General features: G+C 42.3%; 1 protein-coding gene across 4 annotated transcripts; it reads left to right on the top strand.

The window, feature by feature from the left end:
• The first annotated feature begins 1,945 nt into the window (after positions 1–1,945).
• On the top strand, positions 1,946–93,242 carry acsl4a (acyl-CoA synthetase long chain family member 4a). Of its 4 annotated transcripts, none has more exons than XM_072270890.1 (16): positions 1,946–2,028; positions 50,236–50,302; positions 51,583–52,158; positions 55,402–55,579; positions 58,912–59,021; positions 63,632–63,770; positions 68,625–68,775; positions 70,244–70,367; positions 70,824–70,895; positions 71,257–71,396; positions 73,694–73,866; positions 75,029–75,103; positions 78,229–78,417; positions 83,838–83,952; positions 87,596–87,753; positions 89,045–93,242. In XM_072270890.1, the coding sequence occupies exons 3-16, from the start codon at positions 51,808–51,810 to the stop codon at positions 89,200–89,202; spliced, it is 2,133 nt and encodes a 710-aa protein (XP_072126991.1). In that variant the 5' UTR covers positions 1,946–2,028; positions 50,236–50,302; positions 51,583–51,807; the 3' UTR covers positions 89,203–93,242. The 4 variants fall into 4 exon arrangements, with proteins under 4 accessions (XP_072126991.1, XP_072126993.1, XP_072126990.1 ...); XM_072270892.1 differs by having other exon boundaries at positions 51,919–52,158; XM_072270889.1 differs by lacking the exon at positions 1,946–2,028 and adding an exon at positions 38,411–38,515.
• The last annotated feature ends 28,518 nt before the right edge of the window (positions 93,243–121,760 follow it).

Genomic DNA, 121,760 nt, shown 5'->3' on the forward strand with positions numbered 1-121,760 from the left:
GTATTAACATATCAAATGCCCTGTTCTGGCCCCAACGCATAGATACAACTGTAGGGAACAGTGTGCCAACATCTTTACTTTCTTAAGAGATTAAGGAGGTTTGGCTCGTCACCAAGCACTCTAACAAACTTCTATAAGTGTACTGTTGGAAGTTTCCTGACTGGTTGCATCATGTTCTGGTATGGCAATTTGAATGCACAGGAACATAACGCCAAGAATAATGGACTCTGCCCAATAGCTCATGGGCACATCCCTCCCCACGATCAGCAGTATCTACAGGAGAGGAGAAATGTACCCATGAGTTATTGCCTCAAGGAGGCAACGTCTGTTATCAAAGATCCCCGCCGTCTGGGCCATGCCATCTTTTGCAGTTACCATCAAGCGAAAAGTACAGAAACCTGAAGTCCCACACCACCACATTCAAGACCAGCTACTTCCTTTCAACCACTTGGTTCTTAAACCAACCGGCAAAAACCTGATCGCAATTTTGATCACTTTGCACCAAAGCAGACTTTGCTTTGCTTTTGTTCTGTATTCTTTCTCATAAATATTGTTAATAATTTATGTTTTTGATTTGTATTTTACTTGTGAATGTGGCATTTCTGATAATATATGCCCATGATACTGCTGCATCTAGATTTTTCATTGCACCTGTGCACATAAGTATTTGTGCAAGTGACAATAAAGTTAACAGTCATTCCTGCCTGTGGTCATCAAACTTTACAACTCCTCCCTTGGAGGGTCAGACACCCTGAGCCAATAGGCTGGTCCTGGACTTATTTCCTGGCATAATTTACATATTACTATTTAACTATTTATGGTTTTATTACTATTTATTATTTATGGTGCAACTGTAACGAAAACCAATTTCCCCCCGGGATCAATAAAGTATGACTATGACTATGAACTGACTTTATAAGATACAGGAGAATAGTTGACTAATAAAATACCTTTTAAATGACAGATGAGGTAAGAAAGCAATTAGTTTCTACGTACCCAATTGCAGATAAGAAATTAGCTCTAGTCCTTTCAGCAATAAAATGTAACAGTATAGAGAGGGTTGACCAACCTATGTAAAATTAATGGCTACATGTCCAATATATTACATTCTCGATCTTTGTTACAATCTCGGAGTTTTGTAAAGCTACAAGGGTTACGGAGGCATGCAGGTGAGCCCACCGAGTGCTTGAAAAGCAATGAGAATTTTTCATTACGGTACTAGGATCCAATGTAGGTCAACGAACAAGTGACAATGTACAAATGACATGTGCGAAGACGCATTGAACAGATGTTTGGGCGAGCTCAACGTTATGGAGAGTGACAGATGGGACATTGGGGAGGTGAGCATTGTAATCGTTTGCGAGGGTTTAAAATGGGGCGGATGGAAGTTTCCGCAGCTAAAAGCTGAGGCCGCTTTTGAAGTGGCTAATGTTACGAACGTGGACGACGGCATTTTGATTTTTAGAACAGCCCCTTTTCTCCTTTAACGTCAGACAGTTGGCAGGAAGTCAGTAGCTGATGAACAGAGTGTATTGTCCTCTCGAACACCTTCCCAAAGCTGAATGTGCAAATCTATTTAAATATTTACTTAGCTCTAAATTGAGAGATGCAACCAATGAAAAGAACAGGTGTTTGAAATGTAGGAAGCACACACCTGGAAAACTCGAATTGGAGATGCCAGATCACAAAACCCATTGAAATACTGTACATGGCCTGTGCTTAATTCTGAAGAACGGTCATACAAATTACTTCTGCAAAATTAGCATGAGCAGTTCGGGTATCGCTCACACAATCTGCATCGCTGACAGAAGCCGGGACTGCGGTTCCGGAGAGGGACGGGTCGGGGGAAAGGAGTGGGCGGGGTTAAATGCCACGGCGCTCCCATTGGCCACCGAGAATCGAATCAGATGACGTGGCCCCGTGTTTCCGGGCTTCCCCCCTTTAGAGGTTGGGGGTTACTAGCGGGCATTGACACTTCGTGGCTGGTCGTTGCAGTCTCGGACTCGGTGGCGTGTGCAGTGAAGAGAGGCAAGTTAAGGGGGCCTGGTGTGGGTGCACGGACTTTGGCTGTCTCCCTATTGCAAGTAATGTAAATATATATTCATCTTAATAGCGTGGTGCAAGTTGAGAGGAGATATCAGGTGGAAGGAGCTGCTTCGGTGCGTTTAGAGCAACGTACGCACGAACGCCCCATGTGAGGTGTCTGTTGATGTTCACAGTGATGGAAAGCCGGTCAAGTTTAAGGAGAAATCTGATACACATTTGGCAAATCTGCTTTATTTGAGCTTGATCTGGGTGGACATGCTCACTCCGGCTCTGGAAGCCGCTTTCACTAATCTGTGGCTGCAGATACTCACATCGTGAACGGCGGTGGAGTGAGCTAATCCGAGCCACGTTCTAAAGCAGAACCACTGTTACACTGCCCCCAAGTAACATAATCTCAGCAATGTCCTAAAGTGGAAGAGCCAGTCACCGGCTCCCCTACTGTGCAAGTGGTGATTAGAAGTAAGCAATGCAACCTTTTTTTTTGGGAATAGGCAGTTAAAACTTGAAATCTAGCTCTTAAAAAGTCTATCTTTAGCCTTTTCAAGACGCTGCTTTACCACTGAGTCAGGGGCTGATGAGCTCATTTGATATTTTGAGAACTGGTCATCGTTTCCCGTGTCTTGCAGATTTCGCGGTTAAAGGCTTCTAAAAGTAACTTTTGACTCAAAAAGGCTTAGTGATTGTGGTTTTTCCCAGTCAATCGGTCAAAATACGTTTAAAATTTTCCTTAATGTTTTTGTTGGGATTATGATCTGTGTATGATTGTTGTTTCTAATTGTGTATAAAGCTGTTTTAAAAGGCAAATTCTTTTTTTCACTTAGTAAAAGTGATGGCTGTGTCAAAATTTAACAAAATGAACATTATCCATTAGAATCAGAGAATCTTGTCGCAGAGGAGACTATTCTGCTTTGTTTTACCCATTGTAGGGATGGTATCTTTCCAGAATAGTTGCCCCAGTTTAATCCTGCCCAAATTTTTCCCGCCAAAATTTGCAATTTAGAGCCTAGAAAATGACGAGATTATCGGGGAGTACGTTTATGTAGGTCACACTATGATGTCGTGCTGACCTATATAAACCTACTCCACGATCAATCTCACCCTTTCCTCCCAAATAGCCCACAACCCTCTATCCTTTTCTTGCATCCTCTTGTGGTATCAGCCTCTACCATTATCCTGAAGAATGCAATCCAGGCATTGACTACGTATTGTGATTTTTCTTAAAAAAAGCATGTCTACCTCTGGACATCTCCCCTAAACTTTACTCCACTTGCCTGAAACAGATGTCCTCTGGTTTTGGCCATTGCTGCCCGATGAAATGGGTACCGGCTGTCTACTCTTTACATTTTGCAACATGCATGGTATTCTTTTTGAGGGATTTGTGGAGTTGGACCTCAATTTGTATGGTATTTTAGAGGGATTTATGGAGTTGGACCTCAAGATCTCACCGTTCCTTCACCCTGCTGAGAATCTGCTATTTAACCTTGTATACCAACAGGTTCAAGTGTGATCTTCCAAAGTGTGTTTCTTTCTTATCCAAGTTAGTTCACGATCCAAATTACTTATTGAATTATGAAGCATTTGGACTGAATGATATTCAAACAAGGACTCGTACTTCTCATTTTACTCTGTGGTTTGGTATAGATTTTTGACCATTATTGATAATGAAATACATACGTTTTGCCTTCTGACTATTCTTTCTGACATGCAGTCAAGAAAGAAGTGTTAGGATTAAAATATTTGGCCCTTTTGAACTGCTGTGCCATTCATGAAAACTGTAGCTGATGTTCAACCTCAATGCTATTTTCCTGCACTAGCCATATGTCCCTTGATTGCCTGAATCTCCAAAATGCTCAGCTTGTTTTTACATCAACCCCATGACTGCATCCTTCTGAAGTACAGAATTCCAAAGAACTGCCATTCTCCATGTGATAAAATTTATCCACCTCACAGTCCCTAAATTTCCTATGTCTTAATCTCAGAATGAGAATCAGAGTAACACACACAAAGTGCTGGAGGAACTCAGCAGGCCAGGCAGTATCTATGGAAAAGGGTACAATTGACGTTTCTGGCCGAGGCTGGTCATCAGGATTTCGAGTAACTGCAGACTTTCTTTTGTTCATGAGAATCAAAATCACTTTATTGCCAATATGTGAAACAAACCAGAATTGATTGTGTTTCGGTGCCAAGCATACCATAACAGACAACACAACGAGCAACCATCTACTTACAAGGCAATAATGCAAACAGCCATGAGCAGTCAACAATTAGCAGAATGGTCACATTCACAAATGTCAATAATCAAACTTAAAATAAATGTGAACAGAACAAGGAGAAGAGGAATGGCCATTTAGTGGATGTTGTGCAGGGACATTTAGGGTGTTGGGAGTGTGTTTGTTGAGAAGTTGGATAGCTACAAGGAAGAAGCTTCAGGGATGATGTGTAATTCTGGTGGTGATAGACTTCTAGCGCCTCCCTGATGGCAGTTTGGTGAATAGGTGATTGCTAGGGTGGATGGAGTCAGCAGTAATTTCTTAGCTCTTCATTCTGGTGATGAACAGGTCTTTTTAACGTCAGTAGCTGATAGCCAGTCATCTTTGCTAAGTGGACCACTTACTGAACCTGGGCTTGGATAGGCAGAAGTGGCGGGAAACCAAACGGTGATAAAGGAGGTCACAACACTGTCACAATAACGGCTGAGTAAGAATGCACCAGGATACACCCTGAGATATTAAGTTTCCTAAGCTGGTGTAGGAAGAACAATTTCTGCTGGGCTTTCCTAGTGATGAGCATAACGTGCTGTCCCACTTCAATACATAGGTAATGGTAGTCACCAGGAATTTGAGACTCTTCAGAGTTTAACTTATTGCCTACTATGAAGAAAATGTTGGAAACTTGTGAAATGAAAGCAGTATGGAAAATTCTGAAAGCCCTGATGTGAGTTGTTAGCTTGGTTCCAGAAATGGTGGGATGGGTAGAACATGGGGCTACAGATGAAAGATTAAATCTAAGCTTTAGCACAGAAGGCAATAGACTCATCATTGCCTAGATTTTTCGCAGTTCAAAATAAACTTACTATCAAAGTACGTGTATGTTACCTTGAGATTCATCTTTTTGCTGGCATTCACAGTAGAACAAAGAAATAAAATAGAATCAATGAAAAACTAAACACCACGGACTAACAAGCAGCTAAGGTGCAAACAAAGACAATCCGTGCAAATATAGTAATGATAATAATTAAATAATACTGAGAACATAAGCTGCAGAGACCTTGTAAGTGAGTCCATAGATTGTGGAATCAGTTCAGTGTTGAATGATGTTATCCATGCCGGTTCAAGAGCCTGCTGGTTGAATAGTAGCAACTGTTCCTGAACCTGATGGTGTGGGACCAAAGACTTCTATACCTCATTCCCTATGGCAGCAGTGAGAAAGGGCACGGCCTGGATGCTGAGGGGTCCTTGATGATGGATGCTGCTTTCCTGTGGCAGAGCTCCTTGTGGATGTGCTCAGTGATGGTGAGGGCTTTTCCTGTGAAGGACAGTGCTATATCCGCTACTTTTTTTTTTGTAGGCTTTTCCATTCTTGGACCTTGTTGTTTCCAGTTTGGATACTCTCCAGTGCATCTGTAGAGGTTTGTCAAATCTGCGCAGACTTCTAAGAAAGTCGAGGCACTGTTGTGACTTTTTTTTTGTAATGGCATTGATGTGCTGGTTCTAGGACTCCCTTCAAGTTCCCTGGTTAAGATGTAAGCTGCCAACATTCATGACTGGGACTAAAGAATAAAAGGATGGAGAAAGACAGCTGATTCTCTTCACCATTGATAAGTTAGAAGGATTCTAAAGAATACTTAATAAAACTTGTTCTAAAACTACATGCTACACTTGTCACAGAATTTTGTCAGTGTCCAATTCAATTGCTTCATATTGCCAGTATTTCCTATGCCATCTTTGGGTTTCCTGCAATATACTCTTGTAGCGCAAATTACTTTAAAGTAATATTTATAGTAAAAGGTGTGGTTGTAATTGTAATTTGTTGGCAACTGTAATTACCACAGCAACCAATGTAATTATAAATGCATGATTCACAGAACTTGAGGAAATTTTGACGGTCTTGACTTCAGATTCAACAGTTGCTGACTGATTGGAATAATCTGTTTCTAAGCATCTAATATCCGTAAGTCATATAGTATGATAGAAAATGCATCTTCTAGCACTTGCCTTTTGGCCATTTAGTCTTTTAATTTGTGGACTTTTTGTTTTTCTGACCATTTTGATATACCTGAGACAGGAATTTTAGCCATTTGTCTTGGTTTTTCTAGCCTAACTCAATTCTTTTTGAACAGCTTGAACTTTGCCTCAGTTGGCAAAGACACCAGTATTTTCATAGGAACCCAGTTCAACGATCTGACTTGAGGTGACTCATTTATGATGACTGATGATTGGGCAAGTGCATGCCTTTTAATTTAATGAAACTGGCATATTGACTTTGTAAACAACTTGTGTACTTTAATATTGCGAAGCTTCACGAGGTGCAGCATGTATTTGTTTATGTGTGATTCAAGTGTTGGCCTGTCAAAATTTTCCTCTTCCCTTGCATGCCATCCACCCATTTATACTACTACTAGATGACTAGCTCTGTTACTCTTAGCAATCTTTTCTGGAAAGCAGCTTGTACTTTCTTGCTGTCTTCCCCTTCTTCCTTCTTCTGACTTGCATAGTTGTGACTTCTTAAGCAGGACTTGGCTGACAGATGTGCTGTCTTTAAGGAAGGTTTGCGTTTCCTACTAACACTTGACAATTCCTGCAAAGTGAGCAGAGATCGGAGCTCATGAAATTACCATTCAATGTTACCTGGTTTCATGTCATCACAAGCATGCCAGACCAGTGCATGATAGTGTAACAGTTGGTTCAATTGCTTTACAGTGCCAGCGATCACCGATCTGGTTTCGATTCCCACCACTGTCTGTCAGTGTTCCTTCTGACCTGGTTTCCTTCCACGTCCCAAAGAATGTAGTGAGTTGTGGGCATCCTGTGTTGGCACTGGAAGCGTGGCAGCACTTGCAGGCTGCCCCCTAGCTCAATCCTCAGACTGTGTTGGTTATTGCCACAAGAAAAGATACATTCTGCTATAGGCTTCTATGTGCACCTGACAAATAAAGCTAATCTTAATATAATCCGGCCATTAACTAGCTTGACGAGTCAAGAGTGGCTCTGTAGCAAATTGCGTTTTGAGAGCAGCTCTTAAATTTAAATGTTAAAGTAAAATTTTGGCATTCACAATATAATCCAAATGTAAGCCAATAGATTTACAATGCGACATGTTCTTGAGTTGTTGCTTGCCAAAGTTATAGTATCAAGGACAGCTGATACTGAATCTCGAGTTGGGTTGTTCAAGGCTGGTAGAAGCTGGTTAGTTGGTCTCTCACTACGGATGAAAGGTTTTCCATTCAAGCCAAAATGTACCTTTTAAATGTATGCCTGAACTACAGAGTTTAAGGTGTAGTTACTGCAATGGTCTGAGTTAAGTAGAGTCTTCTGTATGTCTGCTTTTGGAGCTTTATAGGAAATGTATTGGGTTATATCTGGTGAAAATGTAGGTGCGGCAATCACTTGCATGTTTTTGCCAAATACTATTGTCTTTTGAGTGAATTCTACTCTGCTCAGCAATGTTAATGGTATAAGGGTCAAAGTCAAGTTTATTGTTGTATTCACAAATAAATGTATGCACGAGTGCAATGAAAACTAAACTAACTTGCCGCAGCATTACTGTGCTCAGGTGAACTCGGTACAGTTTCTGAGCCAGAATAAGAGAAAGTGCCTCAAAGCAGAGACCAACTAAAAGCAGAACACCTCTATAAAAAGAAACAAAGACGAGGATCTGGGAGCCAGAGCTCCGTTAGTTCCTTGGCACAGCAGGACTTGGGAGCAGATTGTTTGCAACCCTTTTCCTGGAACATATCTAAAAAAAAATTGGCTGGAGCTACCCTGAAAACATTGAGTTAGTTTTAGCATAAACTACTTTAATCAGTTTTTAAATTGTAGCACGGAGCTAATTGGCTACGTCCATGTGCCACACTGCTGATTATGGCATTTATTGTGAATCCAGTAAACCAACATATCTTTGTTTCAGCTCTTTCCTATCTTCTTTAAAATAAATAAATAAAAACCCACTTCTCCTGAGAAATGGTGATTGTCAATATCAAGTAGTTATCATAAAACATAAATAACAAAATGGTAGTTCCAGTCAATAGGGTTCACTTAAGGTTTGCAGATGAAATGGCCCTATTCATGAATAGTTAAATCTGGGGAGAACTTGAAGTGATTTCCTTGTGTGTAACCTAGTAAGTTGTCTGTCTCTCAAGATTTTCCAACTTAGAAAATCTTCAAGAGGTGTTTCCTCAAGGAGGTGACATTTATCATCAAAGACCCTTGCCACCTGGGACTTGCCATCTTTACATTACTGCATTGAGGAAGGAGGTACAGTACAGGAACCTGAAGACCCACACTGAATATTTTGGGAACAGCTTCTTTCCCTCTGCCATCTAAACAGTTCACGAAGCTACTTTTCATAAATTAATCTTTTGTGTTGTTTATTTTTGTAACTTGCAGTAATTTTTATTTTGCGTAGTAATGCTGCCACAAAATGACAAATTTCATGATGTTTGTTAGTATTCTGATATTGACCAAACCTGCCATTTAGTTAAAAACATGGCTAATCTTATACCTTCTCTATTCTTCCATTGTATTCTTTGATTTCATTGGGTATCCAAAACTCGAACAATCTGGGCATTGAATGTAGTAATGACTAGGCATCTTCAGCCTCCTGAATAAAGAAATGTCTATATTACAATCCCCACATTTTAATCTCAGAATGTATTTCTCACATTTCTTCATGACATGAAAGGAAATCTTTCAGCCCATTGAATCTGTGCTGGCTTGAGAGCAGGGGTTCCTAACCTTTTCATGCCGTGGACCAATACATTAAGCAGGGGATCTGTGGACCCCAGGTTTGGAACCCCAGGTCTAGAGCATTCTCACAAATTTCGCTATAACCCATTTTTCTCACATGTGCCCAAAACATCCCTCTAATTCTGCCACCATCTAGTCTAGAGATAATTTGGAGACCAATTAATTTACTGACCCTCGGCTGTCTTTGGGACGGTGGGGGGGCGGTGGAGAACGAGAGTACCCTGGAGAACCCATGTGCTCACGTGAAAAGTATGCAAGCTCCACACACAGCACCAGAGGATGGAATTGAACTTGGGTTGTTGGAACTGTGAGGTGGCTGCGTTGCCTGCACCACTGCTGAATCAATGAGCCTTTAACTGGCAGTACAAATCCAAATTCTGGAATCTCTAGGTAGTAGGGGAAAACTCCACTGAGCATGTCAGTATTTAAAATTATAACTACTTGTTCAATGGGTCAGGCAGCATTTGTGGTAAGTATCCGTGCTGAATTTTATAATACATTGGTCAGACCACATATGGAGTATTGTGTGCAGTTTTGGGTCCCATATCTAAGAAAGGATGTGCTGGCATTGGAGAGGGTCCAGAGAAATTTTTACAAGAATTATCCTGGAAATGTAAGTATTAACATGTGAAAAACATTTGAAGGCTCTGGGCCCTGTACTCACTGGAGTATGGAAGAATGAGGGGGGATGATCTCATTTAAAACCTATGAAACATTGAGAGGCCTAGATAGAGTGGGTGTGGACAGGATGTTTCCCATAGTGGGCCATTCTAGAACGAGAAGGCACAAACTCAGAACAGAAGTACGTCCCTTTAGAACAGAAAAGAGGATGATGTTTTTTAGCCAGAGAGTGGTGAATCTGTGGAATCCATTGCTATAGATGGCTGGTGAGGCCAAGTCATTGGGTATATTTAAAGCAGAGTTTAATAGGTACTTGATTGTCAAATGTTGGAGAGAAGGCAGGAGAATGGGATTAAGACTTAATGGGCTGAATGGACTAATCCTGCTCCCATGTCTTCTGGCCTTAAGTGGAGTTAATGTGTCCAGGTGATGACCCGGTAACAGAACTGATTTATCATAAATATCTTCTCACCAGGTGATTAGCTGCAGACTTCACTATTTGTCAGGATTGATGGACTTGTTTTCGCATACCAGCTCCATACCTGAAACCCTGCCTTTGTTTTCCATCATCCCCGTGGCAGCAAATAGCAATGCAGGGCGTGTGGCCCTACCCAGACCTTGACGGATTGCTGTTACTTCTAGGCAGCTTTCTTCCCACAGACATCTTGTGTCTGCTCACTGAAAGAGCAGCTCGAGCATCGTATTGCAGCCACTTGAGATCGCGGCATGTTTCTTAATTGTAGTAGATTGCATTCAGCCATTCTGAGCTGAACAATCACATTTTGAGGAAAATGCTGTGCAGTGTGACAATGTGAGTACAGCATTGATTTTTTTTTTGACCACTCTTCTACTTGTCTGCTGTCAGCATTTTGCCAGCTCATTGTTGGTGACTATTGATCTTTAATTACTTATTGAGATGGAGCACCCTTTGGAATAGGCCCTTCCAGCCCTTCGAGCCACGCCGCCCAGCAATCCCTCAATCTAATTCTAGCCTAATCACAGGACAATTTCCAATGACCAATTAACCAACAGACTGGTATGTCTTTGAACTGTGGGAGGAAACCCATGAGGTCACGGGGAGAATGTACAAACTCCTTACAGGCAGCTGCGGGAATTGAACCCGGGTCCCCGGTACTGTAAAGCGTTGTGCTAGCCGCTACGCTACCGTGCCGCCCACCCTGTTGATCGCCTTGTTTTACTTAGTGAATATAAATGAACTTGTCTTTTTTCTTTTAAATTCAGGGCTTTTTGTGGCCTCCTTCATAGCGCCTCAAAGTGCTTTACCGTGTTTCTGAAGTGAGATTGTTGAAACGGAAGTCTGGTTGTGCACAGCAAGATCCCCTGGGCAGGAGAGGACATTTTGTTTTGCTGGTGCTGCAGAGGAACTCGAGGCCGCCCTTGCATTGAACAATGTGGAATCAGTCACCCAAGGGAGTAGCGCCCGCCAATTCTCAAGTCTGAGCTGCTGGATTAGCAACGGTGCTGATAAGTGTCCCATTTGGATATTTTGGACAAGTTCCTTTTTAATGATCTCCACTGCCCTCCATGATGCTGCCTGGGTTGGAGAACTTGTCTTCTGAGGATGGCTTGAGTGAGCTAGGGTTTTCCCCTTTTGGAGAGAAGGATGAGAGGTGAATTTTTAGATGGGGAGATGATGATAAAAGGCATAGATCAAGTGGATAGCCAGAGATGCCTTTTCCAGGATGAGAAGGCATAATTTTAACTTGCTTGGAGGGCAGTGCAGGGGCAATGCCAGAGGTGTGTTTTTTTTTAAAACTCAGAATGGTGAGTTTGTGGGAACACACTGCCAGGGGTGATGGTAGAGGCAGATACATTAGGGGCATTTAATAGACTCTTGGATAGGGACATGGATGAAAGAAAAATGGAATGCTGTTATGGGAGAGGAATATTAGATCTTGGAGTTGGTTAAAGGGTTGGCACAGCATTGTGGGCCGAAGGGCCTGTACTGTGTGTATTCATTTTGTCTCTGGCTCTTTCCTAATCCCGTTTGACCTAATGAGTATCTCCAGCGTTTTCTGCTTTTGTGGCTATCTCGTTGTGCTGCTTGTGAAGCAGGCTGATAGCAAATATTTTGCGCAGGGTTTTTGCTGGGTTTATAACAGCTGATGGATGGGTTCAAAGCAGTGCGATCTAGTTCAAACCACGTCTCTGGGGCTGGACTGACCCAATTAATTCCTGAAAAAATGTCTTTCATGGAGATTTGATTTTGACAATGGTAAAAAAGACTTGGAGGGTGGTGTCAAAGAGATTTCAATGGAGAGTGTTTTAGATGCTACTGTTTCTATGACTGCAGGGTAATCCAACCCAACCATAGCATTTAATATGGCTCTTTACATTGCCTTGTCCATTCCTTGGTCTCTAGACACTGTACAACATCTCTACAAAAGTGTTATTTTCAGATATGTTGTGTGTCTGTTCCCTTGAGAAATTGTCCTGCAAAGATGGCATTAGTTCCCAATAAGCCCTGGTGAGTGGTCTGCCTGCTGAAAGTCCCACAGAATTAGGATCACACAGTGCCCTGAACCAGGTTTACTTTTCCCCTGGCACATCTGGTTGCTTAATTTGTGCTAGTTGTTGTAATTCTGCACTTGGGTTCTTGATTGTTTTTGCTTAATTCAGTAATCTTATTTACTCCTAGATATCAAATTCCATTACCTTTTTGTGTGATGATTTTATGCAAAGCAAGCACTTTGTGGTAGTGTGGGTGAATTAGTGAAAGGCAGGTCTCCAAATATCCGGACCTGCCTCTCGGTTTTTTGCACTACCTTACTTTCCCCCTTTTCTATTTTCTATTTATGATTTATAATTTAAATTTTTACTATTTACCATCGATTTGTACTCCAGGGAGTGAGAAGTGCAGAATCAAATATCGCTGTGATGATTGTACCCTCTAGTATCAATTGTTTGGTGACAATAAAGTAAACCCTTTGCCTACTTTGAGTTTGGTCAGTCGTGAAGGAGCTGCTGTTGGACTAGATTGGGGGAAGGAGGGAGAAAGTCTGTTTTCAACCTTAGAGCAGGTAAGGACATGAAAATGTGTGATGTTCCCCATATTTGAATAGATGAGTCAAGAACTGTGTCTGTCTGTTTCAAGAGATTAATTATCTGGTGTGGCTCCTGAAAGTTACCACTTGTGACAGGAGGAAGAAAAGAAGTGAATAAAGTTACTGGTCTGATCAGGCATATTAAAATTGCTCAAGTTGAAACTGTTTTCTACATATCACAGTTTAATATTTCCATGTTACACCTGTGTTTCATCTGCTCACATTTCATATTTGGAAAAGCTTTGTTCAATCTTGTTCCTTTTGTGCTTTATCTCACTTTCATGAAGATATTAACCATTTTTTTTATGCCAAGAATAGTGCTTTGTTTTAAAAAGTAGCTTGCTTCTCATTAATGAAGTATTACCGCCTCTATACACTTCTCACATTACACTCTGTTGCTAATCTTCTTTTTAAAGCTGTTAATGTATAAATTATAAGGCGATGAACAGCACACAAGGATTGCTTGTACTTCTGCAGTTGGTTTGCAATTGGCTGCTATCTTAAACAAGCTGTTAAACCATTTGATAGTCTCCTCCTTTTAAAGGCGCACTGAAACATATTCTTTGTTGCCTGCACAATGCCATTAATCCAGACCTTTGCACTACGTGGGGATCATGAATAAAGTGTGTGTGTGTGTGTGTGTGTGTGTGTATATATAAAAGCAAGCATCGACTTGACATCTTTGCAGCCAGCCTCTCTAGAGACTGGGGTTATTAGTGGTCATTGGTTGCGTGTCAGTCAGCGATGACAGCAGCCAGTTTTTGTTTTGAGATACAGATCGCAGATTGTGCAGCAACTTATGAATGGTATTTCACATTTTTCACTAGTGTGAAAATGAAGTGGAATGTGATGTGGTAGAGCAACTTATAGAGCACCTCAGTTAAAATTGGATGAATTTGTTGCTATTACATTTGGTTTGGAGATGGTGATCTTGAGGGGCAAGGTGTCCAACAAGACTTGCAATTATTATGCTTTTAAAGTGTTTATTTTTAAATGTTAGTGAGAAAGCAATTTAGACCCACAGGTTTTCAGATTATGTAATGCACAAATGGAATATTCACACAGTGGTTAATTTTTAGATATTTGGTAATAAGTTTTAAAATTATAGTGCCCTTTTGTCTTCTGCGTGCCATTTGTAAAGTGATATAATCTAGAATGATAGCTTTATATAAAAGCCCAAGAGCACAAACTAACACATTTGGACAGTCACTATCCCTCTGGAATGGACCTCTCAAATGGCAAAAGACAAACTCTCCATCTCCCAGTCCACCTTGTGTGTCTGCCTGTAACTGCAGCACCATTCTGCATTCTGTTTTCTTTCTCCTTCCTCAGTGTAATTATGTACGGCACGATGTGTCTGGATGGGATGCTCAACAATTATTTTTTACTGTATCTCCGCAATGCCCGACGCCGGCCCCCTAGGCCTGAGTCGATGTAGCAGTAGTTATCTCCACGCAAGTGACAGTAGTAAACCAATACAAATTGTACCGTTTGCATATTTCGTTTTGTAATGTGGCTTGCAGATATTGTGAAAGATGATGCAAATGCACTAATGCAAATGCAAGCAGTTGGAATAATTTGATTTGAGACGGTGCGCATCAATAAAGATGCTATGATGTATTGAAGCAGCTGGAAAAGTCATTTTGTGTTATTCATCCTAAAAGTATGCATTGTCCATCACTGTTCACAAATATTCTCATTCTCTCAAGATTGTGGCTGTGGTCAGAGAAATGCTGACACTGATAGATAGATAGATTTTGGTTGTCTGCTTAGATATTGCTGCTGCAATATTTCATGACATTAAAATAATTCCAGTTATTTCGTGAGAGCAGATTTATAGGAGTAAGGTTCTTGGGTTTGCATATCTTTAATTTTCCCTCATGGATTTTGAAAGACTATTTTCAATGTGTTCTGAGATCTGCAAGTTATCTATCACTTCAAATTGGCTTTCAAAAGCAGTTCTACGTAGCCACCAATTCACGGGAAAGGATGTGCTGTAAGGTGAAACTCAAAAGCATACGTGATTACCCAGCACCACCTCCAAGCCACATGGATGCTTTCTTGAAGTATTAATCCTGCAAGGATTGCTTTTCTACTACATCAAAAGGGAGACTGACATTTGTATTTCAAGGATTTAATATTGAAACAAGATTGGTTTGTATGATCCCTCAAGACAGTTTGATTATGGTATGGCTGATCCTCTGCCTCATGATCATCTGCCATCCTATCCAATATCCTTTTATTCCAATAGCATCCAGAAACCGGAGTAAAGAAATTTTTCCTCCCAATCCTGAATGTCCACATCTTCATTTTGAGCAGCTGTCCAAGATGGCGAGAAATGAAAAATGACTTGCAAACCAAATCATCTGTTTTATTTTAATCTGCACTGCTGTTGAAAGTGTGATTCATCTCAAATGGCTTTCCATGTGCCTCAAGACAAGCTTCTGGCAGTGTCCAGATTTCCCATGGTGCTTGGGCAGTTGGGAAGTTAGTCTACGTGTCTACAATTTGGACGTAATATTTTCTTTCTCCAGCTTTGTATATTATTATCGTCTGGTATTTTTGAATCATTTTCAAGTGTTCCAACCATAAAATGATTTTTGATTTGAAATTGAAAATCAAAAAATTGAGGATGTTGGGCAAAGTGTACTGAGCTGAATGCTAACACTTTTTCTCTTCCCGCAGATGCTGCCTGAGTGTTTCCAGAACTTTCTGGCCTTGACTAGAAATGTATCAATCAATTAGCTTAATTTGTGATGCGTAGACCTGCAAACAAGTTAGAAGAGAAATTTCACCTTTGCCATTTTTTTTATACCATTGTCCATATTGTACTTCAATTTTTTAAAAAGTACAGAAAAGCACTTTCAGTGAAAGCTTGGGTGGGAATGAAGAGAAATGAACAACAATTGCCCAAGGTAAACTCTGGTGGGGGAAAAGCCAAAGCTGGAAATGTTTGGATAAAAGAAGCCCAAAATGCTATGAGTTTTGGGAGAGGGGGAACATGGAAATATTCTAGATTTTTTTTCCTGTTAATGGACATGTTAATCACCACAGTGAATGCTACTGAAGTTGATAACCAAAGGTGGGGTGGGAAGAGGGTGGAGGGCGTGGTGACTTGCTTTTTGCTTTTTTCCATTTCAGCTGTTTACATATAAAACATAATCTGTATTTACAATGAGTCCTGGCATTTAAAAATCATTGGGAATCTCTGGTTTACAACACGACATGAAATATTACTCGTTTATAGCATGATGACATGAACATCAATTTATTTTTTTAACCACCTTCTGGTAATCTTCCTCTTTCTCTACTCTGCATTCTGGTTATTCCACCCTCCCCCCCCCCCCCACCCCCATCACCTCCCTCTGGTTCCCCTCCTCCTTCCCTTTCTTCCAAGGTCCACTTGTCCTTCACAATTGATTCCTTTATCAGCCTTTAACCTATTCCACCTATCTCCTACAAGAAAATCTGGAAATCCAAGCAGCTTAATCTGATGGTTGTTCCCTGATGTATTCTTGAAATTGGGGGGAAGCACAGAGAAACTTTCAGGATTCAAGGACCTCAGTTAATGAGGCTGAGCAGGTTGGGACTTTATTCCTTGGAGTGTGGGAGATTGTGGGGTGACCTTGTAGAGGTGTATAAAACCATGAGGGGCGTGCATGGGGTGGATGCACACAACCTTTTTACCAGGGACGCGGAAATGAAAAGTAGAGGGCATAGGTTTAAAGTCCAGAGTAAATTTTATTATCAAAGTACATGTATATCACCATATACAACCCAGAGTTTCATTTTCTTGTGGGTGTACTTAATAAATCTCTAGAATAATAGCAATTACAGAATCAATGGAGAAGTGAAAGGTTTAATGGTGACCTGAGGAATAGCAGCTTCACATGGAGAGCGGTGCATTTACGGAATGATTTGCAAAGAGTGAGGCAGGTACAAGAGCCACATTCAAAAGTCCTTTGAATGGAGTATAGGAGGGCCAATGCAGGTAAATAGGACGAAGCTTAATGGGCAAGGCTTAATGGTGTGGACAAGGGCTTTTCCTATGCTGCCTTCCTCTCAGTCTACGTAGGGGAAATGTTGATGCTCTGGCTTGATCAGAGATTCTAGTTAACCTGTTCTTCAAATCTTCACCTCTTACATTGTCTCCAGCCAGTTTTTGATATTTATTTTCAGCCTGGTTGGTTTTTATTGAATGATCTTAAAATAGCCAAGTGTTCCTTATCTCCCTGATGGTAACTACATTTTTCAAACTTGTCAAGGAACATGAGAGTATTTTCTATCTTAGCCTCTCATAACTAAGTATGTTGTATTTCCCACATGGGGCTATGAGGTTCTATATTTGTGCTTGTATGTCTCCTAGTTCTTTTAACAAACCAGGCAATGAAGACAGCTAATTTGCATTTGTATCTAGCCCTTTCAGCATCATGATTCTTTTAAGCTCAGAGAGTCAGCGATATTCTTGACACAGGAGGAGTCTATTTGGCCCACTATTTCCTTACTTGGCAAAATCAGATCTGTGAGTTAGGTAAATCCTGCTCCCTACCCAGCTCTTGCTGCACAACCCTGAAGCCTTTTCACGTGCCCTTTAAAGCCCTTCTGCCTCCACCCCCACCCTTTCCAACTTCAGATCCCCAATTTTTACCTCTCCTTCCCTCCAGCCCCACCATCAGCCCAGCCCGAGCACTGGCTTTTCCACCCATTTGATACTGACCACCAGCAAATGCCCAGTCTGGCTCTCTTACGTGCTACAAACCTCGGTCATTCTCCTCTGCAGCCTCCCTTGTCCTTCATACGATGCAGTGACTAGAACTGTACCCGTACACCAAATGTCCCACCGTGCTTCAGTGTGATCTCCTGGGCCTCGGCCAATATAAGGCAAGTACCCTGTATACCTTCCCACACATCTTACTTGCCCTGCAACCTTCATCAATCTTTGGGCATGTTTCCACGATCCCATTACTCTTTCACACAATCCATTGCCTACCTCCTAGCCTTGCTTGACTGCTTCCCACCTCCAGATGCATCACATTGTGGCCCTCTGGACCGAGCTCTCTGTCACATACTGCCCCTAACCAACTTACCAACATCTGCCTGCAGCACAAGAACCCCTTGTGTTCCCACCCTACACCACAGTGCTAATCCCAGCATGTTTATCACCCGGTATTTATCCAGTTCTCCACACTGTAAAAAGCAAGGAGCCTAGCACCCTATGCCCAGTACCCAAAATTTCCCTTGACCATACTCTTGGCTTTCTGCAAAACTGTGATCTGAATTGCACCATTCCTTGGAATCCACTGCTCCTGATCAAGCTGTTGCACGGTGTGCTGTCAAAAGCCTTGCCAAAATGCAAATAAGCTTTCTAAAATGTTTCGCCCTCCTTGTTGCCAACTGCACAGAAACTCATTGAAGGTTTGTCCTTCCTCCACAAGTCTGCACTGACCTTCTTCAGCTTATCTGTGGCTCTCCAAGGGGCAATGCCCACCTTTGATACTGGTGCCTGGTACAGTTCATGCCCATGAGATTTGTACTGATAAACTCAATCCCTGAAAGGGTTGCTATAATGTGCAGAAGTAGTGTGGTTTTTCATTTTTTTAAAAAAAATACTTCTGCTTTTCCCTTGCTGTCAAATTGAATAGCTTCCCCTATTTCCCCAGTTTTCTCCATTTGCCACCGTGCCCATTTCATTAACAGAAGCTTGTTTTTCCAGTCAATAATCACCAGACCACTTCCTGCTTTGATCTTTGCAAATAATTAACTAATTTTATTGAGAAGCAGCACAGAATAGGCCCTTCCGGCCCTCAAACCACACTGTCTAGCAAGCTACCAACTTAATCCTAGACTAATAATAGGACAATTTGCAATGACAAATAACCTACCAACTGGTACATCTTTGGACAGGCGCATCTGGATGAAACCCACGCGGTCACAAGCTCCTTGCAGGCAGTGGCGGGAATTGAACCCGGGTCTCCTGTAATGTAAAGTGTTGTGCTAACCACTACACTACCATGTCACCCCATGGCATAGAATAATGTAATGGTCTATATTATTATAGATTGTGAATGGGAGGAGGCAATATCTTCTGGCACTGCATTTAGTTGAGGCGGTCATACTAAAAGTGTGTTTATTCCTAGCACAAGAAGGAACTCAGCAGGTCTAGCAGCATCTGTGGAGGCAAAGGAATGGTCGATGTTTTGTGTCCAAACCCTACGTCAGGGCTTGCTGCGGATTCCAGCATCTACGGCCTCTTGTGTCCCTGGTTTATTCCCACTATTTTCCTTCCTTTTTTTTTTAAAAAAAATAAGTTCTCTCTTAACCTGGTGCAACATTTTGTGCAACAGAAATGGTTTTTTTTTGCTGAGGAGGACAGTCTGAACAATTTGTGACAAAAGATAGTTCACAGAGAATGAATATTGAAAAGCTCTGGACCTGTGGTCACTGAAGTTGAGAAGAATGAAAGGGGATTTGTTTGAAATCTACTGAATACTGGAAGGCTTAGATAGTGGATGTGGAGAGGATATTTCCAATAGTGGCAGAGCTTAGGACCAGAGGGCTCAGCCTCAGGCCGGGAGGATGTCCCTGTAGAACAGAGATGAGGAGGAATTTCTTTGGCCAGAGGGTGGTGAATCTTTGGAATTCATTGCTATGGATAGCTGTGGAGACCAAGTTATTCACTATATTTAAAGTGGAGGTTGATAGAAAAAGGATCTAGTGCTTTCCTGGCATATATGATAAATAAGCTCATCTTGGGCTTCCAGCTGGGAACAGGTATTGATTATAAGTGGCATTTTGATGACAAACTCTGCCATCTTCATCAGGGTCGATGCTTGGGCATGTCTGGTATGGTGGTATTTGTATTCCCGGAAGCTGAAGGTTTTTTATTACAAAGGGTATCAAAATTGAGGGGAGAAGGCAGGAGAGGGGGTGACAGGAAAAATAAATCTGCCATGATCAAATGATCCTATGTCTTATGGATACAGGAATCGGGGACAAAGTGTTTTTTAAAAAAAAGATGCCGCTAAATCACTTAACAGAGCTTGTCTCATCAATAAAAATATTGAAGGAGGCTGGAAATGCTCACTGCAACTATTGTGCATTGAATTTGTTGGAGGCTTGATATTATTAGCAAGTGGAAAGAGTGCACCTGCTGGCACTGGCTGCCTTGGGGATGGTGAGAGTCGTTTGGTGTGGGGTGAGCGGTGAGCTGCCTGTGCATTGGCTGCCCAGGCAAGGGGAGGGAGCAGCCTTAACCTAAAGCAGGGAAGTGAAATACTGAGCCGGAGCCTGGCAACCAGGAGCCAGCTGTCGACCAGAATTAGGCAGATTAGTGATGAAAAATACAGCTCCGTTCACTGTCGTCAGCTGAGCCATGAATGGCCCTGGTTTCAGGCCCCTATCTTAATAACTGATCCAAGGTGTCCTGCAGCAATAACTTATAATTACCGGTGAGGAGAGAAACTCAGTGCATCTTTCTTTGTCCAGAAACGTTTTTGCATCCTTCTTTTACCCCCACCCCTCCCTGTCAAAGTATATATATACACCCTGTACTGTGTTTTTATTTTATGTATATACAATATATTATTGGCAGCAGAGGTGTCACCTCCTGTCTCATTATAAAGGGAAGGTGATGCAGTCCTTCAGAAGCAGGTTTAACGTCACTGACATGTGAAATTTGTTGTTGTGCGGCAGCAGTACAGAGCAATGCACAGAAACATAGAAAACCTACAGCACAATACAGGCCCTTTGGCCCACAAAGCTGTGTCGAACATGTCCTTACCTTAGAAATTACCTAGGGTTACCCATATCCCTTTCTTTTTCTGAGCTCCATGTACCTGTCCAGGAGTCTCTTAAAAGACCCTATCGTATCCGCCTCCACCACTGCCGCCGGCAGCCCATTCCACTCACTCACCACTCTCTGCGTTTTTTTTTAAAAAAAAAACAACTCTGTATCTACTTCCAAGCACTTTAGAACTGTGCCTTCTCATGCTAGCCATTTCAGCCCTGGAGGAAAAAGCCTTTGACTATCCACACGATCAATGCCTCTCATCTTATACACCTCTATCAGGTCACCTCTCATCCTCCGTCTCTCCAAGGTAAAAAGGCCGAGATCACTCAACCTATTCTCATAAGGCATGCTCTCCAATCCAGGCAACATCCTTGTAAATCTCCTCTGCACCCTTTCTGTGGTTTCCATGTCCTTCCTATAGTGAGGCGATCAAAACTGAGCACAGTACTCCAAGTGGGGTCTGACCAGGGTCCTATATAGCTGCAACATTATCTCTCGGCTCCTAAACTCAATCCCGTGATTGATGAAGGCCAATGCACTGTATTCTTTCTTAACCACAGAGTCAATCTGTGCAGCAGCTTTAAGTGTTGTTTGGACTTGGACCCCAAGATCCCTCTGATCCTCCACACTGCCAAGAGTCTTACCATTAATACTATATTCTGCCATCATACTTGACCTTCCAAAATGAACCACCTCACACTTGGATTTCAACTCAGATCACAGCCCAGTTTTGCATCCTATCAAAGTCCTGTTGTAAACTCTTGACAGCCCTCCACACTACCCACAACACCCCCAACCGTTGTGTCATCAGCAAATTTACTAACCCATCCCTCCACTTCATCTAGGTCATTTATAAAATAAAAAATAGACAAATTAGAATACAATATTCAATAAGTAGTGCAAACTACTACTATGTCGACTCAGGCCTGGGGGCTGGCGTTGGGCAAAAATCATGAGGTAATGTTGATAGGTTGGTTCATTATTCCTTCAGAAATCTAACAGTGGAGGAGAAGAGGCCGTTCCTAAAGCATTGAGTGTGTGTTCTCAGGCTCCTGTACCACCTCCCTAATGGTAACACTGAGAAGAGGGCATGTACTAGATGTTGGAGGTGCTTAATGATGGATGCCACCTTTTCGAGGCCACTTCAAAAGATGTCCTTGATGCCAGGGGTTGGGTGGGGAAGGCTGAGTTTGCAATTTCCTGCAGCTTTTTTTTTTAATCCTGTGCAGTGCCCCCCACCTTCCATACCAGAATGGTGAGGTAACCAGTCAGAATGCTCTCCACAGTACACCTTTAGGAATTCGCCAAAGTCTTTGGTGATATATCAAATGTATCGCAGTATAAATGTGGTAAACCATATATATGTTGTACCTGGGTTGACTGGACGCACCCCTCTGCTGACTGCCCCTGTGGCTCCTCCCACAGAATCCTGTATAAAGGTGTTTCGTCTTGCCCCTCCCCCTCAGTCCGGGGGCAGACACTCACCATGGAGGCTGTATTGTGCAGCGAATAAAAACCTTTCAGTATTTTACCCAACCTCAGTCTTTTGGAGTTATTGAAGGTGCTTCAATTTTATTCGCTGTACAATACGACCTCCATGGTGAGTGTCTGCCCCCGGACTGAGAGGGAGGGGCAAGGCCACAGGGGCAGTCAGCAGAGGGGCGTGTCCAGGCAGTCAACCCAGTTACTATATATATATATATATTTACCACAATATTTAATATCTCAAATTAAATAATAGAATGCAGACCTTGCCAGCTGGGTAATCTGTCAGGTGTGGCTGATTGTAACAAACCTTTGAATTGTCACCTTTAGAATCCGGTATGTGTCCTGAAATTTATTAACTTGGCGGCAGCAGCAGCAGTTCAATGCAATACATGATAATATAGAAAGAAAAAATAAGTAAATCAATTACAGTATGTGTGTATATAATAAAAATAGTGCAAAAAAATAATATATATAAAAAAAGTGAGGTAGTGTTCATGGGTTCAATGTCCATTTAGGAATTAGATGGCAGAGGGGAAGAAGCTGTTTCTGAATCGCTGGGTAGTTTCTGTACCTCCTTCCTGATGGTAACAATGAGAAGAGAGCATGTCCCGGGTGATGGGGGTTGGGGGGGACGGGGGTCTTAACAATGGACGCTGCCTTTCTGAGGCACCGCTCTTTGAATTTGTCTTGGATACCATGGAGGCTAGTACCCAAGGTGAAGCTGTCTAATTTTACTACTCTCTGTAGCTTCTTTTGGTCCAGTGCAGTAGCCCCTCCCACCCCCCGCTCCCCATACCAGACAGTGATGCAGCCTGTCAACATGCCTGCATGCTCTCCAAGGTGGCTGATAACCTCCAAGTTTAATTCTTATTCCTGCTTTGAATTTACTCTTTTAGTTCCACATCTTGCACTGCAGCAAGATCATATTACATGCCACGTGTCCTTTGTCAAACTCTGCCAGCCGCTTTCTCTGTGACGTCATACTTTCAGGAGAAGTGTTGAATGATTTGGCCATCTTTTGTCCTCCTATCTTTGCTATTTTTCACTCCAGCATTAATCAGTTGCATGTGTACTTAATCAACGGATCGTACTGCATGAAGCTGTGGGCTATTTTTCATCTTATATAATTACGTGAAGAATGATTTTGAATCGTGATTTTTAGATCTGAATTTTCTCCACTTTCTATTTTCTCTTCCCCCACACCAACCAAAGATTGTATTGTGGTTTTCTTTTCATATTCACTCTGCCATAGAGGAAAAATTTCTAAGTTTAAAATGTGACTGCATCATGCATCATTACTGCAGGATAGTATCCACTGCGTAGCAGACATCTGTGCATTCTAAGTCAGAATACTGTAACTTTTATGGTCTTCAACTAGTGAGTGGGGTTTAACCATGCAAAAGTCCAAAATTAGCTTGGTCCTGGGAAAGGAAAATGATGGAAACGGTCATTTAATGTTATGAAATGTTATTTCTGTTTTTGGTTCTGAAACCATGAGGGATATATTTGTGAGAGATTTTTTTTTCCCTACATCTGGTTTGAAGTCTTTCATCGAAGGATATCTGCTCTCCTTGCCATGTCTGCCATATATGTGACTCCTCACCCACCAGTGGACTTAACTCTTAATTGCCTGCAAAAAGAGTTTTAAAATAAAAATAATTCTAAATGATTAGGTCTTAAAGACTTTGAAAGACCTTGTTGCTCTGTTTTATAATGCAGCAGCTAATGCAAGTGTGTCTCCAAAAATTTCGGATGATCTTTTCCCGGTGATATGTTGAGCAGTAAAAACGTGGTGTTCAGGCTGCAGTGTGCATCTAGTGCTTTCCCATGCCCGGGACTCCGTGACACTGCTGTAGACTTGCTGCTAGTTTACAAAGTTTTTGAAATCTCTATAATCAGGCAGGAAGGCCCGAAACACTAATCAAAATCAACTCTAATTGTTGTCAGATGTACGTTGCGTTAAGCAGCATTGATCTGGGGCTTAAACACTTGGTAAGGCCGATTTCAAACTATTTAACTCTTGAAGATTACTAGCAGGGTCACTGACTAGGTTAACAAAAGAAAGCAAGCACATCAGATGCACAAATTGGGCACGTGGCCAATATGATGTTAGCAATAGAAGTGAGCCCTAACCTATTCTCTCGCATTGCCTTACATGAAGTCTAAACTTTGGAATAAGATATTTTGTTTATTATATCCTATTTTATCAAATGTACTCAAAATTTCATCTCCCGTAATGTGGTTGTACCAATGTAAACATCTTAGTGTACTTTTTCGGTATCTTTAATGAAAGGACTGGGAATAAGTGTTCCATAATTTAAAAATCCAGTACTGTGCTCACTGGGGAATTAGAGACTATTGTAATGCACTGTGCTTCCTTGGTACTAGAGGTAAAAATGGTGGAATTGAGACCATGGAGAGTAATTTGATTTAACATCTAGCAAGAATAGTAACTTTTTTGCATGTTTTGGGGTAAAAATGGATGGAAAGCAGAAGACTGGATCAGCTGGATATCTGAAATCAAAACTGGATACTGGTAATGCTTAGCAGGTGAGGCTACATCTATTATGAGAGAAACAATTCATGTTTCTAGTTAATGACATTTCTTCAGAAGTAAAATTAAAGCATGGTCATTGACTATACTACGTGGCCAGCAACTATTTAGAGAATAGGTAACACACGCAAAATGCTGAAGGAACTTAGCAGGCCAGGAAAAGAGTACAATTGGCGTTTCAGGCCAAGGCCCTTCAGCAGGACTGGAGAAAAAATGATGAGTAGATTTAAAAGGCCCTTCACCATTCCCCATCTCCTTTCCCCCCCCCCTTGCCTACCCATCGCTTCTCTCTAGTGCTCCTCCCCCCCCCCCATCTTTCTTCCATGGCCTTCTGTCCTCTCCTATCAGACTAACCCCTTCTCCAGCCCTTCCTAGCTCTTTACTTCATCCATCCCCTTCCCAGTTTCACCTATCATCTTGTGTTTCTCCCTCCCATCCCCCTACCTTTTCAGTCTACTCATCTTTTTTTTTCCAGTCCTGCTGAAGAGTCTCGGCCCAAAACGTCAACTGTACTCTTTTCCATAGATGCTGCCTGGCCTACTGAGTCCCTCCAGCATTTTGTGTGTAGCTTGGATTTCCAGTATCTGCAGATTTTTCTCTTGATTATGTTTAGAGAATAGGAGCTAGTAGGGAGAGGGATTGAGGGAAGAGGGTTGCTATCCTGTTGAGGCCCCCAAATCCTAAGAACTTTCTACAGGGACACAATGAGAGCATCCTGACAGGCTGCATCACTGCCTGGTATGGGAACTGTACCTCACTTAATCGCAGGACTCTGCAGAGAGTGGTGCGGACAGCCCAGCGCATCTGTAGTTGTGAACTTCCCACTATTCAGGACAGTTACAAAGACAGGTGTGTAAAAAGGGCCCGAAGGATCATTGGGGACCTAAGGCTCCCCAACCACAAACTGTTCCAGCTGCTACCATCCAGGAAAAGGTACTGCAGCATAAAAGCCAGGAGTAACAGGCTCTGGGACAGCTTCTTCCACTAGGCTAACGGACTGATTAATTCATGCTGACACAACTGTATTTCTATGTTGTATACTATTTATTATAAATTACTATAAATTGCATATTTAGATGAAGACGTAACAAAGATTTTACTCATGGATATGAAGGATGAAAGTAATAAAGTAAATTCATTTCAATACCTTTCATAATTCAGGATGGTGTTGTGGAGAACTGGTCTTCCTTTCCCATTAGTACTTGTTGAAGTAAGTTTTTATCAGGTGGTGGAACTGTTGACTCTGAGTTTGCTCTGCCACTGAATCCAGCTATTTAACTATTAAATGGAAGAGTTTGGATATCTGGTAATAAACAGCATCATCATATAGATAGATAGATATACTTTATTAATCCTGAGGGAAATTTGGTTTCGTTACAGCCGCACCAACCAAGAAGAGCGTAAATATAGCAATACAAAAAACCCCAACAATCAAACACCAAAATACAAACTATGCCAGATGGAAAATAAGTCCAGGACCAGTCTATTGGCTCAGGGTGTCTGACCCTCCACGGGAGGAGCTGCATGTTTGATGGCCACAGGCAGGAACAACCTCCCGTGCCGCCAAGTGTTGTATCACGGTGGAATGTGGCCAAAGTCCAACAGTGAAAAGTTCAATATCCAGTCTGCAAACATGTTCCTCGATCGTAATATACCCCGGGTTGCACCATCCGTTGTTAGCTAGAACAGTAAGACCCAACTCCTTTACGCTTACCGCTCTCAGTGCACTTCTGGTCAGCTGGAACGGTATTACCCACCAAACTCCTGTTCTCCAAAAATCTCTGTTGTCTTGACCCAGTCCTCTTTCCTCGGCTTTGTGATCCCCCTCTGTGTGTTTTCCTCCGGATTTCAGCAGGGGTGTCCACCGCTCTGTTCGCTAAGCCGGCCGGTATTTGCTGGTCCCTGGAATACACAATGCGACCTTGCTTCTGTCCCGCCTGTCGGGATGTAACCATTTCCAGCGCTAAAGGAAACCCAAATAAAACTTTCTCTACCAGCATGTTAGAGAGGGTGCAGCTTCGACGTGTTACCGTGAGGAAAAAAAATACAAAAAATAACAAGAAGAAAGTAAGAATAGATCGGAACGGCTGTACCAGGCTGCACGCACGACCGGCGCATGTGCTGTGTCATATGACATGGGCAATCATGGTCTTCCATCTGTCTTTAATCTGAAAAGTTCTAATAAACTCTTTAAACAGCTTCTTCTCCTCGGTGATCTGATTCCTGAATGGACTTTGAAGCTTTGGACACCACCTCACTTTTTCTAATATACAGTATTTCTGTTTTTGCACATTTTTTAATAATTATTCAATATATGTAATTGATTTACTTTATTTATTATGTTTTTTTCTCTCTGCTAGATTATGTATTGCATTGAACTGCAGCTGCTAAGTTAACAAATTTTACGGCACATGCTGGTGATAATAAACCTGATTCTGACTTTAGCCTGTCCATCCCTTGACATAACTCATGAAAACCATGCACTGTCAACCGTGATTTTTTTTCTTCCTTCAGTTTTTTTCTCATGTTTGAGCTTCTTTCCTCAGTACATATCCCAGAAATTTTCCTGATTGATGATATCAGCTCTCTTCTTATTCCAGTTTTTGCAACACTTCATTGTTACTCTGTCCACCCTTGATATTTTTCGTCATTCTTCTCAGAAGCCACATTTCCGCTGCCTCGAGTCTTCCCTCATTTTAGTTTGATATTGTCCAACATTTGCTTCCATTTGTTGGTGTGGAATGAAGGTACCACCTCAACACTTGAGTTTCGTACCCATAGAATTCTTTACTATCTTGCTTAAACACTGGAGTATGAATTTAGCAATTGCAATCTTTCTAAATTCCACATCTGTTCAACCATCAGATGTTATCATGCTCCCATGTTTGTTTGTGTTGTTGCTCACTTTCAGTTCACGTTTCTGAATTTCTTTCTCCTCTGTGACAACCATGCATTCAGTCGTCTTGCAGTTGATGGCCAAACCCCTATTTGCCCTTTATTTGATTTTATTTTATTTCTTGGAGCTTTTCTTTAGAAAACAACATTCTTGCTAAAATGGTGAACATTGTGCTTTTCATCACTCAAAAGTTGATATGCTGGTGAGGCAAGCAATTGAGAAGATCAAAATGATGTTGGCCTTCATTGCTAGTGAATTTGAATGCAACGATAGAAATATCCTGCTGCATTACCTGTGGGTTTGCCAAAGGAAAGATACACTTAACTGGAGAGAATGCAGCCAGAAGTTGACCAAATTGATTGCTGGGATGGTGGGTTAACCGTATGTGGAGAAATTGGGTAGTCTGTGTCTGTGTTTATCTACAATTAGCGATTTCATTTAAATACGCAAAATTCTTTCAGAGCTGGTACGTTAGATGTGGAGTTTATGTTTTGTCTGGCCGTGTGACTAGAATTGGGTTTCTTTAAGAGGATAAGAAAGCAACCATTTAGGATAGAAAGGAGAAGAAATTTCTTCACCACAAGCATAGTGGTGCTTTGGAATCTTTTACCTTCTAGGCCTGTGGAGGTTTAGTCGAAGTATTGTGTAAAATAGTTTCACAATAGTACTCGGTCTATATGTAAAATAGTTTCACAATAGTACTCGGTCTATCAAAGTTTAATCCAAAACAGATTCTTAAGGCACAGCTACGCTCTTGACATTTTTTTTAAATAAAAGGAAAAGCTTAAATCAATAAAGTGTATCCTAGTGCACATTTTGCTACTTTGATGTGGAAAACAGGAAAATATTTTTTAAAATTATTCTTTTCGTGATGGTAATTGGCATTTACTGTCTATCCCTAAATGTCCTTTGAACTTAGTAGCTCACTGGGTTGTTTCAGAATCACCCACATGGCTGTAGGCTGGAGTCACCTGAATGCTACTCTTGTTAAGGTTGGTAGATTTCCTTAAAGGACTTAACTATAAGTCCTTTATAGTTAAGGACTTGTGGTTAAAACAAAGTTTTAAAAACTTAACTATGAGTTTTCATAGCAGTCTGCTGGTTCTATGTTCAGTTGCTACAAAATATTCAGGATTATGTTTAATTATTTCAACAAAAGTGACTGGCACCCCTAGCAGAATTCAAACTCAAGTCTCCAGGAAAATAATCCAGACCTCTGCGGTTGCAAACTTAACCATGATGCTCTGCGCCCATTGGGAATGTCAGGGTCCTGGGAATAATGGCTGAGTAAGTATTTTAATCAGGTGAGGGACAAATATGCAGCACTCTTGGGGGAAAAGTGCTAGAATATCTCTTGTTGTGATTTAGAGCACAAAGTCCCACGTTTAAAATTTTATCTGTGAGGCTGCATCGCTGATAACTCAATAACCAAACAAGGCTCAACTCTTTGAAGAGGGTTTGAAATGAGCATTTCCATCTGAAACACAGCTAACACTAACCAAGCTGTTGTCTTTCTACTTTATTAATGCTACATTGGTGGATTGGTGCTCTTCCCCCCCCCCCCCCAGCTGTTTCTCTATGAAGCAGATTGTGGCATTTTCCTGCATTTTACAATTTCTAACTAACAAATTCAAAAGTGGTACTGACTGAGTTTTCTTTTAATTTATTGCAGCTTGTGAAGGATCTATCTGTTATTTAAAGATACAGTGCAAAACAGGCCCTTCTGCCCAGTGAGTGGTGTCGCCCTGCAACCCACCTATATTTAACCCTACAATGACCAATATGTCTTTTGGACTGTGGCAGGAAACCAGAGCACCCAGGTGAAACCTACGCAGTCACACTCAAACTCCTCATAGACAACATCGCAATTGAACTGTGATGCCCCAGCTGTAATAGTGTCGAGCTAACTGCTATGCTTTGAACTACATAATCTATTTCCTTTTTTTTTCACCCCCTCCTATTTCTAAACTTGGCCACAAGTTACAATATTTAATGATAAATGTTCCAACAAATTCAAGAAGTTATTGCGGAGTGGCAAGTTCCTGCTTTTATTTTAATTCATTCTCAAGTCAGGTTTACAGCCAAGGCTTGTATTAGAATTGATAAATAAAGTGTGATGTTGCCCAAATTAAAAATACATGTTCACAAATTCCTCAGTTGTCTTATGTTCTTAAATGCTACTTTTCCAAATGTTTTTCTGTGATTCTACCCAATTTTACACCTACTTCTATTTATTATATCTGCTGTATATCTCTTGGAAACTTCATGTATTGGTCACGAGCTTCGAGTCCAAGCTTGAAGTCTGCCCCATTTTTATGGCTGTGGTTTGACTATGAGAAAAAATTCCTGGTAAACTCTACTGGCTCCCAATGAATTCTTGTCACCATTATTTGTTCTAGATCTGCCTGGCATCAATGATGTGAGAATTGAAGTTAGTTTGAGAAGTTAATGGATAAATGATTTTATTTTCTTTGGTTACAGAATTGAATATGCAGGTGTCAATATTCACTCATAACTGGTCCATTATTATCACATGTAGTGAGATACAGTGAGAAGCTTCTGTTTGCATGACATTCAGATGAAGCATTCCATACATGTATGCATTGAGGTAGTACAGAAGACAGCCAATAACAAAATGCAAAATGTGGTTACATAGAGAGCAATGCAGATAGTCAACTAAGATGCAAGGACTATGATGAGGTCAACTGGGAGATCAAGAGATAACCTTGCTGTTACAAGAGGGCTGTTCAAGACTCTTAAACAGTGGGATTGATGCTGTCCCTGAGCCAGATAATACCTCTTCTCAAGCTTTTGTATCTTTTGCACAATGGGGAGGGGAATGGAGAAGAAGAGAAGATGACCAGAGTGGGAGGGGGCCTTGATTAATCTGGCTGCTTTTTTTTTTGAGGCAGCAAAGAATGTAGACAGTCAATGGAAAGGAAGCTGGTTTGTGTGATGGGTTGGGCTGCATTCGCGACTCTTCAACTTCTTGTGTTCGGGGGTACAGGAGTTGGTGAGGGTCAATGGGGACATTATACTTCCTTAAGCTTCGAAAGAAATAAAGGTGCCGGTGTGCTTTCTTGACTGTGTATGGGATTGGGCAAGGGCAAGTTATTGGTAATGTTCACACTGATAAACGATGTGCGTTCACCTCACCACCATTGATAAACACGTGGGTATATATTCTGTCCCACTTCTTGAAATCAACAATCAGCTCTTCTGTTTTGCTGACATCGAGGGAAAGATTGTTATTTTGACACAATGCCACAAGGCTTTATGTCTTGTCTTGTCGATTTATTGAAATCCAGTCCACTACCGTGGTGCCATCTGCGGACTCTGTAGATGAGTTAAAGCAGAATCCGGCTACACAGTCGTGAGTGTGGAGAGGGTAAAGCAATGGGATTAGGATAGTTTCGGTGTCAAGGATAATGGTGGCAGAGGTGTGGCTGTCTGTCCTTGCTGATGCAGTCTGTTAATGAGGGAAGTCTAGGATCCAGTTGTAGAGTGGATGCAGAATCTGATGTCCTGGATTTGGACAGAGTTTGTTCTTGTACTGAGGAAAAGGTTAAGGAATCAAGCACCTGAAAGTAGAAACATTGTAAAAGCTAAAGTATTAATGTAGAATTAGTGTAAACAGGTGGCTGTTGGTCCATGTAGACTTGGTGGGCCAGAGACTTTGTCCATGCTGTGTCTCTTGGTTGGGAGGTGGAGAGGCTAGTGTCACATCTTGTAGAGAAAATGATAATGAACCCTTATTATCAGCAAAACAGTGCCACCTCAGGCTAAGTTATTTTAGCTCGAGACTGCAATCTTCTCCGGTATTTTGCCGGAGATCCGTTTTCCCCATTTCAGCATAGTGTACTGGGACATGTCTGTTTAAAGTTTAAACAGAATCTCTCCAGGTTTCAGCTGAATCTTGCTGACGGCAGTGCAGAGTCCATTCCCTGCACTAGGAAAGGAGACAACCCAATCCTCTGTATTGGTGACTGTTTACATGATTACTTCGTGTTCTGGGAATCAACATAGTTGCGAGTTTAGTATGACTGTAAGCCCAGAGCAAGGTTAACAAGGCCCATACCCAAAAGGGAGCTGGCTGCAAGTAAATTTTGTATTGGCAATATGTTTTGTAATGGCAATGCATTTATTAATCCCATATTATATTCCTTTACAATGCTTGAGGATTGTAAAGTAAGTACTTATAATTTGAAGAAGAATGGTTGCTAGCTTGTCTTTAAACTGAACAGATTTACCAATAGGAATGAGGGTTCTTGGGTGTACATTTGCATCAAAACAAAGTGCAGGGCTTCCTATGCAACTCTGAAAGGAAAAGTTTCTTTGAGCTGAAGGTAATCAGTAAACAATCAGTCCTTATTGATCAGGTAAACAGTCATCCCTTTCTCCAAAATTCCTGCCTTTGCCTTCAGCTGCTGAGATGGATACTCTAACAATTAATGAATTGCTTTTAAACTGTGTCCACGATCCTAGAAATAAGATGCATGGCTTATTGAGTTTTGCTGTTGAGGGGAGAGATGTGGTCAGAATTCCAACTTGCCTTTTGAGTTTTGGGGCATGAAATTTATTTTGGAATGGGTAGTGAAGTAAAGTAAATGTGTCTGATTCACCTGATAATTAACAAAGATTTCTGGGAAGTGTGCATTGCCAGCAAAGCCAGTGTTCATTGCCATTTCTGACTTGCCCTTGAGAAAGGTGGTGGTGAGCTGCCCTTTTCAACCACAAAACTTCTGGAGAAGATGCTCCCACAGTGCTGTTGGACAGTGATCTCCCAGTAAAAATACAGGACTGGTGAAATAATTCTAGGTGTGCAACTTCAAGGTGGCCCTGGTGTTCCCCCCCCCCCTTCCCTTGCCTTCTTCATCCTTGGTAGTAGAGGTGGTGCTTGAGTGTGTAATTGTTGTGTATTTTGCCAAAGGTACTCAATTTTCAGGTTTCGGGGAATACACATCTCAGAAGACCTTACATGGTCCACTAACACCACAATAGTTAAGAAAGCACAGCAACGCTTGTTTTTCCTCAGGACGCTGAAAAAAGCTGGTCTACCTGAACAGGTGCTGGTGACCATTTACCGCTGCACCATAGAGAGCATCTTAACATGCTGCATCTCTGTGTGGTATCTCAGCTGTACAGCAGCTGATAGGAAAGCACTTCAGTGGGTCGTCTCTAGCGCACAGAAGATCATTGGGACACAGCACCCAGTGCTGGAGGACACCTACAGCTCTCGCTGCCTAAAGAAAGCTACAAACATCTGTAAGGACAGTACACACCCATGCAATCATCTGTTTGAACTTCTTCCATCTGGCAAATGTTATAAGATTGTCTAAGCCCACACTTCTAGACTGAAAAATAGCTTTTTCCCCAGAGCTATAATTGCTCTGAACCAATCGATCAAGCATCATCCATAAATTTGTTATATTGCTACTTTAATACTAGTTTTATGGCTATCATGCATCTGAGTTGTGCTTTTGTACCGCTGGATATTGCTGGTACTGGCTGGTTACTTGATTTTATTTATTGTTTATTTGTTTTATAGCATTGAGTACGAGAGTTGCAAACTCATTTTCGCTGTATTGGTACATGACAAATTGTACTATGCAATGACAGTAAAGATATTTCGTACATTGACAGGTAGTGAAAGTTCAGGATGATTTGAAGTACCGGTCAAGCAGGCTGCACTGTCGTGGGTGGTTTCAAACTTCTTGGGAATTAATAGTTGGCCATCTAAATCTTATAAGAACATTAGAAATAGGAGCAGGAGGAGGCCCTCTGGCCTGTCGAGCCTGCTCCACCATTCAATGGTCATGGACTCCTTTCCAGCTACCTGCCTTTTCCCCATAACCCTTAATTCTCCTACTATGCAAAAATCTAGCCAACCTTGTCTTAAATATATTTACCGAGGTAGCCTCCACTGCTTCATTGGGCAGAGAATTCCACAGATTCACCATCCTCTGGGGAAAAGCAGTTTCTCTTCATCTCCATCCTAAATCTACTCTCCCAAATCTTGAGGCCATGTCCCCTAGTTCGAGTCTCACCTACCAGTGGAAACAACTTTCCTCCCTCTAACTACCCTATCCCTTTGATAATTTTATACATTTCTATAAGATCTCCTCTCTTGTGCTTTCCACATTCCCTGACTTCTCTTTTAAAGATATTTTCACAAATTTCACCTTGTTTTTTATCTTGCCTGTACAGTACACAGGAGCTTTTTTAAAATGTAATGTGTTGGTATTGACAGTGGCCACCATCCCACATCCAATTCCTTCATTGCAAATTTCTGTTGTTGATCCCCAGCTTTGTATTTTCACTCGATCAAACCTCTGCAGTATTTTATATTGTTCAAGATTTCGACTTTAATTCTTAGTGTGTACATTCAGGTTCAGCTGTAACTGAAGTCTTAAAATGTCTCCCTTTTTTTTTGCTCTTCCTTGGTGAATGATATTCTGACATTTAACTACAGGACTTCAATAATTGCCTGACTGTGAACCATTACTGAGCACGGTTGATGTAAACAAGTATAACAAGATCTTTGTGTGGTTTTCTTGCCTCTTCCTCCTACTGTATATTAACTTGCTACAGCCTCCCTGTTTGTGGCCATGCATGACATAGCATGTTAAGTCTCTAAGGTTCTTACTGCTACTTGTCTGTTTGTACTCATTCATTGGAAAGCTTGTTTGGCACAGTTTTATTCCTAAAACATCTTGCTTTTAGGTTTGCTTTTACATTGCCCTGCTCACCTTTGAGCTGTATAGGGACCTCATTGCTTGTAGTCTTGTCTATGGTTCAGCAGCAGACTCCATCTCAGTCTGTGAAGCTTGAGCTCCCATACTTGGGAGAAGTATTTTGTTACACTGGATGGGGGGGGGGAGAAAAGGAACATTAATGACTTTGAAGAGGGGACCAAGAGTAGCGCATCTATATTTGCTGATGACCCTAAATTGAATGGAAAAGCAAATTGCACAAAGGATACGGAGAGTTTGCAGAGGCATATAGATAGGTTTAGTGAGTGGGTAAAGGCCTGGCAGATGAACAGCAACTGTAAATGTGAAGTCATCCACTTTGGAAGGAAAAATAGAAAATCAGGTTATTATTTTTAAATGGTGAAAGATTGCAACACGCTGCTATGCAGACAAACTTGGGAGCAAAAGTTTGTTTTGCAATGCAACAGCTTATCAAGAAGGCAAATGAGATGTTGGCCTTCACAGCTAGGGGGTTTGGATTTAAAAACAGAGGTAATGCTGCAACTGTACAGGGATTGTACCTGGATTTGCAATTGCATGCAGTTCTGGTTTCTTTACTTTAGGAAAAATGTACTGCCTTTGGAGGGGGTAGAGCGCAGCTTCATCAAATAGATTCTGGAGGTGGAAAGGTTAGTTTATGATGAGAAATTGAGTTGCCTGGGGCTATATTCTTTGCAATTCAGAAGTAATCTTACAGAAATGTATGCAATTATGAAAGAAACAAATAAGACAGGAGCAGAAACACTCTTTGCACTGATGAGTAAGACTAGAACTAGGAGAATGACTTTCGGATCAAGAGGAGGAGGAAACTGCTTTTCCCAGAGACCAGTGAATCTGTGGAATTCCTATGTTTTTATGTTCTTGTATTAAGACTTGAATATGACTCAAGTCATAAAATTAACCTTGGTTACCATGAGAAATGTATTATTAAAACATTTCAAAGTAATTGTGGAGATGCGTATCAGTATGCTCTTTTCTCCTGTGATTATAATGTAAAGATGGTCTCGTGTGATCTATTGCTGATTTGCTCCCTTTTTGAGCATATGGTTGTTCCCCTGCTAACCATGTTTTATTTTGACTACTTCCAGTTTCTTCATCGCTATAAAATCAACCCCTAAAGTAAAAGTGGCCGATTCACCTAATATTCATTTCAGCATTTATGCTCAGCCATCATTTTTTTTTCAATTATATTCCTTTCTTGCCTCTTTTCACCATTTCCCCCCCCCCACACAGTGAATAACTGACCAACATATGGGGGGGGCCAGTTTTAACTGAGGGGTTTTGATAGTAAGTCATGATAGTGGATTAGCATCTCTATACCATGAGCTGGCAGCAGTTTAAAATCCTTTATCCGCCCAATCTTGTTGAGCTCTTCTCACTCTATGAAGTTCTTACCTCGTAGGTGCCCCATTGAGCCCTTCCTGACTTGTTCCGGCATGCTTGGCCTGGAGTGAAGCTGACGGTTGAGGCTTCCCAGCCTACACAAAGGAGGACCCGGCTACTGCACGGCAGGCTACTCCAGATGCCTGGCCAACTTAGGAACTGAGTTGATGGGTTCTGCTGTTCTTTAATTGCTTTTCTGGAGGCAGTTATTCCTGCTTTTCTCTGCCGGCTGTAGAACTTGTCTCAGATATTTCAAAGTAAAATTTATTATCAAAAATACATGTATACAACCCTGAGATTCATTTTCTTGCGGCCATATTCAATAAATCCAGTAACCATAATATGAAAGACCACACCAACTTGGGCATTCATCCCATGTGTAAAAGATGACAAACTGTGTAAATGGAAAAAGGAAACAATACTAAATAAGGAATAAATATCGAGAAGCTGGGCTGAAGAGTCCTTGAAAGTGAGTTCGTAGGTTGTGGGAACGTTTCAGTGCTGGGGCAGGTGAAGTTATCCCCACCGGTTCAAAAGCCCTTTGGCTGAGGGATAATAACTGTCCATGATCGTGGACTTGAGGCTCATGTACCTTCCTGATGGCAGCAGCGAGAAGAGAGCATGTCCGAGGCGGTGGGGGTCCCTGATGACACGGCTGTCCTGTGACAACGCTCCAAGTAGATGTGCTCATTGGTGGGGGGGGGGCTTTACCCGTGAAGGACAGGGCCATATCCACTACTTTTATTGTTTTTTGTAGGACTTACTGTTAAAGGACATTGGTTTTTGCAAGTACAATTGCACAATTTAAAAGGCGTACTTGACTGAGGAGATGCTGGCCTAATGGACTATAAATTATATATGTTCTTTAGTCGAGATTACAATTCAGTTTCTTCTAGTACAGCATTCTAATGCAAATGGCAAAAGCATACATAGGCATAATGGTCAGTCTGGACAAGGTGGGCCAAAAGCATCTGTGTCTGTGCTGCATATTTCCGTGATTCTCTGTTACAAGGAAGGAGAATCTGGCTGCCTGTCATGAGCCTGATAGATCCCACCACTGTTTGGGTTGCTTCGGGCCTTGCTCAGCATTTGTCGGTGACATGCTTGGTATTATCACACTGATCAATATCAGTGGATGAACAGTATGTTGCCTTTTTTCAATCCTTTTTCTGCAGAGCTCTTGGTTGGTAGGGGAGGGTGGGGCTGGGGATTGGGGAATGGACCTTGGTTTGTCCCCATAATCAAGTCTGGATTTAATTTTATACCCCAGTGCAGCTTAGCTTTGTTTATATTATTATTCCTTCATAACATCTGGAAGTTCAAAGTGAATTATGATCAAAGTACATATATGTTACCATGTACTGTATGTACTATCTTGGGATTCGTTTTCTTGTAGGTGTTTATGGGGGGGGGGCGGAATTACAACAAAATGTTACAAAAATTGTGCATAAAGTAGTACACACCAACATGCAAAAGGAGACAAACTATGTAAATGGAAATAGAAGTAAGGCTGATGACGAGTTGTAGGGTGTCTGTGGTTTGTAGAATCAGTTCAGAGTAGTGGTGAGTGAAGTTATCCATCCCGGTTCAGGAGCCTGGTGGTTGTAGGATAATAACTGGTCCTGAACTTGCTGACCTCCTGGTAGTAACAGGAAGAGAGCGTAGGGTGGATGGTGACGGGGAGGTGGTCTTTGATGGCGGATGCTGCTTTCTTGTGGCAGCACTCCACAGATATGTACTCAGTGGTGGGGAAGGCTTTGCCTGTGATGGACTGGGCTGTCCCCACCATTTTCTGTTCCTGGGCATTGGTGATTCCACAATGAGACCAGTCAGTTTACTCTCCACTGCTCATCCATAGAAGTTCGTCAGTGTTTTTTTTCTGGGTGACACATCGAACCGGGGCAAACTTCTAGAAAAATAGAGATGCTGAATGGCCACCTTTGTGATGACAGTTGGGTGCTGCTAGCCCTCTCCACCTCCATTTCCCCCCTGGTGAGGGCTGGTTCATGGGTCTCCTGACTTCCTCCTATGGTCAGTAATCAACCACTGTATTTAGTTTTGCTGACACTGCGCGAGAGGTTGTTGCAACACCACTCAACCATACTTTCAGTCTCATTCCGGTACTTTCATCACTACTTTTGATTTCGCCAACGATGGTGATGTCGTCAGGAAATTTAACTGAGCTGTTCTCAGCCGTACAATCATAAGACTGGAGTGGGTAGAGCTCTGTGGTGCACCGTACTGATGGTGACTATGGAGAAGATGTTGCCAATCCATTCTGACTGGGGCCTAACAGGGCTCTTAAAACTATCCTTCCCTGCCCGATGCTTCAGTAGCCACACTTGGCTAACGCCACCCGAGGAGGCAGTTCACATTCACCTTCTCGAAGGACCTGGAATGTGCCACAGATCTGGCCTTTACTCTAATTGGTCATTCTATCTGAGTTTAAAAGGAGTATGACGAGCGAGTATCAGCGTATGAGTTATGCACATATTTATGTGTCTCTGGGGTCTTGATTTTTGGAAGCTGTCTCTCTGCAGAGTTGTGTAACCCACAGCAAAGTCTGTTGAGAAAGAAACAATTCTTTGCCAGGCTAAGGTCAAGCTAAATGTTTATCCTACATAAAACCTTGTGCACTTGTAATCCATGTGACTCAGTTGGTTTGAGATCATTCATTGGATCTGCCTTAACGTGATTTTTAATGTTGATTTCAGTTTTCCCTTTTTGTAACAACTTCTGCCGTGACATAGTGTCCCAGTTGGATTTCTGAATCACTTCCTGCCCAAGTGTTCTCCCCTTTCACCTAGTACTGAGGATAGTGAGCTAGTTCTGAGGGTGTAGCAAGCACACTGCTTATAAAACGATCAGTTCTGTCTCCACACGCTGCATTCCAGACCCTTGCAGCTGGTTGAAAACATTGGCTGTGAATCCAAGAGTTGCTCAGTGTATCCTGCTGGTAAGGGGAATAGTTTAGCTTCTGATTTATTTTTCTAATGGAGCTATTTGCTCTAAAATTTAAACTGTGAATTACTCTGGGACATCGTGGAGTGCTGTTGAATAAACTTGAACCACTTCATTTGAAAAGAAGTAAATTTGTTTTTCTTGGGTTGAAGCAATTCAGTTGAACTTTACAGTAGATTTGTGATCCATTTGTATATCTTGTCTTGTATTTTAGAGCCAGTGTTGTCGGGTAAATACAGTCAGTCGCACTTTATTCTGGTACCTTCTGTACGTAATGAAGTTGCCACTGAGTGTACGTTCATGGTCTTCTGCTGCTGTAGCCCATCCACTTCAAGGTTTGGCATGTGTGGACAGAGATGCTGTTCTGCACACTACTGTTGTAGCACGTGGTTATTTGATTTACTGTCGCCTTCCTGTCAGCTTGAACCAGTCTTGCCGTTCCCTGACCTTTACTAAGGCATGTTTGCTGGCAGAACATGATGTTCTTTTTATTTTTCACACCATTCTCTGTAAACTCTAGAGACTGTGTGTGAAAAATCCCAGGAGATCAGCAGTTTCTGAGATACTCAAACCATCTCATCTGGCACCAACAATCATTCCACAGTCAATTTCACTTGGATCACATTTCTGTCCCATTCTGAGCACCTGACCCTGTCTGCATGTTTTTATTGGCTGATTATATATTTGCGTTAATGAGCAGGTGCATCTTTCTACTGAGTGTAGAAATCAAAACTATAGATATTGACTATCTAAAGAGTTATAAATGCTCAGCAGGTAGGAAGAAACAAATTTGATGTTCCAGGTGTAAGATCTTTCACCAGTGGGTAGGTAAATGTGTTAAAAGGAAATCAGTATCAATATAAGTATGTCATAGTCCACAATCCTTCAGTTGGCAGCTTCTTTCCTTTCTGTGTGTCTGTGTGCATTTTATTGGACATGAGCTCTTCAGACTATGTTCCCGCATTCATATTCAGCGAGCGTTGAATTGGGCATGGAAGATCTGATGTGGGCAGCTTGCTTCCTGGCCTGGACTAGATGCTGAGTGATGGGTGTAGGCAGGCCTGGTCTTGACAAAAAGTCAATTAGTACTGAATTGGAATGTCTTTTCCTGAACTGAGTGGCTTGTTAGACCATGTCAGAAGGTGTATTTGGAGCTGTATGCAATTTGCTTGCCTGAAGGGTTTTAATAAACTCACTTGCAACAGAGCTCTAGTACACTGATCAGGGAGGGCACTGACAGTAAGGGTTATTATAAAATAGATGTGCTAAGTTTTGGAAATAATGTGCAAGTTGTCCTAAGTTCACCAGCCAGTGAAAGGGACAATGACTCAAAAAAAAAAGTTTCCACAATCTGTGGTTGACAGCATAGTGTTGCATTTGACTGTTAACCGAGAGAGTGAGTGCAAGGTCAAATGGATTTCAACATAAACCTATACTGACCTCTTTTAACCTTAAAACAGATAGGACAGAGTGCATGTCGAAAACTTACATGCGGTGTAAACAGAACTGATGATCTTCATGCATTATTAAAAAGGTTGCCCATCAGATTTGGAACTGCAGTACAAAAGGAAAATACTGTAGCCCTATTTCCATTTTTTAAAAAATATAGAGTTTGGAGTACCACTCCCTATTATCCTGACGAAGGGTCTCGGCCTGAAACGCCGACTGTACCTCTTCCTAGAGATGCTGCCTGGCCTGCTGCATTCACCAGCAACTTTGATGTGTGTTGCTTTAATTTCCAGAATCTGCAGAATTCCTGTTGTTTGCGTTCTAATCCTGCTCCTGTATCTTGTGGCCTAAGGCTTTTGTACCTCATACCTAGTAGTGATAATGAGAAGATGGTGGGGCTTTCTTCTGGCAGTGTTCCATGGAAATGTGCTTGGTGACAGGGAGGGCTTTCCCTGTGAAGGACTGGGTTGTGTCCACCACTACTGCCGTACCCCAGGCACGAGTCGGGAGTGCAGCAGAACAATTGCCATGCGGTTGCATTGGTGCAACTTGCACTAGTGTTGCTTGGGGGAGGTGCTGCAACCTTGAATTTTAAAATTTGTGGGCGGTGCATGGCTTGGGGGCCTTGTGAATGCTAAGGAGTAATGATGAGGACAGCACAGTGGCAAAGTGCTGTCGGGCGATTTTTTTTCACACAAGGTGCAGTGTGTGAAGGCGATGGCTCATCAGCAACTTGGCAACAACCACTGAAGAAGTGTGTTCTGATTTATTCTGGATAGTCTAATGCAACATATTGTAAACTCATTGCACATTTGTTGATGAGGAAGCACAGACTGAGATAAACAGAATGAGAGAGCCAGACAAGAAGGAAAATGGATAATGTACAGGCTTAAAAAATAAAGTTGAGGCCAGGAAGTAACCGGGTACTCTTGGTAGATCTGATATTCAGCAATGTAATCAAGATATGAATAAAACATGATCTTGAAGCAAAATGTTCATATGCTGGATATCTGAAATAACAAAGTGCTAGAAATATTAAGATCAGGCAATAACTGTGAAGACAGAAACAATTAGCCTCAACGACCTATGATTAGAAGTGAATCATAACATAACAGTATATTTTCTCATTATGTTTGTGTGCCTACTGAGTGGACATTGTGAATGTCTTTGTGACATGAACCCCATGTCACAGCTCCATAGAGGCAAGTGAGGTCATTTTGAGCTCTGTGTGAAAATTGGGTTTACATTTTTTTGCGGAGGGGAGAGTGGCCTACTTCTGAGAAAAACAAACCAAATGTGATTCTATCAACTTAACTGTAAATATGTGGGTGTGCTGCACATTATTTGAGAGCCTCGCCTTTTTCCTCGAGCTCTGTGCAACCTTATTGGAAGCCATTTCCATGATGAATTAGTTCTAAATCTCTTGTCTGTGCTGTCACTAACCTGTGCCTTGCATCCGTAAGTAAATCCTGATAGTTTAACTTGGAAGCAATGGTAGAACTTGCTGCCCTTCTGATGAGAGCAGGCAAACGTTTCAAGCATCTAATGCGATCTTTTGATTAGAAGGCTATCAGATCAGATATATAATCACTGACATGGCATAAAATTTGTTTTTGTGTCAGCAGTGCAGTGCAAGTCATGACATTACCATAAGTTACAAGATAATTGGTTCAAATAGAGGGGAAATGTGAGGTGGTGTCAGTGGAATGCTCAGAAACCTGATAGCTGAGATGGTTGTTGTTGTTCTTCTTCTTCTTCTCCGCACCTTGTGGCGCATCGGTCAGCAACCTTGCTGTTTCTTTTGCATTTTTGTCTTTTTTTTTTAACGAGGCTAACTCGACGCTCAACCCAGCAGAGATGGACAGCATGCAAGGAGCCGGCCGGATTCGAACCCAGGACCACTCGCCTCGAAGTCTGGTGCAGATGCCACTACACCACCTGGCCGGCAACCGAAAGGAAGAAATTGTTCTTAAACTTGTTGACTGTGGGCCTCCTCCTTGATGGTACTAAAGAGAAGAGGGCGTGTCCTGGATGATGAAGATCCTTGGTGATGGATGCAACTGCCTCGAGACACCACCTTGTAAAAACTCCCTGAATGGTGGGGGACGTTGTGCCTGTGGAGTAAGTGGCTGAGTCTATAACACTCTGTAGCCCCTTGCCTCCATGATGAAAGCACACAGAATGCTGTCCGCTGTAGACTGTAGAAATTTGTAGGAGTCCTTGGTGATATATCTATACCAACTCCAAATGAAGTAGAGCTGCTGTCATTCCTTCTTCATGATTGCATCAATGTGTTAAGCCCAGGATGGATCCTTTTGAGATGTTGGCATCCAGGGGCTTGAAGCTGCTCACCTTTTCCACCACTGACCCCTCAGCGAGGACTGGTGTGTGTTCTGACGTTCCCCCTTCCTGAACCCCACAATCAATTCCTTGCCCTTGCTGATGTTGGGTGAGAAGCTGTTGTTCCAACACTACTCATCGGCTGATCTCTCCCGTATTGCCTCATCTTCAACATCAGCAACACGTGTCAGCTGCAAATTTGCACATGTCACTTGAATTGTGCTTAACCCCGCAGTCCTGGGCGTAGAGAGAATGGCACAGTGGGCTAAGCACACATCCTTGAGGTGCGCCTGTGTCGATTTGTCAGCGAGACGTTGTTACTGATCCATATTGACTGATCTCCCAAATGTTGAGGTCTCCTGATATCCCGGGAGCACGGATTCCACTTTGCAGGAGATCCTGCCTGCTGTGGTAACTATATTTTGATGAAAACGTGTTGGTTTCAGGTTTACCCCAACATCACACCAGGGAGGAGGTTGTAGCGGGGTGAGGTGTCATGGGAAATGCAATTAAAAGATCGTAACCACAGATTGGCTTTCCGATACTCAATGAGTGAACCATTAATCCAATACTGTGGGTTTATTTTTGTACAATTGACTCAATCACAACCGTAAGACAAAGGTATGGAATTAGGCCATTCAGCCCATCAGGTCTGCTCTGCCATTCCATCATGGCTGATTTATTATTTCTCTCAGCCCCATTAACCTGCCTTCTCCCTGTAACCTTTGGCGCCCCGACTAATCCAGAACCTATCAACCTCCATGTTAAATATGCCTAATGACTTTGCCTACGCAGCCATCTGTGGCAAAGAATTCCCCAGATTCAAAGTGCATTTATTATCAAAGTACGTATACATTATACAGCCTTGAGATTTGTCTCCTCGCAGGCAGCCACAAAACGAGAATCCCAAAAGAACCATTTAGAAAAACAAATCAACAAACACCCAATGTGCAGAGAGAGTGGAAAGAAACACAAATTGTGCAAACAATAATAGCACGCAGTAGCATTCAGAATGAAGGTGAGCCCATAGACGTGAAGGCCGGAGCAGGCCCAAAGCCTCAGCCTCAGTTCTTCGCATAGCAGAGCTTACAGACATGAAGTCTGGAATAGACCTGCAGCCCCAGTTCATCACATAGCAGAGCATGCAGACATGAAGGCCGGAGCAGGCCCACAGCCTCGGCCTTAGTGCAGCAAAAAGTGGAGCAGACATTGTGGTGCAGCAAGCAGAACCGGCCCAACCCTTGCTTCTGGCCTTGACACCGTGCCTTTTCAATCCACCCAGCCCAGTGTTTAAATTGTCCAAATACTGGGTTGTTCTTCGCTGTAAGACCCGAGCCCCACCACATCGATAGATGGCGGTGTGCTTGGGCCCTGATGCCACGTTCTGGCCCGTACCCGATCTTTCCAAATCAGCCCAGTGCTTAGATCGATCAGACCTCGCTCCGACAACTTCTCCTTGAACACACCTCGACCTCTCTCCATATCCGTCTCACACCCACACACCTCGGCCCTCGAGTCAGCCTTGTCTTCGCTCACCTCTTCGTTGTGCTGATTGCTTATCATAGTTTTTAACAGAAAATGTTATTAATAAAGTAGAGAATTTAGAATTTCCTTTTGGCTAAAGGAATTCCTCCTCATCACGATTTCTATTCTGAGGTTGTACCCTGTGATCCCAGACTCCCTCTATAGGAAACATCCTCTCCACATCTACTCTATCCATACCTTTTAAGATTAAATAGGTGTCAATGAGATATTCTCTCCCCCGCCCCCCCATTCTTCTAAACTCCAGTGGGTATAGGCCCAGAGGCCGTCAAATGCTCCTCCATATGTTAACCCTTTCATTCTTGAGAACCTCCTCTGGACTGTCTCTAAAGTCAGCACATCTTTTCTTGGATAAGAGGCCCAAAACTACTCACAATACTCCAAACGCGGTCTCTGCAATACCGTAACACCTCAACGTTACATCTTCGCTTTTGTATACCAGTCCTCTCAAAAGGAATGCTAACATTGCATTTGTCTTCCTTACCACTGACTCAACTTGCAAGGTAACCTTTAGGGTTTTTTACACAGTGATTCTCAAGTCCCTTTGCACCTCTGATTTTTGAATTTTCTCCCTGTTTTTTTTAAATAGTTTGCACCTTTATTCCTTTCACCAAAGTACATGACCAGGCACTTCGCGACCCTATATTCCAGCTGCCACTTCTTTGCCCACTCTCCTAATCTGTCTGAGTCCTTCTGTAGACTTCCTACTTCCTCAACACTATCTGCCCCTCTACCTATTGTCGCATTGTCTGCAAAGTTATCAATTCCGTCATCCATTTTGGTGAGATATAATGTGAAAAGAATTGGTCCTGATGCTGAAGAACACCACTAGTCATCGACAGCCAACTGGCGGGGGGGGGATCTCTTTATTCCCATTCTTTGCCTCTTGCCAGTCAACCTATCTTCTATCTTCAGGTCTGTATCACTGGTGTACGTTGTGAAATTTGTTTGGTGGCAGCTGTGCAGTGGAACTCATTTATTTTTTATATATGTATAATTACTACAAAAATAAGTGCAAAAAAAACAAGTAATGTTGTAATGTTTCTGGGTTCATGGATTGTTCAGAAATCTGGTGGAGGGGAAGAAGCTGTTCCTAAACATTGAGTATGGGTCTTCAGGCTCGTGGACCTCCTTTCCGATGATAACACTGAGATGAGGGCACCTCTGGGATGGTAAGGAACCTTAACAACAGATGCTGCCTCTTGAAGATCCCCTCGGTTGGGGAAGGGATGTCCCTATGATGGAACTGGCTGAGTTTACAACCCTTCACAGAATTACAGTAGGCAGCACATTTGTAGGCAGCATACCATTGTTGTGATGCTGCCGGTCAGAGTGCTCTTTGCTGTAAACCTCGGCAAAGTATAATGCGGCAATATTGGGCTGAGGAGGAGGAATTGAAGTGCAGCTTTCTTGTTTTAATCCATTAATAAATCTCATTTCATTCACGCCAATAATAAACGTCCTGCCACACGATGAAAGTGTTAAGCAATTCCTCCTTCAGTCACAGGCAACCCAATGAAGTCTTGTTCTTTGTCTTCCCATTCTGCGCATCACATCAGCTTTTCAAACTCCGTCGTCCAACATGTCATGTTAGTGGAAACTATTTAAGCGTGAGAGCATGTAATTCCTGTTTTATTAGTTCAGCTACCTTGGCTGAATTTCCTCTTTTCCCCCACCCATGTGTATTTATTTCATATGAACCGATTTCTAAACAGGTTTCAAAATATTTGAACTCGTCCTGCATTAATCTACTCCTACAGAATTCAAATATAAACATTGCAAAAGCTGTATGTTGGATAAACAACTGTTCAAGATGCCTCTTGGCCCCAGCCAAGATAGAAATACTCTTTTTGTTGAAGTTGATGACTTCAGCAGTCGTAACACGCGAGATAGAATAGCAGAAGCCTGCTGAACCATTTGGCCCATTGGGATTTATGCTGGGCAGAAATGGTCTTTATCTGGGCTGTTCTGAGATCTATGGCCTTGGACGTTGTGGCTCATCTGGGTATTTCGTAAGTGATGTTGACAGTTCCTTCCTCTCTCGCTTTTCAGAAGCCTCACCACGCTTCTCAAATGAACATTTCTCCCCCACCCCCCCCCGCTTCATTTTAGACAAATCCTTCCCTCTCTATATGCTGTAAACTGTACAAGTGTTCAGCTTGGTTTGGACAAGTACACCGCAACAGCTGTAATATTTGTAATTTCTTGCGTACTACCTGATTCCCTGGGCTATTGGGAGATGAAGAAATTCAGTAAAAAAACGATTGAGCCTGTTAAAACTCTCTTTGCAGTATACTAAAAAAGGATATGGATTGGGTGGTGTGTGATGTGAAGGGTTTGTAGACTATTTTTAAGCCATTATGTGATTGGGAGGGGTATCTAGATGGTAATGAGATCTGCTTATTGGGGAATATAATTGTCCTTGCTGCCTGTCTGTGCCCCTTTTGACTATGGATGTTGGCATAGCTGATAAAGCAGCAGAGAATGGCAGAGCTATCAGGAAAATAGCATAACATTGCCCTCGCCAGCTCACTGGTATGTGAAACATGCATCTTTTATCTACACTGTCTGAACTTGTGCAGCTTCAGGGTGGGTTGGCAAGTTTGCAGACGACACAAAGATTGGTGGTGTTGTAGTTCATGTAGAGGATTGTCAAAGATTGCAGAGAGACATTGATAGGATGCAGAAGTGGGCTGAGAAGTGGCAGATGGAGTTCAACTCCGAGAAGTGTGAGGTGGTACACTTTGGAAGGACAAACTCCAAGGCAGAGTACAAAGTAAATGGCAGGATACTTGGTAGTGTGGAGGAGCAGAGGGATCGGGGGTACATGTCCACAGATCCCTGAAAGTTGCCTCACAGATGGATAGGGTAGTTAAGAAAGCTTATGAGGTGTTAGCTTTCATAAGTCGAGGGATAGAGTTTAAGAGTCGCAATGTAATGATGCAGCTGTAGCGGTGTGCTACACACGGCGCTAGAATAACCACATCGAGTCGGTGAGTTGCAGTTGCGATAAAGAGATTTATTCAAACTTCGTGGCCTGCTCTAAAGCCTTCCCGTTCCCGCCCTCCCTGGGGCGGGACTGCTGTGGGGAATGCATATTCCCAGACCCTTTCCGCGCGTGGGATTTTCCCCCTGCTGGTGAAGATGGCCTGGCTCCCTTTTTGGGGCTGGCCTTCTGCCTGCGCGCGCTGTTTTGTGAGTCGGTTTGTGGGTGCTAGAAAGTGGGTCGCCACACAGCTCTATAAAAATCTGGTTAGGCCACACTTGGAGTACTGTGTCCAGTTCTGGTCACCTCACTATAGGAAGGATGTGGAAGCATTGGAAAGGGTACAGAGGAGATTTACCAGGATGCTGCCTGGTTTAGAGAGTATGCATTATGATCAGAGATTAAGGGAGCTAGGGCTTTACTCTTTGGAGAGAAGGAGGCTGCGAGGAGACATGATAGAGGTGTACAAGATATTAAGAGGAACAGATAGAGTGGACAGCCAGCGCCTCTTCCCCAGGGCACCACTGCTCAATACAAGAGGACATGCTTTAAAGTAAGGGGTGGGAAGTTGAAGGGGGATATTAGAGGAAGGTTTTTTACTCAGAGAGTGGTTGGTGTATGGAATGCACTGCCTGAGTCAGTGGTGGAGGCAGATACACTAGTGAAGTTTAAGAGACTACTAGACAGGTATATGGAGGAGTTTAAGGTGGGGGGTTATATGGGAGGCAGGGTTTGAGGGTCGGCACAACATTGTGGGCCGAAGGGCCTGTACTGTGCTGTACTATTCTATGTTCTATGTTCTATGTTCATAAAAGACAGTGTGCCAGATGACGTGGCACAGCATCAACTCCAATATATGCTTCAGTATGTTTTCTAGTTGATGTTTGTGCTTTCAAAGGGAGTTGCACTTTGTAAAAATCTATGTAGCCCAGTCCATCGAAGGAAAAACCCTCCCTACTGTTGAGCACATCCACAACAAAACAGGGACCTCTGCCATCCAAGCCACATTCTCTTCTCACTGTTGCCATCCAGAAGGAGGTACGGGAACCTTGGAATCCACACTGCCAGGTTCAGGTATAGTTGTAACCCTTCAACCATCAAGCTCCTGAACCAGCGAAGTTAACTTCATTCACCACTGAACTGATTCCACAACCCATGGACCCTCTTTCAAAGATGCTTCAAACTCGTGTTCTCAGTATTCATTTACTTATCATTATCCTTCTATTTGCACAGATGTCTCCTTTTGCAAATTGGTTGTTTGTCAGTCTTTGTTGGTGTGTCGTTTTTCACTAATTCTATTGTATTTCTTTGTTCTACTGTGAATGCCTGCAAGAAAATGAATCTCAAGGTAGTATATGGTGACATGCATATGTTTTGATAACAATTTACTTTGAATTTGTCTTTTGACTGAGTTACTATTTACAGAGGTTTGGTATGGTTTGTGACGATATTAGGTAAACCTGTTTGGGGTATAAGCTGAGTGTGTCCTGTTCCTGCAATAAGTGTGTACTCTGCAAATTGGTGGGACTTGTAGGCATGATATATTGGCAAAAGTTTAAGTATTTTAAATCAAGTTAATCATGCAGGGTGCTGAAAGGAAATACTTGGCATTTATATAATACTTTATAGGATTCTGAATTTCATGCCATCTTTCTTAGCCAATGAAATGCCTTTTCCCTGAGGCGCAATTATGGTTGTAACGTTGAGAATTTATAGCTAATTGGTGCATAGAAAGGCACCTCAATGGTGGAGGACCATGCTGATGTATTATGTTAATGACGGACGTGTTAAGATAAAAAAATGTCTCCAATGCTCTAAATTGTGTCAGGGAATACTAGATGTCCTCAAGGGGAAATGAGGCCTTGGTTTCTAATTAGGTCAACCTTTGACAGTGAGGAACTGGCTTTGATCATGTGCCATTAAAAACAGGAAGTGCTGGAAGTAGTCGAGATTAGATGGTTTGTGTTTCGGGCTGATGAGCTATTGTCAGTGTGTTTATGTGGTAGCAGGGAAGCCAACTTTAATGGTGAGGCTGGACAGAATGGAGTGCGAAGGTGTATGGTAGGAGGAATGGAGTGCTGACCAAAGGTAAAATGGATTGGAGTTGGGATAAATAAGGAAGCAAGTTTTAAATGGGGAAAGCAAAATGATTATATAAAATTACAAAAAGAGAAATGTGGAGCTTTAGAAGTTTGAATTGCAAAAGCTGAAATTGTTCATTATCTGTTTTGAGTCTAGAGGTTGCATTGCACCCAGTCAGAGGAGACTGTTCACTGAACTTGTGTTGAGCTTTGGAAAGCCAAATTCAGAGGTCAGAGTGTCATGGGAATGAAATAGATGGGTGCTTGATAATTCTGGGCCACCTTTGCAGGCATTGGGGTTAGGGTTATTTAGTTTTCATCCCCAGTTTAAAGGGATACTGTTCTGTGCAGTACACTGAATTGGATGAAATGATATTGTATTGCCTTCAGAATCAGGTTTATTATCACCAGCATGTGATGTGAAATTTGTTAACTTAGCAGCAGTTCAGTGCAATACATAATCTAGCAGAGAGGAAAAAATAATAACAATAAATAAATAAAACTAATAAGCAGGTAATCAATTATGTATATTCAATAGATTTTTTTTAATGTGCAAAAACAGAAATACTGTATATTTAAAAAAAAGGTGAGGTCATGTCCAAAGATTCAATTTCTATTTAAGAATCGGATGGCAGAGAGGAAGAAGCTGTTCCTGAATCGCTGAGTGTGTGCCTTTGGGCTTCTGTACCTCCTCCTACCTGATGGTAACAGTGAGAAAAGGGCATGCCCTGGGTGCTGGAGGTCCTTAATAATGGACGCTGCCTTTCTCACTTGGGTAGTGAGGAACTATAAAGGGAGCATGTATTGGTGAAGATGGAATTTTTAACCAAAGCATTATAAAGGGAGTGGTCCCTTTATGAATTGTTGAGATAGAGAAGAAGAGATTGTGTCTGGTGATGACATCTTGCTGTAGTTCCTAGAAAATCCAGAGGGGTTATCGGATTATTAGTTGAATGGAGAGGCTGGGTAACCCTGAGAATAGTTCTGTGCAGGAAGAGATGGGAAAAGAGCAGGATTACATAAAAAGCAGCAGAGATGTTGGAAGCAGAATAATTGTATAAAATTACTGAGTGAAAAATGTGAGGTTTTAGAAATATGAAATGCTCAGAATCTTGAGATAGTTGAGGGTACTGTCAACAATAATTGACAGAATTCATGGTGTTCTCTGTAGGATTTTTAACCCACAACCATTAAACTCCAAGATCAACTAATTGCACTGAGTCGTAGATTTTTAGTTGCGATCAAGGAGTGTAAGTAACAAAGAGTATCTGGACTTGCTAATATGAACTATTTGTTTTGCTTCTGTTTTTTTGGCAGGTTTAAACCAATCCAAAAATACAGGAACTGCCAAACGACCTGAAGAATTACCAAAGTAGGATCCCTTGTAAGTACTTGAACACCACATAGAAATGTGCTTCTAATAATCTGTTCACCAGCATAGCTCCTTTACAGAGAGACCATTAGCTGTTTGTACAATGACCCTGGAGGATCTTCATCTGGAAATCAAGATGCAATTTTGTTAAATAATGTTGATAATGTATTTTAAATGCTAAGCAACAAGGAGTAGAAGTGATTTGCTGTTGCACCAACTCAGCCATAACCTGTGCAATTATTTTACAGCCTGTGAGAATTGTGTTGCTTTATTTGAACTATATGCTAGAATTGTTCAGAACCCAAAGTCCAGAATTTAGACAACTTTTTTCATATGCGTATTGTGAGGCACCTTGATATTTTTGATGCAGCTGCTGTATAACTAGAGGTGGATGTGATCAATGGTGCTGTGGTCTGTCATTTTAGCCCAGGTATTTTTTTTTCTCTCTGAAACTCTATTAATGAAGTTTCTTGTATGAATGTTCTTCAAATTGCATAGTGATTTTAAGGAATGCTGTTTCATTGTGTTTCTGACTGGATTATGGTCATGTATAAGGAGAAATAACACTTTACTGGTATACTTAAATATTTTTTGTTCCCTGCTTTGTGTTTACTTTTCCTTTGGGCTGGAAGAAGCCAAAATTGCCAGTGGTTTAGTATATACTAGCTCATCTCTAGTTGTATTACTGTAACAGGGTCACAGTGAATGTTAAGCTGTTTTTTAAAAGCTCCAGACATACAGTATGCAGTCTAGATCTTAAACTATTTCCCTTTGACTTTATTTTGTCAAAGCAGTACAGAAAACATGGCGAGCAAGCTGCTGAACTGATTTTAAAAGGGAAAGCCACAGTCTGCAAGTCTGATGTGCATTTAAAGTGATATTTTTTTAATGTGTGTGTCTGTGCGCTTTTGCAAGTTAACATGGGAAGTAAGAGCTTCATGTTTTAAACTGCATTCTGTGTGGCCCACTTGGTGACTCGATGTCTAACTGGACTCCATCAGCACAAGTTTCTGAACTGATGGATTCACATTCATTGGGGGCATGTATGGGAATCTGCTTCTGAATGGGGATGTTAAAGAGATATGTTATATGGATACGTGCAGAAACATGTATCCTCAATTTAAAGGGCTTTTGCCCCTGCTAATCCTTCCTGCACATGCCTCCGAATTCACTGCATCATACCACTTTAATCTTCTCACTGCTAAATGTCTGTATTAGTTAGTATGTTAACTATGGTACTAACTTGTCCAATTTCTCTTTCTCCTGCGCTCCATTTATTGTGAACTGACCAGTGCCTGCTCCTGGCTTATAAAACGGTGGTGTAGCTTTCACTTTAGCGTCTTTTCTCTTTCCTGATCACGTCACACTCCAGCATTGCTTTAGTTGTACTGCACTTCTGCAACTTCTGGAAGCTGAGCCGAGAAGCGTAGTCAGTTGACATTGAGAGACATTCAGTGGATTCTAGAAAGCTTCTTGCCTCTGGGATTCCTAAAACTTGGAGGAGAAACAAATCCATCATGAACCTTAAACAAGAGGTGCCCCACATTTTCTTGCTTCCTGTCTACTTGCTGATGTGGTTATACACAGTGCTCACCTTTGTCCCATGGTATTTCCTCTCTGATGCAAAGAATAAAAAGGCCATGGCAAAACGAATCAAGGCAAAGCCCATATCTGAAAAACCCGGCAGTCCATTCCGCTCTGCCGACCACTTCGACTCCCTTGCCAGAGTGGACTTCCCTGGGCTGGATACACTGGACAAACTCTTTGAAGCAGCTGTAAAGAAGTTCCAGAAGAACAATTGTTTGGGTACGCGGGAGATGTTGAGTGAAGAAAACGAAGTTCAGACCAACGGCAAAGTGTTTAAGAAGGTAAGAAACTCGTGATGATATTAATTTACAAATTGTACAAGCAACATTAGAGCAGAAAGGGGAGGAGTTTTGGTTGCAACGATACTTTGTCCCTGTGCAACTAGACTAGATTAAAGCTTGTGCAAAGGATCAGGAGTTTCAGAGCAACTACTTCCTAACCCGGGGATGTAATTAACAGCAGATGCTGGAATCTGGAACAACATGCCAAATGCTGGTGGAAATTAGCAAGTCAGGTGGTATCTAAAGAGGAAAATGAGCAGCTGATCTGTTCTTGACCTGAAAGTTTGACTGTATATTTCTGACCTACTGAGTTTCCTCCAGCTTCACTGTCAAGGTCTGCAGATAGTGAACGATGTTATTGGACCAGATAGGGAACGATGCTATTGGACCAGATAGTGAACGATAGGTGAGGAGGCCACAAGCAGTAGTTTTTGCCTGAGCATGCAGGTTTATTCATGTTGACCTAAACTCTATTTTCGTGCAAGGGTCAAAGTAAAACCAATGTCCTTTTCCACCTCTCCTGAGCAAGCAGACACTGGATGTCTTTTCTTCCCCTTTAAGGAGTTTGAGTCTTTTGGTTTTTTTTTCAGCTTCATGCTCATTCTAGCTCCTCCACAGAGCAAAATGCAAGTTGCCTTTTGGCATCAAGAAACATTTAAAATTATTCCATTTGCCAATTGTTGCCAAGTATTTTGTATTCCTTCTGGCATCTCTTTCCACACGTTCCCCTTTCCCCCTCAAACTCTTAAACCATAGAAATTAAGATTTTCCCCACCTCCACTCCACTGTCATGCAGTCCAATTCAGTGAATTGATCGAATTGATCCTGCTGATGTTTACACAAGGTATGGCATGTGTTGGGAGAAGTTGTGGAATGCACTAGATGCCTATCATTATCCTACCCTTCATCATACGTAAGCCTCAATAGCTTTAAAAAAAAATGAGATGTAAAGATTAGCCTTACTTTTCACATATACAATGAGACATTTAAAACACACAGTGAACTGTGTTATTTTGTGTCAATGACCAACACAGTCTGAGGATTGTGCTGAGGGCAGCCTGCAAGTGTTTCTGGCACCAACATTACATGGCCAGAACTCGGTAACCCTGTCCTGTGTGTCTTTGGGACGTGGGAGGAAGCAAGAGCGTGCAGAGGAAGCCCATGGGGATAATGTACAAGCTCCTTACAGTCAGCATCGGCAATCGAACCCCAGTTGGTAATCACTGGCACTGTAAAGCAATTGTGCTAGCTGCAGTGCTACCGTGCCACCCTGTAAATTTCTCAGGGCTTGTTCACTCACTTGGCCAAGTTTAGTATATGCTACTTCCAGGGTTGGATTCTGCGATGAGGTTGCTTTTGCGAAATGTCACTCAATAAGTTGTTGAATGTATCTGCCAACACACACACATTGCTAGTGGAATGCAGCAGGCCAGGCAGCATCTCTAGGAAGAGGTACAGTCAACGTTTCGGGCCGAGACCCTTTGTCAGGACTAACTGAAAGAAGAGCTAGTAAGAGATTTGAAAGTTGGAGGGGGAGGGGGAGATCCGAAATGATAGGAGAAGACAGGAGGGGGAGGGATGGAACCAAGAGCTGGACAGGTGATTGGCAAAAGGGATATGAGAGGATTATGGGACAGGAGGCCTAGGGAGAAAGAAAAGTCGGGGGGAGCACCAGAGGAGGATATAGTGAGAGGAACAGAGGGAGAAAAAAGAGAGAGAAAGAAAGGGGAAAAAATAAATAACAGATGGAGTACGAAAGGGAGGCGGGGCATTAACGGAAGTTTGAGAAGTCAATGTTCATGCCATCAGGTTGGAGGCTACCCAGACGGAATATAAGGTGTTATTCCTCCAACCTGTGTGTGGCTTCATCTTGACAGTAGAGGAGGCCGTAGATAGATATACCAGAATGGGAATGGGATGTGGAATTAAAATGTGTGGCCACTGGGAGATCCTGCTTTCTCTGGCGGACAGAGCGTAGGTGTTCAGCAAAGCGGTCTCCCAGTCTGCGTCGGGTCTTGGCAATACATAGAAGGCCGCACCGGGAGCACTGGATGCAGTATATCAAACCAGCCGACTGACAGGTGAAGTGTCGCATCACCTGGAAGGACTGTCTGGGGCCCTGAGTGGAGGTGAGGGAGGAAGTGTAAGGGCATGTGTAGCACTTGTTCCGCTTACAAGGATAAGTGCCAGGAGGGAGATCGGTGGGGAGGGATGGGGGGGTGCGAATGGACAAGGGAGTGGCATAGGGAGCGATCCCTGCGGAAAGCAGAGAGGGTAGGAGGAAAAGATGTGCTTGGTGGTGGGATCCCTTTGGAGATGACGGAAGTTACAGAGAATAATATGTTGGACCCAGAGGCTGGTGGGGTGGTAGGTGAGGACAAGGGGAACCCTATCCCTAGTGGAGTGGCGGGAAGATGGGGTGAGAGCAGATGTGCGTGAAATTGGAGAGATGCATTTGAGAGCAGAGTTGATGGTGGAGGAAGGGAAGCCCCTTTTCTTTAAAAAAGAAGACATCTCCTTCGTCCTAGAATAAAAAGCCTCATCCTGAGAGCAGATGCGGCGGAGATGGAGGAATTGCGAGAAGGGTATGGCATTTTTGCAAGAGTTAGGGTGGAAGGAGGAATAGTCCAGGTAGCTGTGAGAGTCTGTAGGCTTATAGTAGACATCAGTAGATAAGCTGTCTCCAGAGATAGAGATAGAAAGATCAAGAAAGGGGAGGGAGGTGTCGGAAATGGACCAGGTAAGTTTGAGGGCAGGGTGAAAGTTGGAGGCAAAGTTAATGAAGTTTTTTTTTCCTTTCTTTCTCTCTTTTTCTCCCACTGTCCCTCTCACTATATCTTCCTCTGGTGCTCCCCTCCCCCTTTCTTTCTCCCTCGGCCTCCCGTCCCATGATCCTTTCCCTTCTCCAGCCTTGTATCCCTTTTGCAAATCAACTTTCCAGCTCTTAGCTCCATCCCTCCCTCTCCTGTCTTCTCCTATCATTTTGGATCTCCCGCTCCCCCTCCCACTTTCAGATCTCTTACTAGCTCTTCTTTCAGTTAGTCCTGATGAAGGGTCTCTGCCGAAAACGTCGCCTGTACCTCTTCCTATAGGTGCTGCCTGGCCTGCTGCGTTCCACCAGCGTTTTGTGTGTGTTGCTTGAATTCCCAGCATCTGCAGATTTCCTCGTGATTGTGAATGTATCTGTCTCCCGGTACCTTTTGCTTTGTTATTGATAGCTCATTTGTTATGAATTCCCTGCAGCTAATTCTTGGGGAATATAAATGGCTAACCTACGAGGAAGTCAGTCACCATGTAGATGCCTTTGGCAGTGGTCTCGCTGCATTGGGACTGAAGGCAAAGGATATGATTGGCATCTTCTGTGAAACCAGGGCTGAATGGATGATTGCAGCTCAAGCTTGCTTCAAGTATAATTTTCCACGTAAGTATTTGATGGGCTCAATGCAAATTGAAAGAGGAGCAGCTCATTGGGATTTACTCTGGTAACTGAACTAATTGGGATATGCTATGTCGCTGTTCAGTGAATTCTATTAATGTCAGAATTGGGTCTAGTATCACTGACATATGTCATGAAGTTTGTTGTTTTGTGGCTGCAGTACATTTTAAAAAAAAAAATTACTGCAAGTTACAGTTGGTGGTTGTCCATCATGTCTGATGATGACAGGAAACCTGTGCAGGAGAGTTTTTAAAGTGCAAAGCTGTTGCACTGGGGCATTTCCACTCTCTCGACGTCAGAAGTCCAGGTCCAGTGGTATGAAGAAGCGTCACTAACCGGGATCTTCCTTGACTGCAGTAGATGACCATGACGTCTTCTGTGCCTTGTCATGCCCTTCGCTCTCCACGGAGCGTTGCAGTACAGCCTTTCTAGCTGTCAAATCTCACTGTGGATTCATCCCCACAGACCACCGGAGATGATTTTTATTTATTGAGATACAATGCGGAATAGGCCCTTCGAGCGATGCCTCCCAGTAAACCCCAGATTTAATCTGAGCCAAAATATAGGACCAATTAATTTACAAGCTGTGGACTGTGGGAGGAAACTGGAGCACCCAGAGGAAACCCACACAGTCACAGGGAGAACGTACAAACTCCTTACAGACAGTGGTGGAGTGTTGAACCCAGGTAGCCAGTACTATGAAGTGTTGTGCTAACCACCACGCTACTGTGCCACCCAGTTTTGTAATAAGTTAAATAGGAAATATAAATGATAAATAGGTAGTGTTCAGAAATCTAACAGCAAAGGGGAAGAAGCTGTTCCTAAAACATTGAGCAGCTCTTCAGGCTTTTGTACCTCCTTCCTGATGGCAGTGATGAGAAGAGGATTTGGCCTGAGTAATGGATGTCCTTAAAGATGGATGCTGCTGCCTTGAGGCATCACCTTTTCAAGTCAAGTCAAGTCACTTTTTACTGTCATTTTGACCATAACTGCTGTTACAGCACACAGTAAAAATGAGACAACGTACTTCAGGACCATTGTGCTATATGAAACAATACAAAAACTACACTGAACCACGTGAAATAACACAAAAACTACACTAGACTACAGGCCTACCCAGGACTGCATAAAGTACACAGTACAGTGCAGGCATTACAATAAAGCAGAGGGCAGTAGGTTTGTAGTTCGATGGCTTGGGGGAAAACTGTTACATAAATAAACAGCTGAATGGTGGCATCCGGGATTCCGTCAGTTTCTGTACTCCCGCCGAGTAATTCGTTGGAGTCGGATGAAGTCCAATTTGATGTCCATTGGAGAGCAGAATGGACGGGACAGCCAGCCGGCTAGGGCTTGCTTTTTTCCTGGCCTGGACTCCTGTCCGCTGGCTTCGCTTCGGCTTCCTCGCACACCGCTTACGACGTCTCCAACTCCGGCCACCGGCAGCAAGCGACTCCAAGGACTGCGTGGATTCGAAGCTCGCTGTCTCTCTAGACTGCGTGAAAAGTCACAGGCACAGACTGAAATTCCCTTGCAAGAGATTGTTACCCCTGGTTCCATTTACACGTCTTCTGTGCTGTGGGTTGGGATTGGCGCTGATTTCAAATCCACTTCAGAGAGGACAAAAGGGTCAAACTTTAACATGAATCTTTAACTCCTTAAAAGATAAACCTTCAGCCCACACAACACCGCAACCTCTTTTACCTGCATGGGTTGAAGTTTTGAAAAGAGGCTTGGATATGATTTAACAAACTTGCAGTGACTTGAAGGAGCTTCTATGCCTTCAGAGCCTCTCCGATATCTTGAAATGGTTTACAGAAAATGAACAGCTTCATATCTTGTCACTTTAACTTGGAAAACACTGCAACATTACCACCCCCCCCCCCCCCCCGCCCGCAGCAATGTGACAACCATAAAGTAATGTAATTTTTTCCGGTGATTGTCGATTAGATATTTGTCAAACCATTTCTTGTATATAAGAAGAACAAAGCACAGAGGGGAATTGCTCAATAAACTGTGAAACACAGTTTGTCTGTCTTTCTGTGACGTTAGATTGCAGTGCGCTACAGTTCCACGTTAACTTCCCACTCTTAAACTGGGTCACCTATTCAGTTGTTTAAAGTTGGGAGAAAAGTATTAATGAAAGGAGTAGAAAGATACGACGGTCCATTACCATTCTGGGTAAAAGAGCCAACTGCTTTATCACTGGCTTTTTCCATCAAGTTTTTTATTTCCCTCAATTCGTACCATCTATAGTTTCTAACTAGATCAGAAGCTAAACAGTTACTTTCAGAGCCCCAACAATTGCCAAACAAGTCACTCAGGAAAGCTCGTATTTCCTGGCGAGATGGAAAGAAACGGATAGTTTGTGTCTCGCATTGCTGAGTAATCTATGGGTGAAAATCAAACCCCGCATGTGTATTTTCCAAGTATGTCATATTTGAGTGGGATTCCTGATAATGACTTGCATCTGTGCTCCGTTTCGAAGGGTGTAACTTTTAATGTTTCCACACAATGATGTCAGTCAAGGATGGTTGATATTCCAGAGTTAATTTCAGATCTTTCCAGTCTCCTCTTCCCAGCAGCTACTTTCCCGGCTCTTCCCACACACTAAATATTTTTTCAAAACCACTGCAAGTGTACTGATGATTAACACAGAGTAGCTAGGACACACCGCTGTTAAATGCATCCAGTACTTCCCATTAAGCCTTAGCTGTGGATGTCTTCCAGTCACAATGTGTTTCCTGACCTTTTTGATCTTTTTTGACCTGATGATTAGCATTAGCCAAAAAGACCACCCGTCTGCTTTTAAGACAGTATAACTGTGTCTATTTTGGAAGAGACCCCTGCTTTAATATCTTATCTGAAAGACAGGATCTCCAATAGAGTGACCTCACTGCCGCACTGACATCTTAATATAGTGGAGTTAGAACCCTGCAAATTTGAAAGAAAGTGACTCAAGTTGTCGAAGGTAACACATCCAAAGACCTAATAATAAGAACTGGCCATACTTAGCAGATTGAGCAGCGTCAGAGGGAGAAACAGAGTTCAAATTTGCCTTCTACTCTGGATGTGTATTGGAAGGGGGAGAGTCCCTTGGCCTCCTATCTCATATGAAGGGTGGCACTTTTTGATGATGTCATATGTTCTGCACCGAGATGCCAATCAACCAATGCCACATTGAGTTTAGCTCTTAAGGCTACCATCAAGAGATTTATTTTTGCCTTTATTGTATGTGAAATGTTAATATTGAAATTGATTCCTATGTTTGCTATGTATTTTGCATAGATTTCAATTAGAGTTATTTTGCTTTGACCTAGTTGTGACGATTTATGCTACCCTTGGAGAAGATGCTGTAGCTTATGGACTAAATGAATCTGATGTAACTCATCTTATCACAAGTGCGGAACTCCTTGACTCAAAGTTGAAGGTGAGTGTTAAACCTATAGAATACTGAAAGCTGAAGATGTTCCCAGAAATGAAAGGTTTACATTTGAATGGTTAACTGGTCTAAGTCTCTACTCACTGGAGTTTAGGAGAATGAAGAGGGATCTCATTGAAACCTATCAAATATTGAAAGGCCTAGCTAGAGTAGATGTGGGGAGGATGTTTCATAGAGTGGGGAAATCTAGGACCAGAGGACACAACCTCAGAATAGAAGGATGTCCCCTTAGAAAAGAGATGAGGGGAAATTCCTTTAGCCAGTGGGCAGAGAATCGGTGGAATTCATTACCACAGAGGTCAGTGCAGTCCATGTCTTTGGATATATTTAAAGTGAAACTTGATAGGGGAACATCCGTTTAGAACAGAGATGAGGAGGACTTTCCTGAGCCAGGGTGTGGTAAATCTGTGGAATTCAAAATCACAGGCAGCTGAGGAGGCCAAGTTTTTGGGTATATTTAAAGTGGAGGTTGACAGGTTCTTGATTAGTAAGGGTGTTAAAGGTTATGTGGAGAGTGGGGTTGAGAGGGATAACAAATCAGCCATAATGGAATGGCACAGCAGGCTCAATAGGCTGAATGGCCTAATATTCCTTCTGTGTTATGGTTTTGTAAAAAAAATTTTTACACATCCCATTGCCTCTTACACAGATGAGTTGCAACTAACTTATTACAATCCATTATGAAATGATGAAGCAGTGTTTTGCTTTTTTGTATGATCTATCCTTGGGCAATGTCTCCCATATGAGGCGTCTTTTGAATATGCTCTTGAGTTTTATAAATGCTTATAATTTAAGGGTGAAATTTTTCTGAATGTTGTAAAAGTCATGCTGCAGCATGTGCAAAAGAATGTTATATTATGCAAGCGCCAGTTATAAAGTTTGTAGAGTGAATAAAAACTTAATGTTTTGATCCTTCAATGTGTGATCCACTTAGCTTTTATCAATGCATTTGATGTGTCCCAATGTTTCAATTTGACTAGTAAAAATGGAATTCAACTTGAAATCGTGAGTTCGATTTCAACATTTGAAAGTAATTTGGGTAGGTACATAGATGGAAAGGATCTGGAGGGCTATGGTCCAGGTGTAGGTTGATGGGATTAGGCAGATTAATTGTTTGGCATCGAAGGGCCTGTTTTATGTTGTCGTGTTCTATGACTCTATATAAATTAATTAGTTTAAAGTAATTGCCAATTTCTGTTGAGTCACAGTGACATGAAATTCTGATAGCTTACAGTGTAATACCAGTTATCATATTTCCTTAAACATTTAAGGCTATTTGGCTCATTGAATCAGTACTGGATCCCTTGTATAGTTTCCTCCCCTCCCATATCTCAATCTATGTCCCTATAAACCCCTCTTTCACTCATGCCAGTTCATGGCTCATCTCCAATTCAACCTCCTGTGACCTCCATTAATGATAATTTAGAAATTACCTAAATAGTCTTACTATCATTAATTTCTAATTAACGATAATTTCTATCAGTCAAACTAGCTTTGGGATGTGGGTGGACACCAGAGCATCCACTGAATGCCACAAGGAGAACACGAGAGTAAATGGCGTTGAGGTTATAAGCAATCTCAAATTACTTAAGTTGTGAGAAGATTTCAATTCCTGCATTGCCACTGTATATGACAATATTTTTAAAATATTTCTGCCAAGACTGGCCATGTTGAAAAGAAGGTAAGAATAAGTTCAAGAAAGACTGTTACTAAATAATTTAGTGACTGTCTTTCTTGAACTTGTTCTTACCATCTTAAATATAGATAAATTAGTTATATTAATAATAATCAGTCTGCAGGCTAGGGCCAAGGGTGTTGAGAGTGACTTGACAGTGTGGAAGGTGAGAGGCGTAGATCAAGTGGACAGCTAGAAACTTTTCGAAGGATGGAAATGGCCTATACAACCGTGCATAATTTTAAGCTGGTTGGAGGAAAGTATATAGAAAACCATAGAAAAACTACAGCACAGAAACAGGCCTTTTGCGGGGGGGGGGGGGGGAATGTTAGAGGTTAAGTTTTTTGACGGCAGTGGGTGCATAGAAAGGGGTGATGGTGGAGGCAAATACATTAGGAACACTTAAGAAACTCTTAGATAGGCATAAGGATAAGAGGAAGAATAGAGAGCTATATGTGAGGGAAGGGTTAGATTGATTGTGGAGTAGATTAACAGGTCACCACAACATGGGCTACAGGGCTTTTGCTGTGCTATACAGTTCTATGTTAAAATTATTATTACTAAGTATTTGTTCTCTACAATCCTGTCTCTCTCTCAGACAGGTCTTCACATACTTCTGCAATCTCCATCACCCCTTTCCCCACCACCACTCTGCAATCCTGTCTCTCCCAGGTCCCACCACCAGCTCTTGGGTCGTCGGAAACTATATTCCTCTCACCCCCACCATCCCTCAACACCCCAAACCTCCCTTCTCCTCAGACACTACCAACCCACTCCCCCCCCCCCCCCCTTTTGGTCCCAGCTCTCATCAATGGCTGATCTTCACTACTCCCTCTGACCTAACCCTCTCTGAGGCAAAACATTCTGTCCTCAGTAGGAACTTCTCCTTTGTCTCCCTGCATCCACAGTCCAGCGAGTTCTGCACCCACCCACCACAACGCTGAGCTTTTCTTCCTCTGTCTCCAAGTCTATTTCTTTGGCAAGGACTCTGCACCCTGCACCACTGACCCCTTCCCCTGTCTTCAACCCCCACCCCCCCCCCCCAACTCCTTTTCCTGGACACCCCACCCTGTTCTTCTGCCTGCTCTGGATCTTTTTTTTTTGCTAACTGCCGACGGGACATCAAGCGGCTCAAATTCAACGCTCCTCCAATTCCAACTGCACTCCTTCCGAACGCTCTGCTCTCCACTCCCTCCGCACTAATCCTAACCTCACCATCATACCCGAAGACGGGGGGGGGGGGGCGGGGAACGGAAGGTGCTGTAGTAATGACATACTGACCTCCACCTAGCCTCCCCCCACACACAATTTCCCATCCCCTTTTCCCGCTCTCAACTTATCTCCTTGTCTGCCCATCACCTCCCTCTGGTGCTCCTCCCCCTTTTCTTTCTTCCATGGCCTTCTGACTCCTATCAGACTCCCTCTTCTCCAGCCCAGTATCTCTTTCACCAATCAACTTCCCAGCTCTTCACCCTGCCCCTTCACGGTTTCAACTATCATCTTATGTTTCTCCCTCTCAGCTTTTAAATCTACTCCTCATCTTTTTTTCTTCAGTCCTGCTGAAGGGTTTCGGCCTGAAAAGGCGACTGTACAGTACTGTTTTCCATAGATGCTGCCTGGCCTGCTGAGTTCCTCCAGCATTTTATGTGTGCTGCTTGGATTTCCAGCATCTGCAGATTTTTCTCTTGTTTGTCTCTGATTTGTTACTAAATGTTTAGTATTAATAAACCAAAAATTCTTAGTATTACTAACTAAGATTATTACTAAATAATTAATACACTTGATGCAAAAAGATCTCAAAAGATTGAGGTGTTTTTCTTTAGCTTTTCTGTACTTTGTCAGAATTGTATCATGTACAATTTGTTTGAAATGGCATTAAGATGAGTATGACCGAATGGAAACCAGACATGAATATAATGTAATCAAACAATCGTTTGGAAAATGAAATGAGGCAGATAAGATTGTGTACAGGAAAGGGGAATCTAAATTAAGACAATGCAGGTACAATGCTGCTGTTAATGAAATATGTTGCGTAAGGTTTTACAACTAATTCTGGAAACAGAAATGTTTTGCAGGAACAACTGAAAGGCTTGAAGTTAATAGAAGAAAAGGCATTGGTTCTATCCCTATTTATGCGGGAATAAAAGATTACAGAAAGAAGTTGTTATTTTTTTCCCCAATATTCCTGGTTTACAAATTGAGCATCAAAAGTCTTATGTGAATGATGAGCTGTATGGTTCAGAAAAACAATCTGACTAATCATGGATCAAAATACCATGGGTGCTGGAACTCCGGAGCAAAATCTACAAACACAGAGTGTAATAATGGTGCAGAAGAGGAGAACTGGATTGAGTATATACATAATTGAAAGAGTATGTAAAGTGTGGGAAACAAAATTGAGAAGCTCAAATAGTTCTCATAATAAAGAAGTTTAAGATTTTGTAAATAATGGCATAAAATTGGGTGGAATCTCTAATTAGAATAAGATGCTGGAAATGAGAATACACAATTTATAAGAAGGTATTAAAAGTTATAAACTGTTCTGATGGAAAAAGTTTTTCTTTGGGAAGGATGATGCAAGGCCATCTGCTCAATTCCCTAATGAGGAACGAGTTAAAAAGAGATTGCCGGGACTGAGTAGTATTTTGTCAAATGCACAAGGCATTTAGTGTGGGAATAGTTGGATCAGTGTTTGAGGTGAAACAAACTGCAAGGCTGAGTGGAAAGAACAGGTCAAGGAAATTAGTTTTGGATTGCTTGAGTAAAGGACTGGCACAGGGCACAAATGGTCAGATGACTTTTGAGGCAGTAAACATCTGTGATCTTCAGTCATAAGAAATTTACCTTCATAACTAACTATAAAAATTATATAATCCAGCATATCATCAATCTTTTTTATGTTTTCAAATTTCTCTTTTGACAGAATGTACTACCAAAAATTCAGAATCTGAAGCATATCATTTATGTGGACAAAAAGACCATAAGTACTTCAGGATACCCAGAGACCCTTCAGATTCACAGTATGACTTCTGTGGAAGAGCTTGGAGCCAAGCCAGAGATATGTATGTGCAGAAGGACTTACTTACAACTTGTTGCTTGACGGCATGTTTTGGAAGTGACCGTTGCTACTGCTTGCTCGCTATAGGCAAATGCTTGAGGAGGGAGTCAAAGTCAGAAATAAGCCTTTAGGTTCACTAAATCTGTACTGATCATCAAGCACATGATTACACCAATCCAAGGCGCTTTTGTTTTCTGTAAACCTTGTTGATTCTCCCCCTCACCTACACACCAGGGGAAATTTGCAATGGCCAATGCACCTACCCTACATTTTTATATAGAAACATAGAAAATAGGTGCAGGAGTAGGCCATTCGGCCCTTTGAGCCTGCACCGCCATTTATTATGATCATGGCTGATCATCCAACTCAGAACCCCACCCCAGCCTTCCCTCCATACCCCCTGATCCCCGTAGCCACAAGGGCCATATCTAACTCCCTCTAAAATATAGCCAATGAACTGGCCTCAACTGTTTCCTGTGGCAGAGAATTCCACAGACTCACCACTCTCTGTGTGAAGAAGTTTTTCCTCATCTCGGTCCTAAAAGGCTTCCCCTTTATCCTCAAACTGTGACCCCTTGTTCTGGACTTCCCCAACATCGGGAACAATCTTCCTACATCTAGCCTGTCCAATCCCTTTAGGATTTTATACGTTTCAATCAGATCCCCCCTCAATCTTCTAAATTCCAACGAGTATAAGCCTAGTTCACCCAGTCTTTCTTCATATGAAAGTCCTGCCATCCCAGGAATCAATCTGGTGAACCTTCTCTGTACTCCCTCTATGGCAAGGATGTCTTTCCTCAGATTAGGGGACCAAAACTGCACACAATACTCCAGGTGTGGTCTCACCAAGGCCTTGTACAACTGCAGTAGTACCTCCCTGCTCCTGTACTCGAATCCTCTCGCTATAAATGCCAGCATACCATTCGCCTTTTTCACCGCCTGCTGTACCTGCATGCCCACTTTCAATGACTGGTGTATAATGATACCCAGGTCTCGTTGCACCTCCCCTTTTCCTAATCGGCCACCATTCAGATAATAATCTGTTTTCCTATTTTTGCCACCAAAGTGGATAACTTCACATTTATCCACATTAAATTGCATCTGCCATGAATTTGCCCACTCACCCAACCTATCCAAGTCACTCTGCGTCCTCTTAGCATCCTCCTCACAGCTAACACTGCCACCCAGCTTCGTGTCATCCGCAAACTTGGAGATGCTGCATTTAATTCCCTCATCCAAGTCATTAATATATATTGTAAACAACTGGGGTCCCAGCACTGAGCCTTGCAGTACCCCACTAGTCACCGCCTGCCATTCTGAAAAGGTCCTGTTTATTCCCACTCTTTGCTTCCTGTCTGCTAACCAATTCTCCATCCACATCAATACTTTACCCCCAATACCGTGTGCTTTAAGTTTGCTCACTAATCTCCTGTGTGGGAACTTGTCAAAAGCCTTTTGAAAATCCAAATAAACCACATCCACTGGTTCTCCCCTATCCACTCTACTAGTTACATCCTCATATGAGCCAGAGGGAACCTATTCTGATATTGGCAGAACATGCAAACTTCAGAGATGGCACCAAAGGTCATGACTGAACTCTAGTCAATGGGACACAAGGACAGGAGCAAATAGGATCAGGGGCAGGTTACCTGGTCTCTGGATTGACCCACCTTTCAAGATAATTACGCCTCATTAACCATAGCTTCAATTCCTTGTTGTCAGACCCCCCCCCCCAGTACATCTAGCTCATTGGCCTCTACAACTCTGGAACTAGAATTTGAGATTCATCATCCTCAGTGAGAAGAAATTTCCACTTGCCTCTATTTCAAAATACTTTGAAAGTATATCAGATGTAGACATAGAGGAGTACTGCCCTGGACCGACCGGCAATTTGACCCAGGATGCTGAACCTATCTTGGTGTCAATTTATATTCTGTCTTCCTCCTGTAAATCAATTCATATCGCACTATTGCCTTCATGTTCATGCAACTATTTAAAACGTCTCAAACTTCACCTAACCTCTTCACACTTGCCCAGATTAAACTGCATCTGCAACTTCTCTGCCCACATCTGTAACTGATCTATTTCCCACTGCATTCAGTGATAGTCCTTTACACTGTCCACAACTCCACCAGACTTGCTAATTAAACCATCTACATTTTTATCCAAATTATTGAGATGTATATCACAAGCAACAGAGGTCCCAGCACTGATCCTTGTGGAATACTGCTGATCATGGGACCTCCCCCCAGGATAACAACCTTCCATCCTTAACTCTGTCTTCTATGGGCAAGTCGGTTCTGAACCTAAACTTGCAATGCATATTTATCTTCTGAATCAGCCTACATTGAGGGACCTTACAAATGCCTTACCAAGGTCCATGTAGATAACTTCCACTGCCTTACCCTAGTCAACCTCCTTTGCCACCCTCTTTTTAAAAAAAAAAAAAAAAAAAAAAAAAATTGCTTCCCTATGACTGCCATGAGGCTCACTGGGGCCTATAATTACCTGGATTATTCCCTTTTTCCCCCTTTTTTTTTTTTGAACAAAGGCATAACATTTGCTACACTCTGATCCTCTAGGACCTTACCCATTGCTGGTGACGTCCTGTTCTGTGGAGTTGTGAAGTATCAGCCCTACAAGCTATGCCACTGTGGTGCCCTTTTAAACTATTCTAAGAATATCTGCATTCCAGCAAATTAACGTTGCTTCTATTTCGCCCTTGTCCTGGAGAACAGAATATTCAGCAAGTTAATCAAAACTTTAAGCAGTATAAGTCGTATTAAAAGGCATTTTATTAAAGATGAGTAATACTTTCATAATAGGTCATGAATAGAGCACGTAGTGTGCATTCTGTAATATCTTTCTCACCTCAGCAGATTTGAACTTTCAGATGCTTGTCTAAATCTTTTCCAACTCCTAGGAAGGGCCCTTAAGCACAGATGAGTGGTCAGTATTGAATTTCAGGGTAGTTGTACCATATCTTGTCTCTATTGGGCACTGCTTATGTGGCCAAGTAGCAGTAACCCTTTTCCTGCTCTGCCATTCTTTTCTGGGACAAAGTTCATTCCTGACCATGACTGACAAGTTTTAATTCTGTATGTTCTGTTTAAATGTGAGAATTAGCCAAAAAAAAAGTTCCATAGAGGATTCTGAAAAATACTTTTTGACCTCAGCAGTGGTTTGGATTGTGGAACTAGCTTCCACCATGTTTATTACTTAATTTAAATTTGGTTAATTTAATAATCAGTTTTTATTTTTAAAAAACACACTTGGATCTTAGCAGTAACTGAACTGCTTATTGAAGAAGAAACCGATTATCATACACACAAAATTCTACGGATGCTGGAAATCCAGAGCAACGCACATAAATTGCTGAAGTAGGTCAGGCAGCATCTATGGAAAGGAATAAAAAGTTGACGTTCCGGGCCGAGACCCTTCATTAGGACTGACCTTCTGACAAAGGAATTTGGTTGCCCTTTTCCTGGTCAGGTTTACGTTCAACTTCAAAAATCAATTCTTAACCGCTTCCTGAATTGGCATAACAAACCACTCGATTGAAAGGCACTTGGAGATGGCCCATAAACGTCATTCTTGCCACAATGCCCACATATGAAAAAATATAACAAACTGGAGTCATTGAAGTGATTTACTTAGATGCATTTAAGGGAGAAAATGAGTTGGTCTATGAGAAAGAAAGAAGTAGGATTTGGTGTTGGGGTTATATGAAAAGGCATGGGAGGGGGAGGTTCTGGTTGTGAAACACTGGCCTTGACATGTTGAACTGAGTGACTAGTTTTACCATAAAAGATTGAAGGTGAACAATAAAGTTTCTCCAGAATGTGCAACTAAATGTGGCTTCTGTAGGCTGTAACTGGAAGTGCAGAGCTCATTGAAGTGCAGCCTAGTGACTCATCCCAAAGCACTTAATCTCAGCATCCTTGCCTAGTTATGACATGCCACCAAAAACTTCTCATACATACTGTTTCCAGAACTTGAATCCTTTTCCAAAACAAATGAACAAGATATTTGGGTTTGGCACATGAGTGGGAGAGGTTTAGGAGGGTATAGACGCAACTTCAGGCAGAAATCCTGAGGGGGGGGGGGGAATCCGGAGGTGGAGTCTGTAAGGAAGTCTACACTGAGTTCAACACTGGCTGGCAACTCCTGTGACGCTGCTGGTACTAAACTCTATCAGTCTCTGCCGTTCCTTTGGGTTCATCAGATGCATGGAGAGGAAGAGCTTGCTACATGGGCAACAGCTTGCTCGTCCATGTCGTACTGCCCAGGCTTGCATATCTACACAGCTGGGATGCAACTTCCATGCTTAGGAAGGCACTTTGGTCAGTGAGGATGAGATGGGTTGAAGGGACTAATTTCCATGCTATATAACTCCTGATTCCTTGACTCTATAATACTGTCTTACCCAATAGTTTCACTTCGTTCTGATCCTGCAGTATTCTAAATCCCTATCCCTATCTGCTCTCATTTTAAATTAACAGTCACAAAATAACTTGAGCCATAATTCTTCCCAGCAGTGATCTGTGGCAGTGAGCTTTGGATCAAAACACAAAATATCACCAAATTCTGTGCGTGACATTAGAGGTCTGTAATAACCACTGTTTCTTGGATCACATGGATGGTCTTCTGGGGGGAAAAATCCTTCCCCCAGATGTCTTGATCATTCTGACGTTATTACAAAGTCTTTTCCATTGCTTGTTAAGTTGCACTGCCCATAATTGCACATTAAAAACAATAATCAATGTACAAATTTAAAAATGAGAACTGCAACTGATGTGGAAGATATTCTGTATTGATAAGTTGCCCAACGCTGATTAACAATTGTTTTCCTGCACAGTGGACACAACACCTTCCCAGCCTGCCCCATCAGACCTAGCAGTTGTCATGTATACGAGTGGATCTACGGGTCGACCGAAGGGAGTGATGATGTTGCACAGTAACTTAATAGCGGGAATGACAGGCCAGTGTCAAAGGATACCTGAGCTGGGGTAAGTAGTTATACTTCTGCAGCTTTACCTGGTTTTGACAGATAATGCTGCTAGTTGATCTAAGAACTAATGATCTCACTGGGTAAACTGTCATTTGTCAAAATTGACTTTGTAGGCCAGAGTTATATGATCTTCATTTAGAAGAATGAAGTGGGAAATCTCATTGAAATCTATCAAATATTGAAATAAGGCCTGATAGACTGGATGTGGAGAGGATGATTCTTATAGTTGGCGAGTCTAGGACCAGAGGGCACAGTCTCAGAATAGAGGGAGGTCCATTTAGAATAAAGATGAGAAGGAATTTCTTTAGCCAGAGGTTAGTGAGTGTGTGAAAATCATTGCTACAGACAGCTGTGGAGGCCAGGTAATGGGATATAGTTAAAGCAGAGTTTGATATGTTCTTCACAAACAAGAGAAAGTCTACAGATGCTGGAAATCCAAGCAACAGGCACAAAATACTGGAAGAACTCAGCAGGCCAGGCAGCATCTATAGAAAAGAGTACGGTGGACATTTCTGGTCGAAACCCCTCATCAGGATTGATGAAGGGTCTCGGCCAGAAACGTCAACAGTTTACACTTCTGCACAGATGCTGTCTGGCCTGCTGAGTTCCTCCAGTATTTTCTGTGTGTTGCGTTGTTAAGTTCTTGATTAGTTACAGAGAGAAGGCTGGAGAGGGGTAATAAATCAGCCATGATGGAATGGCAGAGCAGATCCAATGGGCTAAATGGCCTATTTCTGCTCCTATGTCTTATGGTCTTGTGAGGCTTTTTGTTTAATTACAAAATTTCGGAGTTTGGGGCATTCATAGGTTGTAAGTACCACTATCTTACTATAAACACTGAAATACTAGGCTTTTTTTTATAAAAAAAAAAAAAGCAAGCTTTGAAAACTCTGGAAAAGCTCAGTAGAGCAGGCAGCATCTGTGGAGAGAAACGTAATTGCTGTCTGTACTTGATGACTTTTTAAAGGAGCTGGGAGAAGTTAGCCAAAAGAAGATTTAAGCTAAAGCTGAAATGGAGTTCAGAGATCCAGCGAGAACTCAAGGGGAAGTATGTGATGGGATCAGAGGTGGAAAATTTGAATGACGAGGAGCCAGTTGTCTGGGGCCTAGAAATTTAAGATTAGAATGTTCTCACCATTTACAACTCAATCTTTCAGTCCTGGCCCTTGCAGTCTACCTATTGTGGTTGTAGAATTCTATTTTAAACTTGTGCCATGACTATTTTATGGTATGTACCCAGTTTTTATACTTTCATTGAGTTGTTTAGAAACTATGGTTATATTTTAGAAATGGTTTTATCAAAGAAAAAAGCTCTGAAATTTTGGAATCAAAATTTCTAAAATATACCAAGTATCATGAATTTTGTTGTATAAATCCTCATGACTAAAACTAACCTCAGGACTGAATGAGTGTTTCAGCATCAGTCCTTTGCAGTTTTTACTAAAAATGCTAAAATATATTTCTAGACCCAAAGATACGTACATTGGATATCTGCCATTGGCTCATGTGCTGGAACTCACTGCAGAAATCTCCTGTGTTGCTTATGGCTGTCGAATCGGTTACTCATCCCCCCAAACGTTGTCCGACCAGGTGAGCAACATTTTGGACTTTACAGTAATATCAAACAAGAAAATCTGCAGATGCTGGAAATCTAGAGCAACACACACAAAATGTTGGAGGAACTGAGTACAGTCGCTGTTTTGGGCCTTTACAGTAATATGCCTTTTAGCACGGAGGTTATCCACAACTCTTTAGAATTAACTTCCTGTCAAAGCATTTTTATAAATTTTGTATATCTCTACTTTGGGAATTTAGAAGGGGAATAAGCTATTTGGTTTCGCAAACTTAAAAGAAGTGGAAATGGCTTGCTTTTATAATGGGAGGTTACACTTCACATTCCCAGTTCACTTGCTCTGCACTCTTGCTGAGCTTGTATGTTGCTAAATTTACTTTCCAGACGACAACAAATTGTTCAGTAGTTGAATGGAAAAAGTAGAATAAAAAAAGTGGCAACACTTCTGAATTTTGTTCTCTATTGTTTCACAGTCAACCCGGATCAAAAAGGGCAGTAAAGGGGATTGTACAGTCCTGAAGCCAACACTGATGGCAGCAGTCCCAGTGAGTGTCTGAATGTTAACAAGAGCTTAAGTGTTCTAGCCTGGGGTATAATTTCTAGTAAAACACTGTATTTATCACCAGAATCCCAAAACTCGTGGGGAGAGAGGTACATGGATTCTGAAGGAACCTTCACTTACTTTTAAGTAGAATTGCCATTTTGGCAGACAGAATCATAATCTGATGGAGGCTATTTTGCTAAATGTCAGTATTTTCTAACATGTAATTCCACATTGAAGTTTTGCTAACAAACATGGGGGTATTGATTCACTATTATAGGATATGGCTGGTGATGGGAGAAGGGGAGGTACATTATTTCTTTGAACATTTTCCCATGGTAAACTGGCTGCCTTTGTCTTTTCAGGAAATTATGGACCGAATTTATAAGAACCTCATGAGCAAGGTGCAGGAAATGAACTACTTGCAGAGAACCATGTTCAAACTCTGTTATGATTACAAGCTGGAACAGATCAAAAGGGGTTACGATGCACCTCTTTGCAACCTGTAAGAAAACTCAATATTACCTAAAAGATTTCACTGAAACTGGATCTAAATCTAAATTGTTCTGTATTGACACAAAAACCAGTTTTATTTTGGGGAAGTATTTTTAACGTAGTTGCTGTAGTGAGATACAAGTGGACTTCACTCACTTCTTGCCGCAGTTCTACTGGTGCTAAGTTTTTGATGTGAACACAGATACTTGCCAAATGGCAAAGCATTTAGCCTCTGGACTTGCACCAGCCAGGGTAGGGACAAGGATCTTTCCACTTGGTGCATAAAGAGATTCCACACCTACAGAGACCAGACCCTTTGTCAGATGGGAAGGGCTTGGAGTTGGGCTCATATCAGGCCAGTTCAGCCTGTGTTGCTCCTTTCCTGCCCACAGGCAAGTTTCTGATTCTGCCAACTTTTGTTGGCAAGCAAGTGATTTGTGTTGCAGAGAAATGCTATTCTGGGCAGACTAAGGCAGTCTGGCATTTGACCAGGACATAAAATGCACATTCTCCGTGTCCAGCCTTAAAAGAACCAAGCTGTATCTTCCTTCAACAACTAAATGCACTTTACCCTGATAGTAACTTTAAGCTTGTCTCCAATGGTAGATTGCCTACCTTTGAGAAATCTTTCACTTTCTTCACGAGTGTAGCCTTTCCTTAATCTTTGTTTGGAGGTGAAAACATTTGAGTTGTGTCCCTTAGTATCTCTTGTCTCCCATGTTTATTTCTTACAAGGAAATAACTGCTTCTTTCAGTGATACTCTAGGACTGTCCATTCATACTGAGGCCCTTCTGTTAGTGTCATCCCACCTTGGGTCTCCACGGTGATGTACTTTTGAGGGTAAACCAAAATAGTCCAATAGAAATAAGTCTCAATGCAGCTACAATGAATGACTGCTTTTAAACATCATTGTATTTGTGAAGATCGATGTATGCAGATATTGTTTTTAAAAAAAACATGGGTATAGATAGGGTAAATGCTAGTGGGCATTTCTCCACCCCCCCCCCACCCCCCCGAGGTCGGGCGAGACTTGAACTAGGGACGCAAACAACAGGAATGCTGCAGATGCTGGAAATTCAAGCAACACACATCAAAGTTGCTGGTGAACGCAGCAGGCCAGGCAGCATCTCTAGGAAGAGGTACAGTCGATGTTTCAGGCCGAGACCCTTCGTCAGGACTGGGTTAAAGGTGAAATGTTTAAGAGGAACATACAGGGGGAAACTTCTTCACTCGGTGGTGAGAGTGTGGAACGAGCTGCCAGTGGAGTGGTGGATTGGGTTCTATTGCAGCATTTAAGAAAAATTTGGGTAAGAACATGAATAAAAGGTGTATGGAGGGCTGTGATCCGGGTGCAGGTCAATGGGATTAAGATGAATAATAATTCGGCACAGAATACATGAGCCGAAGGGCCTGTTGCTGCTGGACAGTGCTCTATGACTATATTATTCAGATAAATATCTTGCATGTTTTGATGCAATACAGATGCAAATAGTGGATATAGGCTAGAGGATGGAATCCCAATACTGCATTCGGTAAAGGACCGTTTTGGGAGGAAATTTGGGCATCTCCAGTGGTAGAATGATAAAAAGACTGGGCCTGAGCAAGCGACAGGAACTGAAGTCCCTGAGGGTAAGTAATAAAGCTAGAAGAGGTTTCAGAGTGACTTAGAAGAGGGGCCAGGTTTGTTTTTTTTTAAACTGAGCTGCCACTAGGTAGACAACCACTGTAGGTCGCTGAGCAAGGATAATGGGGAAATAGGAATGGATTTCAAGATGCAGAGAGAGTTTGATAAAGTTCAAAACTTTAGTAAGATGGTATCGGGTCAGGTGAACATACTAAAATGTTGTTTGCCCACTGTTCCAAATCTGCGCATCACCAACTTCCCAAACGTAGTTTGGGGAACTTCATAAAGTGTTGTAGGTGTTTTATTTGACAGGGGTAGCACAGTAAAATAGCGGCTAGCACAATTGCTTTATAGCATCACCAGTCATGGTTTTTCCACAGGCGTATGTTGGGGTTAGTGAGTTGAGGCATGCTGTGTTGGCACTGGAAGTGTTATGCCACCTGTGAGGCCACCACAGTTCTCAGACCATGTTGGTCATTGGCGCAAATAATGTTTTTCACTGTATGTTTCAATGCTTCAAAATACATGTGACAAATAAAGCCAGTCTTTAAATTGGGGGTGGGGAGGGAGAGTTTGTCATGCAGATCTCTATCATTTCCAGTGCTTTGGGGTATTTGCAATCTCGAGCATCTTGTGAGACCCACCTTAAAGAGCATTTTTTTTTGTGTGTGTTTTATAATAGGTTATTATTTAAAAAAGTGAAGGCACTATTGGGAGGAAATGTTCGAATGATGCTGTCTGGAGGTGCACCTCTTTCCCCACAGACACAGAGGTTTATGAATGTGTGTTTCTGCTGTCCAGTAGGTCAAGGCTATGGCTTGACAGAAACGTGTGGGGCTGGTACCATCACTGAAGGTGAGTGACTGAGCTAGCAAGAGTGCTGCTTGGAGTGTGGTAATGTCTCATGGGAAAGCAAGAGTAGTGATAAAAGGAAATTAACTGGAGAGACTTGAATATACTACAGGCTACAAAATGGAGCTGGAGGAGAATTATTAATTATTGGTGCTGTATTTTAATGTGAACAGCAAATTTTTCTTTTGTGTGTTTGCATATATGTATGAAATCCTATTCTCTACACTAAATTGCATGCAGGTGCTAGAGTCATTGAGGAAAATGATGGTTGTTTATGCTTGTTTCATGTGGCTTAGTTCATAGTTTAACCTGGGTCAAGATGACATGTGTTTGGGAAACTAATGGGAAGATTTATGTCTTAAGATTATTGCCAAATGTGTGCGTGGATATCCAAACATTGTTCACTGCTGCTAAACAATTCTGTGAAGCCCAAAGATTTCCCCTTCTTCCCTCAGGTTTCCACTTTTGGCTTTCAATATCTAAATCTGAAGGAATCAGGGACAGGGAATTTGATCAATTCCCATCCTGGTCCCACTCTGCATAAGTAATTTGATTAGATGCTTTGATGTTTTGGTGTTCTGAACATCCAGAATGATTAAGATTTGGAAACCGCAATTATAATAAAATTAACATGGATTTTCTGACTTTGTAATTTCCACTGAACTTTCCAAAAACTGAGTTTGTCTATCTGTTTTCCTTTGTCCATTTTTTCGACCTATGGAATGACAGGACACAGGTGACCTCTGAAAATCAGCATATTCTCAGTATTTTGTTGCTTTTTAAAAATTCTTTTTTTCACAAGTATAAATTTAAAATCAAAATTGTCATAATTGACAAGATTTACAAGGAAGCTACCTGTACACTGCTGTGAATTGCTGCTTGGGGGGTCTTCACTCCTTCCAGTGAAGTGGAGAAACATGTCTAAAGTTGACCAAATGTGTCACTGATGACATCAGTTAGAGATGCTTCTTCTCTTTAACAATGTGGAATGCAGAATTGACACCAAACATCAGATTGCTCCAGTGAGCGGATTGACACGATCGCAGGTTTCAGCAAGTACACAAAGGAACATAGTTTGTCTGCACCACTGGCTCTGTAAAGAGCTTCTGGAATGTTTCATTGCTGAAAGGAATCCAAAACCTAACCATGCTCTCTGCAATTTCAGTATCGGACTACAGCACGGGCAGAGTTGGAGCTCCACTTATCTGCTGCGAAATCAAGCTTCGCGACTGGGAAGAAGGTACTTTTATAAGACCTGCATCCGTGTGATTTGACAGTATAGGGGCTGGGAGTTATTGGGTTACTCTTCCAAGAAGCTTGCACAGCTTCAGGGAATGGCTGTATCGTCTACAATAGGTACAAGTACCATGGTGACAAGAATTAAAACCCCATTCTTGTTGCTACTCATGGTACTTTTCATTGTCAAATGTAGAGATTGTGAAAGGAACAATATGGAAAATACTCTACCAGTGACAGGCAGCCCGGGAGCTCCACTGCAGGGTGAGTGCTGACGGCCTCCACTGCCCTGGCCTCAATCCTGACATCCATTGCTCTATACATTTTGCACTATTGTGGGTTTCGCTCCTGCTCCCCGAAAGCGTGAGTTAGCAGCTTAATTGACCCTGCTGCATTGCCTGCAGCGTGCCAGTGAGGTGAATTAGTCTGAATGGGTGTTTGATGATTGGTCTGAACTTGATGGCTGAAGAGCCTGTTTGCATGATGCACAATTCAAATTTAGCAGTCAGTCAGTGTTTTTTTTGTGTTAAAACAAAGTCACTACTTTTCTTTCCCTCCCCTCCCCCTTTCTCTTCTCGAAGTCTGTCTGGGGGCCCAAGTCAATCACAGTCCCTGTGATTGTCACCAGGGCTGTGAGGAAATTATAAAGCATTGTCTCTACAATCAGATTAAAGTTTATTATCACTGTTTTACATGACTCAAGTTGTTTTGAAACAGTGGTATATTGCAAGGACAAATTACAAAATGGAGACACCTCTTTCTCCCTTATAGGGAGAGAGGGAGCCTGTGATATGTCGGGTACTGGGTGAATGAGTAGTCTTTGGGGTACTGCAAGTCTTTGTCTTTGCTGTTGCTTTGCTGCACGTTTGGGGTGCTCGGTGGTGGGTGTTGATGCTTTTTTTTGCTGATGGGGGAGGGGGGATCATTGCTTTGCTGCTGCTTGCGCGTGGGAGGGAGGGGAGCTGTGGGGGGGGGTGTCTCTGGGGTTCTAACATTTAACTGTCATTTATTCTTTGGGGGCACTCCTGTTTTCGTGGATGGTTGTGAGGAAAAGGCATTTCAGGATGTATATTGTATACATGTCTCTGACATTGAATGTACCTATTGAAACAAAATAGTGCAAAATAAAAAAGGAATAATAAGGTAGGGTTCATTGACCATTCAGAAGTCTGATGGCGGAGGGCAAGGAGCTGTTCCTGAATCATTGAGTGTGGGTCTTCAGGCTCCTGAACCGCCTTTCTGATAGTAGCAATGAGAAGAGAGTATGTCCGGACAGTGAGGGTCCTTACTGATGGATGCTGCCTTCTCTAGGCTTCTGCTCCTCGATGCCCTCCAAAGAGGGGAAGGTTGTGCCATGATGGAGTGGGCTGAGTCTACACTCCATAGCCTCTTGCAGTCCTGTGCATTGAGGCCTCTGTACCAATGCCCTCCGCCAGACATCTGTAGAAATTTGCCAGAGTCTTGCCTGACATACCAAATCTCTTCAAACTCCTAATGAAGTGGAACTTCTGGCATGCCTTTCTTTTTGTGATTTGAGTCGCCGTGTTGCACGCAAGACAGAGCTCCAAGACATTGGTAGCTGCTCCCTCTTTCCACTGCTGGCCCCTCATTGAGTTCTCCTGGTATGTGTTCTCTTGGTTTTGACTACCTGAAATCCCTTGGTCTTGCCCGCCTAGTTGACATCTCAGATTTTATCAATCACTGTAGTGTCATTTGTAAGTGGTATTTGAGCTGTGTTTAGCCACATAGTTAGTAGAGTGGTGCGGCCTGTCATTGGCAAAATTGCCTGAATGGTCTCCTGGATGTATAATTCTGTAACTGTTCAATCCCGTCAGGGTGCAGTGACAAAGTTTCTCCTCACAAAATTTCGTGTTCTCTTTTTCTAGTGGGTGATTAATAAATTCTCTTTATCCTCCATCTCTGTGGGCTTTGGTGTATTGTGACTGCTTTAGATTTCACTTGTAGTATCGTGAGCAGTTTTGGACCCAAAGTGCTGGCGCTGGCATTGGAGAGCCTCCAGAGGAGGTTCACGAGGATGATTCCAGGAATGAAGGGTTAACATATGAGGAGCGTTTGATGGCTCTGGTCCTATACTCGCTGGAGTTTAGAAGAGGGGGGGCGGGGGGGTGGATCCAATTGAAACCAATGAAATATTGAAAAGCCTAGGTGGAGTGAATGTGGAGATATTTCTTATAGTGAGGAAGTCTAGGACCAGAGGGAACAGCCTCAATAGAAGGACATCCATTTAGAATAGAGATGAGGAGGAGTTTCTTTAGCCAAGGGGTGATGAATCTGTAGAATTCATCGCCACGGATGGCTGTGGAGGCCAAGTCATTGGGTATATTTAAAACACTGGTTAATAGGTTCTTGATTAGTAAGGACTTCAAAGGTTACGGGGAGAAGGAAGGAGAATGGGGTTGAGAGGGGTAGTAAATCAGCCATTATAGAATGGCGGAGCAGTCTCAGTGGGCTGAATGGCCAAATTCTGCTCCAATGTCATGGTCTTTGAGGCCTCTGTTTCCTTCCACCAACAGGCTGAGCTCAACAAGCTAACCCAGGATGAAAATGAGTCATTCTGAGCAGTGGCAGTCAGCATTACTGTTCCTGCCTAGAATGTGATTATGACTTTCCAAGTGATTCATGAGTTCATGTCAGGAACAAAGTGGGCTGCTTTTGATTTTTCAGTTAATTTGTAGAAATCCAGCTGGACGATTTAAAAAAAGAAATGAAAATGTTTGTGTTGCATTCTTTTAAAATGTTCTTCCTGAAATGTTCAGAATAAGCTTGGTTGTATATCTAGTAGTGCTGCTATCTCGCAGCTCTAGTGACCTAGATTCGGTCCTGACCTCCAAAAACTCCCCTTGTGGCATTTGCCCATTTTCCCTGTGGTTGAATCAATTTCTTCCGCTGACTCCAGTTTCCTCTTACCTCCCAAAGGCAGGGAGGTTAACTGGCCACAGTAGATTGCCCCTAGAGTGTAGGAAAGTCATTAGAATCTGGAGGAGTTGGGTTTCTGGGAGAATAAACTGATCAGTGTGGAATGGGTTGCTGCAGATTTGATGAGCTAAAAAGCTTATTTGCATTCTCTGACTTTCTGCTGCATAACAGTTGTTTGTTGTTCAACTATAGGAGGATATACCAATCATGACCAGCCAAATCCAAGAGGAGAAATTCTGATTGGCGGGCCGAACGTGGCAGTGGGGTACTTCAAAGGAAATGTGTCCAATGATGACTTTTTTGAGGACAGCAATGGTCAGCGTTGGTTTTGCACGGGGGATGTTGGCGAATTCCACCCGGACGGTTGTCTACAGATCATTGGTAAGAACCCAGGAAACTGGAGCAGGAGAAGAGCATCAGGACCTCTTGACCCAGCTTATCATTCAAAATGACTTGTCTTTCTCCACCATTTTCCTACACTCTGCTCTAGATTCCTTCAGTCTCCGTTTAGAATATCATCAGTAAATCAGTCATGTGCTGTCAAGAGTTCCAAAGACACATTGAATGAAGAATTTTCTTATTTCAGTCCTGAATGACCTGTCCATTATTCTGCAATTCGTCATTCATTATCTGCTTTAAGGGTTCCTGGAAGAGAAAAGCTGTTCCTTAAGCACTTGCCTCCTGGAAGGGACTTGTCATTTTTCAGTCTCTTTTTCATTTTCTTTTATTTTCTCTGCACTCTGGGCCTTCAGTTTTATGGGTCTTCTGTGAAGATAGACATTATGTATTTTTAAAATTTGTCTTCTGATTTCTTATTATCCATTATAAATTATCAGTAAACAATCCACATATACCCTGGGTAACTTTTGTTTTAATATCTCATTAGCTTGCTCGCATGTCTGTTTCTCCTTTCTTTATCAATTCCGGAGTGATCCCTTGAATTTTTTTTAAAAGGGCTCTGAACCATCAGGCTCACAGCAACTTTGTAAGTCTTAAACACGAGGAATTCTGCAGATGCTGGAAATTCAAGCAACACACATCAAAGTTGCTGGTGAACGCAGCAGGCCAGGCAGCAACTCTAGGAAGAGGTACGGTCGACGTTTCGGGCCGAGACCCTTCGTCAAGACTAACTGAAGGAAGTGCTAGTAAGAGATTTGAAGGTGGGAGGAGGAGGGGGAGATCCAAAATGATAGGAGAAGACAGGAGGGGATCACCTGTCTAGCTCTTGGCTCCATCCCTCCCCCTCCTGTCTTCTTCTGTCATTTTGGATCTCCCCCTTCTCCTCCCACCTTCAAATCTCTTACTAGCTCTTACTTCAGTTAGTCCTGACGAAGGGTCTCGGCCCGAAACGTCGACCGTACCTCTTCCTAGAGATGCTGCCTGGCCTGCTGCGTTCACCAGCAACTTTGATGTGTGTAACTTTATAAATCTTTTCCTTTGATTTAATAATTTCTCCTGTAATCCATATTTGGTCCTTTTCGTGGATTAAAATTCAAAGTACATGTCCAGTACACCTCCAAACACTACCATGAGATTCATTTTCTTACAGGCATTGTTGTTTCCATGCCAGGCCATGATGCAACCAATCAGGATACTCCCCACTGTGCATCTATAGAAGTTTGTCAAAGTTTTAGTTGATGTGCCAAGTCTATGCAAACTTCTCAGACAATAGAGGCATTGTAAGTGCTATCACAAAGGAGGCATGATACGCTGGTCCCAGGACAGATCCTCTGATACAACAATGCCAAGAATTTAAAGTTAATGACCCTCTCCAGCTCTGATCCCCTAATGAGGGTTGGTTCATGGACCTCAGTTTTTTCTTACTTCAGTCAATAATCAGCTCTTTGGCTTTGCTGACGTTGAGTGATAGGTTGTTATTGTGACTTCATTCAAACAGATTTTCAGAAAGGACTTGCATATTTATTGCAAATCATGTGTTATTTCTTAACTGTTAGCCATTACCTTACCTGTGTTATTTGAATGAGGATTTCCAATCTACCAGAGCCAAGCTGCGCCCTCATGTCTTCATAATTTCCTTTGTTTTGGTTGAAAACACTAGCTTCAGATTGAACTACGCCAATTTCAAATGTAATGTGTTAAATTCTATTATAGTTGTTGCTTCCTCTGGACTCCCTTACAAAAAACATTATCAATTAACCCTTTCTTATTGCACAGTAATAGATCAAAAATGGCTGATCTAGAAATCTGTCTTGTCTATGCCAGAATACATCCTCTCCTTTTTTTTTAAAGCTCTTTGCCAATTCCCAAAACAAAAGTTTGCTCCTCCTTTCTTCTACCTATGTTTGGTTCAATCTTTGCCTCTCCCTACCTTCCGTTTAGTGACACCCTGAACTCTTGCATTAGGAAGACACATCCTAGAGTCACATCTATATACACAAGTACATCTTTGCATCTCCTTAGTTATTGAATCTTCTATCATTTCTATCTCACTTTTCTTATTCCTGTTGGGTGCTGTCATGTCAATTGTGGTGCTGCTATCCTAAGTCTGGCTGCATTCCCCTGAGGCACCACAGTCATCAGGGTTCAGATGTGAAAATCTGATTGTGAAAGGGACTCTGGAGAACTCGTGGGCTATCAGCTTTATCCTCTCCCAGGTTGCTTGGTGGTAGACCATTCCCTCTTCATACTTTTAAGCTGCAGTATGATCATATCCCTGAAGTGCTATCAGCAGGGTCTTCAACCTGGCACCACAGCTCCATCTCCAAATCCCAGTGCTTAAGCTGGAAACATTTAAGTATATGTTCCTCTCCAATTCACTGGGAGCATCCAGTACTTCCACAGGTACAGGATTCACATTCCACTTGGCTGAGCTGCCCTCTCGTGCATCACTTTTATAGATAAGAGTAGAAATCAGATGCTCACTAGCCATTTTCCTGCCTTCTGCCAGCAATTCTTTCCCCACTTTATATCCAATGCCAATGTCAAGTTACAACGGCTCCACTTGCCGTTGCCCTGACCTCGCTCACTGAAGTCTCCACCCTCAGCAGCACTGAGCTACAAACCATGCTGTGTTTTCGTACACTTGTCGAGTCACCGGACTTGAATTAATTAGTAGCAGATATTGGGCAAGGATAGGAAGGGATTATCGGAAGGAGTGAACTGGGATTGCGTTTTCAGAAAGAAGAGATTAAGATTGAATGCAGCAGCATTCTTTGCTCTGAATACATCTGTTGTTTTGTTTACCCTGATTAGTCCGTGGTGTGTAAAACCAAAACACCCAGACCGGCAGGGTTTCAGATTGGTAACATCGCCTGGCTGACCAATAATGTGGTCTCTGGGTGAACACACAACCTGTGTGAGATCATTGTATCTTCTCCATTCTATCCCTGGGCTGTGCTTTTATCTAAATTACCTTTACCAGGATGCTGCCTGGATTGGAGAGCATGCCTTATGAGGATAGGTTGAGTGAGCTGGGACTTTTCTGTTTGAGCAAAGGAGGTTGAGAAGGGACTTGATAGAGCTTGACAAAATGATAAGGGGCACTGATCAGCTGGAGACCTTTTTCCAAGGTGGAAATGGCTAATATGAGGGGCATAATTTTGAGGTGATTGGAGGAAAGTATAGGGGGTGTGTCAGAGGTAGTTTTTTTTTTACACACAGTGGTGGGTGCATGGAATGCACAGCCAGGGGTGATGGTAGAGAGATACATTAGGAGCATTTAAGAGACTCTTAGATATGCACATGGTTGATTGAAAAAGGAAAGCTGATGTGGAGGGGAAGGGTTAGATTGATCTTGATGTAGGTTAAAAGGTCAGTACAACATTGTGGGCCAAATGGCCTCTAATGTTCAATGTTCCTGAGGAGGACTTAGTGGAGCCCAAAGTCACCAACTTCCAGAGAAAAGAAATCATGATTTTAGCAGGAATATTTTTTGGATTTTCGCATACAATATGGAATGCATATCATGTGCCTATATTACTAGAGATTTATATTTTTTTGAAAAAAGCCTATCACTGAGTGTACAATGTCACTGTTGACCCATGTCTGAGTCAAGTGATGATCAGGCAAATTTTAACTAAATAAAAACTCAAATTTTATTGTAAATGACCATGTAAACTAGAAAGTTTGTTATAATCGACTCTGGGTCAATGATTTAGGTTCCTGAATGTTATTGGTCTTTTTGTACCAGTCTTCACCCAGATTCCAACTCCAATGTCACAGCAAAATGGGGGATCCACAGTTGGCCAAACAATTCATCCTGTTTCTCCTTCCCCCACTCATGGAGGTCTTCCTTGAGATCTTTAGTCTCCAGAGTTCTCACTGTTCTGCACCAACAATTGCCCATTATTATTCACTGTAATGTTTTCCTGTTGGTTCTGTATCTGGCTAGCCTGCTGTCCACTTTCCGTTGGCTCTGATCCAATGAGGTATTACCTGATTGCTCTTCTCCCAACTAAGGACTTGCCTCTGATCTTATTCCCTTGCTTCTGCTTGAGTCAGGTCATTTTACAGCCAGCTCAAGACAGACCCTGGGCTTGGGTGACGTCATCTCAGACACAAACTGTCTTCCATAAGTCTGCGGCAGATGATCGGTAGGGGCTTTATGTTCACTTTCATTTGCTCTGACCGAACCTTCCCTGAGCAAGAACCAGTTCAGGAAAAAGTTCACAAAACGGTGGCCTCTGTTCCTTCCACCACATGGCGGCAACAACAAAGACTTTTTGTCCCTGATGTATTCCAATTAGTGGTTTTGTTGGGTTTTAATTCTGTCATGACCGACATCTCAAAGTAATTTGTCACCAGTGACATTGGTATGTGCTAATTGTGATTTATTATTGCCATATTTGATTGGTCAGGGCATGAAGGGACACGGGGAGAAGGCAGGAGGTTGGAGCTGAGAGGAAAATTGGATCAGCCATGTTGAAATGGCAGAGTGGACTCGATGGACTAATTCTGCTCCTATATCTTATGGTCTTATTTTCCAAGATGCAGTGGAAAAACCTGTCTTACATACAGTTTATATAGATGAAATCATCACATGAGCTAGAACAGGGTACCATGATATTGTAATGGTTACCATGACAATCTCAGGGCTTTGTAGTTTAGAGTTCAGTTCCAGCATTGTCTATAAGGAGCTTCTGTGTTCTGTCAGTGACTGCGCAGGTTTCCTCTGGGTGCTCCAGATTCCTCCCACAGTCCAAAGCTGTACCAGTTAGTCATTGTAAATTGTCCTGTGATTAGGCTGGGGTTAAGTAGGTGGGTTGCTGGTTCACTGGGTGAGGGTCCTGTTCTGCACTGTATCTCTAAATAAGGTAAAACAATAATAATGCAGAATAAAGACGCTGAAAAGTGCAGATAAATGATGAAGTGCAAGTACCCACGAGTCAGAGACTGCAGAGACATGAAGTCATGATTAGCACACAGCAAACTCCAATCCGGTTGAAACCAGACAATTGTCTCCTCCTGAGGTCTGTTTGAGGATAAATGACAGCCAGGACACTGGGCAAATCTCTGCTGCCCTAATTTACAGTGGTGTGAATGGATGTTTTAAAATGTATCTACCTGAAGGAGTAGACAGAGCTGCGGTGTGATGTCTCACCCGGAAAATGATGGCATGAGTGTAATGAAGTATTAGAAGAGATTCCTTTCGAAGGCTGTAAACATCCTAAGGCTCAGGTAGTTTGTTGTCTGGGGCTTGCTCATGTTCTGATATCATTTGATAGCCTGCAAGACATAACTGTGTGCATATCCCCTTACCACTTCTGTTGTGTTTATCTGTCATGGTGTAACCTTTCATAACTTAAACTAATTCTACGATAATGTAACTGTTTATTTTTTAGATCGAAAGAAAGACTTAGTAAAGCTACAAGCTGGAGAATATGTGTCTTTGGGCAAAGTTGAGTCTGCCCTGAAAAGCTGCTCACTCATTGATAATATATGTGCATATGCAAACAGGTAGGTCAGATTTCTGTCACAGTCCAGTAACTATATGAATTATAATCTGCTGTAACAATATTGGAAGCTTTGTTTTCATTCAGTAGTTGGCTACAGTTTTTCCATAAAGTTTTTGTACTTTAGGCAATTGGTTCATGGCAAGTAGAATCAGTAAGTTAATTATATAATATTAATCTGTAAAATATTAAATACGTCATTCATTCATCTTGTGAGCAGATTTGAACTCCATTTCTAAGAAAGGATATGCTGGCATTGGACAGGGTCCAGAGTAGATTGACAAGAATGATCCCAGGAATGAAAGGGTTAATGTAGGAGGAGTGTTTGCACACTCTGGGCCTGTATTCACTGGAGTTTAAAAGAATGGGATGGGAGGGGATCTCATTGAAACCTGCCGAATATTGAAAGATCTAGAAGTTGGGGTAGAGAGGATGTTTCGATAGTGGGAGAGAATAGGTTGAGAGGACACAGCCTCAGAATAGAAGCCCCCCTCCCTTAGAACAGCAGGGACAAGGAATTTCTTCAGCCAGAAGCTGGTGAATCTGTGGAATTCATTACCACAGGCGGCTGTAGAGGCCAAGTCACTGGGTGTATTTAAAGCTGAAGCTATTAGGTACTTAACTACTAAGGACGTCAAAGTTATGGGGAAAAGGCAAGAGGGTGGGGTTGAGAGGGAAAATGAATCAGCCGTGATCAGGCAGAACAGACTCGATGGTCCGAATGGCCTAATTCTGTCCCTATGTCTTATAGTCTTTTGAATGTTGCTCTCTTATCTCGCTGGAATCACATTCCAGATGCCTACCACTCTGTATAAAAATAAGTATGCAACTTGTCTCCCCTTTCACCTTTAATGCTATCCCCTCTAGTGTTTGACATTTCCATTCCCGGGGGAAATGATTCTGATTATCACCCCCATCTCCCCCTCGCATAATTTTGTATATCTCCATCAGGACACCTCTCAGCCTCCAGTGCTTGGGGAACATAATGTATTTGCCAATCCAGGAAATATCTTAGCAAATCTCTTCTAAGCCCCTTCCAAAGCCTCCAGGTCCTCCCAGACTAACCAGGGGATAGTCTGGAAATTAATTCCAGTAAAAATGCAAAAGAAAAACACAAGAAATTCTGGAGATGCTGGAAATCTAAAGCAATGCTTATGGAAATGACGTTTTGAGCTGAGACCATTCTTCAGGACGAGGTGGGGGGCTGGGGTAGGAGGATAGCTGGAAGGTGATGGGTGAACCCAGGTGCGTGGGAAAGGTAAAGGGCCAAAGAGGAAGGAATCTGATAGGAAAGGAGAGTAGACTGTAGGAGAAAGGGAAGGAGGAAGGGGACCAAGGGGGAGATGATAAACAGAAGAGGTAAGAGGCCAGAGTGAGAATAGAAGAGGAGAGGGAATTTTTTTTACTGGAAGCACAAATCGATACTCCTGCCTTCGGGTTGGAGGCGACCCAGATGGAATACAAGGTGTTGCTCCTCCACCCTGACGATGGCCTTAGCGTGGCACAGAGGTGGTCTTGGAGCAGCATTGCAAATATTACTGGGAGGTGGTGGTGCAATGAAGGAAAGATAATGGCAGATTTTAAATGGAAAGGAGGTATGGATTGCTTATGGTTCTGGATATGGAGAGAGAAATAAGTTATCAACATTGCTTAAGCTGTGGGAGTTGACATGTACTTGGATTCCAAAGGAAAGCTGTTTATTTAATGGAATAGACATTTGGAGAAAGTGATCAAGGAGGAAGCGAAACTGTTTCGTAGGATAATCATCAAACAATTGAACATCAAGACAGCAGACAATTTCAGCAAAGCGAATTAGTGCCTGGCTCAAAGAAGTCACAGGGAGAAAAAGCATGCAAACTGACTGAGTCCATACTGACCAGCAACCACAAAACTACACTAATCCTTCGTCTAACATCGTTTTTCTCAACATTCCCATCAACCCTTTTCCCCCCCCCCAACCACCCAACGTTCTACCACTCACCCAAGGAACAATTTAAAGTGGTCAGTTAATTTGCCAACCTGCACAAGGAGGAGGCTAGAGCACCCGGAGGAATATCACACAGTCACAGGGAAAGCTTGCAAACTCCACACAGACAGCACCAGACACCAGACTCAAAACCAGTTCTTCAGTGCTGTGAGGCACAGTAGACCTGGATTCCAAGTTGGACAACTATGTGCGGCCTGTAAGTGCTGGACACGATGGACATTTAAGGAGGGAATTCCAGGATTTGATACCAAGGTAGTTCAAGGCACAGTTGTTGAGAATTTCTATATTTGTGCTGGAGTCTAGAAATCTATGGCACATTAATTGGAAAATACCAGTGGTTTTCAGCAACTTCCAGCCTTATCGTCCCCATAAACCACAGGAGTGTAATGTACTGCCTACATCTTGTGAAAATTTTAAAACTGGATGCTGGAAATCTGAAATAAAATCAGAAAATATCTCGAGTGAGAGGGTATTTGTGAAAAGAGAAGCAGATTGAACCCTTGTGCTAAAAAAACATGAAAATGTTGTTTGACCTATAGAGTCATAGAATAGAAAAGTACAGCATAGAAAATGCCCTTCAGCGCGTCTAGTCATGCCAAACCATTTAAAATGCCTTTACCCATTGACCTGCACCGAGACCGTAGCCCTCCATACTGTACCCCTACCATCCGTGTACCTATCCAAATTTCTCTTAAGCGTTGATATTGCACTCACATGCACCACTTGCACTGGCAGCTTGTTCCACACTTGCGCGACCCTCTGAAATATGGATACAGAGCTAATGTCTTTTGGTTTGATTTCATTAACAAAGATGCTTTAACTCTTTACACGTAATGTCGATTTTACAGTTTTTGTAAAGATCTTAAAAGATTGTGGGTAGTAACGACATGCTACAGAGTTTGTGTTGGAGTGGCTTGCCTGATTGCTGGTTATGTATGGGGGTCTAAGTAAGGTGCAGAAGACCATCTGGTCATTTCCACCCTCTCTACATCAATGACGATGCAGGTAGTTAGAATGGCTGGTGACACGTTCGAGTTGTTTTGAGCTACCACCACCTATATCATCAAACAGGAGGTAGTTTTTACACCTGGGTGCCTATTTTTTGTAATGTTAACGGAAGCCTGCAAGTGGTGATTCAAAGCAGATGAATTCCTGTTACTGGTTACTGGAAGAAATGTTTAACGATCTCAGGGTGCAGGATGTCATGTTCTTACTAGTTGGTGGAAATGTTGGGAAGTTGCTAAACCTCTCAGTGACTACATGAGGATGTAGAAGAGTACAGCTCTGGAACAGGACCTTAGGCCCACTATAGATGTATCTACCACTATGCCAGTCTGAGCTAATTCTATCTGCCTGAACATGGTCCTCGTCTCTCTCTATTCCAGGGTTTCCAGCCTTTATGTGATGGAGCCTTGTCATTAACCAAAAGGTCTGTGGATCCCAGGTTGGGAGCCCCTGCTCTAGTCCCTGCCTGTTTGTGTCCAAGTGCTGTTAACTATTGCAATCCTATCTACTTCCAACACCTCCCCCTTGCACTGTTTCAGCCACCCACCACTCTTGGAGAGCATAAAGCGGGGGAAAGTGTTAAGTGTGCAGAGTAGGGATTCTGGTTTCTAACCTTATCGGTGAACTTCAAACCACATTCGTTCTTCCTTTACAGTGAGCAGTCCTATGTGATCAGTTTTGTGGTGCCCAATCAGAAGAAGCTGACTGCTCTCGCTGAGCAGAAGCAAATTCAGGGAACCTGGGAGGAAATTTGCAACGACAGCAAGATGGAGGCGGAGGTGCTACGGGAGATTAAAGAGGCATCAGCGTCCAGTGAGTACCGAGGTCGCTGGGCTCACATTCAGTGTAGAAGCTCCAGTGCTGACTATTGTTGTCCAGTGCTTTTTAATTAGAATATTCAGTCTATGTATTGTATTAAGCAACTCCAAACATGCAGAAATATTTGTTCCACTTGTTTGGTCATCAGCTGTAGCGCTTAAGATATAACAGGCAACACCAACATGACCTTCTAGCTTTAGTTTAGTGCCATTGTCTGCAAAGTAATTAAGATAGTGAAGGGGTTGCTCCTCAAGTTCTGGTTGTACTTTAACCCCCATGTTCCTGATCTACAGTCACCCAATGCGGAGTGGTTTGGGTCACTTGAGGGAGCTTCTGTTCAGTTTGCTCCTGGGCCTGGCCAAGTTGGCTATCCATGGGTCCAAGTGATGGGCAATTGGGTGCTCTGCCCCAGTCAATTGCCAGCTCCTCTTCCAGGGTTACATCCTTGCCTTGGTGCCCCTGGAGAAGGAACATATGGTCTCTATGGGCACAATAGGATGTTTTCAGGAACAGTGGGGCCCCTTAAGAGCTCGAGAGTGCTGAAGATATTAGGTCAGTTTTTAATTTGAAACTGACTATTTTATAGTGTTGTTGTTGAAAAAATTGTTAAAAACCAATAGTTGGGATATCAACTGGATCAAGATTAAGGTGTCCACTTTGTGGCCTTTTGGAGCATCGGGATTGCAGGTTAGAGCCATGCCAAAAAAATAGCAAGCAAGGATCAATTTTATTTGCTACTTACACTCGAATGTATTAGGAATTTCTTGTGGTGTGTTGGCGCGACATGCAAAAAAAACTTCAGCAATTATAAAGAATTATGTTTTTTAAAAAAAAGCTAGAAGTTAAAGTTTGGATGTAGAATAAAATATGCAAAAATACATAAATACCAGCAAGTATTTACAGTGCAAACAGTGCAGTGGTCTAAAGTGCCTTGTTGTGCAGTGCAGTGACTGATCTAATCGATGGGGGGGAGGGACACTAACTAGATTGGTTGGTTAGATTAACTTCCTGAAGGAAGAAACGTTTAAGATGGTGTGAGGTTTTTGTTTTATTTGCCCTATAGCAAGAAAGGGAGGACATGAACACAGTTGCTGATGTTCCCAGTTGTTCATAAGTTATTTCAAGGCGGTTAAGAGAAATGTGATCCGTTGTCCGACTGCCCTTGCTTCAAGTACAAGCTTGCCATTGCTAGTTACAGGGAGGAAATTAGGAAACCCCAAGGGTAGGTGCCCAGTGGAAAGAACACACAAGTTGATGTTGCTGATTTTGTGCACTCTGGCGACAGGTAAACTGCAGAAGTTTGAAGTCCCCATCAAGGTGCGTTTGAGCCCAGAGCCATGGACACCAGAAACGGGGCTGGTAACAGATGCCTTCAAGCTCAAGCGGAAGGAACTGAAGAACCACTACCTCAATGACATTGAGAGGATGTACGGAGGGAAATAGACCCTTCAAACCCCTGGATGATATTTTCCTGGTGCCTGCGACATAGTGTACCTATAAATTAAAAGTCCGTGAATGAGTGACTCACTTTAAACATGAATTAATGAACCAAAAGAAGAATGTTCTACTTCATGGTTATTCTCCAATGTACTCAGTCTTACCTGAGAAGAATCAAATTTATATGTAAGATTGTACCATCTACCTGCCTTCTGCTAGTGACCATTGTCCTTTTGCATGTTGGCTTTTTGAACTTTTTTACCCCACTTTTGTCATTAAATAAGGACCACTGGTTATATTGGTATGTACAAGGGGTAGAGGCAAGGATTGAGTTTATCATTGGTGTAAGCAATCATTCTTTGTTAAAACAAGACCTCTTAAAAGAAAAAAAAGGATACTTCCACTCACCTTGATCTTCAAATCCCCTAGTCAGGTAATGTCACCGCAGTTTTTTTTTGATGCGACGTTTGCACTATAACTATTTTGTATTTGTATTAAACGTTACAGGAAAAAAATCCCAAAAACATTGTTGTTGCTATTCATAGCAGTCTACTTTGTTTAATGCCTTGATCAGAGGCAGATTTCACTTTTATATAAAAAAAACCGGGGACCCAGATATATTTATTGGCAAATAGTGTCTTTATGATTATTCTGGTTAAGTAGTTTATAATCCTGCAATCACCGACCTCCCACTTCATCTGTCAGATTGTTCTTCAACTGCTGTGATATCTTCCTGTCCTTTTGCATCAGAAGAATCCTTCTGGCCTTCAGAAAGCATGGTATGACCGTTCTGGGACATAGTATGTTGAATACACAAGTGACATTCCAACGAACATGGTGCTGAGCAATCCCTGAGTTCAGTGCATTGCCTAAAGTCCAAACTTTGTTCAGGAAATGTTACTTGAACCACAATTGTTTGTTTTATAAATGTACTTTGCACCAATTCACCACAAAATGAATTGCTGCAAAGCCTGTTTTATTTAAAAAAAAAACAAATTTTTATAAATGTTTTGTACCAATTCACTTAGTGATGAATTATTAGAAAATATTAGTTGGGAGCTGGTGGACAGAGAAAACTGCATATACACTAGTTTTGTGTGTGTGTGTCTGTCCGTGTCCTTTTGCACATAACCTGCTTCCGCCTCACATAGCCTACTCTCCCAACCTCAGTTCCCACTCAAAGATGCTACAAGCAGTACACAGGTCAGCAGATGACATGCTTGGAGCATTATCCAAGAGCGAGCCCACTACTTAAGGAGAAGAGAGGAAAGCCCCCCCCCCCCCCCGGTAGTTAACCCATTTCATTATATGGCTCAATTATCTCTAATAATATGAAAGTGACACTTGTGAAAATGAATCTTCACTGTTGTATCTGACTGGCTTCTTAGCGACTTGATTTGGCAGCTGGAACTTCCCCAAAGCCCTACTGTGCTGTGAACCTTGCCCCATTTGTTCCCGTCCATGTGGGACCTAGTATTGAGGATTCCTAGTCCTCTCTTGGTCCAAGTAAATGTGAACTAATCACATGTCATTCGCAGGAGCACTGCATTGGTTCAGTAGCCAAAGATACTCTGTGTTTGTTAATTCTGGGGAATGACAATTGAGCACAACTGCCAGTGATTTTCCTGTGATAGATTTGTAAAGAAGGTTATGGAAAAGAGGAAAAGCCTGAATGCAAAATGGGTTTTATCAGTTCCATAAGACATGTGTTTTACAAACATTCTCTCTGCTTTCTGACTTTGCACGGCATTTCTGAAAGACTACTGCCAGTACATGATTTTGTGGTTGAGACTCTTGTATATAATTCTCTGTTTGTGTTAAAGCTAGTTCATTAGCAGCAGGTTTTCATTGAGGCTATTCCAGAGACAATTCATGTCAAAAATGTATTTGGCTTCCATTTAATGGGCCACATTGGTGAGTTGCATTTATAAGCTTTTTAGCCACTAATTCCAATTGAGTCCACCATAAACTTTGTCCATTGAATATCAGTTTGTTCATCAGTGAATGTAACACTTAACAGCCCCCCCCCCCCCACTTTTAAGAATATTATAGTGAGTAGTAGATGTAAAACATTTAATGAAATATAAATGTTAATAATCGCACATTGGAATAAAACCGGTCAGGGACTAGCATAATCAACAGGACTTTAATTTTTTTTAATATATTTCCAGGTTAAAAAATAAAGTATTTGAGGGTGTATCTTTCTGAAAGACAATTCTTTAGAACTGCATTCTAAACATCCTTTATATACAGTCTACTTCAAAAGTATTTGTGGTGAATCATTTACTGTAAACTGCTGTACATGTGAATAGTGCTTTATTTAATGTCTGTAAATGGGAGGATGAGGTAGACAGTTCATTGTGATGTTGTAGTGAACGTTTTGAGGTTTCTGGTTTTAAACTGCTCCTTGTGTTTCGTTTTCAAATTGGCTGTTACATTACATGAGAATCTTTGGGTTGAGAAGCAAAATAAGTCGTCGGTTTTTGAATGTTGTTCAATGATCCCTGCTGCAAGTGCTGTTCCAGGCAAGGGCAGCTGCGGTCTCAGCTGTGACAGTTTCCCCAGTGGTTATATTGATGGTTGATCCTGAGGGTGTGTTGCCAGAACAATAACACCATACCTCGGCCTTCATCACCACCTCTGGCAAAGAGTCAAGAAGCCAAAGATGATATCAGGTTGAGTGATGTCCTCAAATAGGCTGTGATCTATGAAGCTATTTGATAGTATTGAAACATCAATTCACTGGAAAGTCACCATATTCTGTTCCTATGAGTTATGGTTGGTCTTAATGTTTCCAGAGAGGAAAGAAAAATCTTCTCCTGGTTGGCTTTTAGACCATAAAATACCATTTTCCAGTGGATAATTCCCAAATATTTGATGGGATGAAATGCTACTGTTACATTATCTGTTTCTAAAAACAAAAAAAACCCACAGCAGATTGTTGGTACAGATGATGCAGGCGGTGATTTCAAATTAACAGGAGACTGCCGACTCCATTTCTAGACTGTACTTGAAGTTATCTTTGCATTGCATCAGCACTTTCATCACTGATATTTAATGGAGCTATTCCATTCTTCAGCTTCTTTCAGACTGCATTTTTTTTGGGAGACCTATTTAGAAAGAATGTCCTTTATTTATATAGCATCCCTTTTCTATAACTATTATGGAACTCACTCGATCTCCAACTTATTGCCCCTGTTCCCATGTTTTTCCAAGTCCACCAGGATTGGGAGGGATTGTGAGGAAGAGATTTGTGCTGCTTGGAAGAAACTCCTGCAGAAAACAACTGATTGAATTGAAATAAGACAATGGGGTTTGACGGTTTTGGGCCACAGCCTCTTGGAAAAATAACAAGTTGCAGAGGGGCTTCTGGTGTTTGCAGTGAAATCTAATCAACGGGAACAGCAAGCGCTATGGTCAAGCAGCTGGTACTGCCCACTTGCAGCCACAACCCAGGTTCAGACCTGACCTTGTGCGCTGCCTATGTGGAGTTGGCAAGTTCCCTGTGCACCACTGCATCCCAGAGATGCTCTGATTCGTAGGTTAATTGGCTCTGGCAAACACTCCCAGTGTAGATTGGTGGTAGAATTGGAGGGGAATGGATGGTTTCTAAAAGAAAACTTGTTACAGGGAAGTAAATTCATGGGTTAAACTCTGAGTTGAATGCCCTCCTATGTCATAAGAAATGTTAAAATGGATTTGATGATTCAGAGGTAACCTTTACTCCATTTGTAATATATTTAAGGCCAAAATCTTGCCTGTGGAAATGTTTCATCACTGTTTGTTTGAGCAATTTTACCAGTGAAGTAGTCATGCTTTAGCATGCTATAAAACTCACTCTATTGCTATCTTACTGCGTGCTGAAGTTTTGTAAAATATCATATGAATCTCTATTTATTATGATCAAACATTTTGATTGCTGATGTCCATTTCTCTTTTGTATTACACCCAAATGCTACCAGTTGTTGAAATGTTTCTGTCCAATTTAAGGTTGAACCTTCTCCACCCCATGGATCTGTGTAAATAAAACCAGTTTCTTGGCACAATTGCTGGGAGTTACTGTTTTCATTTTATACCAAGTTTATGCTTGAAACACTCATTATAGAATGAGTTGCCATTCTTGCTGCAGAATAGGCCTGTATTAAAGGTATCTCTCTCCAAGACAGAACGAGGTTGTATTTTTCTTTAAATTAAGCAAGTCCTTTGGATGAATGATCACTGCCAGGAGGTTGGTGTTCTGCAGTGATCTGTTCTGGGATTCCCTGCTGTTTTTTTTTGTAAATGACTTGGATAAGGAAGTGGAAGGGTGGGTTAGTAAGTTTGCAGATGACACAATGGTTGGTGGTGGTGTGGGTAGTATAGAAGGTTGTTGGGTACAATGGGACATACCCTGTTGATAGGATACAGAGCTGGGTGGAGAAGTAGCAGATGGAGTTCAACCCAGGAAAAATGTGAAGTGACAGACTTTGGAAGGTCAAACTTGAAGGTAGAATACAAATTTAATGGTAAGATTCTTAATATGTGGAGGAAAAGAGGGATCTCCGTTAGCATGAGAGGCTTGGGGGCACCGGAGTTTGGTTCCTATATCCTCTGTAAGGAGTCTGTACGTGCTCCCTGTGAATGCTTGGGTTTCCTCTGGGTGTTCTAGTTTCCTCCCACTGCTCAAAGGCATATTACTTAGTAGGTTAATTGCTCATTGTAAATTTTTCCATTGTTAGGTTGGGGTTAAATCAGTGAGTTGCTGAAAGCGTGAGGGGTCTGTTCTGCACTGCATCTCAAAATAAATAAAGTCCATTGATCCCTCAAAGTTGCAATGCAAGCTGTTAAGTGCGGTTAATAAGGTGTATGGAGTACTGACCTTCATCAATTGGGGATTGAGTTTAAGAGCCCTGAGGTAATGTAGTTCAGTTCTGGTCGCCTCATTATAGGAAGGGTGGGAATCTCTAAGAGAGGGTGCAGAGAAGATTTACTAGGATGCTGCCTAGATTATAGACTAGAGCATGCCTTGTCAAGAAGGTTGAGTTAGCTAGGGCTTTTCAACTGGGTGAGGAGGATGACAGATGACTTGATAGAGGTGTACAAGATAAGAGGAATAGACTGTATGGACAGGCAGAGACTTTTCCCCAGGGTGGAAATTGCTTATAATAGGGGAATACTTCTAAGGTGATTGAAAGAAAGTCTGAGGGGTGGTCAGAGGTAATTTCTTTTTCACACAGAGATAGGTGTATGAAATGTGTTGCCAGAACTAGTGGTAGAGGCAGATACATGAGGAATATTTAAGAGCCTCTGGGATTGGCACAAAAATGGGGAGAAATGTGGGACAGAAGGGTTAGATTGGCTAATGTAGGTTAAAAGGTTGGCACAATAACATGAGCCTAAAGGTCTGTACACTGAGCTGGCAAGAGGTTAAATAACCCACAGGTATTGCATCTGGTTGTAAGAATGTGTGAATTTGAGATTGGAATGGAATTTTGATTTCAGTTCCTGGGATACTGATAGTCCAGATATAAAAGTATGTATTGTCCATTCTTAATTGGCATATACTGCTAACCACACGATGACTTGCAATTCTGGGCAAAAAAAGGTTAAACCACACTATCTCAACAGTACCAAGACCCACCCCAAAGGACGCAGATTAAAAAGAATCTACAGTGCAGCCTCATCATTGTGGCAGAGGTATTTTATATAAATGGAGAGGGGGAGGGAAACACCTTAAATTTAGTGCAGTTAATAAGAAACCCCAACATGTTTTCTTGTTTTAGTAAGGCTTCCTTTTTTTTTTAAGCTAACAATCAAATGGAAATTAATGGATAATTTCACACCTTTGGATAACTCCATGCCTTGCATGGAGTTGTAGTGCGCGTGACTTCGGAAAAGGAGGAAATTGATTTAAAAGGAACAGTGCTACATTTTAAAAACGCAAACAACAGGAATTCTGCAGATGCTGGAAATTCAAGCAACACACATCAAAGTTGCTGGTGAATGCAGCAGGCCAGGCAGCATCTCTAGGAAGAGGTACAGTCGACGTTTCGGGCCGAGACCCTTCGTCAGGACTAACTGAAGGAATAGTTAGTAAGAGATTTGAAAGTGAGAGGGGAGGGGGAGAGGGAGATCCAAAATGATAGGAGAAGACAGGAGGGGGAGGGATGGAGCCAAGAGCTGGACAGGTGATTGGCAAAAGGGATACGAGAGGATCATGGGACAGGAGGTCCGGGAAGAAAGACGGGGGGGGGGGGGAACCCAGAGGATGGGCAAGGGGTATAGTCAGAGGGACAGAGGGAGAAAAAGGAGAGTGAGAGAAAGAATGTGTATAAAAATAAATAACAGATGGGGTACGAGGGGGAGGTGGGGCATTAGCGGAAGTTAGAGAAGTCAATATTCATGCCATCAGGTTGGAGGCTACCCAGACGGAATATAAGGTGTTGTTCCTCCAACCTGAGTGTGGCTTCATCTTTACAGTAGAGGAGGCCGTGGATAGACATGTCAGAACGGGAATGGGAAGTGGAATTAAAATGTGTGGCCACTGGGAAATCCTGCTTTCTCTGGCAGACAGAGCATAGGTGTTTTAAAGAAAGGGGCTTCCCTTCCTCCACTATCAACTCTGCTCTCAATGCATCTCCCCCATTTCACGTACGTCTGCTCTCACTCCATTCTCCCGTCACCCCACTAGGAATAGGGTTTCCCTGGTCCTCACCTACCACCCTACCAGCCTCCGGGTCCAACATATTATTCTCCGTAACTTCCGCCACCTCCAATGGGATCCCACCACTAAGCACATCTTTCCCTCCCCCACCCCCCGCTTTCTGCAGGGATCGCTCCCTACGCGACTCCCTTGTCCGTTCGTCCCCCCCATCCCTCCCCACTGATCTTCCTCCTGGCACTTATCCTTGTAAGCGGAACAAGTGCTACACATCCCCTTACACTTCCTCCCTCACCACCATTCAGGGCCCCAAACAGTCCCTCCAGGTGAGGCGACACTTCACCTGTGAGTCGGCTGGGGTGATATACTGCGTCCGGTGCTCCCGATGTGGCCTTCTATATATTGGTGAGACCCGATGCAGACTGGGAGACCGCTTTGCTGAACACCTACGCTCTGTCCGCCAGAGAAAGCAGGATCTCCCAGTGGCCACACATTTTAATTCCACTTCCCATTCCCATTCTGACATGTCTATCCACGGCCTCCTCTACTGTAAAGATGAAGCCACACTCAGGTTGGAGGAACAACACCTTATATTCCGTCTGGGTAGTCTCCAACCTGATGGCATGAACATCGACTTCTCTAACTTCCGTTAATGCCCCACCCCCCCCTCGTACCCCATCTGTTATTTATTTTTATACACACATTCTTTCTCTCACTCTCCTTTTTCTCCCTCTGTCCCTCTGACTATACCCCTTGCCCATCCTCTGGGTTCCCCCCCCCTTGTCTTTCTCCCCGGATCTCCTGTCCCATGATCCTCTCGTATCCCTTTCGCCAATCACCTGTCCAGCTCTTGGCTCCATCCCTCCCCCTCCTGTCTTCTCCTATCATTTTGGATCTCCTCCTCCCCCTCCAACTTTCAAATCTCTTACTAACTCTTCCTTCAGTTAGTCCTGATGAAGGGTCTCGGTCCGAAACGTCGACTGTACCTCTTCCTAGAGATGCTGCCTGGCCTGCTGCGTTCACCAGCAACTTTGATGTGAGTGCTACATTTTACTGGGCTTGTGTATTGCTAAAACATCTGATGTTGGTTGCAAGATGTTGATACAGATTTTTAAGTAAGTCCTCCTGGTCTACATGTTTGGTGCTTTGTTTTTGCATTGGTCAATATAATTTGATGATTTTCTCATTACGTTGAAAAACCTTGCCCTCATCTGTTTAACTCGGATTCATTTGTATATCGAAGCATGTTTGCATTAACAACCGACACAACCTTGGGAAGTGCTGGGGCAGCCTTCAAATGAAGCCACTCTTTCTGGTGCCAACATAGCATGTCCACAATTTTCTGCAGAACAACACGAGGAACCACAATAGCAAGAAACCAACAATGGTAAAAGAAGCCCCTTTCTTTCTCCCTTCCCCCCCCACCCCCCCACACACACACATACACACACAGTTGAAGAACTCATATTTATCTGCACACAGACAGATGCATGCAGCCCTGCTTACAGTCTACTGCAGCCTCAATGCCTTTCCTAATTTAGCAATACAGCATTTGAACAAGTGTAAGATTTACAAGTACAAAATAATTGATCTATAATTTTAAGAAAAAGCCTGTTGCATTTCTGATTTTGTGAGCACTTGCATGTAAGCCTGGCTCTTTCAAATTATATCTACATTCTACTACTTTGTGTGAGTTATTCATGGAAGATCTTTTTATTTTGAATCTTTAATTGCTGCTAAGTTATTGTTGTAGACTCTGCATCTGCTGCTGTCTTCATATGCCTTGCAGTTACGAACAAGTTTTGGTCATTGTTAATCTAGTACTGATTTTTTGGTGAATGATTCTCATGTGTGATATGATCAGACTGTGCATCTACACTATTTAATAATTGGGTCATAATGTATACATTATGGAAATGTATAGAATGAATTATGTATAGAATGGAAAGATACTCCCAGGGAAGCCTGAGAAAGGGGGTGGTGCAGAAGGCTACCGGCCCAGTGCAATGGACACACGACAACGAGTACAGTATACAGTGTGTCTGTGGTAAAATTTGTAAGAACCGGAGAGGCTTGAAAATCCACTGGTCAAGGATGAAGTGTAAAGAGCAACAGAGAGCACCACAATGCGCAGATTGAGACAGAGGAGGAGCAGGGTCAGGAAGCACCCCACAGAACCCACAGCCTCCGCGTGGTGCAAGCTGTGTATCCCAACATCACATCTCAGACCGTGCGGATCAGATGGCCCAAAGCCTGCCAGACAAAGATTTGATGAGGATGTAGATCTGGAGTTGGAAACAGTGGCCAAAGGTGGTGTGGAGAGGAGGCTGCAGATAATGACAACAGTGATCATAACTGTGGCAGTAGGACTGGAAGCTGAAAGCAGACCTGGGAAAACAGCTGCAGTTAATTGCGGCCCGACATTGTGTTGTGGTCCGACTCATCGAAGCACGTTCTTATGCTTGAGCTTACCGTGCCATGGGAAGAATGCATGGAGGAGGCCTACGAATGGAGAAGAGCCAAGTATGAAGATCTGAAGAACAACTGTCAAAGAAGAGGCTGGAGAGCAAAGTGTTGGCCCGTGGAGGCCGGGTGTTGTGGCTTTGCAGGCCAGTCGCTCTGCAAAGTATACACTGCACTTGGAACCACAGGGGAGAGAAGGAGAGCCATTTCTACCACCACAGATGCAGCAGAGAAAGCATCAAGATGGCTCTGGATAAAAAGGGCAGATCCGTGGGCTGCTGCTGGGGCACAGGCCGGGGTCTGATCAACCTTGGTCGGGTCGCCTGGGCGAGGGTGTATGATGTTGAAAGACCCAAAACGCCTGACGACCCCAGGTAACATCACTGATGATGTGCCCGAGCTTAGCATCATGCAGATGTTTCTGTAAGAAATATAGAATTGTCTTATAACTGAGGGAATAAATGAAGTCCTGCATGTTTATGTATAAAAATGTTGCTCTTAGTTTTTAAGTGTTAAATAAAATAGGTGTGGCATTTCATCAGAAATAGTTGTAAAAATGCATTTGGGTTACAATAACCTATTGCTTTTGTGCTAATGATTGACTGTGCTATTGTTTAAATCGATAAATGTGACTATTATTCTCATCTCATTGGTAGTCCAAATAGTCAATAATTAACATAAATATTGACTGAATGTACGGCGAGATAGTTCTAGTGACCTGATCTTTGTAATCTTGATGTTCAACTTTCAAAGTAAATTTATTATCGAAATACATATATGTCACCATACACTACCCTGAGATTCATTTTCTTGCAGGCATTCATGGTAGAACAAAGAAATACAATAAAATCACTGAAAAACTATGCACAAAGACTGACATGCAGCCAATGTGCAAAATTATACAAATAAACAAACAAGTTATACTAAGACATGAGTTGTAGAGCCCTAGAAAGTGAGTCCATAGGTTGTATTCAGTGATCAGCACAGTGTTGAGGTGAGTGAGGTTATTTGCGTTAGTTCAGGAATCTGATGGTTGAAGGGCAATAACTGTTCTTGAAACTGGTGGTGTGGGACCCGAGGCTCCTGTACCTCATTCTCGATGGCAGGAGCAAGAAGACAGCATAGCCTGGATGCTGAGGGGTCCTTAATGACGGATGCGGCTTTCTTGTGGCAGCGCTTCTTGTAGATGTGCTCAATGATGGGGAGGGCTTTTCCTGTGATACACGGGGCTGTATCCATCACTTTTTCAAGGATTTTCCATTCTTGGTCACTGTTGTTTCCATATCAGGCTGCGATGCAACCAGTCAGGATAATCTCAACTGTGCCTCTATACAAGTTTTAGATTACCTGCGGAATCTGTGTAAACTTCTAAGTAGTGGCACTGTTCTGCCTTCTTTGAAATGGCCCTTGCATGCTCGTCCCAGGACAGATCCTCTGAAATGATAACGCCCAGGAATATAAAGTTATTACATTTACACTATGAACTATACAGACCAAGTTCCACCAAACCTGACCCCTCATTGGTTTCCATCCAAGTGGAATAGAACAGAATTAGTTTGAATCTTGTCTGTTGAACAAGTCCATGCCAAAGCTGAGCTGCTATCTGATGGCTTCAATTCCCCACCGCTCTAGTTGTGTATTTAATAGGTTGGGGGTAATTATATTTGGCTATCTTGGAACCTACTCTCAAACAAAAGGTTTAGCTGCCAAAAATCAGTAGCAATGAGTTTTTATTGCTTGCACAATCAAGAAAGATCTTACAACCAACTGTGTTTTAATGTTTTAATTACACTTTGTTAAATACCTTGAATAAAGTGTGTGCACCTCCAAACCACGTGGCAGTAAAGTAATCTACCAGAGTCAATATAATCATCATCTTTGTATTGATTTTCTTCTGATAAGACAATATTGGGATACACTACTACAACAGTGGCTGCCTTCGAACATTACCCAAGCTGATCTGTCAGAAATTCCCAGAGCCTTATTTAATTGTACAGAATTTGAAGAGAATTGTAACAAACTGACTGAATGGAAATATTCTCAGAAAGTGTACCAATAGATGTAAACATCACAAATTTTAGTATTTTAACACAAATAAAGATTGAGGCATACACTCAATAGAGATGCAGGGAGTCCCAGCCTTTTTTATGCCATTGTCTCCCTACCATTAACTGAGGGGTCTGTGAACCCCAGGCTGGGAACCCCCAATTTAGTGCCAAGCATTTGCTGTTGAACATGCTTTGGTATGCAATTTGCAATCCTATTCAGTAAAGTGGCATTTTCATGAAATTTTACTGTGAGAGTAATTAAAAGTTAGAATGGAGTTTATTATCGTATACACAATTACAAGGGCAATAAAAAAAATTTACTGCAGCACCATCATAGGCATACAGTGTCATATCAGCATTCACAAGAAAAACAAACAAATTACGCATTTTTTGCATGGAACGAAAACAATTAGAACAGAAAAGAAGATCATTTTTAGTGCAAAGTAACCAGAATGGGCATGGTGTTGCTAAATTATAGTGGCAATTCAGGTTCTGCAAATTGGCATAAGATGAAATTGATTAAAGGGAATTAGTTGTATTTGAACCTGGTGTGCAGGTTCATAAATACCTGAAGTCCTTGTCCCAGTAATATTTTCTCAAGTTCTCATAATTTCAAAAGTTGGCATTGTCACCTCCACCATCAACATCTTGAGTACCTCTAAGGACAAAAAACTGTAGTAAATTAGCCACATTAACACCAATGTCCTTCCACTATCTTTTATTTCAAGAGTCTCATAGAGTACTCTCTGGGTGCCTGGAAGAGTTTAACACTGGCACTTCTGGGTGGCCGGAAAAGTTTAACATTGGCACTTCTGGGTGGCTGGAAAAGTTTAACATTGGCACCTGCAGAAAGCTCAAAGGTTTCCAGCCTCCTAGTTCAATGAGGCAGCTAAAGATAAATCTCCTCAAGGGCAGGCCAAATGAAGGATTTTAACACAAAACGTCAAGTGCATTTCCTATTGCGGACACTGCCTAGCCCACTAAGTCCATTCAGCACTTTGCAGATGTTGGAATCTGCAACTAAAAGTCTTTTGTGTCTCTGTAAGCAATCCAAATTGCCTATAGAATCTCTGCCAGCTCTTATAATAATCCCATCAACCAATTTATTTGCTTGCTGCCTATTCTCACATGCATTCCTATTAACACCATTTCCACCCCCCGCCCCCCCCCCACCTGATCCCACCAGTTCTCCCAACACAATCAACATTTGTTCTGGATGTGGGGAGAAACTTGAGATCCTCGTAATACAAAGAAGCAGTTCCTTTGGCCCAAAATGTCCATGCTGACCAACAAACACAGGAGAATGAAGGGTGACTTTATCGAAGTGTTTAAAATCATGGGAGGTGTAGATAAGATGGATGATTGTAGTCCATTCCCCATGATAGGGAGAGAGGGGAAAGATTTAAACGGGACCTGAGTGACATTTTTTCATCACACAGGATACTGAGTACATAGAACGAGCTGCCAAAGAAAGTAGCTGAGGCAGGTACGTTAGTATCATTTAAGAAGCACTTGAATAGATATATGCAGGGACAGGGCATAGAGAGACATGGGCTGAATGCAGGGAAATGTAATTAGCTCGGCGGGCACTGTGGTCGGCATGGATTCGTTGGGTCGAAGTTGTTCCTCTGTGACCCTGTGACTTTATTACTGCCCAGTATACCGCTGGAGCTTAGGGCAGTAATGAAGGCTCTCCATCTTAGTCCGTCCTTGGCCCCTCAGATGTAGAAGGATTCTTCATTGCTGTTTCCGTAACAATTTTGTTTTACCAGTCAGGGTTGTTAGCCCTCAGCTGAAACCCTGAACCTGGAGGACCGGTGGACAGCTCTTTGTATGGCCTTTACCCTTTAACCTGTTTGGCATAGGTGACCCTACCAAGAGCCAAAGCATAAAGCCCTGACTTCAGCCAGTGTAGCTCTCCAGGTCATTGAGGCACGCAAGCCTCCAAACCACGACAAGGTTGTGGGCCTCGTAGAGGTGTGACTTTATTGCCTCCTTATAATTTTGTCCACCTTAGCAGGTCCCTCTTCAGCCTCGCCTGGTTGGATGATCAAACGACCTAATGTCATTTCTCTAGTTTCAAGAATAAGGTAAGAGCAGAAAATGCTGGATATAGTCATCAGCTCAGAGAGAGAAATGCTACTAGCAGATGAAATGTCGTGGACCTGAAATGCTAATCCTGTTTCTCTCTCCACAGACATATTTTGAGCATCTACAGATATTTCTCATTTCAAAAGTTCCTACAGTAGATCTTGTTTTCTCATCTTGACAAACATCTTTTCAAAGGATTGTCATTTAACCACATGCTAAGTGTAATTCAGGAACAGAAATAGACTTTGGTTTATGAATAGCTCCTATCATTCTGTGTGGAAGTGCTATTTTAAATGTGTGACACAACTAAGGAAGTAGAGCTAATTATACCTTTCCTCAAACATGTTGACAGCCGTGATTCTCACCTAAAACACAACTTGTGCTTTCTCCTAAACCTCTCAAATCCAATTTGTGATGGAAGAAGAGCACAGTGTCACCACAGTTAGTACACTGTCTATTGGCTCCGCCAATACAGTTCCCTTGTGATCTCTGGTGCTGTTTACACATTCTCCCTGTGACCATGTATGTTTCTTCCAGATGTGAGGATCCCCGAAGGTGGCAGTCCAAGTCAAAGTCAATATTTTATCAAAGTATGTACTGTATATGTTACCACACGCTACCTTGAGATAAATTTTTACTTGCAGGCATTTACAGGAAAACAAATACGACAGAATTTATGAAAACCAATACCTAAGCAAGACTGAGAAGTAACCAATGTGCAAAAGAAGGCAAGTTTTGCATATATCATGATTTTTAAAAACATATAGATATGCATATACAGTACTGTGCAAAAGTTTAAACCATCCTAGATTTTTTATATGGTTTTAGATGGTATGGCCTTCTCAGAGCCCTGATCCCGACGTCATCAAGGCTGTCTGGGATAACCTGGAGAGACAAGAGCAAGCGAGACAGGCGAAGTCTACAGAAAGACTATGGCAAGTTCTCCAAGATGCTTGGAAGAACCTGCCAGCTGATTTTCTTATAAAACGGCATGGTGGTGTACCCAAGAATTTTGATGCAGTTTTGAAGGCAAAGGTGGTCACACCAAATATAGGTTTGATTTAGTTTTTTACTGTTTACTGATCTTAATAGTAATTTTTTGATAGTTAGAAACTTCCCATTTCATTATTTTTGAAAACATCTTTGCTCTGCAGATTTTTTTACATGTGCCTAAGACTTTTGCACAGGACTGTATATTTGAAAACTTGAGTTGTTAAGTCCTTGAAACTGTGTAAGTTGTGTAGGTTGTCTGTAGAGTATATAGGTTGTGGCAAACACTTTCTTTCTCCCTGGGCTTCCCATCCCATGATCCCCTCCCTTCTCCAGCCTTGTATCCCTTTTGCCAAACAATTTTCCAGCTCTTAGCTCCATCCCTCCCCCTCCTGTCTTCTCCTATCATTTCGGATCTCCCCCTCCCCCTCCCACTTTCAAATCTCTTACTAGCTCTTCTTTCAGTTAGTCCTGACGAAGGGTCTTGGCCCGAAACGTCAACTGTACCTCTTCCAATAGATGCAGCCTGGCCTGCTGTGGTCACCAGCATTTTTTATGTAGGTTGTGGAATCAGTTTAGAGTTATGTACATACAGGGAAGTAGATGGGGTGGTTATAAAGCTATATGAGATACTTGCTTCATTAGAGAGGGCAGAATATTTGAACTGCAAGATATTGGTGCAGCTTATGGTGGCAAGGTTAGAAGAATTTTCACTTCACATCTCCAGCAAGCCAAGCTCAATCCAAATCTCTGGTGTTGTCTGTGCGGAGTTTTCACATCTTGTATGAGTGGTAGATTAATTCACCACTGTAAATCACTCATAGTGGTAAGTGTGCGGTATGATTCTTCGACTCAATTAATTCAATTTTATAAGGCATTAGTTAGGCTACAGCTGGATTACTAGTGCGTACAGTTCTGGTTGCTGTAATATCTGGAGGATGTAATAGCACTGGACAGGGTGCAAAGGGGGTCCACCAGGGCTGTGGGAGTGCTTCAGGACATGAGTTAGGCTGTTTTCCTTGGAGTCATAGAGTCATGGAACGCTAAAACATCAAAACAGGCCGTATGGCCCACTTAACCCACGCCAAACTATCTATCTGTCAAGTCCCATCAACCTGCACCTGAACTGTAAACCTCCATACCCCTCCCGTCCATGTACCTATCCAAATTTCTCCGGTGTTGAAATTGAACCCGTATCCACTACTTCCACATGCTCCACACACTCCACACACTCACCACCCTCTAAGTGAAGAAATTCCCCCTCACATTCCCCTTAAACATTTCACCTTTCACCCTTAACCCACGTCCTCTATTTCTAGTCTCACCCAACCTCGGTGGAAAAAGCCTGCTTGCATTTCCCTTATCTATACCCCTCACAATTTTGTATGCATCTGTCGAATCTCCCCTCGTTCTCCTACGCTCCAGGGTATAAAGTCATTTCCCTGTAACTCAGGTACTCAAGTTTGGCAACCAATTTTTAAAAGACTGTTGTGAGAAAGCTGTAATTTTATGAGAAAAGCAATAAAATTGCAGAGAAAGCTTTGTCATTAATATAAATTAAACCTCAAATAATTTATGCATCAAATGCTTGTTAAACATGGTTTTGTTGCACTCAGTATGTCGAGAGGATTTTTTCTCACTGAGGTATGCTAACAAAAGCAACAAAGCCTATGAGAAGACACTATCCATTGTGAAGTCCAATAATTTAGTCACATTCTTACAGAGGTATAGCATGAAAGCAGTTCTTCAATCAATGGGCTCTTCACCATCAAATGCCCATTTTTACACTAATCCTCCTCAGACCCATTTTATTCTTCCAATGTTTCCAAAAACTACTCTCAGATTCTACTATTAATCTACACACTATGGGCAATTTACACTGGTCAATGAACCTATTGACCACATGTTTTTGGGATAGGGGAAGAAACCTATATAGTCACAGTGAGCATGTGCAAGCACCCCCTAGGCATAGCCGACATGACAGGAAAGGTAAACTAATGTCAACATCTCTCAAACTAAGATCCTCAGCACTGAGGCCCTAATTACTGGCTTCAATGGCTAAGCCATGTCATTCACATTCACCCATTGCCAGACTCCCAAACCTTTATCCCAAGAGATTACCAGGTAGATGGGGAAAACAGTTCAAAAACATCATCCAAGCTTCCTTGGAAAAGGTATTGGATTTCCACTGACATGAAGAAATCCCTGGATCATGTTAGTTCAAAATGTAGAAAGAGCATTCAAGAGGCCAATGATAAACATAGGCAAATTCATTGGAAGTTCAGCGAAACCCAGCATAAATGATTGAAGAAGTACAGCATTTTGAGCTCAAGAGCCATGAGGTAATGTTATAGCTACTGTATATAAGACCCCACTTGGGGTACCGTGTTCAGTTATGGTCACCTCACTACAACAAGGATGTGGATACTATAGAGAGAGTGCAGAGGAGATTTACAAGGCTGTCACCTGGATTGGGGAGCATGCCTTATGAGAATAGGGTGAGCGTACTTGGCCTTTTCTCCTTGGAGCGACGGAGGATGAGAGGTGACCTGATAGAGGTATATAAGATGATGAGAGGCATTGACTGTGTGGATAGCCAGCAACTTATTCGGGGTGAAATGCTAACACAAGGGAGCATAGTTTTAAGGTGCTTGGAAGAAGGTACATGAGGGATGTCAGAGTTTAGTTTTTCACACAGAATGTGCTGGGTGCGTGGAATGCACTGCAAGCTATGGTGGTAGAGGCAGATAGAAAAGAGTCTTTTAAGAGACACTCAGATAGGTACATGGAGCTCAGAAAAATAGAGGGTTATGCAGTAGGGAAATTCTAGGCATGGTTGGCAACAACATTGTGGGCCTTTAATGTGCTTTAGATTTCTATGCTCTGTCTTTGCTGTGGCAGAGTCTGTATATCTCACACTGCCCTCTTCAGCCTCGATAGGCTGAATAGCCTAATTTTGCTTCTATGCCTTATGTCTAATAAGTGTCCTTGAGCCTCAAATTGCTAAAGAAGAAGTGATTTGTTAAGCTGTTAGATAATAAATGACTCATATTTAAAAATTTTCCTTATTTAAATGTGCCATGACAGACCCATGCATGATGTACATCTATACTTAACAAAGAAATCCTGTTTGAAACAAAGAGCTTCTTGTCAGTTGGTGTCTTTTGAATAAAAAAAAAGAAAATGACTCAAATGTAAAACAGTGTGAATAAATGAAACGCAGTAAAAACCAGATTCATCGGCTTGTAATTTATCAGCTGAGCTCTGCCTATGAACAGTGCATTTTCTCTATTTGTCGTTCTCTTTGTAATGGAGAAATGCTGAAGACCAAGCAGCTCAGAGCCCTGGCATACTCTTGATTTGAGAGCCTACTATTAGAGGGCTCTTGGATTAGGTTGAATCGTTGTTGGCGCTCAGCTTCAAATTAAATCAAGAGCCAGATACAAACCCTGCCAGCACCAACCACCTCTCCCTTCTCCACCATTCACTTTCAGCTCTGACCTCCATCTTGTTTTCATCTGGACCAATTACATCATAGAACATAGTACAGGCCTTTTGGCCCACAATGTTGTGCCAACCCTTCAAGATTCAAGATTGTTTAATGTCCATTTCCAAGTGTATGGTATCGTATGGTCTGACATCAGTAGGGAAGTGATTATTGGTGAACTCACAGTCCCCTGGGAAGACAACATTGATGAAGCCCATGAGCCAAGTTAACCAAGTATGCAGAATTAAGATCAGAGTGCAGAGACAGGGGGTGGAAGGTCTCATGCTATCCATTCGAGGTAGGCTGCCGTGGGGTTATTGCGTTCACTTTCCAGAAGTGGCTGCGTGACCTTGGCTTCACTAGAAGAGAGATCAAGTCAACCAGCAGGGCTGTAGCTGAGGCAGCAGAGAAAGGATCAGCATGGGTGTGGACCAAGTACGTCCAGAGGGGCAGATAGTCAGACAGTGTATACATCTTTTGCAAACCCTTCAGTAGTTGCATAGACACCTGAAGAGCAGACTATCTGTTGGATGGAAGTGACCAACAACTCTGATAAAGGCAGATGCCAAGTTTTTAAGCTCACCAGTGGGAGGTGGTTCTTTAGCACTGCTGGCCCACCAGCTCGAGGGAGTCTTGATCATAAGTGGGCCGAAACTCCTGAAGACAGGTGGCAGATCAACTGATGATCCCACTGGTGATAGCACAGGACAGTTAACATCTTAGTCCACGTGTATTTTCAATTCTAAGGGGAACAAAATAATTGTAACTCCGGGTCAGATGCAGAACAAAAAAAACACTGTAAAATAAAGAAAACAATAATAAAAAACACAATAAATATAAATAAGTAAGATAGCTTATATATATATATATATATATATATAAATTGATTGCATGTCCACAGAATGACACTAGGCACGTGTGCGTCTGTACATAAGATGATTCTATCAGGAAATGGTAAAGTAGTGGTGATTGGAGGTGTGGAGGAGTGGGTTCATGGCTGGAGGTTTTGATCAATCTTACTGCTAGGGGAAAATAACTGTTCGTGGTCCTGGCGTGGAAATTACATAGCCTCCTCCCTGCTGGCAGGTGGACAAACAGTCCATGATCCGGGTAAGTTCCTCGTGTTTCTGGCCTTTTACCAGTGTCTTTCTGATAATATGTCCTCGGTGATGGGTAGACAGTGATGCGCTGGGCAATTTTGGCTACCTGTCATAGAGCCTCCCTGTCCACCACAGTGAAGCTTCCGTATCATGTAGTCAGACAGCATGTTAGGATGCATATGGTAGAATGACGTGAGTAGAGATGTGCACAGTCCAGCTCTCTTCAGCCTCCTCAGAAAGTAGAGGTGTTGGTGAGCTTTCCTGATTGTGTAGGATGTGTTGTGAGAGCATGAGACGTTCTGCAAGATGAGCAGTCCCAGGAGTTTGAAGCTGCTCGCGGTTTCCACTGCTGTGCCACCAGTGTAAAGAGGGGTGTAGTGATGCAACAGTAAAGACCCAGACTTGCAGTTACCCCAAAGACTACATTGCTCACTGGCATTTGACATACCACAGGCTCTCTCTCTCTCTCTCTCTCCCTAATAAGGGAGAAAGAGGTGTCTCTGTTTTCTCTGCGAGCAGGGAGACATAACAAACAACTCACTGGTTTACAATGTTAAAAGTCCATGGCGTCGCTTTTTTCAAGCTCTGTGCCCAAAGATCTCGAGTGTCTACGCACACAGCTGTAGATATTCCAGCTCGCCCAATGACACACGGGTCTCCTGCCGTGACACCGACCACCGACCTTCGATGGGGCAATCTCACTGAAACCTATCCAATGTATAAAGAGAGGATGTTTCCAATGAGGAGGAATCTCTTTAGCCTGACAGTGGTGAATCTGTGGAATTCATTGCCACAGGCAGCTGTGGAAGCCAAATCACGCCTGGGTGCTTGGTGGCGAGTGCAATGCTTTTTTTTTGCTGGTGGGAGGAGGGGGGATTGTTGCTTGCTGCCGCTTACACGCAGGAGGGAGGGGAGCTGGGGGAGGACTTTGGGGTTCTAACATTTAACTGTTGTTCATTCTTTAGGGGCACTCTGTTTTCATGGATGTTTGCGAAGAAAAAGCATTTCAGGATGTATATTGTATACATTTCTCTGACGTTAAATGTACCTTTTAAACCAGAGTGTTACAGAGCTGCAAGATTACCATACAGCTCTTGAACTCAATACACTATAAGACCATAAGGTACAGGAACAGAATTAGGCCAATTGGCCCATTGAGTTTGCTCCACTATTTCATCATGACTGATGCATTTCCCTCTTGGTCCCATTGTTCTGCCTTCTCCCCATATCCCTTCATACCCTGACTAATCAAGAACATATCAAACTCTACCTTAAATATACCCAATGATTTGGCCTCCATAGCTGCCTGTGGCAATGAATTCCGTAGATTCACTACAGTCAGGCTAAAGAAATTCCTCCTCATCTCCACAATACACACAAAATACTGGAGGAACTCAGTAGGCCAGGCAGTAGCTAAGGAACTAAAGTACAGTTGACGTTTCAGGCCGAGACCCTTCAGCAGGAACCCCCTCATCTCCATTCTAAATGGACATCCCTCTATTCTGCAGCTGTGTCCTCTGGTCTTACACTCTCCCTCCATTGGAAACATCCCCTCTTTCAATATTCCATCGGTTTCAATGCGATTCCCCCTCATTCTTCTGAATTCTTGTGAGTACAGGCCCAGAGCCATCAAACACTCCTCATACGATAAGCCTTCCAATCTCAGAATCACTTCCATGCATATCCTTTGAACCCTCTAATGAAGGCCAACACACCATGTGTCTTAATCACCCTATCAGGATGATTGGCGGGAGGAGAAGATGGCAGCACGATGCGCGCAGCTCTCCGGTGAAATGATATTGTATTTGTAAGTAGGATGCCATGTACAATTCTGATTTGATGGAGACAGACGTGAGAAGCAGAGGAACGTCTGGAGAAATTTCTGAAATGCTCGGTTCGCTGCCGCTGCTACTGTGCGATTGAGAATCTCCAGAGCGAAGGCCCCAAAGTCGCCGGCCTTGCCTGCTGCTGGCAACCGAGGCTGAGGTCGAAGCGTTCGGATAGAGATGGTGCTCGGTACTCGGTGTCGGAGGGCTCATCGGAGCTCGAAGTTTTCGGACGACTCAGAGTCGGACTGCGGTCGAGCATGGCAGGGAGAGTTTTCTTCCTTCTCCCATCCGCGTGAGATGTGGGACTTTCGAGAGACCTTGAACTTTTTTACTGTGCCATGGCCTGTTCTTCGTCAAGTTATGGTATTGTTGCACTGTTGTTACTATATGTTATAATTATGTGGTTTTTGTTAGTTTTTCAGTCTTGGTCTGTCCTGTGTTTCTGTGATATCACACTGGAGGAGTATTGTATCATTTCTTAATGCATGCATTACTAAATTTCAATAAAAGAGGACTGTGTGTCCTCATAATCTAATAATAATCAACCTGTGCAGTAACTTTGAGGTTGAGCAACTTTGCTGAAATCCTACGTTTCCAGAAAATGATCCATCACAATTTTCTGGATGTGAAACCATGTGTTAAGAAATTCAAGCTGAAAGAAATTTATTGCATCATAGCCTAGCTCCAATGCGCAGAGTTGAGAGAGGCTACAGAGGGCTGTAGGCTCAGCTAGCTCAATCACAGGCTGAAGCCTCCCCACCACAGAGGACATCTTCAAAAGTTGGTGTCTCAAGAAGGTGGCATCATCAATATGGACCACATCATTCAGGACATGTCCTCTTCCCATTACTACCATTAGAGAGGAAGTACAGAAGCTAGTGGTGTAGTGGCACAGCACTGCACTTCAAGATGGATGGTCCTGTGTTCGAATCCCTCGCACTTTCAAATCTCTTACTATCTCTTCTTTCAGTTAGTCCTGATGAAGGGTCTCGGCCCAAAACCTCGACTGTACCTCTTCCTAGAGATGCTGCCTGGCCTGCTGCGTTTACCAACAACCTTTATGTGTGTTACTACAACGCACAACCAGTTAGGGTCATATGGAACCATGGGAAGCTCAGTAGGGCAGGGCAGGAAAGGTCACTGTCCTGGAAATATGAACTTTTTTACTCTCACAATCATCGGCAAATAGAAACAGTGTAAATATACTTCGGCTTTTGTAGTGGGAGATCATAAAAAAACAGGTAACGAGGAAACAAAATGAAATCTAAACTATTTCAGAATCAGAATCAGGTTTATTATCACTGGCATGTGATGTGAAATTTGTTAACTTAGCAGCAGCAGTTCAATGCAATACATAATCTAGCAGAGAAAAAAAATAATAACAATAATAATAAATAAAATAAAAACATAATAATAAATAAGTAAATCAATTATGTTGTACGTATATTGAATAGATTTTTAAAAACATGCAAAAACAGAAATACTGTATATTAAAAAAAGTGAGGTAGTCTCCAAAGATTTAATATCCATTTAGGAATCAGATGGCAGAGGGGAAGAAGCTGTTCCTGAATCGCTGAGTGTGTGCCTTCAGGCTTCTGTACCTCCTACCTGATGGTAACAGTGAGAAAAGGGCATGCCCTGGGTGCTGGAGGTCCTTAACCATGGACGCCACCTTCCTAAGGCACCGCTCCTTGAGGATGTCTTGGATACAATGGAGGCTGGTACCCACGATACAGCTGACTAGTGATACATGTTTCTGCAACTTATTTCATTGTGCTACTCCATACCAGATGGAGACATAACGTAAATGTTTTAACTCCTCGTATATATGAAGGATGTAAGTAACAAAGTCAATTCAATTTAATGATGCAGCCAGCTTTGTTCACATATATAAATATTACAACCAAGGATTTTGATCAATTTAACTGAGAATTTTTATTTGTGAATCACATGCTCCTTTTTTTCCACAATAGAGTCCAAAAAACAGGGAAAATTGTAAAGCATGAAAAACTAATATTTCAAAACCTGTCATGACAGCAGTTCAAAAGTACTCATCCCCCTTTGCTGAGTACTTAGTTGAAACACCTTTCAAAGTTGAAAGTTCTAAGTAACTTTTTTTTATCAGAGTTTACATATCACCACACACAGCCCAAAGGTTCTTTTTCCTGTGAGCATACTCAGCAAATCTATAGAATGGTGCCTGAAAACAGGATGAATGGAAAATCAAGTAGAGCATAGAAGACAAAAATGTGCAAATGCAAATATAAATTAATAACAATAAATAACAAGAAGATAAAGAGTTCTTAAAGTGAGATCATTTGTTGTGGGAACATCTCAATAGGTGAGAATAGTTATCCTCTTTTGTTCAAGAGCCTGTTGGTTGAGAGGTAGTAACTGTTCTGGAACCTGGTGGTGTGAGTCCTGAGACTCTTGTATCTTCTACCTGATGGCAGCAGTGAGAAAACAGCATGGTCTGGGGTGGTGAGGATCTTTGATGATGAAAGCTGCTTTCCTATGACAGTGTTTCATGAAGATGGGCTCAGTGGTTGGGAGGGCCTTACCTGTGATGTAGTTGTCCGAATCCACTACCTTCTGTTGGATTTTCCGAGCAAACACAGCTAGTATAGTCTGTAGTTTTTCTGGATAAGTCTCTATTAGCTTTGCACAAAGTGATGGAGCACGATTCGCTGTTTCCTCCTTGCAAAATTGCTCAAGCTGTGCCAGGTTAGTTGGACAGCAACCTTGAGGTCTTGCCAGAGATGTTCGATTAGGCTAAGGTCAGGACGCTGACTGGGTCAGTCAAGGACATCAATTTTCTTCATTTGGTTGCTCTGTCAGTGTGCTTTGGGCTGTTGTTCTGCTGGATGGACTTGATCCCCATTTTAAGCTTTCCAGCAGACGCTAGCAGGTTTGTTTTTATCAATGATCTCTTTCTTTATAGCATCATTCATCTTCCTATCAATCCTCACCAGACTTCCCATCTCTACTGCTGAAAAGCATCCCCATAGCATGATGCTACCTCCACTACATTTTACAGTAGGAATGGTGTTACCTGGCTGATACACAGTATTACATTTATGCCACGTCACTTAGTGTTGAGGCCAAAAAATTCCACTTTAGTCTCCTCCGACCGCAAGTCCTTCTTCCACATCTTTACAGTATCTTCCAAGTGACACTTTGCAAAGTCTTTACGGGCAGGGATATCCTTTTTTTAAGCCAGGACTTCTTCCTTGCCACTCTTCCATAAATACCCCTTTTTGTGTAAGGCCTTAGAGATTGTGGAGCTATGAATTTCATCTCCAGTTGCAGTCACTGACTTCTGCAGCTCAGTCAGAGTGACTATTGGCATCACGGTAGCCTCTCTTACAAGTGTCATTCTTCTCCAGTGACTAAGTTTAGAGGGATGGCCTGACCTAGCCAGTGTGGCTGTGGTTTCATATTTTTTCCACTTTTTCACGATGGACTGCACTGAGCTCTGAGGTATGTTCAGTACCTTTGAGATGGTCTTGTACCCATTCCCAGATTTGTGTTTCTCTATTATCATTTCCCTGACTTGTCTTGAATGTTCTTTTGACTTCATTTTGGTTTGGTCAGTTGAAGACCTGCCATACGGTTTGATCTTACAGAGAGAGGGGGTATTTATTCAGGTGATCGTCCAATTTTCTAAATAAACCAATGGGATGAGTTGGAATGGTAATATACAGTATTGCATCTGAGTAAGGTTAGCATGGTAATTACAAAGGGGATTAATAACTTTTTCTGCCTCTTAATTTTGGTTTTTCATTCTTAGTAAATTATTGACAGTTTTAGGAATTATTCTTTTGATTTGACGTGGTGCACAATGTTTTGTAGGTTAAGTTTAAGGAGCATGACTGAAGCTATTTTCTGTGTTCATTGTCTGTCACATCCAACAATGACAGGAGACCTGTGTGGGAGAGTTTTTAGAGCGGAAAAGCCGTTCCACTGGGCAGTTGCACCCGCTCGACCTCGGAGCTCTGGGTCCAGTGGTATGAACTAGTCATCACAAACTGGGGACAACCTTGGTAGCAGTAGATGGCCAACTTCTTCTCTCCATTTAGCATACTAGAATTGCCACCCGATCTCATCCACCCATCTGCCAGAGCCAACTTCACATGCTAGGATAGGCATGTCCCTATCTCACCGGGGTATGAGGCCACTGACTACCCTCACCTGTCGAAGCAGTGTACCGGGATGTGGCTGCTGTCACATGCAAACAGCTTCTTGGAGCCACAGGTGAGAGCTGGGTATCCAGTGGAGACCAAAGGTGAGTGTGCTGACCCAGAATTGACACAAGCTCCGTCAACAGAGGTGCTACCCCTCCCTGGACACCCTATACACCCCTATTTTGTTTCTGTAATTTGACACTAAATCTCTTAAATTAATTAAAGGAGTCTCAAAGAAGATCACTGCTGAGAAACAAGCATTCAATATCAAAGCAGTTTGAAAGCTGATACTACAGCTTTTTGTTGGGTTGACCAGAGTTGTAATAAGCAACAGAGTCCCATATCTTAATACAATAACAAAAAAAGTCACAAGCGTTAACATTCCAAAATCCAATCAACAGAAAATGCAATCAATTGATTACAACTATTAAGGTTATTATTGGAAATAAGAATCTTAACATGATGAAAGTGTAACCTACAATATCTCATTAAATTTCTGACAAGTGTGATCTTGAAATAATACCTCTTTGCTAAACTCTCAGAATTATCTTTCCCTACAGTTGTACATTCAGTACAGTCATTTTCTAGACATTTTCAGAAATATCAGCAATGTATTTTGAAAGCAAAAATCTTTGAAGGCTATCACATTACAAAAGCAATTATATGGAATGTTTAAACCTTCAAGTTTTAAATTTAGCAGAAAATGTACCCTTAATAATTCATTGACTTTACACCTACAGTACCAGATAACATTAAATTTTCAATAGCCAAAGGGATTTCGTTCCCAGGCAAAACCATAATAAGGTGTCAGTCAATATTTAATTGTTTGAGAACTGGAAGAAGATCACTGTAAACATTATAGGAGTACATATAAACAGGTTCCAATTAGGGAACTAACGGAAGCTGAATCCTGTACTGAGGTTAAATTTCATTTCAAAGATTGTAAAAAATAGAAATCATTGGGGATTTTTGAAGAAACCCACTAGAATACCATCCTTTGGAATGAATGCACTTCTATTGTAACACAAATGTATCTCATTTATTATTTATAACACAAATGTATTTGCTTCCCTTATAATTTCAGATAATATAATTGACAAACCATGAAAGACATATATGACTTGGAATATTTGTGTTGCTTTACAGAATTTATTCTGCTGCTTTCAGTTTTCTTTTAGAAGCGTGTATCATTTTATATTTCTTTCCTTCTGTGTTTATATTTTTTATTTGTTCAAGGACTTTGATCTGTATGAAAATTCTGAGTATTTCTAGATGCAAGATTGTTTAATGTTATTTCTAGTACACATAAAGGAGAATGAAATCATGTTCCTCTGGATCCAGCACAGCACAAAAAAAACAGTAAGATAAAGAACATAATAATAAAAAACACAATAAATAGAAATACTTAAGATAGCGTATACTGATCTCCCTCTCTGGCTATCTATCCCATAGGATGATGATGGTTCCTTTCAGTCAGTTAGTGGGGTTTATACCCCACTCCCCAGAAAGGAACAGCGTGTGCATGAGTGGATTTTAGGTGAGTAGGGGGTTGCACAGGTCCAGACCACCCTCTCGACATCCCCTCCCAGATCCAGCGGCATGGCGGGGTCGAAGACGGTTGGAGGAAGTTCTGTTGCAGTGAATGTTCAGACCAAGCTTCGATGCAAGGGATGTCCTTTCTGCCTTCATGGCGCGTGTTTGCTAGATGGCCGTTGACCCTACGAGAGGGTTCATCCGCCCTTTGACGGGTCTTGTTTTTCGTCCTGCAGGGTGTCTAGCCACCCTCCTCACCGGGCAAGCCCGGTGAGGGAGCTGGTTTAGTTGCCGACCACCCGACCATCCGACAGGTAGTACTGGGTTACGTGGTACCAGTAGCACTCAGACCAGTGACCTGACCTGAGCTTCTACTGATAGTACTTACATAAAGCAATGTTAGGCACAGGAGTGTCTCTGACAGGAAATGATAAAGTAGTGGTGATTGGGGATGTGGTTGGCTAGATTAGTGTGTGGAGGTGTTGATCAGCCTTATTGCTTAGAGATAGTAATTGTTTTGAGTCTGATGGCCTTGACGCGGATGCTATGTAGCCTCCTCCCTGATGGGAGTGGGGCAGACAGTCCATGAGCAGGGTGGGATCCTTCGTGATATTGCTGGATTTTTGGGGCACCTTTCAGTATATGACGGCAGGTAGGCGGGCGCCGGTGATGCATTGGGCAGTTTTGACTACCCATTGTAAAGTCTTCCTGTTTGCCACAGTGCAGTTTCCATACCACGCAGTACGCAATTCTTTTTGGACAAAAATGTCGTAAAATTAAATGCATCTTGTGAAAAACTAAAAGGTTAATCCTTAAATGCCAGGATCAACGTTTTGACATAATATTTATCAATCTAGCAACTAACAGCTGGTGCTGAATTGGATCTGTCGAGTTTGTAGATCAATGGACTATTGTAACCTTTGTAAAAACAGAACAATTCAAGCAGTAGCTCCAGCTATCTCACCTTGAGAAACTACCAATATAGCAGTCGTATCTAATGAAAATGGCAGTAGTATTCAGATTAATTCATGACTCACTTTGTACAGACTCACACATAGAAAATGATTTATATAATTGGAACGATGTTGATGTGGTCTCAAGGCCAAGAAGCCTGGAGACGGGCCACTAGCCTATGATTGACTCCACATCTTGCTGATTAAAGTGCGGTGGAAGATTGAATACGTTGGGGTGAGTGTTGGAAGGTGGGAGAGTTTTCAGCGCCGTCTACCAGCCTCTTGCTTGTTGCTGCTGGTGGAAGGTGGCTGTGTGTGACGGTCTCTCTCTCTCTGTCACTCGCCTGCGTTCAAATGGTCTCTCCCTCTCTTGATGCTGTCGGAAGATGGTGCTGGAGTTCTTGGGCAAGGCTTAATTGATGCGGTGTGTGGATTGGACTCACTAGTTCACGTTATGATGTGTTACTGGTTTCTGGTCACACCTTTTTTGTGGTTACTTTGGGTGACTTTGAATTGGGGCAGCCTGCAGATAACGAACGCTGGGCTGAGCTGAATTATGCTTGGACTCCTTTGATTTTGTATCTTACACTTTGTATCTTTTTGCTCATATTTTCTGTTGCGAGCTGCGTGATTTGCTTTGTTTTTTTACGGGAGGGGGTGTTGCTGATTTTCTTTGAACAGGTTCTACAGTTTTCTTTGTTTTGTGGCTGTCTGTGGGGAAGACGAATCTCAGTGTTTCTTTGGTTCTTTGGCTGGTAAATAATGGCTTTGGCTACTTTACTGGGATTCCTGTTACAAAATTCTGTGATGCTTAAAACCACGCTTCCCCTCTCCAAATGAAAAGGTTTAATAAAAGAAGTTCTTAAAGAAGTTAAAGGAACATATTTAAAGCCAAAAAAAAAGTACGAGGTTAAGCGTATAGTTGAACAGATATCAATCAGCCTAACATTTATTGCTTTCATGTGGTATATTTTCCATTTTCCTCTTAAACACGTCCAGCCACTCCCATTCTACTGCATAAACTCCTTTCTCTAGCATATGCAACTACCTGATATGACCATGTTTCCTAGGTCATATATATAAACCATGACGCATGAAGGAAGTTGCACTCCTCTGCCACCATCAGCCTTATTTAGATTACGCTGTATTTCTTTCAACTCAGCCAGATTGGGAGAATTCCCAAATATATCTATTTTTAAAAAAATAACACCTTATGGGTAAGGCCTGACACTGGAACTTTTAAATAAAAGAAATCTGCAGCAAATACTTAGCAGATCAGGCAGTTGCAATGCAGAAAGAAGAATGAGACCTAACATTTCAAATAAATTACCGTTCACCTTTACTTTTGTTTAAACATCTAAAGAATCTGAATCAGGTTTAATATCACGGGCATATGTCAAACAATTTGTTGTTTTGCTGCAGCAGTACTTTGTAATAAAAACTACGAATTACAAGTATATACAAAAAAATTAAATAAACAGTGCAAAAATAGGGAAAAATACTGAGTAAGTGTTCATGGGTTCAATGTCCATTCAGAATAATGTCTTGCTAAGCTTAGTACACAATGTTTTTAACAGATGAGGGAAGAAAAATATTGGCCTTGATCTTTTGAGCTAAACACGTTGAAAAGGAAGAAAATGCTAAAATAAACATTACGTATTGTTCAAAGAATGTACAGAAAGGTAAGTTACACTTAAAAGGGTAAGCGGAGAATGTGTTCGGATCTGGGTACTGCTCTTTAGGAAAAATATGAAGGCTTGGGAAAAGATTGCAAAGGTTGTTACAAAAATGATTCTGAAACCCCCCCCTCCCGCTCTCCAAATGTATGGGCCATCTCTGCCTTGGAGCCATTTCTGTTTTGTAAAGTCAAATAGTGAAAATGGCAAAATGCCCTCGACTCAGAATTCACCTGGAAGCCGTTAAGTTTTGTAGATTCCCAGGAAACAATAAGGCTGAGTGGGAGCTCAAAGTAACAGCTGGCCACAGTTCAAACAATGATGCAGGGAATAGGCAAGTTTCGCAAAGAATTTAAAGCCTCCACACCAATGAGCTATGCAGCCATATCATTAGCACATAGCAAGAAAATACAGTAATGTTCTAGCTGTGATAAAATAATGATACGGGAATAAAACAAGGAGCAAGTAGAGTGCAAGAATTTTAATACTTAAATACATGGTTATAGTGATTGAAAGTCTACCTTACAGGAAAAGAAACAAGTTTAACGCATCTCATGGATGTGTAACTCTCCGTTTACTCATCACTGGCACGTTGCCCATCATCTCTTGAATAAAAAAACTAACTACTGGAGGAAAGCAATGGGTCAGGCAGCACCTGTGAAGGCAGAGGGATAGCTGTTGCTCTGGGTCATCCTGATGAGAGACTGAACCAGAAAAGTTGACCATCGTTCTGCCTGCAGTGATGCTAACTAACTCCAGCAGTGTGTTTTTTTTTGGTTCCAGGTGTCAGCATCTGCAATCTTACATGCGTCCATTGTTTATTTCCTTTAAGAGTCAGCGGTGAATGCAACCTCAGAGAACTCGAGGCATATCTGCTCCCCAAAGAATAGTTTTTATTGTTAGAAACAACAATATGGTTTCAAGTATTTTGATGAAATTTGGAATTTTGCCAGTCCAAACAGTTTGGCTGCCTTAGCAACCTTGTTCTCAATGCTTTTGTATAAACAGTGCCTTTTGACAATGTCACCAATTGTCCTTGGCAGCATCAGTTTACCCTCCTCTCTCCAGCAACCTTCAAGTAAAATGATTTTTGAAGTCATCATTTTAGCAGTCATTACTATAACAGGGCAAACAATTCACACGTCCTATGTAACTACTCAGAATCCATCTGGGTACAGAACTAGTGTATGATCATACATGCTCGCTGGCCACTTTATTAGGTACGACTACTTGTCATTACAAACATCTCATCAGCCAATCATGTGGCAGCAACTTAATGCATAAAAGCAGGCAGACATCGTCAAAAGGTTCATTGTTCTTCAGATCAAAAAAGGGAAGAAATGTGATCTAAGTGACTTTGACTGTGCAATGATTGTTGATGTCAGACAGGGTGTAATGAGTATTTCAGAAGCTGCTGGTATTCTGGGATTTTCAATCTCAACAGTCTCTAGATTTTATACAGAATAGAGCAAGAAACAAAAAAAAAAATCCAGTGAGCAGCAGTTCTGTGGATAAAAAATGCCTTGTTAATGAGAGTGGGCAGAGGAAAATAGCCAGACTGGTTCAGGCTGACAGGAAGGAGACAGTAACTCAAGTAACCATGTGCTACAATAGTGGTGTGCAGAAGAACATCTCAATGCACAGCACATCAAACCTTGAAGTGGATGGGCTACAGCAGCAGAAGACCACAAACATACACCCAGTGGCCACTTTGTTATGTATGGGAGGTTCCTAATAAAGTAGCCACTGCATGTGAAGACAGACTCAGGCGGATTGAGCGGACGAGACCAGCGGAAGGTCCAACGGTCAAGAAGGCGGTCTCTGCAAGCGTTGTGGAACGTGTAGAGCAGGACAAGACACAGAAGGCGTCCTGGTCATCCACTGCACCTAGTCCCATCTCCAGCCGTCTAGACTCTGTCTTGCCACTGGATCCAGATGGGAATTGGGAAGAGAGAGTGAGGTTGACGCTGCACAACTCTCCCTCACTTAAATCCAAATCACGCGCTAGTCTCGACACCATCATTATGGTGTTGAGGTCGTCTTCGACGTCAACGATGGACAAACAACAACAGCCACTGAATGTAGTTGAAGCATATTAGTGCAGCGTTAAGTACCAGGCACAATATAGCTATGCGATAAAATGAGATAACGTTCATGTTCAGGTTTAGTTATCATTCAGCCATACATGAATATAGCTAAATAAACAGTGTTCTTCCAGGGCTAAAGTAAGAAACACATTAACAATAGCACATTGCACATGTGGTTATGATTTCAGAAAATAGTCACAAAGAGAAAAAATAATATTATAGCCAAAGTGGCACAACTGGAAATTTACGGTAAGTAGTCCTGGTCCAGTTTGTTCTTCCACCGAGCAAACACTGGAGGGCAGCACTGATGGGAGGGGCTGGCCTCCAATCCAGTATGGATTCCAGCAGAGGCTCTCCCACACTGCTTCTGTGTTTTCCTCCTCTCCCAGCACGCAGCGAGGGCTTAGTCCTTGCCACGACCAAGGCTATGCAGCTCCCCCAACCCCCATCATCGGTCTCACCAATGAACCAATGAACAGTACATGCAGTATTCTACCTTACCAATGTCTAACAGGGTCCTGTGATGCCAATAAATACATCCAGCACCATTACTCATACCTTTTATTGGATCGTGCACCATCTCAGCACAACGTTACTCAACACGTCCAGGCAACAACACAATGGTACTCAATAGGCCAAACTCCATGTCTACCGAGCACCTCGCTGATGGGATGGTCCTGCAGTATTATGCAGTGACTTGTGACCATGAAAAGAAAAAACAGGATGAAAGAATACTCCTTTGATTGGACCTGGAGTAGCCACTGCATCTGGGTGCGCCATCATCTTACAGGAAGAGATCATTTTGCAGCCACCTAATACAACAAACTGTTCTGTGGTTTCTAGATTAGAGCGAGATCAACAGAGTGGCATAACGGAATAAAATGAAACCATCCAAAAATAACTATCACCAAATTAAACCTTGTTTATTTTGTATGTTGTTGTTTTTAAGTGATGAGTTATTTTCCATATTTTCACTTTTGTTATTTGATCATACGTATTTCTCCCATTTCAGAACAATTCCCAAATTCTACCAGAGCAGTGTTCCTCACCCACTTTCTCCCTTTTCCCATAGAGCAGAATAAAAACTTGAAAGCATGTACCACTAGACTAGACTCAAGGGCAGCTTATATTCAACTGTTATTAAAACTATTGTTTGGTCCCCTAGAATCAGAATCGGGTTTATAATCACTGATATACTGTATGCTGTGTATTTTGTGGTTTTGTGGCACCAGTATAGTGCGATACTTAAAAATTATTATCAGATAAAATAACTATAATAAAAGTAAGTAGAGCAAAAAGAGAATAGTGAAGTGGTTTGTAGGCTTGCATTCCTTAATAACCCAGAGGGCTATGTTGGCCAGTCAGGGCTTTATGCTTTGGCTCTTGGTAGGATCACCCATGCCAAACAGATCAACGGGTAGAGGCCAGACAAACAGTGGTCCACTGGTCCAGATTTAGGGGTTCAGCTTAGGGCTAACAACCC

The sequence above is a fragment of the Mobula birostris genome, chromosome 10 (assembly GCF_030028105.1).
Source record: "Mobula birostris isolate sMobBir1 chromosome 10, sMobBir1.hap1, whole genome shotgun sequence".
In the NCBI taxonomy this organism is placed as follows: domain Eukaryota; kingdom Metazoa; phylum Chordata; class Chondrichthyes; order Myliobatiformes; family Myliobatidae; genus Mobula; species Mobula birostris.

Bases quoted from the DNA above. Each gene is read 5' to 3' on its own strand.
- acsl4a (XM_072270890.1), top strand. From the start codon at position 51,808: ATGAACCTTAAACAAGAGGTGCCCCACATTTTCTTGCTTCCTGTCTAC. The intron at 63,771-68,624 runs GTATGTGCAGAA...TTTCCTGCACAG, and splicing joins TGGAGCCAAGCCAGAGATAT to TGGACACAACACCTTCCCAG. The intron at 70,368-70,823 runs GTGAGCAACATT...ATTGTTTCACAG, and splicing joins CCCAAACGTTGTCCGACCAG to TCAACCCGGATCAAAAAGGG.